General features: G+C 43.4%; 1 protein-coding gene and 1 long non-coding RNA gene across 7 annotated transcripts; one reads left to right on the top strand and one right to left on the bottom strand.

Annotated features, from left to right (window-relative positions):
- The first annotated feature begins 13,262 nt into the window (after positions 1–13,262).
- Positions 13,263–35,159, top strand: LOC311607047. Of its 4 annotated transcripts, none has more exons than XR_014782518.1 (3): positions 13,263–13,278; positions 31,863–32,021; positions 34,722–35,159. It is a non-coding gene; the product is annotated as an uncharacterized lncRNA (long non-coding RNA). The 4 variants fall into 4 exon arrangements; XR_014782519.1 differs by lacking the exon at positions 13,263–13,278 and adding an exon at positions 23,631–23,967; XR_014782520.1 differs by lacking the exon at positions 13,263–13,278 and adding an exon at positions 29,193–29,337.
- Positions 35,160–42,115: 6,956 nt separating this feature from the next.
- PELI1 (pellino E3 ubiquitin protein ligase 1) lies at positions 42,116–93,561 on the bottom strand. Of its 3 annotated transcripts, none has more exons than XM_084798082.1 (7): positions 93,422–93,561; positions 55,691–55,830; positions 52,359–52,488; positions 48,307–48,408; positions 45,246–45,443; positions 44,968–45,156; positions 42,116–44,444 (listed from the first exon to the last, which is right to left on the bottom strand). In XM_084798082.1, the coding sequence occupies exons 2-7, from the start codon at positions 55,759–55,761 to the stop codon at positions 43,878–43,880; spliced, it is 1,257 nt and encodes a 418-aa protein (XP_084654208.1). In that variant the 5' UTR covers positions 55,762–55,830; positions 93,422–93,561; the 3' UTR covers positions 42,116–43,877. The 3 variants fall into 3 exon arrangements, with proteins under 3 accessions (XP_084654208.1, XP_084654210.1, XP_084654209.1); XM_084798084.1 differs by lacking the exon at positions 93,422–93,561 and adding an exon at positions 89,440–89,459; XM_084798083.1 differs by lacking the exon at positions 93,422–93,561 and adding an exon at positions 70,422–70,566.
- Between the last annotated feature and the right edge of the window lie 7,799 nt (positions 93,562–101,360).

Below are 101,360 nucleotides of genomic sequence, written 5' to 3'. Positions count from 1 at the left end.
ACTCGGATTATCGGAGTTGCACCTCAAGTAGCCACAGGAAACATGAATCTTACCCCTAGTGCCACCTCCTAATCTAGACAGAAGGAGCTATATTTGATTTTGTTTTTAAATAGATCTATTTCCTTTCTCACCACTTCAATTAAAGACTCTAAGAACAACAAAATTTCATTGTGTCTACACATCTGGTGACCCTGGGTCAGTTTGTGAGTGGATGCAATTAATAAAATGAAATCCATGGCCTTCTTTTCCTGTTACATTAACTGAAGATGCACCCAACCTGGAGGTAGTTTCTGAGCTGAGAACCATATTGTTATCCAATACTTTAGATGCGTGTCTCCTGCCGCACAGGTGCTTTCTGAGGTGCTTTTCTGTCACCTTAGGGCGTTACTGAGAGAACTGTCACCCAGCAGTCTGTGTAGCCTTGGCTGTCCTGGACTCACTTTGTAGACCAGGCTGGCCTCAAACTCACAATGGTCTGCCTGCCTTTGCCTCTCAAGTGCTGGAATTAAAGGCGTGCGCCGCCACCACCACCCGGCTGGTCTGGTCTTTTTTTAAGTGTCTCAGCTGACATCCTAGAAAGACAGAATTGGCAAGTGACATGATGGTCTCCCAGTAGTCGGAGGGTTGTGTGATTTCTTCGAGTTTTTGCTTTGTAAAGCTGAGTCTAAGAGCTGCAGGGCATTGCTCTGCCCCGGGACATGCTCCACTAGCTCTCTCAGTTCAGCAAGGCGGGAGCTTTACTCTGCAGGGAAAGCACTTGGAACACAAAAACAAACAACATAGCTTTCCTGACACTTGCGCTAATATCATTAACTATTTTTCTTACCGATAGGAAAAAGGATACTTTTTGCAATGTAGTTAGATGCTCTATAGTGTGACAAGGACCTGCCTTCTGACTAGAGGGTTCGTGTATAATGCTCACTTATACTTCAATATCTAATTTATTTTGCAAATAATTTTTAAATATAATCAACAATAAAGACTGTTCTGTGGGTGGTAGGGTAGTGTTTAATACATTTTGTATTTTGTATAGTGATTTCAGACCTCTTGTTTAAAATCAGCAGCTATATAGCCTAATTCTTAGCACCATTTTGTCTTTGCCCATTTTTTTTGTGCACGCATTTTGTGATTTGTGTTTTAAAAAAAAACTTCATTGCCAACATTGCAGCTCAGACTTAAAAGTTGTTATTCAAATAAATATTTAATTTTTAAAAATTGCTCTTGTATAATCAGATGCCCTTTTAAGTATTATTTTAGAAGCATTTGGGAGGATTTTGCCTAAAATACAATTTATTGGGGAAACTAGATTTTAGTTTTATAAACTTTTAAGTCTTTCATGGGACCTATATTTTCTTTGGGAGCCCCACCCACCCACCAGGCTCCTGTGACTATTTTTCTCTGATTTAACCAAGTATGCCCTAACAGTAGAGATGCAGATAGGGACAGCTTTTTTTTTTTTTTTTAAATCTCTCCTGACATGAGAGCACATAGGAGCTCAATTCATCTCTTTTGGCCTTTGAGAGTTATAAAAAACCCCTTCCTTACAGCATCATTATTAAGAATTTGGAATTAAAGATGGGATCGTAACATCCCCAAAAGCTGTGCAAGTGAAATGACACAGCAGTGTTGAGGTATTCCCTTGGCCTAAGGCTACCTCACTGCTTCCCAGAAGGCTGCTCTCAGGGCAGTAGTAAGAGCCTCCAGAAAACAGGTGAGAAAAGCAGGCAAGGCCTTCAAGGCCTGAGGATCAGGAAAGTGGGCAGAGGTGCCCTTTCTTGATGTGTTTGGGATCTAGAATGTGCCACTCACTCAATGTGGTCATCTCCTTTGGATGTCCCATCAGAACTGGCTTATCTTGATGGGACCTTGGGCTGCCTCTCTTGGAAGCAAGGAAGTGGCTTAGGGCATTAGTGGACCACTCGGTGTAGCGATGGGGAGTGTACAGCTTGTCTGGGAAGATGTCACCATGAGTGGTGGGAAGACCTTCCTCTACTCTGGGCCACACCATCTGCTGGAAGCCTATAGGAGGCCGTGGAAGGAGGAAGTGCCCGCTTTTTGCCCGCCTGCTCTCCTTACACTAGCAAGTCCGTTCCTTCACTGGCATTAGGACCTACTTCTTTGGGATTCTGGCACATACTAAAGACCAGCTAAAACTTCCAGACTCATGCACTGAATAACTACTGAATTCTTAGAACTTCCACTCATAGGCAGCCATTGTTAAATTAGCTGGACCACAGTCTATAAGTCATTCTAATAAGTCCACATATATATGAATATAAATATACACATATATATATATTCATTCTATAAGTATTAGAGATTTATTCTTTACATTCTTGTTACTCTAGAGAATGCTGACCAATACAGGGGGTGTGGGTGACCGTAGTGTGTTTCTATCTTGGGTGCTGGTGGCTCTTATCAAACACTACATAGCTCTCAGGCGAAATAAAGAAACCAAGTTAACATGAAAGCTTAAGGCAGAACAGGATCGTTAGGTGACAGCCAGGGAGGCTTACTGTCGAGGACATGAAGTCCTCACACTCACAGATAAACACTGAAGAAACCAGGAAGGTCAATCATGCAGAGAAGTCCCCTCAAAGGAGGAAATAAATACTTGTTTTCCACCCAGGAAGCTGTGAGTGAATGTGGCTAGTGACTTGGTGCCCTTTGCTTTCTGCAGAGCCAGACCTCACCCAGATCCCCCAGAATGCTCATCCAAGACTCTCCTTCCCTAGACTTTCCTCTCTGTATCTCAGTTAATAGAACCCATCCTTAGGGGAGATGTCTTACAGTCTGCTGACCTCTAACGCTACGTCAGTCAGAGACCACACAAGACCCCAGGCCCTTGAGCTATATGTGGTCACGTATACTTTGCAAAGGAATTTCTATGTAGTCACATGTTAAGCTTTGTTGTGCACCTGGAATTGGAACAATTGTTGAAAATTTTTATTTTTTCCAAATTGTACTGTGTTAAGATGTGCTCACAAGCCGGGCGTGGTGGCGCACGCCTTTAATCCCAGCACTCGGGAGGCAGAGGCAGGCGGATGCTGTGAGTTCGAGGCCAGCCTGGTCTACAAAGTGAGTCCAGGACAGCCAAGGCTACACAGAGAAACCCTGTCTTGAAAAACCAAAAAAAAAAAAAAAATAATAATAATAATAATAAAAAGGAAAAAAAAATATATGCTCACAATAAACCATCTGGTTTCAGACTCTCTACAAGTTTGACCCAGTACCGACTAAGTTGGCCTGAACTGAGAACTGAGTTTTCCTTCTTCCTTATTTGTGGTTCTTTTCTGGGCCAGCTGTGTTGCTTGAGGGATCCACACTTGCCAATAATGCCTCAGGTGGACCTTGGATGAGCCTTCAAGATGTCAGTGGTGACAGGGCTGAAGACACAATCCAATGCTGTCCCTCTCAGCAGCCCAAGGGCTCCCCTTAATCTTTTAGGGACTTCAACTTTGGTATAACCAGGTCCTTGGCTTCTACAGAGGGATAATAATTCTGGATTAGCCAGTATGAAGCAGAGTCAGGCTTATTAACACCCACCCCCAGCAGCATTAATCATGACAGTTTCCCACAGACCTGCACACAGGCCAATTCGAGGGAAGCAATTCCTCAATCAATATCCCCTCTTCTTAGGTAACAAGTCTACAATTTAAAAAAAAAAAGTCCAGAATAGAAGGCTAGAGAGATGGCTTAGTGGTTAAGGGCACTGGCTGCTCTTCCAGAGGACTTGAGTTCAATTATCAGCAACCACATGGTGGCTCACAACTGTCTATCATGGAATCTGAATCCCTCTTCTGATGTGCATGAAGACAGAGCACTCATCTACATAAAATAAATAAATAAATCTTAAAAAACAAAAAAGTCGGGTGGTGGTGGCCCATCCCTGTAATCCCAGCACTCAGGGAGGCAGAGGCAGGTGGATCGCTGTAAGTTTGAGGCCAGCCTGGTCTACAAAGCAAGATCCAGGGCAAAGCTAGACAGAGAAACCCTGTCTCAAAATAAATAAATAAATAAATAAGTAGATAAATAAATAAATAAATAAATAAATAAAAATATTATAATAAAATAAAGTCCAGTATAATATTTTACAAATTTTTAAATCTTCTATAATGCTGGGTGTGGTGGTGCACACCTTTAATCCCAGCACTTGGGAGGCAGAGGCAGGCGGATCTTTGTGAGTTCGAGGCCGGGTCAGTGCAGGTGACAAAAATTTATTGTAATCAAGCGACTATTAATAGATAAGGCTTGGGAACTGAACTGCGACCCTGAAGGGATGTTGTACAGCATATTTAAAGGATGAAGCCATAAAGTGAGGGGGAGCGGGGTGGGCCATAGCACTGTCCAATCATATTTTGACATAAGGGGTTGAACAAGGGAGTTTCCACCAATCAGGATAGGAGGAGGTCCCTGGGCCTGGGAACATGAACTTAGTTGACTCTGCCAGCAAGATGGAGACAGTTGTCCTTGAGATGGCTGCACTCAGACAACTGTCTCCTCACAACAGAGGCTGTTCAGCTATTGGGGAGTCCCCAGCTCCCCTAGGGCCTGGGACTTAGAGCTTACTTTCTCCCTATGATTAAATGGACTCTAAAAAGGAAGTGACAGTACTTAGAATAAATTCCTTTTACTTGTTTCCAACAAAGCAGCAAGAAAAAAAAAAATCTTAAACTCCATTATTTTTCTGCTTGCCCAAACAAGTGCCTCGATCTTCCTATTTCTATTAATGCCCCTAGTTTTTTAAAAACTTTTTTGCTTTATAGCCATCTAATTAAATTTTATCATAATTAGACTATCACACTGTTGCTTCTTTTCTATTTCTACTCAAGTGTTTTCTGTTTTCAGAATTTTGAGAGTTTCAAATTACCTCTTCCCCAAATGACTTTATATGAACATATTTTCCCCAATAGTGGAGGAGAACAAGTGTGTTCTAAAACTGCAACTAAAGTAGGTGTTAGAGCTGAGGGTGATCTTGCTGCACCTTCTGTTTGTTTGGTTTGTTTTGTTTTCGAGACAGGGTTTCTCTGTGTTAGCCTTGGCTGCCCTGGACTCGCTTTATAGACCAGGCTAGCCTTGAACTCACAGCGATCCACCTGCCTCTGCCTCCCGAGTGCTGGGACTGAAGGCGTGCACCAACACTACCAGCTCACTGGTTTTTTTTTCTTTTCTTTTTAAAAAAGATTTACTTATTTTTATGTGCACTGATGTTCTGCCTGCATGTATGTCTATGCAAGGGTGCCAAATCCTTTGGAACTGGAGTTACAGACAATGGTGAGCTGCCGTGTAGGTGCTGGGAAGTGAACTCTGGTCTTCTGGAAGAGCAGCCAGTACTTTTAACCACTGAGCCATTGCTCCAGCCCCCTCATAGTTTCTTCTTACTTGCTTGTTTGTTTTTATGTAGGCCAAGCTGGCCTGGAACTAATTGAATAGACAGACTGGACCACTTGCCTTAGCCTTCTGGGTGGGTTGGGCCACTGTGCCCAGGGAGCTGTATTTTGATTTGTATTGCTTCTGTATGTAGGCAGAATTACGCTTCTCAGTGGGATGCTAGCCATACTGGGCCAAGTGACTGAAAGTGTTTTGAGAAAGGAGATGGAAGCCAGGCACCAGTGGGCTTTTCAACTACTTTCTGGTGAGCACATTGCGCACTAATCAGAGTTAGTTCTGTGGGTTGGTCCAGGAGTGCCAGCCTCTCAAGGGATGGCAGGGAGAAGGCGGTCTGGGTGGCTTCTAAACCATCCTTGTGGATTCACTTGTGACTGGAGTATTTGTGTCCTCCATCCTAACTCAAAGTTTTAAAACTTTTTATTATAAAATATCTCCGATATCAAAGACAACATAAGCATCTATCACATATGCTTCAAAATGATTGTCTGTCTTCTCTTTTATTTCTTCCATACCCAGTTTTTTCTAAAGCTTTCAAAGGAAAATCTCATGTGCCATGCCACTTTGCTTATTAATATTTTAGTATGTTTTTCTAACAGATAAGAAAGACTTCTTATGGATAAATACATTAAAAATTTTAAGCCCTTGAGGACTCAAAAATTTGAATATAAGAAAACTATCTGACCAATAAATAGACAAATGAATTGAACAGATTATTCTCAAAAAAATTTTTTTGAACAAATGGTATTGCAAAAGAAATACAAATAACAAATACATTCTTGGAAAATGTTCAACAATCTTAGGCAAATTCAAATGACATTGAGAATGCATCTCACATAATAGGTCACCAAGGAGAGACTTGATACCGTATGAGCATATTCAGGGGGAGGAGGTCCCCCTCAGACACAGACCTAGGGGAGGGGAGGGGAGTAGGGGGAAGTGGGAGGAAGGGAGGAATGGGAGGATACATGGGATGGGCTAACAACTGAGATGTAATATGTATAAATTAATAAAAATGTATTAAAAAAAAAAAAGAGAATGCATCTCACTCCAGGCAAAATGGCTATCATTAAGAATATAAGTAGAGGGCTGGAGAGATGGCTCAGAGGTCCTGAGTTCAATTCCCAGCAACCACATGGTGGCTCATAACCATTTATAATGAGATCTGATGCCCTCTTCTGGCTGCAGGTGTACATGCAGGCAGAGCACTGTATACATAATAATAAATAAATAAATCTTTTTTTTAAAAAAAGGAAGAAAGAAAGAAAACAAGCAGAAACTGGGCATGATGGCACATACCTTTAAATCCAGCAGTTGAGAGGCAAAGAGGCAAGTGGATCTTTGTGAGTTCAAGGGCAGCCTAAACTACCTACATCGAATTCTAGGCCAGCCCAGGTGACGTAATGAGACCCTGTCTATAAAAAGAAAGAAAAGAAAGAAAGAAAACAAGTAGAAGAGGGAGGTGAGATGGCTCAGTGGGTGGAAGCTCTTGCTATGCTGTGGTGTAACCCTGATAACCTGAGTGCAACGCCTGCAGCCTGGTTAAAGATGGAAGCAGAGAGCTGACTCTGCAAGTTGTCTTCTGACCTCAGCACATACCGTAGCACATGTGCCTACACACACACACACACACACACACACACACACACACACACACACTCGTTGTCATCAACAACAACAATAAATTAAGAATATTAAAAAGTACAAGTGAGGAATTGGGGCAGTGACTCCGTGGATAAAAAGCACTTGCTGTGCAAATGCGAGGGCTGGATTTAGATCCCAGGGGCCCACACAATGCTCAGCGGCCTTGGTGGTCCACCTGCAACTCCAGCGCTCAGAGGACAGAGACCAGAATCACCAGAGCAAGCTAACTAGCTAGCTTGGGTTCAATTGACAGAGCCTGCCTCAAAGAGTAGGGTAGAGAGTGACAGAGGCAGGCTCTTGGTGTCAACCTCATGCACACAGATGTGCATGTGTATACACACCGGCACACCACACACAGGAAAAGTGAAACCAAATGCTGGTGATGATGCAGAGATTAAAAACAAAGAAACAAACAAACAAAAAACCTTTATCTACTCTTGGTGAGAATGTAAAGGAATGCAGTCACTATGGAAATCAATCTGTAACCTCATTTAAAAATCTAAAAATGGAAATACCATATGATCTAGCTTTACTATTCCTGGGTATCTACCTGACAGAATCTAAGTCAGCATACTACAGATACTAACATCTCCTGCCCTGCCCACAATAGCCACGATACAGATCCCCACACCCCAGAGATGCTTGTGAGCAGGTAAATGGATAAAGAAAATGGGGCACACATACACAATGGAGTTCTGTTCACACAAAGATTAAATTATGTCATTTGCAAAAAAATGGATGGAACTGGAGATTATTATAGTAACCCAAATTAACCAGACTCTGACAATTATTACATTTTCTTTTGTTATGGAACTTAGACTACATGTATATATGTGTATGTGTATTTGTGTGTTTGTGTAATGTGCAGCAATACTGTATCCATCCAGACTACTGGGTGTTTTTTACATGTCAGCATATGGAATATTTACATACTTTGATGTGTGTGCATATGGAGAACATGAAAGCAGAAGCAGAAGGACAACTCTGTGGCAGGAGGGAGAGGACCAGAAAGATGGAGAGGACCAGCAGGAGGGAGAGGACCAGCAGGAGGGAGAGGACCAGCAGGAGGGAGAGGACCAGGAGGAGGGAGAGGACCAGGAGGAGGGAGAGGACCAGGAGGAAGGAGAGGACCACGAGGAGAGAGAGGACCAGTAGGAGGGAGAGGACCAGGAGGAGGGAGAGGACCAGGAGGAGGGAGAGGATCAGGAGGAGGGAGAGGACCAGGAGGAGGGAGAGGACCAGGAGGAGAGAGAGGAAGCAGCAGGAGGGAGAGGACCAGCAGGAGGGAGAGGACCAGGAGGAGGGAGAGGACCAGGAGGAGGGAGAGGACCAGGAGGAGGGAGAGGACCAGGAAGAGGGAGAGGACCAGCAGGAGGGAGAGGACCAGGAGGAGGGAGAGGACCAGCAGGAGGGAGAGGACCAGGAGGAGGGAGAGGACCAGCAGGAGGGAGAGGACCAGGAGGAAGGAGAGGACAAGGAGGAGGGAGAGGACCAGGAGGAGGGAGAGGACCAGGAGGAGGGAGAGGACCAGCAGGAGGGAGAGGACCAGCAGGAGGGAGAGGACCAGGAGGAGGGAGAGGACCAGGAGGAGGGAGAGGACCAGGAGGAGGGAGAGGACCAGCAGGAGGGAGAGGACCAGGAGGAAGGAGAGGACCAGCAGGAGGGAGAGGACCAGGAGGAGGGAGAGGACCAGCAGGAGGGAGAGGACCAGCAGGAGGGAGAGGACCAGCAGGAGGGAGAGGACCAGGAGGAGGGAGAGGACCAGGAGGAGGGAGAGGACCAGCAGGAGGGAGAGGACCAGGAGGAAGGAGAGGACCAGCAGGAGGGGGAGGACCAGCAGGAGGGAGAGGACCAGCAGGAGGGAGAGGACCAGGAGGAGGGAGAGGACCAGCAGGAGGGAGAGGACCAGCAGGAGGGAGAGGACCAGGAGGAGGGAGAGGACCAGGAGGAAGGAGAGGACCAGGAGGAGAGAGAGGACCAGGAGGAGGGAGAGGACCAGCAGGAGGGAGAGGACCAGGAGGAGGGAGAGGACCAGGAGGAGGGAGAGGACCAGGAGGAGGGAGAGGACCAGGAGGAGGGAGAGGACCAGCAGGAGGGAGAGGACCAGCAGGAGGGAGAGGACCAGGAGGAGGGAGAGGACCAGGAGGAGGGAGAGGACCAGGAGGAGGGAGAGGACCAGGAGGAAGGAGAGGACCAGGAGGAGGGAGAGGACCAGGAAGAGGGAGAGGACCAGCAGGAGGGAGAGGACCAGGAAGAGGGAGAGGACCAGGAGGAAGGAGAGGACCAGCAGGAGGGAGAGGACCAGCAGGAGGGAGAGGACCAGGAGGAAGGAGAGGACCAGGAGGAGAGAGAGGACAAGGAGGAGGGAGAGGACCAGCAGGAGGGAGAGGACCAGGAGGAGGGAGAGGACCAGGAGGAGGGAGAGGACCAGGAGGAGGGAAAGGACCAGCAGGAGGGAGAGGACCAGGAGGAGGGAGAGGACCAGGAGGAGGGAGAGGACCAGGAGGAGGGAGAGGACCAGCAGGAGGGAGAGGACCAGGAGGAGGGAGAGGACCAGGAGGAGGGAGAGGACCAGGAGGAGGGAAAGGACCAGGAGGAGGGAGAGAACCAGCAGGAGGGAGAGGACCAGGAGGAGGGAAAGGACCAGGAGGAGGGAGAGGACCAGCAGGAGGGAGAGGACCAGGAGGAGGGAGAGGACCAGGAGGAGGGAGAGGACCAGGAGGAGGGAAAGGACCAGCAGGAGGGAGAGGACCAGGAGGAGGGAGAGAACCAGCAGGAGGGAGAGGACCAGGAGGAGGGAGAGGACCAGCAGGAGGGAGAGGACCAGGAGGAGGGAGAGGACCAGGAGGAGGGAGAGGACCAGGAGGAGGGAAAGGACCAGGAGGAGGGAGAGAACCAGCAGGAGGGAGAGGACCAGGAGGAGGGAGAGGACCAGGAGGAGGGAGAGGACCAGCAGGAGGGAGAGGACCAGGAGGAGGGAGAGGACCAGCAGGAGGGAGAGGACCAGGAGGAGGGAGAGGACCAGCAGGAGGGAGAGGACCAGGAGGAAGGAGAGGACCAGGAGGAGGGAGAGGACCAGCAGGAGGGAGAGGACCAGGAGGAAGGAGAGGACAAGGAGGAGGGAGAGGACCAGCAGGAGGGAGAGGACCAGCAGGAGGGAGAGGACCAGGAGGAGGGAGAGGACCAGGAGGAGGGAGAGGACCAGGAGGAGGGAGAGGACCAGCAGGAGGGAGAGGACCAGGAGGGAGAGGACCAGGAGGAGGGAGAGGACCAGGAGGAGAGGACCAGGAGGAGGGAGAGGACAAGGAGGAGGGAGAGGACCAGGAGGAGGAGAGGACCAGCAGGAGAAGGGGGCAGGGAAGGGGAACAGGGGGTAAATATAAGCAAAGGGTAGCTACAGACATACATGGAAATGTCATAAACCTATGTTTGTTAAACTTTCATTTACAACATGAAAATACTCTAGCCACCACATATCAAAAGACACTTTGTGCCAGGCGGTGGTGGAGCACTCCTTTAACCCCAGCACTTGGGAGGCAGAGGCAGGCTAGAGTTCAAGGCCAGGCTGGTCTACAGAGTGAGTTCTAGGACAGCTAAGGCTACACAGAGAGACCCTGTCTCAAAAAAAAAAAAAAAAAAAAAAAAAAAAAAAAAAGAAGAAGAAGAAGAAGAAGAAAGAAAGAAAGAAAGGAAAAGAAAAAACAAATAAACAAGCCGGGCCCATGCCTTTAATCCACAATGGGAGGCAGAGGCAGGTGGATCGCTGTGAGTTCCAGGCCAGTCTGGTCTACAAAGCAAGTTCAGGACACCCAAGGCTACACAGAGAAACCCTATGTCAAAAAGCAAAAACAAGACAAAACAAAGAAACAGAAGGACAGACAGACACTTTGGGTTGATGATGCGGTCAGTGACAATGCGCCTGCTAGGGGTGCACTACTTTCTGAAAGCAATGCCTAGAATTACCCCAGCAGTTGCTAAGGCAGCAGTTCTCAGCCTTCCTAATGCATTGACCCTTTAGTACAGTTCCTTGTGTTGTGGTGACCCCCCCAACCAAAAAATTGTTTTGTTGCTACCTCAAAACTGTAATTTTGTTATAGTTATGAATTGTAACGTAAACATATGACATGCAGGCTATTGTTAGGGGACCCCTGTGAAAACTCATTTGACCCCCAAAAGGGCTCTCACCTCAGTTTGAGAATTGCTGGTCTACACCACGGTTTTAAACTCCTATCGGCTCCAATTATCTTTGCTGAGTTTTAAACTTTATATACATGGAATTTGTTTACAAAATCTAAATATGTAAGTAACATATTGCTGGGCTTCTGGCTCAATTTACCCAATATGTGCTTTTAACGAACTGCCCACAGGGCTGGAGTGATGGCTCAGTGGTTAAGAGCACTGGCTGCTCTTCCAGAGACCCAGTTGAGTTCCTAGCACCCACATGGTCGCTCATGCTGTTTGTAACTCAGGTTCCAGGAGATAAGATACCCTCCTCTGGTCTCCTCGGGGAGCCAGGCATGTGTGTGGCACACTAACATACATTCAGACAAGACAGCCACACTCAAATAAAAGGTTATTCAGCGCTGGGACCATAAATTTAGTGGTTATGCACTTGCCTAGTGTGTGTGAGGCCCTATATTCAATGTCCATCACTGAATAGGAAGGAGATTCATCCATACGTTCGTGGGCAGCAGTAGTTATTCATATAGACTATCGGATGTGTACAGAGCATTTACATACTATGATATATAGGGTATTGCGGTACTTTGAATATACGTTTGAATACTTGACCCATAGGGAGTGGCACGATTAGGAGATATGGCCTCGCTGGAAAAAGTGTGTTACTGTGGAGGCGGGCTCTGAGGTTTCTTATATGCTCAAAGTACACCCGGAGTGGCACACAGTCTCCCTCCGCTGCCTGTGGATAAAGATGGAGACCTCTCAGCTCCTTCTCCAGCACCGTCATGTCTGCCTGCGTGCCGCCATGCTTCCCGCCATGGTGAGAATAGACTGAAGCTCTGAGGTTGTAAGCCAGCCCCAACGACATCTTTTCTGTTGTAAGAGTTGCCATGGTCACGGAGTCTCTCCACGGTAATAGAACCCAAACTAAGACAGGTATGTATTGTTAGAAGAAAATATTTTAAAGGTTTTAATTGATGGATATTTGATCATTTTCTACGGTGATGATACCTAGGAATTGCACTGGGGGCTGTTTGGTTCTACTGGATTTCTTCAGTTTTCTCAAGAGTCCCACAAGCGGTGCCTGAGGAGTTACAACTGTACCACATCACCACCTTTGGTATTGTCAGCAACGCAAGGTGTGTTCGCTGCTGAGGAGACTCTGGGAAGGAGAGTATCCTGTTGCATATGTATTAGGGGGCCGCTTGAGATCAGCACCCACGGACGGACGAGAAGGGCAGAGGCAATACTAGCCAGGTGGAAGCCGGGTGGGCTGTGCTGCCTTTTCAGCTGAGAAAATGGAAAGCTCATATATTTGGAATATTTACAGGGCCTCTGTCTTGTCGTCCTGGCATGCTGTTTATGTCTCTCTCTCTCTCTCTCTTTTTTTTTTTAGTTTTTCGAGACAGGGTTTCTCTGTGTAGCCTTGGCTGTCCTGGACTCATTTTGTAGACCAGGCTGGTCTCGAACTCACAGCCATCTGCCTGCCTCTGCCTCCCGAGTGCTGGAATTAAAGGCGTGCGCCACCACCGCCCGGCTCCTGTTTATGTCTCTTAACCCTAGAAGCAAATAAAAGAGGCCAACTGATGTCAACTGGTCCAGTCACTTGCCGTTTATTTGGTGGCTCTGTTGTGATATATGACCTCTGATGGTAGCAAGCAATTTTGACAGCCTCTGTGTTTTCACTGTAGCACAGCTACCTTGGTGGTTAACCTGGCCAGTCTGCTTTCACTGGAGTCACCTAGGAGATACGCCTCTAGGCAGGACTGTTGAAAGTGTTTATGGAGAATTTTAGTTGAGGAGGGAAATCCCACACTGAATGTCAGCAGTACCATCCACAGAGTAGAATCCCAGGTGGAATGAAAGGAGGAAAGGAAGCCGGATGAGCACCAACATTTATCTCTCTTTGCTTCCTGTGACACTGTGATCGGTGCCTCACTTCCTGTGACACCCTGTAATTGGTTGCCTCACTTCCTGTGACACAGTGTGATCAGCTGCCTCACTTCCTGTGAACCACCATGCCTTCCATGCCATCTCGGATTGTAGCCTTACAAACTTCGAGCCAAAGTAAGCCAATCCTTCTGTAATATACTTTTATGAGACATCTTTTTGCATAGCAGTGAGAGAATTAACTAATACAGCCGCCCTCCCCCAGAATTCCTCTTTATCTTTCTTCTTCCACGTTTCAACCTGCTGAGTTTTTGGTACCACTTTGGACTCTTTTTGTTTGTTTGTTTGTTTTGTTTTGTTTTTCGAGACAGGGTCTCTCTGTGTAGCCTTGGCTGTCCTGGACTCACTTTGTAGACCAGGCTGGCCTCGAACTCACAGCGATCCACCAGCCTCTGCCTCCCAAGTGCTGGGATTAAAGGCGTGCGCCACCACGCCCGGCCCACTTTGGACTCTTTATGCCAGTCTCTCCTCCTGAAGTAGATGACAGGGCCAATGAGGAGTGAGAATCAAAGTACGGGTGAGTGGCTCTTCGCTCCAGGCTACATGTTCCAGCCCCAGCAAGTTAAACTCATTGGAAACCTAGAAGTGATGTATCAGGGTTCTGCTTGTAACTTAGGTTCTCCAGGTGCCTGAGTTGATTGTACAGTGCTATACTGTTCAGACATTTTGGTTTTTGCCAAAACTGAAATGACAATGGTTCTCAAAGCTGTTGGTGCATTAGAGTCGGGTGTACGATTTTCTATCGCCTGCAGACATTCTGACTCAGAAAACCCAGGCAAGGTCCAAACCTTGCCTTTTTAACCAGTCATTTAAGTGTATATAATTCTGGATCAAGTAGAACAGCAAGTTCCTTCCTGTCAGGGAAACCCACTTCGTAGAAGCCATTTCAGTTGGTGACAGGAAGAATTTTAGTGGTGTTGAAAAACCATTTCTAGAGATTGTATAAATTGTAATTTTAATTTAATTTTTGTTTTGTTTGTTTTTGGTTTTTTGAGATAGGGTCTCTCTGTGTAGCCTTGATTGTCCTGGACTCCATTTGTAGACCAGGCTGGCCTTGAACTCACAGTGATCCTCCTGCCTCTGCCTCCTGAGTGCTGGGATTAAAGGCATGCACCACCACTTCCAGGGTAGTTTTCATTTTAAAGCCAGAGAGTCTTGAGTCTGTAACTGAGGATGGCCTTGAACTCTGATCCCCTGCTTCCATCTCCTAAGGGCTGGGATTACAGGTACAGCCACTACACCTGGTGTCATTGCAGTGGGGATGAGGCCTGGAGCTTGCGCATGCTGGATAAGCACTTTACCAACTGTGTCCCCAAGCTGCTAGGATGGTTAAATAAGGTCTGCTTTAAAGCAGTGGTGGCTGTGAGTCGCTATGAGACACTAAGCTTATATTTAAAACATTCCAAAATGCATTTGACTTTTCTGAAATCTAGGTTATACTATTGAGAATGTTTTTAATAGAACAAGATAAAGCTATAGAAGGCTGTTTGCTATCTTTACAGCGTTTAGTATTGTTGTTGGGGATGGTGATTGTTGGTGTGTGTGTGCCATGGTCCACGTGAGGAGGTCAGAAGACAACTCCTGGGAGTTGATGCTTTTCCTGCTTTGGGACTCTGAGACTGAAACTCAGGTCATCAGGTACGTGGCAAGCGCTTTTATCAGCTGAGCCATTGCATTGGGCTTCATTCCTGGCAATAGCAATTTCACTATCTACAGCATTGCTTTTCCAATTCAGTGTTCCTAAAAATTACACGGAGCCCTTGATAAAATGTAGATTTTTGGTTTTGCCAGTCTGGGGAAAAAGTCCCAGATTCTCCAGGGAACTCCCAGTGAAGTTAGGACAACTGTTCTGGGGACATCGGCTTAGCTGCCTCCTGCGGCCTCTAGTTTCTTCTCTCTACCCCATCCTTACCTTGGAAGGAACTATGTGGCATTTCAGCCTAGAACTGAAGAGCCAAAACTTGGGCGGTTAACTGATCTCCTTACATATTCTGCCTTCAAGTCAGAAAGAAGACTTAGAGAAAAGAAATATTAAATAGTAGTCAAATATAGACTTTAAAAACAACTAAAAACATGATCCACATTTCTTTTCTTCCCCCACATTTTCCATAGTGACCTAGACTTTCCATGACCTTCCATCTCAACAACATTGTCACATTCTGAGCTCTTGCTAATTTGCAAGACTTAAAAATATGTTATCACTTTCTTCTTCTTCTTCTTCTTCTTCTTCTTCTTCTTCTTCTTCTTCTTCTTCTTCTCCTTCTCCTTCTCCTTCTCCTTCTTCTCTCTTTTTTTTTTTTTTGGTTTTTTTGAGACAGGGTTTCTCTGTGTAGCCCTGGCTGTCCTGGACTTGCTTTGTAGACCAGGCTGGTCTCTGAACTCACAGTGATCTGCCTGCCTCTGCCTCCTGAAGGATGTGCTATTGTTTGACATTAAGATAAAGATAAGTAAAATTCCCTTAGAAAGCCACTTAGTAATCTGGACCAAGAGATCCTCTGCTTGCTGGTAGCAGAATTGTTTTAATGTTTAGCCTATATTGTCATTCTTGATAATGGATTATAAATAACTTAGTTGTTTTATAAAATAAATATTTGTTGGGAGTCACTATGGGCTCTCACTCGAACAGATAATAAGTTACTGCAGGGAAAAGGTCCTTGCTACAAAGATGTCTATTAATGAACAGCTAGGAAACTACATCTTTAACAGCAGGGTAAGTTTTGACATAATAAAAACATAGCTTAGGCCATTAAAAATGCTGGGTAAATTATGACGTTGTGTGTAAAACAAATGCAGTAGAAAGTCACAGAGGCAGAAAGTGAAATAGAAGATGGAATCCTAAATATTCAGTATGGTTACATAACACTTTGACAAATAAAATGTTGATGGCTGGACATGATGGTGCATGTCTGCAGGCCTTACATTAGGAGGGCGGAGGGCAGAGGCAGGGGAATTTAGAGTTCAAGGTTAGTCTGAAAAACACAACTAGACTGTGTCTCAAAAACAAAGAACTGCAAAACACACACACACGTACACACGCATATACACAATGTAGGAACAGAAATACAACACAACACACATGCATATACACAATGTAGGAAACAGAAATACAATACAACACACACACTCATATACACAATGTAGGAACAGAAATACAACTACAACACCAACACACACACACACACACACACACACACACACACACACACACACACACACTGTACTGGAGGGCCAGATCCTCTGATGGTTCATCTTGCTTCCCTGCTGTTGATGCATCTCCCAAAAGCTGTCCCTTACACCGCACCCAGCCCTTCCTGTCTTTGCTGCCCATATGACTTGCTTTACTTCCTGTCTTTGCACCTGCAAGTGAAGGGTGGTGGGCAGAAATCTAAAGCTTTTTTTAGAGAAGAAGCTAACACAGTTTTCTACGGAAGCCGCCAAATGTTACACATAATAAAAGGATCAGCCATGTTGTTGCCCCAAACTCAGAAAGATTAAAACCAGGCAGCAGGACATTTTTTAAAAAGTATTTTTCTTTTGTTTTTGAGGTTTTAATAATTTAGTTACATCATTTCCCCTTCCTATTCCTCCCTCCAAACCCTCCCATACAAACCCACCATTACATGTAATTTATATGCGAAAGTAAAAATTTAAATCTTAAAAACAACCAACCAACCAACCAACCACCACCACCACCAAAAAGAAACCCTCCTGTGTACCCCACTTTGCTCTCTTTCAAACTCATGGCCTCTTTTCCATTACTTGTTATTGAATGCGCACACACACACACACACACACACACACACACACACACACTCACTTGCTTTTTGTTGTTTTTGTTTGAAGTTTTGTTGTTTAGACAGCGTCTTCCTATGTAGCCCTGGCTGTCCTGGAACTCAATACATAGACCAGGCTATCCTTGAACTCACAGAGATCCGCCTGCCTCTACCTCCCGAGTGCTGGGATTAAAAGTGTACACCATACCTGGCTTCATATATATATATATATATATATATATATATATATATATATATATATATATATATATATATATATATATATATATATATATATATCCCTAACTATAGCCTGTTCAGTCTATAATGCTACTTGTATGTATGTTTTTGGATCTGATCATTTGTTTGGAAGATTATTTCTCCTCCTCTTAGGCTTTTTTTAAAGCTATATTTGCTCCTTTTTTTTTTTTAATTGTAAATTTTTTCAGAAGTTTGGTATTTAGCTGTAAACACCAGTTCACTCATATTTGAGTCCACCCGTCACTGATATCACTGTGGGTAAAGTTGCGAGGGTGGAGGCTGCCGTGGGAAATAGCCTGGACAAGGCTGTGGTGAGAGGCACCTGTTCCTTACATTTGTTGTGTGGTCGTGGTGGGGGCAGTGTGGGGGGGGGGAGGGGGGAGGCAGATGGCAGGGGGAGGACTGGGACCCAGGATGGGGTGGAGAGTGGAGAAGGAGAGTAGGGGGTTCTGGAGGCGATGATAGTGGACATCATGTCAGTGCCCCATTCTGACCTCTGTATGAAGGAGACCTTCCTCTACCCTCCAAACTGTTGTGTTTTGTTTTGTTTTGTTTTTTTCTTGTTGTTAATGCCTTGCTGCCTGGTTTCTGAGTTTGGGGCAACAAATACTTTTTTCAAATGCCCGCATAGCATCTTGCAGCGTCTGTAGGGAACTGTGGAGGAGTTTCTACTCTGGAAATGGCTAGGTCTGCGCGGTATCCAACTGTAGTTGGAGGAACAGGGGAGAAGCCAATCCATTGTGTGTACACTGCAGCTGTCAGATCAAAAGGAAAACCCCCGTCAAAACCCTCTTAGGCCTGTGGAGAATAAGGACGCACGACACTAGCTAATGGGTAGCCAATGGGAAGAGACAAGAGGAAAGAGAGGAGGAAGATGAACAAGCTGGCAGAGTGAGTGATTTAGGGAAAGATGAGGAGACCTTTGGAAGAGATGAGACCTCAGTGGTCTGTCACAAACATGTGTAGTTGTGGTGTTCACGGTCCCGTAGGAAGTCAGGACCTGGCTTAGAGATGCTGTCCCCACGCTGTCAACCTTTACTCTCTTTTAGTCTTCTCACCCGCTGAAACCTTGCTGGGGCTGTGGAGAATAAGGACACACAAAACTAGAAAGGCTAAGGACATAGAAAGCCAGTCAGTGTTTGCCAAGGATTACTCTGAGCTGGTGTGTGTGAGCTACACTGCTGCTGACACGTGGAGAACAGGTGCCCTTGGTTCAGTGCTCTGGAGAGGCCAGCTTCCCGTGGGTACCATTCATAGGTGACTTTTCTTAACTCTACTCAGTGCCTCCTAGTTCGTGTTCCTGCTTCCACTCCTGGCCCACAGAACGGAAGGCAGTGAGGTTGCTCACTCATTAATTTTGAACAGAGGAAGTGGGTGTTCAGTGACCTTGTTGAAAAGCCCAATGCTAATGTGGTACAGCAGGTGGCAGCCTTTCCCTGAGAGAGGGGAAGAGCTAATGCAAGATTGGCTTTGGTTTATAATAGTTCAGTTTTGTGGTTTTTTTACTCCCCCTCTGATACAAGCAAGACTTGAAGTGATGGATTTATTACAGAAGGGAGGGGACTGGGAGCCCAGAGCCTGGTGGGTATCTTCCAGACACGGCTCTAGAGCTGCTGCCTCTAATCAGTCGGCTGCCCAAGGAAAGTCTGGCCAAGTCCTGTTGGGGGATGGTCTGATGTCTTTTGATGCTAATTAAGAAAAAGCCATCCCACCTGGGCAGGGCAGATGAGAGAGAGAGAGAGAGAGAGAGAGAGAGAGAGAGAGAGAGAGAGACAGACAGACAGACAGACAGACAGACAGACAGACAGACTGACTGCACAAGGCAGGCGTGGATGGAGATTTGGCCCAGGTGAAGAACATTAGCAAATATGTGAGATTATGGATGGGAGGTCCCTTGACAGAAGTTAGCAGGAGCAGATGGCATGGGATTGGGGCAGGTGTGTGATGCCTACCCCACTATGGAAGTAGATTAGAGGATTAATGTCTGCCCTGCCCCAGGTTAACTAAGGCTATCTTAAAATGTAACAAGTGTCTGTGTCTTAATTGATTGGTAGCCGGGCATACAGGGCATACTGAAGTGCTGATAATACTGATATTTAAAAACAACAAAGTCCAGACGTGGACCAAGCATGGTGGGCACAGGTCTCAGCATGAGGTGCAGAATGGGGCTCTGAGCAGGAGTCCATAGGACAACACAGAAATGCCCCCAGAGACACCCATGGGACATGAATTACTGGCTGGGTACCGGAAAGACCTTTGATAGCAGAATTACCCCCTTCTTCATTGCAGATCTGCAAACGGCCATGTAAGCTAATCTGCCACGCTGGAAAGTACATTGGGTTATTTGGGTTCTTAGTGGAAAGTCAGACTCGGTGGAGTATCCTGACACTGGAAACCTGTCTGCTCTGTTTCCTTACTGGCAGAACTGTTCTCACCGTTTGGGACAGTTACTATTGTCAGCGTAACAGGGTCTACAGCTTATCCCCCTAGGAGGCAAACTTCTGAGCATCTCCATGAGGGCCTTTGTAGTGTGGGTTAACTAAAGCGAGAAGACCGGCCAACTCGTTATGCAGTGGCACCATTCCGTGGGTTTGGATCCAAGACTGAATTTAAAAAGGAGAAAGCCAGCTGAGCACCAGCGACCTCTGCCCCCTCACCAACTATGGATAAGGAAGTGACTAGCCACTTCGAGACTTCTCTGCTCTGATGGACAGCATCTTCCAACTGAGAGCCAAAATAAGCCCTCCCTCCCTTAAGTCACGGACTTTGTTGAACAGTAAGAAAAGCAATGAGTTTTCTACTCACCAAAGGAAGGCTGCGGTGCTGGAGAGATGGCACAGCAGCTCAGAGTGCGTAAGGGTTTGGTTCTCAGCATCCATGCCAATTGGCTCACAACGGCCCGTGACTCCAGGGTTCCTCTGCCCTCTCCTGGCTTCCACAGCAAGAACACTCACGTGAACATATTCCAACACAGACAGACACACAAACACATAGCTGAAAGAAAATAATGCTATGTAGAAAAAGACGCAGTTTGAAACGCAGTGAATGAGGAGACACATATAGATCCTATATCCTTTATGATGGATCTACTGTGCCTAAAGGAAATGTGGTAACCAGACTAGCAAAAGAACAAAGCTGGGGACTGAGGCAGATGAGTAAAATTTAGTATGCATTAAAGAAAATTAAAACCAAAACTTTAGTTCCTCAGTTACACTGGCCACATTTCAAAAGCTCAGTAGCCACCTGTACCTACCAAACGGCACAGATGACCATTTCTCTAGGGTTGAAGATCGACCGGGAAGTGTTGCTGAGTCAAAGGACAGAGAGGTGTTTAGCGCAGCCCCTCCAGGCTGTACCGATTATTGGAGTAAAAGTTCCTGAGCATGGCAGGAGGTTCAAATGGCCTCTCGCCACCCTCACAACAGCCCACGTCAAAGTAACGCCACAGACACTGGGGAAGCCTTCTCCTGCAGGGCAGGCGCTCAGTTCTGCTGCTGGGGCTCACCGGTGTTTGCGTGGAACCATCAAAGAGGTTACTAGTGTTTTCTCTTCCTTCGGTAGATGAAGACACTGTGGCAGAGGTTTTGGGTGATATACCCAAGGTGACTTAGTTTACAAGGAACAGCTACGTTCTTCTGGGATATAAGAGAGAGAAGGCAACTTGCTGCATGTGAGAGAAACTTAACCCCTTCCCTAAGGCAGGCCCAATTCTTAGCTTTCCTGACGCATACCATGTTTCCGGCTGCAGGCTTTCTACCAGGACTGTAGAGCAACGTTTCCTCAAGGCAGGTTGTGAGCCACTTCCTGCTCTAGAGCAGACTGCTGTCTGCTTTACACAGAGGAAGTTGGTTTCTCAGAAGCCCACCTTTGGAGAAACAAGTCTGTTGGGGGTGAAAATTCAAAAAGTAAAATATTCTTAAGAAAATGAGGGCCGCATATATGTGACAAATGCTTTTTCTCTAGGGACTTAATTTATGATAAACTGCTTTTCTGTTAGTCTTTGTCTTGCAATTTTTATAAAAATTAAAAAAAATTCAAAGTCAGGCATCATATCATAAAAAGTGCGACTTGCTGTTTATCACTGGCTAATGCTTCCATACTAATCTCAGAAATTGCTTTAAACTGAGTGCTGAACACTTTAGCCAACTGCAAGGGGCTATAGAATTTAATTATAAGGTTTAAAAAAGATATTAATCGGGGCTGGGTCGATGGTGGCTAAAGTGCTCACTCTACAAGTGTGAGGACCCAAGTTCTGATCCCCCAGCACCCCTAACCCCAATCCCAGAGTGGTGGTGCAAACCTGTGGCTGTGGGAGCAGCCAGTGTAGCCAAAGCAATGATCCCCAGGTCCAGTGAGCCCCAAGCTCAAAAATGGAGGTGAAGAAACAATTGAGGAAGACATCTTGATGAACACACACACACACACACACACACACACACACACACACACACCACAGAGAGACAGAGACTGAGATAGACAGACCGAGAGAATGTCAGGACAAAACACACACACACACACACACACACACACACACACACACACACACACACACACACTCCCCACAGAGAGACAAAGGGAGTGTCTAGGAACTCTGGGTTTCCCCGCAGATGCCTGTGCCCTGTGTTCTGTCATACACTTCAAAAAAATAAATAAATAAAAATAAAGCAAGACCGTTTGTGAATTACACTATTACTTTTATCATCAATTTACACGATGTAGTCTCTAAATGCAAATAAACCTGACATGGAGATAAAGAGGGGGCTGTCTTTGGAGCTATGATACAGGCCTATTCTTTCCAGCTAAGACTCCTTAAACAGAAATGCTGCTTCTGAGAATGCGCGGCACTGGAACCACACGGAGACCGCTAAGTAACTGCCTCTTCCTTTCCTCCAACGAACGACTACGGTTCTGTGGTAGTTTTTGATTATAGTCTTCATATGCTTTAAGGATGTTACGCATTTCAAAGTTTGTATGTTTTTATTTGTATGTTTGAGACTGAGTCTCACTGGGTAGCTTGGGCTGTCATTCCCCTGCCTCACCCCTAGAGTTCTGGGATTATAGGCACGCACCTAGGTTTCTTTTAAGTTTACATACATCTAGAATTAGTTTTCTGTTAATTGAATTTGGGGTACTTATAAAGCATTTCTTGATATTATTCTATTTAAATCCTGGGGTGAGTTCACCACTGCCAAACACATTCTCAAATATCTAAGTACCTTGGGTTTTATAGAACCACTTACTTTACTGAAAGTGATTTTAAACAGGATTTGAGGTACAAAAGGCCTCTCAGGCACCAACGATAATAGAACTTCAAAGAATCACGGCTCCACCCCTCCATCTCCTACCCCACCTCCTGGACTTCCATTTAAAACCACCGCTTCCTGTTTGGAGTCCTTGAAGGGAGGCCGCCCCGTCTCGCAGCTGCGGAAAAACAAGGGGCACGTGACTTCCGAGAGCGTCTGCTGAGAAAGACTGACCTGCAACCCGGCAGCTCTCACCGCGGGGCTGTGAGGACTGACGCCAAGCCGGCCTTCTGAAGAGAAACTAGACGGTCGGCTTTGTTCACGCCCTCCTTTGCTGCAGGAGGACAGGCGGGGCAGCCTCAAAAGGAAGTTCCGTGCTTCTTGTTTGGCTGAGAGCAACTTGAAACAAATTATATATATATATATACATACACACACACACACATATATATATATATTTTTTTTAAACAAATGTTAAACATATGTTTTTTAAAACAAAAACAAGAAACCAAGACAACCTTGAGACCCTATATACTCCCAGGCGTTCTCTGTTGCCTGATGACACCAAACAACGCACTGCCAACTGATGGCCTCTGCAGACGCCGTAGACTTACACCTGCATGTCTTCTGTGTTTTTTTTTCCCCATAGTAATATTATTTTAGATAACTTGTCTCCTTGCATAGAAATAACTGAGTTGGGCTTGGTGACGTGAAACTGCACAATGTCTCTTCGCCTCCCCGCCCTGGTCCCACTGTTTGATAAATACGGTCGCATGTGCCCTTTGGTTTACAAGTGTCCATTTGTTCTTGTATCCCACTCTCCGGCGTCCTGTGGACGTGTGTTTTGCAAGTCCCTGTAACTTAGAAGGACTAGGCTTGGATGTGTCGTGGTTTCACTGTTAGAGCTATTTACATTGAGTGCCTCAAAAAAAAAAAAAGCCGCCATATCTGTTAGTAATCAGGCAGCGATACATCTACCTGTTAAAGGCCCCGATGACGGTGAGAAAAACAGGCAACACCAAAACCACACCGGAAACACGTCACCGCCCACCGGCGGGGCTCAGGCCCCTAAGCCACGGGTGCACTCTCTGCGCATGCGTATGTGCGTGGGCTAGGTAGCTTATAAAGGAAACGCCTCCCATTTCTCTCTCTTCTCTCTCTCCCTCTCTCCCACACTTCCTCTCCCCCCCATCCTCTCTTCCCTCCTGTGTCTCCAGAGGCTGTCTCTGCATTCCCGAATAAACCTCTTTAAGTGGGTGTGACTTCCATTCCTCCGTACAGCTCCTCTCTTTACATCCTAACACTATCCCATCCATAAGATGGAGAAAGACGGGGCTAGATCTCTGTTTCTCCAACTGAGTGCAAAGACTTGACCTGCTTCCCCTCTGAGGATCATGGCACGTGACCTTCCCTGCTGGGCCTTTTCCTGTCTTATTTTGTCTTGTTCCCCTCCGTCATCGTCAGCCTTACTAACAACAGCACATCAAGGGCTGACGCCATAGCCGGTATTCTATTGTGTTTAAATATGCGTAAGTACAAGCGTTTCCCTGAATTTGTATGTGTGTGTTTATGTCTGTGCACATGCATACTGTGTATAGTGGAGGCCTGAGGACATTGCTTTGGGGACAGGGTTTCTTACTTGGGATCTGGGGTTTGCCTATTGGGCTAAGCTAGCGGTTACTGAGTCTCCAAGGTTACCGGCCGCTACCTCCCCAGTGTTGACATTTTAAGTGTGTGTCACTTTGCCCAGCTTTTAACATAGGTTCTGGGGAACGAACTCAGGTCCACAGTGCTCACGCTTGCCTACTAAGTGCTTTACTACTGAACTATTGCCCCAGTACGCGCCCTGAGGGTTTTTCGAGACAGAGTTTCATCTGTGTAGCCTTGGCTGCCCTGGACTTGCTTTGTAGACCAGGCTGGCCTCGAACTCACATCGATCCGCCTGCCTCTGCTTCCCGAGTGCTGGGATTAAAGACGTGCACCACCATGCTCAGTCTCACATAATGTTGCTTTATGAACATAGATATTAAATTTCTATACTGTTCAGCCGGGCGTGGTGACGCACACCTTTAATCCCAGCACTTGGGAGGCAGAGGCAAGTGGATCACTGTGAGTTCAAGGCCATCCTGGTCTACAAAGTGAATCTAGGACAGCCAAGGTTACACAGAGAAACCTTGTCTTGAAAAACAAACAAACAAAAATCTATACTGTTCAATGGCTCCCACTGTATTTCTTTTTTAAAGATTTATTTATGTATATGAACATTCTGTTTGTATGTACACCTGCAGGCCAGAAGAGGGCATCAGATCCCAGTATAGATGGCTGTGAGCCACCATGTGGTTGCTGGGAATTGAACTCAGGACCTCTGGAAAAGCAGCCAGTGCTCTTAACCTCTGAGCCATCTCTCCAGCCCCCCACTGTATTTCTTACATGTTTGTTTATTTAATGTCTTAATCTAATGCCAGGCTGGCTTAGTCCATGCTGTATGCTGTCCTCAAACTTAATGCGAATCCCCTGCCTCAGCCTTCTGAATGCTGAGACTCTAGATGTGAACTGCCACAGCTGGTCCTGTCTCCCCCCTTCATCTCCGTCTCTGTCTCTCTGTACAGTGCCGTTTTCAGGTCCCCTCTGTGTCCTTTTATGTCTGTCGAGCTCGTGTCTTCTACCTGTTGTAAACGTCCACGAGGTATACGTACAATTATCCTGTCTCTGACTGATGAACATAGACTGCCTCTAACTGCCCGGCGCAGTCACATTTCTGCCTGCCTCCTCATGGCCCTGTGCAGAGGGGGCTGTCTGAGTCACGGGCAGCCAGAAAGCTCTCTAGAATAGCTGCGCGGATGGATGTACCTTCCAACCCAACGGTTCTTGTTTTTCACAGGTCCAGCTTCCCAATTTTCACAAATAAGAGGACACTGGGTGATGTCTCGGGTGCTTCTAGTGGCTGTTTTCAGTTACTTCTGACTCGGAACTTCCTGACCTTTAAGCACTTGTGTTTCTGCTGCTGAGACCTCTGACAGACCTCTGACAGCATTTCTGTCCCGTGCCTTGTCAGTGTTCCTTCCCAGCTGCCCTCTGGCTGCGTTTGTGGTGGGCTCCAGCCGCAGACAGTTGTTACATTGTTGCTGCCAGACCTGTCAAGCTTCGAAGTCCCAGATTCATTTGACAGGTTCCTTTACTAGCTTTATCATTTTATGGTTTTACAATAAATAAAGGACGAGATCATTATTACTGGCCCCTAACGTTAACCACATTGCTAGCCACCTTCTAGGATCTTAGTCTTTTAAAAGTTTACTTCCATCTCTGGTCCTGCCTCTCTGGTAGTCAAATGAAGGGCTTCTCTGCTGGACGCTATGTAGAGGCTCAGGAGGCTGCCTGGTCAAGGGCAGCAGCAAGCGCACAGGGTCTGGCTCTGCCTTGCTGACAGACTTAATTTCCGTAGGCAGACACATAGGGAAATGGCCAAGAATAGATAATTAACTTCCATGGAGAGATGATTAACTTCCAACATGGCTGCCTTCTTCACTCTCCCAAATGGAGACAAAAAAAAAGTGTCAGCTTAAAACTAAAGCCTGGTGGGCTTTTCCCCCACCCCATCCCCCACCCCCCACAACCTGTGGATTAAAAGTCAAAGAAGGCTGTGTTTATGCCAAATGTGGGGACCTACCAGCCTCCCTGTCTTTGTTCAAATTAGCCAACCGTAAGCTGGGGGATGAAGACCCCTCAAAGATCCTTAAGACCCCTGCAACCCTCCAGGAGAGGCCAAGCTTCTGGAGTCGTCCATCTGCACTGCAGAGGGTCTTTCTCTGTATGCCTCGCTCTGTGGACATTTTCTCACCCCTAATCAAGCCTTTCCCCACCGGCTGGTTCTGTCTCCCTCACCTCCGCCTGCTGTACTTGGGATGTTCATCACTTTTCATTCTTCCAACTGGCAGGGAAACCCTCGAGAGCCCGAGACGGTAGGGCTGCCACCACCTTGGTCCGAGCCTCTGCCATCTCATACCTGACCTCCTGCAGCAACCTCCTATCTGGCCGCCTTCTGGCTTGTGTTCTAGATGTTTTTCTTATCCATTCTTAGCCTTGTCACAGTAATAGGGTTTATGACAATATGGACACCTAGTAAATGCCAGAAAAAGTTACTGTTCTTATTATAAAGAACAGCCCTTAGTTCTCATAGAGTTACGCGTGGAACCTGTGGCATGCATTGCACTGGTCAAAGGCTGCTTAGAAAGCCTTGCTTCAGGGCTGGAGAGATGGCTCAGTGGTTAAGAGCACTGACTGCTCTCCCAGAGGACCCAGGTTCGATTCCCAGCACCCACCTGGCAGCTCACAACTGTCTGTAACTTCAAGATCTGACACCCTCACACAGACATACGTGCAGACTCGCTTTTTTGACCAGGCTGGCCTCGAACTCACAGCGATCCGCCTGCCTCTGCCTCCCGAGTGCTGGGATTAAAGGCATGCGCCACCACACCCAGCTTAATGAATTTTTTAAAGTAACCTGATTAGACCAGCAAATCTGGCCATTTTTCATATTGCATAATAATACTTCCTGTACTTTAAAAAGATTTCTTAGACTTAATAATATTCATCACAAATTCACCCATTAATCATTTATCCCACGATGCCGTTATCCCAATGCGGACCAACAACTACTGCACTGGGTGCACCCTATGTTCAGAAAAACTCCGATCTGGTCCTTATCAGCAAGCAGGACCCCTCTTCGTTGTTAGGGCTCTCTTACTGGGATCTCTCCCATGAGACTCTATGGGCCTAATAAGCCTCACTGACCTCTGAATCAGTGAGACCTACGGGCAGGGGTGTTCGCCTCGGAGAGAGGACTTTAGGGGGAAAAGGATAAAGTTCTGCTGATGGAAATAGTAGACACCATGACATCAGAGGATATCCACCCCCATTTAGTCTGATTTAAAAAAAAACCAGTCACTGTTTCGTTAACTTTTTATAACAGTGTGAAGGTTTGAATGAGCTTGTCCTCCTAGGTTCAAATATTTGCAATTTGCATGCTTGGTCTCCCGGGTTGTCAAGGAAGGGTTAGGAGATGTGTCAGTGAGGATGGGATTGGAGGTCTTCAAAGCCCACAGCAGGCCCTGTCCCTTCCCTTCCCTCCCTCCCTCCCTCCCTCCTTCCCTCCTTCTCTCTCTTCTTCCTCCTCCTCCTCCTTTCTTCCTGAAGATCTTAGCTACTTCTCTAGTGCCATGTGTGACACCATGTCACCATGTTCCTCACCACTTGCCCTGGTCATGGTGTCTCTCGTGTCAATAAAACAGTGACTGAGACAGACAGGATTTTACATATTTATTTTTATTATGTATACAGTGTTTTGCCTGCATGTATACCTGCAGGCCAGAAGAGGGCACCAGATCTAATTATAGATGGTTGTGAGCCACCATATGGTTGCTGGGAATTGAACTCAGGACCTCTGGAAGAGCAGCCAGTGCTCTTAACCACTGAGCCATCTCTCCAGCCCCTGACAGGATTTTAAAGTCTCTCCTTGACACACGCCTGCAATCTCAGTACTTAAAAAGCAGAAGCAGGAAGATTTGAGTTTCAGGCCAGCCTGGGATACACAGCAGGACCGTGTTCTAGATTGCCTCCTGTTGCGTCATAAAACACTGAGCCAAAGTAACTTGGGGAGGAAAAGGTTTATGTGGCGTGCAGGTTACAGTCCATGGTTGAGAGAAGCCAGGCAGGAACTGACGCGGAAGCCGCAGAGGGACACTACTAACTGGCTCCCTTCTCCCGGGTTGCCCAGTTATCTCTTTTATACAGGCCACGCCCACCTGTAGCCATTGCACCATCCACTGTGGGTTGGGCCCTCCCACATCAATTAGCCAATCAAGAAAATGCCCTGAAGGCCACGCCCACGGGCCAGTTTCTCTTAAGCAGTTTCTCAGTCTAGGTTTAGCCATCGCAGATCGTGTTTCAAAATGCACAAACAGACTGATGAAGCCCTTGCCGCAGTTTTGTGGTCACTTGGGACTTTCCCAGCATACTCATTAGTCATTCAAAACGTTAAATAACACATCAAGGAGAGCTGGGTTTCCAGATTTGAAAAATTAAGAAATCACCTAGAAATTGCCAGTGATTGTTATGTGGTACTTAGAAATCACTGATGGCGCCTGTGTTTACTTCTCATCAGCCTTGCCTCCTGAGCCTTGCTCAGAAATCAAGGTATAGGTTTCAGCAATCAGGGAACCTTCAAACAGTGGGTGGGCCATACCAAAGCACACACAGAGGCACAGGTTTTACTCCTGCAAAGAAAGCGATGACCAACGTCTTCTTGATCTGACCTGGTTATTTTTAAAAGCTGCCTTATGGACAACTAGTTGCCTCCAGCCAAGCTCCTTGCTTGAAGAGCACATTGTCCCACAATGCCTTTACACAGACTCGTGTGCCAGAACACAGAAATAAAACAACTGACCATTAGTCTTATGGGGTTAAAAACACCGACATCAGGGCTGTAACTAGGAGGTGGAGTTTTGAGGTACACGAGGTTCTGGGTCCAATTCCCAGCACAATAAAGAAATCTTTATCTGCTGTTTTCCTTCTCCCCTGCTTGAAATTAGTTCCAGTTCAAAGCTTTTACTGATGTGCACCATGTGCTAGCCTAGGAAAGGCCAAGCTAAGGCTCTAAGAAGGTCGCCTTAAAAAAAAAAAAAAAAAAAAAAAAAAAGGAAGGTCGCCTTCCAAATGGGGAAGCGAGAGCCAACAAACATAAACAAATAAAGCAACCCAGCTGCAGTAACTAAGGGCTGCAGAGGAGATAACGTGGGGCAACGTGACGGACGGTACGGATGGTGAGGTGTGGCTGACCTCGGAGTTGAGATCTGAAGGCTGACAAGGATTTGGCATGGTGACAATCTGTGAGGAAGCGGTCGGTCAGTACCTGTCCCACTGAGTGCAGAGGGCTTGTGGGAGAAGTGAGCGTCCCATTTGAGGGCAGAAAGCTGGGCAGCTGCTGGAGCAGAGTAAGAGGGGAAGCCTGGAGGGCGATGGCGAGATGAGGAAGCGAAGGAAGACACCGGATGTGAAGCAGGGAGACTTGAGGGTGACAGGTTCTGAGCAGCGCCTACAGCGAGAACTGTGGCTCCCTTGTAGGTTGTAGGAGGTCAAGCCGGGAAGTGGGAGGTCAGGGAGGCAACTGGGGCAGAAGTCCAGGTGACAGGTAGTGTGGCCTAGGGTTGTAGCAGCAAGGTTAATGTTGGCCCACGCAGAGGCTTTGTGAGAATCGGAAAGGGGCCCTTTAGCTTAGCAGCACTGAAGACAGGAACACAGCATGACTTGTTGGTACCAGAGTGGCTGGGTTGAGAGAGGTGCAGGGTGGCGGCTGCATTCTGATGAGGCTCCCTGGGAGCCCACTGAGGTTTGCGCTCGCAGCAGCGGGTGTGGCTCTCTCTACCTGATAACTAAGCAGCAGTTACCAAGTGATGCTGGCTTCCCGTCTGCTGGCGCCGGAAATGTGCTGACGCATGTGACATATTAGGCCCATGTGTTTGCCGTCCCAGTAAACTCTTGTCACCATGGCTCCTCTATTCACTGGGTCAGTGCCATGCACTGAGTGTGGAGAGAGAAAAGCAGCCAAGTGGTAAGTCATCACTTAAGAGGGATTTCAAAATAGGACTTTTTTTTAAAAAATAATTTAGGAGAAGATGATAGCTTGAAATCAAGTGATTCTTATCAACCAAAACCAGGCCATTGAAACAAAACAAAACAAAACAGTATATTTTATGCCCCAGCAATGCAGAACATGCAGAATTTTCCCTGTGTAGTTCACAGGTAGAGCCAGGCCAGACACTTGCTACGATGCCTGCACCAATCCCCCCATGGCTGGAAAAGGGGGTGAAAGGTTGAACAACAGGCAGGAAGTTAGGAGATTACCCTCAGATGAGGGGAGGAAGAGCCCTTGATCACAGGAGGGGTGACCTACCCACTCACCGCCCCTCCCCCCCCACCAAAAAAAAAAAAAAGGCAACTACAGAGACATGAAACTCTGTGAGTTGGCAATCAAGGCCTTGTATGTTTTTCCAGTTCCTGGGGTCTGTGCTCGCTCTGGGGAGGCCCAGAGCGTGGATAACGAGACAGGACACATGGGAGGAGAGTAGGGGCGGCTCACACTCTCCTGCTGAAGGCTGCGATAAGGCTGCAGCAGGAAACAGCTGAGTTCATGTGTGTCAAAAGCAAAGAGAACCGCTTTCTCAGCAAGGCCAGTGAGAAGCAGCAGGCTTTTCACTGAGCCGGGATGACATTTTGGATGACTTCCTAAAGGGATAAATTCACCAACTTCTTAAGAAACTAAGATCTTTAATTGGCAAGATCAAGCATTGCAAAGGCACCAGGAGTTGGGCTTTCTAGAAGAAGTCTACAGCAGTAAAGTCAGTTATCTGTCTGTCTGACTGTCTGTCTATCTATCTCTATCATCTATCTTTTATTTTTTAGGAGGTATATTTCAGTCCTGCTCCATTAGGAAGGCCCGCATTATTACTGAAGTGAATTCAGCTTGAAGTCCCTTTGCCTCTAGCAGGCAAAAAAAAAAAAAAAAAAAAAGTGAGCGGGGAGGGATGGAGTGTGTCAACCCCTGTGCCTTCCGAAAGGCAACCGAGGGATAGCATGGAGAAGGGCACATTTGTCACCGTGCACCTTCTGTGTCTTTTTGTCCTCATGCATGCATGAAGTATCTGAAAAGCTGAAGTGGGAAGGCTAAGTTTCTGCAATAAAAATAGGCTCAGGCATAGAAGTTGGCATCTGCTGTTTGACAAGGAGCATTAGATCCTTTCCATCCCCCTGGCATCTTTGTCACTTTTCTGCAGTGTACCGTGTGGCTATTCCTTTCCCCTGTGTTGACGACGGTGCTGTAAGCTGTTTCTCCTTCGCTGCACTGACACACTCCATGCATCTTCTCTAAGGGGAAACCGTGCTGCTGTCCCTTGCTCGCTGCAGTGGGAGGAGGTGTGCGTGAGACGGATAAGGGGTGACTGCTCCCACCCTGGTCGTGTGCACCCCTCTGACATTACAGAGTGACGAGGGGGTAGAAGAAGGAACTTGGGCCTGGGGAGTCAAACTCAATAGTGTTTGTGTCTGCTAACTACTCAGTACAGGCAGGGCCTGGGTCTCAAGTTTCTTTCTTTGCGCACTGGAGAAATAGAAATGTCACTGAGCTATCCCAGCACAATGCTGGAGCTGTTCTGACCACCCCAGCCCCCCGGCCCAAAACAACAAAGACGGATTTCTGTGAAATCGTACATCTGGCCAGCTCGGCGTCCATTTTCCTCCTTGATTTTCCCCAAGACACAGCCCCCTCCTGCACCACTCAGAGCCCTTACTCCTGTGGTCACGCTTCCCTGCGGGTAGTTCAGGCCTTCGGCTCAACTGTGCTTCTTACAGTAATTCATGTTTTCTTTTGTAGGTAACAGCAAACCTTCAAGTCTAATGGCTTTAAATATTAAGGCGGTTTATGAACTTACGTGACTGACCCTTTTGTGGCAATTGCCATGGGTATCTCATGGACTCCCCCTGAAAAGCGAGGTTCAAAACTTAACTGGGAACAGTCTGGCCCAGTGCACAGGTATGTGCTCCCAAAGGGTCTTCCCTTCTGCCTGACAGGTACATCACAGTGTAAGTGCTTACTGGCCCCTTCCTATGCTGTTAGCACACAGAGGACATTGTTACTAATTTTCCTCACTTCAGTGCCTTTCACTGGCTCAATGTCCGTTTTCCCCATTACTTTATTCACTTTTCATCCTGATCACAGTCTTCCCTTTCTCCCAGTCTCACCCTCACACTCCCCCCCCCCTTCTCCTCATAGAAGGGGAGTGCCGCTCCCCCCCCCCCCCATGTGTAGCGACCCACCCTGGCACATCAAGTCACAGCCGGACTAAGTGCATCCTCTCCTGAGGCCAGACAAGGCAGCCCAGGTAGGGGAAAGGGATTCAGAGGCAGGTAACAGAGTCAGAGAGAGCTCCTTCTCTGATCCTTAGGAGACCCACATGATGACCAAGCCGCACATCTGCTACATGTGTGTAGGGGGTCTAGGCCCAGCGCAATAAGTGACTCCAGTGTTGGGGTTCTGTGTCGGCTGCATCTACTTTCCTTCTCAAGGGATAAATACGTTTAGCTAATCAGGCAATTAAGGATATTCAGTGCAGCAAGCACTTTCAGCCAAAATTGGCCTCTGACCTTTACATGAGCACCATGACACTTGCACACCTTCATACATTCACTCAGAGAGAGAGAGAGAGAGAGAGAGAGAGAGAGAGAGAGAGAGAGAATCAAAGAAAGGAGATCGTCTGTAGATAGCTTCACTTTGTTCTTTGCTTTTTTGAGACAAGAGTTTCTCTGTGTAGCCTTGGCTGTCCTGGAATCGATTTGTAGCCCAGGCTGGCCTCAAACTCACAGGCTGTCTCTGCCTCCCTGAGTGCTGGGATTACAGAGGTGCGCCGCCACGCCCGGCTCACCTTAACATGTTTAAGCCGCTAATTTTCAGGGAGCACTGTTGTGATACTCATGAAGTGAAAAGAGTGAAAACTTTTGAACTCTTGCTTTCTGGATTAAGCTGACAGACTTCCTTGCTTGAGGTTTGGCAGAGTCAAGCAGAGAGAATGATCTGTCCTGAGTGGCCATGCAGACACTTCCTGCTTCCTACTTCCTGCTTGCTTTATCCTATCCTCTGGTCTCAGGGTTGCTAGGAAATTAAAAAAATAGTTCAACACATGAAAGTGAAAGGTCCAGTTCTTATCTGTTCAAGTATTTAATGAATATTTACCTGCAGGCTGGCTATAAGCCTTTCTCTCTCTCTCTCTCTCTCCCTCTCTCTCTCTCTCTCTCTCTCTCTCTCTCTCTCTCTGTGAGTTCGTGTATGAGGGTGTGCATGTGAAGGTCAGAGGTCCATTTTGGCTGTTGACACTAATTCCATTTTGAGACAGGCCTCTGTTGCTGCATATGCTGGGTTAGCTGGCCTGTAGACATATGGCGATTTTCCTGCCTCTGCCTCCCATCTCATCGCGGGATTACTGGACCACAGCTTCATCGTACTTACTGTACCTAGATTATCAGGGCTCTATGGACTCATGCTCAGCCCCTCAGCCCTGTGTGCTAAGCCTGTTAGCCACTGATCCATCTCCTAGACTGTATTTGGGTTTCTTGCACAGACCTCTCAAGTGACAGGAAAGCTTTCTTCTCCTGCTAAAGGCGTAAGCAGAGCAATAAAAACCAGTAAGTTTCGGTTCTGGTCATCCAGGACCAGACCACATTCCTCAGACTTCAAAAGGGATTTTTCCCTGAGCTGTCACAACGGTCTAATATTGATGGGCGTGTAGCACACCAATGCCACTCTCTTATGTATCCGAGTCTCCGGAACATGCCTGTGAGAAGGCAGGCCATAGACTGCTTTTGCCCATAAAAGGAAGTAATTGGCCAAGAAACAGAATCAAATTATAATGCCAAACAGACCGAGTGAACGACTTCAACCTACTTGGAAGAGACCTCAACATTGAGCATCCATAAGATCATCTTCTAGGTATCCAGGGTGAGCTCTTTGCTCAGACACAACACTTGAAAACAAAAGGAGAATGCTGCTGTTTCAGACACACCCTGTCAGCTGGAAATGAGCCATCCAGGGGAGCACGTGACCAGGCCTCTATCAACTGACTTGCTTTCTACAGCCAGGAAGCTGCCACCGCCACATCGTAAGAACCCTTTAATTACACTTGTCTTTAGTCTCTATCAGAAGTCCACAGAAAGAGAAACTTTTATTTTATTGTGAGACAAGATCTCGCTCTATAGCTCGGGCTGGTTTAGAACCCATGGCAACCCTCTGTGGTATGCTCCTGAGTGCTGGGATTATAGGTGGGAGCCACCACACTCAGCTAGGAAGAGGAAAAAAAAAATAGAGAAATAAAGTGGACTTCTGGCTTACTGTTATCACCCAGAGGCAGGAACTTGTTTAGGTACAAACCCTTCCTTGTAGATATTAACTAATTAATTAATTGATTAACTAATGAAGGTGTCTGGGGATCCATGTTAACTAGAGGCCCCATGCTGTTCATGGCGAGGTAGGACAATGGCCAAGGCTGGCTTAGTATCACATTCTCGAGAGTGCAAATGCACATTCTGCATTCTGTATCTTATTTCACTCATGACTCTTCCATTTCATAGCGTGCTTGCTTTGTACACAGGCTCACACACACCACAACGAAGTCATGCACAGCAGAGGAAGGTGAGGAACAAGCCTGCTTAAGTGAATTAGAAAACTTTTTTTTTCCCTCAGATCAAAAGACTACTGAAGGATTGGACCTATGGATAAAGTGCCTGCCGCAGAAACAAGAGGACTCCACAGAGCGGCAGAGCAGGCCGGGCAGCATGTTTGCAATCTCAGCATTCAGGAACCAGGGACAGAATTCTCAGAGCAAGCTAGCTATGTTAGCCAAATTGGGCAGCTCTAGGCACAGAGAAGACACTCTGTGCCAATCTCTGACTTGCTTACACACACGCGCGCGCGCACACACACACACACACACACACACGCACCTGTATATGTGTACACCCATATACATGTGAACACACACATACATATACATGCATATCTCACACATAAAGATGCTCAAACTGGTCCAACATGGTAACATGAATAAATCCCAATAAAAGCTACTGAGGATGGGTACTTGACTTAGTTACTGGGATCAGTGCTCTGTCCTCATCAAACTCTTTTGTCCTCTTTCAGCGTGTTTGGCCACGAACTGTTTCATTTACCTTTCCCATTAGCCATTAAATAACTAAAAGGTTCTGTAGACTAAGGATACTATCACATTTCTTTTTCTTTTTTAGATTATTTATTTACTATGTATACAGTGCTCTGCTTGCATGTACACCTGCAGGCCAGCCAGCAGATCTCATTATAGATGGTTGCTGGGAATTGAACTCAGGACCACTGGAAGAGCAGCCAGTGCTCCTAACATCTGAGCCATCTCTCCAGCCCCCCAGAACACATTTAACATACTCTGACTTCGTTGTATCAAAAGGATGGAGCTCCTCAAATAAAAAGCTGGGGACCATCTGGCAGACAATCTAATTCTATACAAGATCAGCTACAAGACGCAGGGAACTAAGGCGAGATACAGTGAGCATCACACCATGGCTCCCAGAGGGGTGGGTTATTTTCTTACCTATAGAGCCACAGGTAGTGCAATCTGTGTCCAAAGACTCAAGGCCAAACTGAATTAAGGCTTGGGTTTCCGTCTTGTCTGAAGAATCCCTTGAGGGTGTGGAACCCCACCCAGATGTTTCCAATGTTCCCTTTGCATTTAGAGGGGTATTAAAATGCTGTAAGTACTGCCATATTTGAGGTCAGGAGCAGTAGGAAAACCACGAAAGCTTCTTCAAATAAACTCTTGATTGTGAAGTCCGGAGGAACCCTGAAGCAGTCAGCTCTTTTGAGGCCACTCTACAAAAGGCCACATCCTCAGTGTCCCTGACTTGCATCAGACAAGTCCAGAGTCACAGCTTTACATCCTGCAAACAGACACCGACTTCGCACAGTATAATTGACTTAGTGATTCCTGACAATTTAGCTCTTTGAATAAAATCAAGAAAAAAATACGCATCAACATTTGCATTCACAAAGAATGACTAATCCAAAAATGACAATAAACTTGTCAGATTTTGAACATATATATAAAACTAGTCATTTTGAGAAGTGACACCCTAAAATTGGGAGCAGTTCTCCGGCACACACACTCAGTGGGTCCTAACTGCATCCCATAGCAACAGCCAGCACAGAGAACTGCTCCCAGGACCTCCGCGCCCCCCACCCCCACCCTGCCCCATCTAGCTTTGCAGTTCCCTGCCCTGGGTATCTGACAGCCTTTCTCTCATCCCTGTATACCCATCTGATTCAATTCCTGCATCACTTTAAGATTTGCTCACTGCGAACTAGAAGTCTAAGATGAAACATGACCATTGCTCCATGGCTACCCAAGGGTGGGTTATTTTTCCCAGGTACTGAGTTTCAAGCCCCCGACAGAGAGCTACAGGTATGACTGCACAGGCCCCCAAAAGGCTTGTCTTGATATTTTCTTACTCTCTTCATTTAGTTTCTAGTTTACTTAGAGCAAATGGCCGCCCTTTAGTTGGTACCTGCACTGTATGAGCACCTGGCATTCACAAGACTATTCAACTATCTTGAGAGTAGGTATTTAGTTGCTTGACTATACAGTGATTGTTAGTGTTACCACCCCCAGGTCAAGTATCAAAATGTTACCAGGAATTAAGTTACTAGCCAAGCACTCTGACTTTCTGAGTGGATAACACATGCTGAGTGACTTATACTAGCTTACCGAGAGCCCCAAAGTGAAACGGGTGGGCTTGGTTTTTCTTCTTCATTTGGTTGGTTGAGGGCAGTTCTCCCTATAATCCCGAGCCTTTGAGCACATGTGATCTTCCTATCTTAGCCTACCCAGTATCTGGGAATACAGGTTTGTCACCATTATCAGGTAGAACTCTTGATTTTTCTTTCGTCTTTTACTCCCAAAATCCAAATAGTCTTTGTTGTTTGAGACAAGATCTATTCTGTAGTCCTGGCTGTCCTGGAACTCATTATGTAGCTCAGGCTGGCCTCAAACTCAGAGATCTGCCTGCTTTTGCCTCCAAGACCTGGGATCAAGTGTGTGCCACTGCCACACAGGCCCCCAAGCCAGCTAGGTTTAATGAAATCTGAAGCAGAGCGTTCCACACACGTGGGAACCTCTGGTCACATGACAAGGTACTTCCACCACTGTGGACACTCAGAATTTAGAAATGAAAGTTCCTAAATGCAATGTATTACCTGTGTGCCAACAATTAAGTCATGAGATTATTACTAAGTCTTGGTGACTCAAATGTTAATCAGGTGTATTGGGATAAACTGGGCACGGCGGCTCATACGTGGAATTCCAGCACTCAGAAGGCGGAGGCAGGAGAACTGCCAAAAGTTCAAAGCCAGCCTAGGGTATAGCCTGGTTACACAGTGAGTTTTAGGCCAGTGTAGGGCTACAGAGTGAGAGCCTGTTTCAGCAAACAGATTACGAGAACAGATACAGTAGACCAAGGGGCTAACGCCATGTACCTATTACTGGGTGGCTGACTTATCTGGACAGACTTGGTTTCCTCATCTGCAACTTGACTGCAAGCAGGATCCTTTTTAGTTTACATCCAGTTTTAAAAGTCACAACAGCACCGTGGTGGCGCACGCCTTTAATCCCAGCACTCGGGAGGCAGAGGCAGGCGGATTGCTGTGAGTTCGAGGCCAGCCTGGTCTACAAAGCGAGTCCAGGACAGCCAAGGCTACACAGAGAAACCCTGTCTCAAAAAACCAAAATAAATAAATAAAAATAAAAAGTCACAACAGCGATATAATAAAAGTTCAGGACCATCTAAAATGACATTAATTTTTCCTTGGCCGCCTTCTATGCTTTTTCTCATCTGGGTACCAAACACTGAAGTTACACTTAGCTTTCTAGTTTGCTGTCCTGTTGCTGTTGTAAAACTGAGGTAGGGATATGTAGTTTAGCTTCCTGGCTACAGCCCATCAAAGAAGGAAGCCAGGAGCTCAGGATGGGAACCCGGAGACAGGAACTGAAGCTGAGAGCCCCGAGGAACACTGCTCACAGGCTTGCTCACCAGCCTAGGAATGGCTCTGCCCACAGTGGGCTGGGTCCTCCTACACCAGCTGGCAATGGAGAAACCGCTTCACAGACACGGCCACAGCCACTCTTCAGCAGAGGTCCCCTCTTCCAAGGTGACTCTAGGTCTGTGTCAAGCTGACAGCTGAAGCTATCTATGTGTGACACTCGGTGTTACTTTTCTCTGGGCGAGTGCTTTTCCGGTTCTCTTGCAGCACTCCTCACGGATTTTCTCATTATCTTGCTGAAGTTCAGGTTAGTGCCACGCTACACGCTGTGTAAATCCTCTGTTCAGCCAAGGTAAACACGTTTCCTGATAGAATCAACAGTTTCCATAGCCTTCATTCTTTTTGTTATTTTTTTTATTAGAGTTTGTCATGATAGCTTAATTGGTTTTCTCTGCTTATTGAGAAATAGTTTTTGAACATTTACCCTGTGTCTTAAATATGCTATGACCGTAATTACTTAATTCATCAACTTGTACTGACAAGAATCCTTCAATGTGTTCTCACTAAAATGGGGAAACATTCACAAATCAAGTCCCTATCCTGACCCCCATGCCCCTCCCATGGTTTCTGTTTATCCTTGACTGTCCTGAACTCACTTTGTAGACCAGGCTGGCCTCAAACTCACAGCAATCTGCCTGCCTCTGCCTCCCGAGTGCTGGGATTAAAGGCATGTGTCACTACTGCCTGGCCACCGAAGCTGTGAGTCCTTCGGTTATAAACCACGTGACCCTTGGGCAAATTACATTGCTGTGATGGGTTTCCAAATAACAGTCCCTCCCTCACAGGGGGGACTTGGGTTCTCAACATTGTGTTTGTAACTGTGACTGGCATACAGCAAACACTCAGTGGGTTTCCTCAGACTCACAAAGATGGGTTTATAATCTGACAAGAAGACCCATCACAGTGCCCAGACCAGTAATTCCCGTTGGGCAGTCTAGGACAGTTCCTGGGAAAGTTTTCCATTTTACTTACTAACCTTCCATGGACAGTTACCAGAGAGAAACATACGTCCTTCAAGGAAGCAGATTCTAAAGTCTAGATTCATAAAACAAGCTTGAGAGCTCTCCTTTCCAAATGTGTCACTGTTGTTTTAAGGTTTAAGGGAAAAAAATGTGTTATGTCAAAAAGATAGGAAGCCAGTAATTGTTAATATTTAAAAAAACTGCACTTTATTTTTTAATTTAAAAGTAATTTTTAAAAGTACGTTTTACTTATTGTATGTCCTGGTGTGTTTGGGGTGCATGTGCTATGTGACATACATACGTGTGGAGGCCAAAGAACTATTTACAGCAGTTGGTTCTCTTTTTCTACCATATGGGTCAACTCATCTATGTCTGTACTCGCTCATCACTGTTGCTGGCCTCTGAGGACCTTTCTTTTAAAAAAGTATATTAGTAGGTAAGATAAATTCATCAGAATAGGAAAGTCATTGAAAAGAACTGCATTTCCTCAGAGGGTAGCTAAAGCAGAGACACACCAAGAGCTGAGCCAACTCTATTTCAATAAAAGGAAGTTCACCATCCATCAAGGGAAATACTTTTTAATTTTTTTCTAAGAGAGCACAGAGTGTACAGACAACACCAATTATAATGGTTGAGAACTTTGGTGGCAAAAAAAAAAAAAAGGTGGCTATAATCTCAACACTCAGGAGGGAGAGGTAGGAGATCTTGGGTTCAAGGCTAGCCTGGACTACATGAGATCCTGATAATACTGTACGGAGTATAGGTCCACAGAGAGCGTTGCCTAGCACTGTCGAGACTGCACAGTCAATTCCCAGCACCATGAACAAAGTGCAAACACCTACCTTTGACAAAAACCCCATCTAGTCTTGATGTCCTTGAGTATAGTCCAAATTTACGATCAGTGTGTCTTCCTGAATGGTTTCTGCATCATAACTAATTTGATAAATGACAGTTCCATCCCCCCAGGTGGAGGCTAATGGAACATGTGCTCGCATGCACGTACCCACGCCTCCCCCAGTGAGCAGCTCCTCAGTCTGCAGCAGCTGTTCTTGATGCCTTTCCATGACCTGCACCTCATCTGTCAGCTGTGCCCCCAAAACACACCCAAGACGCGAGCAGTTTTCAAACCATCTTCACTCCCCACCACCATGACCCAAGTCCCTGCCTCATCTCTCCAGGATTACGCCAACCTTCCTGCCCTCCCCCTTCTGTCCTCCCATGCCACACGGAGGCCATTCAGGATCTAGTTCAACCCCGCCCCCCAGCTCATACCATGCAGCTACACTTGCCCTCCTTCATGTTTAGAGTACCAGAGGCATGCTTTCATTTCAGGGCCATTGACGGCTGATTTTCCTCTTTTTTCTGCATAGTACCAGCAGCCTTCACCTCCTTCAAACTCCACCTCCAAGTACGGATTCCTCTGGTCCCAACCCGACACAGGACCCTCTCCACCTCCCCTTCCTGCTTCTTTGTCCGGCTAGTATGGCCTGCTATCCACTGTTGGAGCTTTTACTTTTTCTTGCTCACATCTCCTCCTACTGGATTTATAATCAAGGTAGGGATCCTTTCTGCTTGCTATGTCATTCAATAAGTAGAATACAGCCTGTGCACACCAGGCATTCAGATATAGCTCTATAGGAATGAGCGATGGGCATGGAAGGTGCTAGAACGCACCCAGGTGCACTCCTGGAAGGCAGTGTGAGGTCCAGGAAGAGGGTAGATATATGGAGCTCTGCTGACCTGATCCGCTACAGGAGAAAAAGCAATGGAAAGTTGTCTCTTGAGTTGACTGCACAAACGCACTGAGCTGAAGTGCCACAGTTTTAAAAGTTGTTTATAACTTTAAAGAGAAACTGGACAAACACCTATTGGTGTTTTCAGCCTGTGTCAGAAAGTCACTATCACTCATGGGTCCCATGACAACCTGAGGAAGAATACTCAAATGACAGAGTAATTATTTATTTGCAATCACTTATTTTTATCCTGTTCTGTAAGATTTTTCCTAAGAGCAAAGCGAGCAATTACAACTTCAAAAAAGCTGGTAAGATACAGCTCTTAGAGGAGATTGCTTGCTAGGTGTGTGTAGGCCTTAACTTCTGATTTCCAGGACCACTTGGTGGGGTAGGATGGGGTAGCCTGGCAAAGATACTTGTGCCTGCCTGCCTGCCCTTTAGGATCTATAACAGGCGACATGAATAGAAACAGAATGCTGGTCAAGTTAAGGACCTAAATACAAAGATCGCTTTGACACAAGCAGCCTTAAGGGTTACCTCCTTGACAGTCCATTTAGGAAAAGTACATACAAACTTTTTTCCTTTGGCCAAAATATGGACATTTCTTTCCTTCTTTACATACTTATTTTATGTGCATATATTTGCTGTGTGTGTGTGTGTGTGTGTGTGTGTGTGTGTGTGTGTGTGTGTGCGCGCGCGCGCGCGCGCGCATGCATGCAGATGCAGGCACTCACAGAGGCCAGAAGAGGGCACCGAATTCCCTGGAGGCAGCCAAAAGTGGTGTAAACCACAGGATGTGGGTCTTCTGCAGGAGCAGCAAGTGCTCTTAACCACTGAGGCATCTGCCCACTCCCTAAAGCTCTTTAATTCAGATGGGAAAGCACAGCACTGCCAAAGAAACAGAACTACTAGTCAAAGTGCTTGAACAAAAACTACCCAACTGATGATTTATACTCCTGTGTTTTAAAAATGAATGTCATAGAAAGTGAGCCATGTTTTCTTTTCTTAGCTGAAAGGAGAGAAAGCCCAGGGCTTTGGGGAAGAACACGGAGCCTGTATTGTCATGAGTGCAATGCAGGTAGCTCAGTCACAGGCCTAACCTCATAAAGGTTCCTGCTGCCTCGGCTGCACCAACTCCTGCAGAGACCCGGACATGTGCAGTGCTCCCTTAAATGACAACTCTATGTGTTACACATGATTACGCCAGAAAATGGGGTGGTCTGTTTAGTCTGGGGCAGACTTATCACTCTGGCTTCCCATTCTCAACTGTGCAAAAAGGAACCCACAGAGACAAAGTCACATATCTATTTTGAAAAGTATTTACTTAGTTTGAATAAATTAATTGCAAATAAAAATTAAGCTACAATATATAGCCTCAACAGAAATGACAAGAACACACACAACACAAGACGAGATTTCCTTGCATTAGTCACAAAATATGTGACGAGAAAACTTCAGAATCCATTAAATTCTTTGAAAAGAGGGTAATAACCAGCAGGTACTGATATATCACAGCTAACTTATAATACAAATTTCTTGACATGCATTTCCTGAGTGAACCCAAACGATCATTTTAAAAACAAGAAATTCTGACAATCAAATCAAATCAAATAGTTCATGGCTTCTAAGTGACTTTTTCTGTTTTAATTTTTAAAATCAAAACATTGATGTGGTAAGATAAATTAAAGCTATACTATCACATACATAAATTTGACAATAGTCAATTAAGTATTATACAATTTTTCAAACTAAAGGAAAAGAAGTCCAAAGACTGAAAGATGACTCTATCTAATCTAAAGAACACCGACTTCTACGAGTGTTGAAAGGGTCTGGTGTAGTGCACGTGTCTGTACTTCTGTGCATCTGACACAAGGCTGGGGTGAGAAGACACTGCCTTGCTGTCACACACTGGAAAGAGACCCTGCGGAATGCCCTGCTCTGCGGTCACTGGCCTCGGGAGTCAGGCCCACAGTTAAGGCTGGTCTGCCAGGTACAAAGGGAGGTACTATTGTCACTCACGCCTCACAGCTCTAGACTCTCTAATGCCTGGAATAACCCAAATACAGAATAAGTAACAAAACACTTTTTATTTTTCTAAAAGCAAATCAAGTAATTTTCTTTTCTTGTTAATTTCTTGTTAATTTATTCACTTTCTCATAGGATTTTTTTCTTTTTCTTTTTCTTTTTTTTTTAGAAACAGTGAACAGATGAACCACAGTTTATATCCAAAAAAATAAACTTGCCAAATGTTGCCGGCACTAAAAACAGATCAGTTATCATGGGAGAAAAATAGATCATCTAGATTAAATTGCATATTCAAAGGAGCATATAAAACGTTTCTGAGCATTAACTTTTGTTATAGTACTACACTTGAGAGAAACATTAAGGAAAACATTTTCTGATTAACTTCAATGTGGTTAAAAACAAACACATCTTAGACAATGGTAATAATTAATATGAATCTGGTTTTATGAAATATTCTAGTTCATCAAATTCCTTACTTATGTGGGGCTGAGGGAGGGAAGCTCTCCTGTCTTTCTCCTTAACTTCGCAATCCTTGAGCTACGTGCCCGCTAACTACCACTCACACCAAGGTGTGCGACACCGTCGTTACCATGCTAGCCTATCACGACATTCTAAGGTATTTTCTATGATAAAGATAAATAGAAAAAAATGAATATACATGTTGCTGTATTTTACAATGTTTGCAACAAATTGTAAACTAACATAGTTTGAACCAACAGGCCCTCAGTTATACAGAACAACTTCTCAACACTGAGGATGGGTGGTGATTCAAAAACACTAAAACGAAGGCATCAAATTAGACTATGTCTTTTTCTCCTCAAAATATATTTTCAAAACTCAGAATTCAGAAGTCTGGAGCTTTCAAAAATTCCTTTGTTTGAGTTTCCCAGATTTTTCTCAGAAATTGCTATTATAAATATTTTAAAAAATTCTTCATCTTAATGCAAATGAGCAGAGCAGAGAAACTTACATGGACAATGGGTCAGAAAACCCAACTCACTTAGCTTATAAACTTATAATGTAGTCCTAGAGTATAGCTGTTAGTCTAGAGGTCCTTGGAAAATAAGTCTGATATAGCCTTGTTCACCAGCCAACTGATGTGCACAAAAGGGACAGGCTGCGTGAAAAGTGTGAGTACCATGAGGAAGTGGGATCTGGGACCAATACGCCGTTGTCTTTTCTGAACACACGTGCCCACAAGGGCTAAAGGCATGGGTGGGAGGGCCGGCGTCCACATAAAATCCAGCTTCACATCCAAGCCACAGAGGGACATAGGGACCAACAGACCTACACATAGGACATTCACGATCTTTTCCGTCGCGTTCTTCTTTGTTTCCCCAGTTATGGTAGCCATGAACATGGCCGCAGTTTAGATAGACCCATGGCTGCTTCTCATCTACAACATCTTTCCTCTTCATACTGGGAAAGGCTAGTGTGTTGAACCCTACAGGGCACTGAGGTCTTGCTGCATTGATTTCCTGTCTTAGAGCTTCTAAGTGCTTCACAGTAGGAGTGTGGGAAAGACCCTCTGCAGTACGCCACAGCAAGGTTGCCCCACAAAGGTCAATTAAGGAGCCGTCTTGTAGCTGATTGGTTTCAATTTCCACCTGAAGGAAAAAAGAATCAAAAGCACAGTTACCACTGTGTTGCACCAGATCTTCAGCAAGTCCCAAGGAGACAGGAGACCTCCTAGGTTACCTGCTAAACCTAACGAAGTTTCCATCTGTGTGCAATCTGGAAGAACAACTTTTAGTAGCAGTTACAAAAAAATGCTAAATTTGAAAATCAACAGTAACACACTGAATAGTAACTTTTCTCTTTCTAGCCAAAAGACAACTTATGATTTAATCATTTGGCTAATCAACAAACCTAGTTATTTTTAATTATAAGTACAGTCAAAGACATACACAAAGAACAGATGCCTAAACTTTCCTACCTGGAACAAAACACCTCTAGAATTAGTATTTGGAAGTCAGTGCTTGACAGTTTTAGTTTTCATGTGTCAGCAACATGTCTAAGACCTTTGCTGAAACACACACACACACACACACACACACACACACACAATTCAGTCCAACTCATCTTTTGTCTGTTTATTGTAGTAAAAAGAGGCTACACGTGAGGACTTACCATCTTCCCTCTCTGCTGGGCTGACCTGGTTTCGCGGAGACTGAACACATTCCCGCAGACTGAGATTTCTCTCCACACTCCAGGCTTGGAGTCCTCCGTGAACCCGTTACGTGGGTGCATCACAAGAACTCCATTAGTGGTCAAGCCGTCCATCTGCCCGTCAGATGTCTTCCACTTGGCCGCCTTTTCCTATAAAGGAAGAGTGCACTTGTATTTATGTGTAATTTGGAAATAAAAACTGTATAAAAGAGTGCGTTAGGGAAGAAAAAGCTTTTTACCCCAAGAAAGATGTTTTTTGATGAGTCAAATCCTGCTGCATAAATCCGAGCCGTAAAGGGGGGGTTGCGCTCACATATGATCCTACAGGCAAACCTTGATATAGTGCTTTGCACTGACTGCGTGTCAGAGTTACCCTGACTTCCAGGAACTGTGTCCGTGACTACAAAATCAATAGGACTTTCAGTTGACCGACCAATCTAAAGGAAAACAAAAGACAAAAAACTTCATTCAAAGAACACAGTGGATTCCATTAAGAAAGGGATAATGTAAAAACATTTAAGCCTCTGAAATTTCTTACGCTCAAACTCGCAACTTAACTATGGGGACATCTACACCTTTGAAAATTAATCTGTCACACTTTCTGATGTAGCAGTCACTTGGAGCATAGAGTTATGTGGGAACAAGTGATGAAATTTCCACAACCCTTGGGGAATAAGGAATACAATGTGGCTGAGATTCTGAGATGGCTGCAGGCTTCAGCCCTTTTAAGACGGAGTTGTGTCAGATTCCCGCCATATAGCGCCCCACCGTAACAACACAGTGAAAATGTGTCAGTCTTTTATGACGACGCTAGAACATCACACTGTGGGCAGCACTGATAGACAGCTACACTGCTGCTGTGCTCAGGAGCTGTGCGTGGACTCTGTAACAGCGCTCACCCCTTTCCCTTACATTCCCAGCTGTCAGTCCTTGCTTTTAGCAACAAGCTTCTCCTCTGACCACTTACACTGATAAGGACTGAGACATCAAATAACCAAACTTCAAAGAACGGTGCCTCAAAGGGACTTTGTGGCAGCACAGGAAGGAATTCTCTGTGTAGGCTGTAGGGTCTGTCCTAACCCAGCTATTTTTTTCATTTCTGAGTAGAAATGTTTCTAGCTGGAGTCCTGGGTGAGGCGGGGGTCAGGGTAAACCATTTAAAGTACTGGCTTGTAAACAGGGCACTTGCATCTTGAATGGAACAGATGACAAAAGTGACATGTGTCACTGGTTTCGTGGAAACATTCAGAAGACTTCGATCTGAACTGTATTATAACACAGAGCTATACAACGTAAGGATGGCACACAGAGAGCACCCACGCTCTACACGCACGACGCGTTCACGTGAGGGGCAGGCCTAGCTCTAGAGGACAGCCGAGGAGCCCCTCTGCTCTGCTCTCCACGTAGCTGGAATTATAACTGTGCCACAGTGCATGTTTTTATTTTCCACAGGAGATAAAAGTTGATTCAAGATTTGCTTAAAAAAAAAAAAGTCAATTCAAACTAATTTCCTGTTATTGATATGCACCATGTTCTAGCTATAAGGAGATTCATCAATCTACCACACGCCATACTGTTTCTCTGATGTCTTCCCCGCCCCCTCCCCTGCCCCAGAAGGTCTTTGTACCGGTTGGTGTCAAAAGTCCTACTAAACCTGGTTATAAGGTACAAATTAGGAAAAGGCTGTCAAGTCTTTTAGGTGCCTATCGTCCCCATCAGATTGTCCCCACTGGAAGTCTACACTTCATATTTAGACACAGGGAGTACCTACATATTTAACTGGACTGCAATCTGAATTTCTACCTGACAGACTCAACAGGAATGTTCTTACTCAGCTCAGAACGTAGATAATTCATTTCTCAAAGATGACCTAGTTTACTAGACTGTTTTCTTAGGGTCTGTAGTGCAGACAAAGTCCATTTTCCACAGGGATGACACATGTAGAAATTTTCTGATACTGGAAAATTAACTTAGGAAAACAAGGAGCCAACTACAAAGGATGAGATAAATAAATACAAGGTACTTTTTGAAGTTAAATTTCAAATCTGTGACCAAACAGCTATATATTATCTTGATTTTTTAAAAAAGCTAACCACATACATTTTAATCGCTTGTTGATAAAAATGTAATAAAAAAACACTATTCTGTTAATTCTGTTATTTTATCATGATCCAACCTTTCATCACTAAGGATGTTGTTTAGTTTAGTAAAAACAAGGAGAAACAAGCACCCATTTTCTAACACTAACTGTAAAGATACTATTCTTAAAAAAATTCTATGTCTCATTTACAGGGTTAGAAGAGAGATCAACCTCAAAAATACTTTGCTAGTGATCAAAATTAAATACATCTCTAGGCTTTTCATTTAATATTATGAAGAAAAACTAATTGGGACAATAATTTTAATTGACAGTGAATTCTAGTTAGGTTTCTTTAGAAAATCTAATCTTAAGGGAGAAAATATCAAGAATTTTATGTCTTTGGTCATCACTGCTCTATAACTTATCAGTATATAAAAATTGGCACAGGGGATGGGAGCCACCAGGAGAAACTTTTATTATTCCAGTAGCTCTGACCAGATGTGTGCTGAAAACCAAATCCCTACAGTTGATGTAAATAGTTAGAAATTGCCTGTACTTTTGGTGACTTAGAGAGGAAAGGAGGAGGTGGCAGGGGGAAAAAAAAAAAGAAAAAAGAAAAAGAGAAAGAAAGAAAAAATCCTAACCATGTGCAGAGCATCTCTGAGTTTCTTGTTTGCAATAACAACAACTAATATTCGCTGAGAGTTCACCAGACAGCTGGCTCGGAGCTGCTTATTCTCAGCTCCCAAGGGAGAGGCTGCTCTCTGCACTCCACAGAGGAGGACGTGGTGGCACAGAGTAGCTAAGAAATGCTTACCAGGAATTTAGATCCCAGAGTCCCTCCCTCTCTCTTTTTTATTTTTATCTCATGCACATGTGTGAGTGTCAGTACGCATGCATGTGCAAGTGTGTGTGCCTAGTGCCCTTGGAGGTTAGATCCCCTGGAACTGGAGCTACAGGAAGTTGTGAGGCACCTAATGTGGGAGCTGAGAAGCAAACCGGGTCTTCTGTAAGAGCAGCAAGTGTTCTTAACCCCTGCGCCACCTCTAGCTTGACAGCCCATCTTTATACCACACTACAAAGACTTTTAGATCTGAGGTTTCAATACGTATTTTAAACAGATATATCATGAAAGCATAATTAATCTGATCACAGCAAAGTCACTGACAACAGATTTTTAACTTTTTCATTTTTAAGGAGAAACAATCATGCTATAGTACCTGGAACATATCAGTGTTGCTGTCGTGAGTATATTCAACCACCACCGTCTGGGCTCGAGATAAAGTGTAGGAGATGCTGTGCTGGTCCTTGTTGCTTATTGCCTATAAATGAAAAGGTTGACAGCAAAAATTAGCCGTCAATCAAATCAGAAAATCTCTTCACTAAAGAAGGTAAACTATGTGCATGCACTCGGGAAGCTGAGGCAGGTGGATCTCTGTGAGTTCAAGGACAGACAGGGTTACAGAGAAACCTTGTCTCAAAAAACAAAACAAAAAACTAAAAAGGTAAGCTATTTGTCACACACATGTATTTCACCCCTGGAATTTAGGGCAGAGGTGGGAAATTCTATAACTTCAATTGTGACTGTGCCTTCATCACAAAGTTATAGAATACTTTTTAATAGTCACCAAATAAAAATACAAATTCTTAAAAGTCTGTTTCTCTTAAAAGCACTTTAAATTATAAGGGAACTAATATAAAGTACCATGTGGAAATCGAAACGGAACAGCCAATATATATATCTCTGATAAGGAAAAAATTCAAAATTTCACAAGGAAAAAAAATCCCATATTTTAATAGTGATATAAAAATTATATATAAAGTTAAGATTACATATCAGTTTATTTTCTTATCCTACAGATGACAAATTTTCCCATATACTGGACCAGATACAGAAAATTATACAGAATAATTAAACATTACAGGAGAAAATAGATGCAATTCTGATGGCCACAATTTTGAGTTATCCTAAACTGAAGTCCACTGTTAAAAAGAACAAGTTTTATTTTCAGGTGTTTCTATGTTAATGAGTTGAAGATAATATCAAAAGGGGGAGGACTTCGTTACTGCAAGATGATTATACAGAGCAAAAAGGGGGAAATGTTTGATTTGCTTTTTAGCTAATCTTTAATAGGTAACAAATGTCTCAACATGCCGGGTGGTGGTGGTGGCGACGGCGGAGGCAGTGGTGGCGCATACCTTTAATCCCAGCACTCAGGAGGCAGAGGCAGGTGGATCACTGTGAGTTTGAGGCTAGCCTGGTCTACAAAGGGAGTCCAAGGAAGCCAAGGCTACACGGAGAAACCCTGTCTCAAAAAACCAGCTAAACAAACAAACAAAAACACCAAAAAACCACCACCACCACCACCAAAACCAAAACAAATGTCTAAACATAATAAACACCTAAGCGCCAATTACCTGGTTTTAGCAAAGCTTAAAAGTGCTGGCTTACCATCTCACTTGGTTGTAGACAGTTTTGAGACAGGATCTCTGTACACAGCCCTGGATGGCCCTGGTTTGTAGACCAGACTAGCCTCTAATTTACAGAGAACCTTCTGCTCTGCCTCCTGAGGCCTAGGACTGAAAGCCTGAGCCACCACCCTGGGCTTCTCTGTTTCTGTTTGTTTTGAGAGTCTGGCTGTATAGCCCAGGCTGTCCTTAAACTTGTGATCTTCTGTTTCAGTTTCTGTAAATACTGGGATTACAGGTGTGTATCACTGTACTTGGCTCTCATTTTCATCTATCTGGTTTTTTTTTTTTTTCCTATCTGGTTTTTAAATTGGGCCTTGTGCACCTCTGGATGACCTATACCTTACTATGCAATACAGAATGGCTTTCGATCCCCGTCCTTCTTAAGTTTTTCATGTGCTGGATTGTACAGGTGTAGGCACTCAAACAGAGACGTTTATTTATTTGTGTGTACATGTTCACACGCACATGCATAGGTAGGAATTGGAGTACAACCTGTGGGAATTACTTCTTTCCTTCTATCTTGTGGGCTCCAGGGATCCAACTCAGGTAGTCAGGGTTAGTGGGACGTCCATTGACTCATTGAGCAATCTTGGTAGCCCTCTTTTTGTTGTTGTTTTGAGGCTGCCCACATGTCCCTTCCTATCGAGGTATCCATCCTCAAGAACATGTATAATTTACAAGCATGGTGCTAATGTTTTACTACATATTTATGTACTTATAACTATTTATAATTGTTTCACATTTTAAAATCTATAGAAACTGTATTAATAAAAATAAAAATTAGTAATTTCTGGAATATTTTTTAGGGGAGCAAGGGAAAGGGACAGGTCTCAAGGTGTTGCCCATGTTGGTCTATGACTCTCCATTCTTCTTAGCCTCCGGAGCACTAAGACTTCAGGTGTATGCCACATGCTAAGGCTAAGAGTTAGCTTTGTTGTTGTGATCAAACACACAGGACATCACCCATGCTAGGAAATAGTCCTACCACTGAGCTTTATCTTTAGCTATGAAAGCTAATTCTTAATTTCTAAAACATTTGTGGGTGTTGAGGCTATAATTTTTTAACTATTACACTTTTTCTTAGATTAATAATAAGAACTACACCAGGGCAAGTCTGAGTTTTACTAGAAGTCCTGGCTTTAATCCATCCTAGAGACTACCAGGCTATAAACAAATTTTCTTCAGGATATACATATATATACATATACATACATACATACATACATACATACATACATACATATATTGTTTTGAGACAGGGTTTCTCTGTGTAGCCCTGGCTGTCCTGGAACTCACTCTGTAGACCAGGCTGTCTTTGAACTCAGAGATTCTCCTGCCTCTGCCTCCCGAGTATAAAGGCACGTGCCACCTTTAAAGGCCAAAATTTTAAAAAATTGACACTAATCAATTTTCAATCCCTGAAGGTTTTTTGTTGTTGTTGTTTTGTTTTGGCTTGGTAAAACCAAAAAAGGGCTAACAGTGAAAGCATGAAGGACAAGACAATATAAAAAGTTGAGAAAGCAGGGCTGGGGAGGGAGGTGTCTCAGGGCTGGGGTCGCAGGGACAGGAGGCGCCTGGAGCTCACTGGCCGGCCAGCCCATCTTGATTAGGGACCTCCAGGGTCAGTGAAACCCTGACTCAAGAAATACGATGAAGAAGATGTTGATGTCTGTCTGGCCTTCACAGGCACAGACACAAACATACATAACATGCACATACGTACATACATTCATACGCACATACAAAATAAGAGAGTATTTTAGAGGAAGATTATAAATATCGCCCTTGACAGCTGCCCTCAAACAGAGGTGTTACATAGCTAATAGGTATCTGAAAATATTTAAATGCTTTTTTGGGTGTCACAATGATGTTAGTAATTAATGATTTTTAGTGCATGGAGAACCAAGGATTTAAGTGTCTTGTAACATGAAGAAGTGGTATACTCCAAATACTGAGAGCACTTCCATGGGCAAATACTACAGAGAGCACCTCAGACTGAGCTGCCACCACCCACTAACCAGCCTTTCCTACACACTCACTGGCTCTCCTAGTAATCAAGGGAAGGCCAAATGGAAGTGTGGTATCCAAGCTGGATACAGAACAAGGCTGAAATCTAGTTAACTTCAAGGACTAGGCACCTAAAACTAGTAACATACACCAACTTTACCGCATCTCATTTATTTAACCTGACAAGGGCAGAGCACAGAAGCTGTAACGTCACGTATGACCTGGGGCTACATAGCTACAGATACCTCTAGAAGCCAAGGAACTCTGTAATAAGAATATCGGATACCACATTACTGAATTCAGTTTGTGCTAAAAGAAAGAAAGGAATTCCAGGCAATACGAAGATTCAAAACTTCCTCTGCTTTCATCAGTCTCAGAAAGGCTCGAGTACTGTCAAGGTCCAGCCTCTAACACTTGGTGAGGAGACAGAAAGGGGCCAGCAGGACTGAGAGGGCCTGGGGGTGAGCAGTCCACTGCAGGCACAGCAGGGACCGGGCGTGCCCTGCTCAGTCAGTGCAGCGCCTGTTGAGGTCTGCTCTGTACAAGGCACTGGGGCAAACCCAGCAAAGAACACAGTGAGCCTCAGAGGGCCCACAGAGCCTCAGGGATCCGGACAGCTTTAGCTCTTCCCTGCCTCGGGTCTGTTGTTAAAGGGGAGCGGGCAAGTCCACATGGCACTCTCCAACACCATGTTTCCAAGGTCTCTCCCTCAGTCCAAACAAAAGAAAAAACCGAAACCGAGATGTGAAGCTCTAGGGACACAGGGCACACATCTCAGCCGACTGTATCTCACCTTGGCAGCCTGAGGAGTACATGCAATATGCACAGTGCTGGGCTTCACCCCATTTGCCTTAGGTCTTTTAAACAAAGCAAATCTACTTTTCCTCCTTCCTCTATCGCCATTTGGGAGAGACCCATTATACCTGAAAGAGAAGAAAATAGGTTTAGCAGATCTCTTAAAAGGATTACACAATTATAAAACAAAGGTTATAGTCTGCCTTACATGTATGTTCAATTCTCAGTGACCTCATGGTCCTCCTAGCAACGGCTGATCTCCAGACCAGCTGCTTGGGTATGAATCAAAACGAGATTCTTTCTGGCTGTGTTTCAAGCCACAGAGAAGTATTATACACAGCTTCAAGTTATCTATCTAAGCGAGAACTCAGCAATAGGATATTGCATTCCTTGGGACTATACATCTCCTGCCCCCCAGACCAGGTTTCTCTGCGTTAGCCTTGGCTGTTTTGGACAGGCACCACCCCTGGCTGTGGCTATACTTTTTAAGATAAATTTTCTGCAGAATTAATCAATAAAGAATCTACTTCCAAAGCTGAACTTGTGAAGTAAGCAGTGTCTGGACTTGTTAAATGCTAGCTACCCGAATAGAGCACTGACGTCTTGCAGCTCCTGTCCAACTGAGCTCTTTCCCACTTACTGGTTAAACGTCCTTCTGCTCCTTCACTCTTCCAAACCCTTCTCTAGAGCACATGAGCCTCAATGGCAAGCAAGTGAGAAATGTAACTAAAGCAACCAGGAGAGTGAAAAGCAAAGTGAACATGTCTGGGTGTGTACCCCAACCAAGCAGTACTGAATTCTACCTCATCCATCGTTAATCCCACACTCAAAAACATGGACAAGCAAAAAGTCCTGGTAGGTTAAGTAGGCGTAGAGCAATGAGTTCTCTAAGGTCACAGAAATGACACAGGCAAACCAAAATATTAATCCAAGTAAGTTTGCTGTGTGTGTGACATAATCCAGAGTCACCTGGGAAGAGGGGGCCTCAATTGAAGAACTGCCTGCACCAGACACCAGGCACTTCTTGTTTATGACTGACAGAGGAGGGTCCAGCCCACGGTAGCTGGCCCCACCCTGGGCAGGTGCTGCTAGGATGTAAGAAAGCAAGCCGAGCAAGCAGTAAACAGGACTCCTCCACGGTCTCGGCTTCAGTTCCTGGCCTGGCTTCTGAGGATAATGGACTATAAAGTGTAAGCTGAAACAAACCCTTCCTGGCACAGGTGTGTTTTGGCTGGTGTCTTATCACAGCAGCAGAACACTAGCTAGAACACCAGGCCTTTTGGGGCTGTATGTGTCCATTCCTTACTGCTTCACTGAGGTACAAGCAGTAATTCAACAGTGATCTTCCTTGTTCACCATTTCTCCACCCTGACAAAATCTTTGCTCTCTCTCAGGTACAGCTAGTCAATCTGAACAGAAACAAGCAGAAAATAGGAAAAGGTTCAAGGATGATGGGGATGATTATAAAATGGCCTGGAACAGTAATTAACAAGGAGAAAGAATCGTATTTCAAAGCTGAGGAGCTCATCCAATGACTGTCATATATAAACATCACATAAACTTGACGCTGTTTACCACGTGCCAGGCTATGTTTAGTCCCCCAAACCACAGATGGAAGGACAGGGGGAATGAATTCTGTACTGGATAAAGCCTTGTTATAAGATTCTATAAAGCAGAGCCCCATGGCTTTCTAGGCTGTACGCGGTCATCAGCCCTACTGGGGGTTCTTTACTGCCCCTCACACTGTCCTTGGAAGCCGTGGACTCTTCTGACTCTACACCATGTCTCTCAAACTCCTCGACAACCTTGTCTAGTTTTGCTTCTAGAAATCACATTTGCACTTTAAGCTATTAAATACAGAGGTAATAACTACAGCTAAAGCTTAGCTGAGAAATTTCTAAATTAAGGGACTTTTTTTTTTAATAGTTCACAAGTTTTCTGCTAAAAGAATTCATCCCATAGTAGTTTTTCTTTTTGGTCATTAAAAGTTATTTTAACATGATAAAATATATTTATCCCAAAGTTCTAATATTGTGGCTACTATATAAAGTTTATGCTGGGGTTATCACAATATAAGTTTGGGTTGAGTTTAGCCAGCATGGCTAACTGGTTCACAGCAGCAATACTAGCACTGCTGGAAGAAGCAGTGGAACCCGCATCTACGGCCTCCAGTGAAAAAGTCCCAAGCAGGCACTGGTGTGATGGCCCAGCAGTGAGAGTACTGGTGTGATGGCCCAGCAGTGAGAGCACTGGTGTGATGGCCCAGCAGTGAGAGCACTGGCTAGCCCCCCAGAGAGGCCAGGTCCTTTCCATCACCCACACACACACAACTATAGACGGCAACTCACAACCTTCTATAGTTCTACCCCCAGGGCATCCAAAGCTGCCTTCGGCCTGTGTGGTCACCAGGCATGCATGTATGGGCATCAAACATACATGCAGGCAAAACACCCATACAAATTAAAATAAAATAAAAAAAAAGTCACAAATAAACAAGAAGCTATACCAGTCTGAGTCTCAAAAGCATTAAAGTCTAGAGCGCCAGACATTCGGGGGGGGGGGGGGGCGGGAGAATAACTGGGGCAGAGCATTCCATAATTCTTAGTTTCCAGACTTCTTAGCCAACAGACTGTATCTACATTTTACAGTTACTCTAGGTTTAGATAAAAGCACTGAAATAATGGAATCGCCCATCCTTCACTCTACAGATGGCTTTTGTTGGAGTGTCAATGAACGAGGTAACTGTTGAAGCAAGCAGACACCTGTGTGCTGGGCTTGACAGTCAGTTTATTGCTCCCTTAGGTCTACACAAGTCTGTTTACCAGTAAGTAGAAACACAGCTGGTCTTTAGGCACAAATTAACACTACTGCAGAAGGCAAAAGAACAAATACACACTAAGGGACACAAAATGACCTGAAGTAGGAAAGGGAAAGGCTTTTGGCAAAGTTGGCAAAGTAGCTAAAGAAACATTTTCAGAAGGATAGGACAGAGAATGCAGTCTTTTAAGGGTGAGGACAAAGTAAAGCTTACTCAGTGCCTTCCTGATGTGGGTGCTGGGAACTAAACTGAGGTCCGCTGGGAGTTAAGAGCAGCAAGCCCGTCACCATTAGCTCTGAGCCATCTCTCCAGCCCTTACTCAGTATTTCGATACTTAGAAGAATGGTCTAAATATGGGCATCAGAAACTTCTTAAACTGCTAACACTATTAACTTTAAATTATTTTGGAAGTAGTAAGATACAAATTCTTAAAACACAACAGCAAAAACTCTACCCAAGAGAGAATTACCACACCATACTCAGTTTTATGTTTCATCCCACAGCATTCTTACCCTAAGACAATGAGTTCACCATATTTTACTGGGGCTTTGGAAGGATGATTTTCTTGATCAGGAGAAAACATGGGCTTGGCTGTCTTTCTCAAATCTTTGTTCACTGGTCAGGAGCCTTGAGACACCCTTTGCATTATTCCCTAGGGGAAAAAAAGTTTTGCTATTAACATGAACAATGATTTCAGTTTAAACAAAACAGTATTTTCCAAGTCTTCCTGAGCACATTATGCAAATCATATGAACTACACAGTATGTGATGTTCCCCTGATAATGGCTCTGCATTTGAGACCAAAAGATCAAACGCACATCTGGCTGTCTGCCACTTTACAGAACATACTTGTACATTTCCTTATTATTTCTACAAAGTACAATTAGAGGCCTTGGATATAATCATGTAAGAAGATATGATAAGTTTTTATAAATCAGGTAAGAAGGCTCGCTGGTAAAGTTGCTTACCAGCAAGCCTGAATGACCTGAGTTTGATCTGGGTCCCCATGTGGCCAAGGAAAGAACCAATGCCTGCAAACTGTTCTTTGACCTCCACACGCACACCACGGCACATGCAGGCAGATGATAAATAAACATGAAAACAATATAAAAGTAGACATGAAAAGATGAGAGAGGCAGAACAGTAGGGACTTGGGGATCCAAGGAACAACACGAATTCTCTGTGCTCTCTTTGCCTAATGTATGCCAGATGTGGAACCGAGGACGCCAGCAACCTGGAAATATCAACTGGTACAGACAGAAACAAACAAAAGTTTGCTCTCTGTTTAAAGGAGCAATCAAGTGGCAGCTTAGGAGATAGAAAGCTTCGGCCATAAGTGCTCTACTGTAGCCAAATACTATAGAAACTGCCCCATCCTCATTAGCCAGAGCGGAGTGCCGGGCCTCAGCAGTCACCAGAACCACAAAAAGAGGCTGAAAGCACAGCAGGACAGTGTCGATGCAGGGCTCTTACTTCAATGGACAAGCATAGTCTTTCAATCCCAGTGACACAGAAACTATGCAGATGGCTCTCATCTCCCCATGCATATGCAGTGGGAAGGTTCTTCCCCCTGACTTGCCGTCAGAGACTTTATCTGCTGTCTAAGAGAGACATCCATTGCCCTGACAAGCAGTGTCAGGAAATGGCAGTGCAAACAGAAGGCTTAGATAATACAGTCTCAAAACAGAACTTGAAAATGTCCAGGTTTCAACATATTATCCTAACATATCAAGAACTAAAAAGATTTAAGACAGCAGAAACAGTAACCAACAGGCGACAAAACTGAGAAGACAAATCTAAGACTACTCAACAAAGAGTTAGATGCAGCCATGATAAAATGTTCCAATAAGCAATTACAAACACATGTGGGGATAAAGTACAAAGTCTCAGCAAACAAAAGAAGACACAAAGTGGAAATCTCCAAATTAAGGGACACAGTAAACCACAATAGAAAGCCTACAAGGTAGGCTGGACACCAGAGTGGGGCAGAGCCTTCTGGGTCAGTGGGGCTACAGCATTTGCACAGCTGCATCCTCAAGAAGAAAAAATGCAGAGCTGAAACAACACTCAAAGAAATAATGTCTGAAGACATAGCAACTGTGGTGAGAGACATGCAACTGTAGATTCACAAAACTAAATAATCCCGTCTCAAGATAACCTAAAGATAACAAACAGCACCAAGATAAAGGTTCTGAAGACTGAAGGCAAAGAAACACCCTTAAACCAAGCAAACAAAATAAACAGTATTCCATCTGCAGTGAAGAAGCTGGTAGAATGATAGCATATGTTTCACCAGAAACCATAAGACCCATAAAACAGTGGCTCTATATGGTTTAAAAACTTACAGCCAGGCGTGGTGGCGCATGCCTTTAATCCCAGCACTTGGGAGGCAGAGGCAGGCGGAGCCTCGTGAGTTCAAGGCCAGCCTGGGATTAAAGGCATGTGCCACCATGCCTGGCTTATTTCTCAAATTCTTGATGCATGCATGCATCATGTAGGCATACACGTATACATACATACTCCTAATATAAGTACAACCTGTTCGTCCTATTTAATGTTGCTTGTATGCATAGTAAGAAGTGTCTTTATCCAATAAAATCAAGAGAAAGCAATTAAAACATTTTCAGGCATAGAAAAATTTAAAAAGGAAATTGCCAGTAGCATGACATAAAGAAACTAGTTAGAAGGGATTCTCTCAACAGAAAGAACAGCTAACAGGGTAGCAAAAATATAGGTACATATAAAAAACATTTTTTTCAAATTAATTACCAAAGTATGGCAAGTCTGAGAATGTTGTATTTGACTGACATTAGTGTACCACAGAGCGAGCAAGTGTTAGCCTGTGTTCTATGTGAGCTCTTTAAACAGAGCAATCTGTTCTAGCTCTAAAAATGAAGGACTAAAGTAGAATGAAGGGAATTTTGGCGCTGGGAAAATATAAGCAGCCACCTGGCCCTGGGCTGAGAATTTACAAGTAAAGCGTATACTGCTGTATTATTCAGCACAAGTCTACAGCAATGGTTCTTAACCTTCCTGATGCTATGACCCTTTAATACAATTCTTCATGTTGTGGTGACCACAAAATTATTTTGCTATGGTTGTGAGCTTTTTGTTTGTTTTTTGTTTTTCGAAACAGGGTTTCTCTATGTTATCTTGGCTGTCCTAGATTCGCTTTGACCGGCAGGGTGAGAACCACTGGTCTACAGGCCTACAGCAGAAGATCAAATCTTATTCAGGAATAAGAGCAGGTCTAACATATGTTCCCCACTACATATAATATAAATATATTGGAAAATTTTATCACTGACACTAAAGCTGCAGTCACAGGAAGAAGCTCAAACTCAACTTCTACTCCTCTAATATTTTAAAGCCTAAAACAATCAGTCCCATCAGTTACTTACATACTTACATGATCCAGGATTAAGCTTTCTTAAACATAAAGAACTGATGAGGAATTAACACTATAAACAACTGCCATTTCTCTTGCAGTGAAATCCTAGAACATGGTGATGGCTATAACAGAAGTTACCAGAATCTTTACATGAAGGCCACTGGCCATTATCTATATAATGGGTCATCTTTCTTTTTTTTTTTTTCTAATTTTTTATTAATTTATTCTTGTTACATCTCAATGGTTATCCCATCCCTTGTATCCTCCCATTCTTTCCTCCCTCCCATTTTCCCCTTACTCCCCTCCCCTAAGACTGTGACTGAGGAGGCCCTCCTCCCCCTGTATATGCTCATAGGGTATCAAGTCTCTTCTTGGTAGTCTGCTATCCTTCCTCTGAGTGCCCTTTTTTTGTTTTTTGTTTTTCGAGACAGGGTTTCTCTGTGTAGCCTTGGCTGTCCTGGACTTGCTTTGTAGACCACGCTGGCCTCGAACTCACAGTGATCCACCTGCCTCTGCCTCCTAAGAGCTGGGATTAAAGGTGTGTGCCACCATGCCCGTCTAGGATCAGTATTTTTAATACAAGGCTAGGAGCTAGACAGCGCTTTTGAATCCATTTCCTTCAAATATTCTCTTATGTATTCTTAAATCTGAGTGGGTATCTAATTCTTCAAAATGAATCCTGAATCATTCGTTTTGAGTATTTGCAATGGATGCTACACAGAACGTCCTAAAGCCTCAGCTCTACTTGCTGTCCTTGTGTTAGCTGGGCTGACACCATGTGTGCATCCTAGCCTAATGCACTAGCACAAAGGACTTGGAACACCATTAATTCCACCAAGACAAGGAAAAAATGTTAAGAGGAAAAATCTTGCTGAGACAGTGGGGCTGTTTGCTGCAGCAGCTGCTGCAGTGAAGCTCTGCTTAACGGTTGGAAATTACACATGCTGCTTCTAATGGAACAACTAACCTTCCTGAGAAAATGAGCCCCCTTTCCCCCTCAAAAAACCATACTCTAAAATGGTAACATTTTTGGGTGGGATTGGGAGAAAAAAAGAAAGCCATAAAATATATTAAATTTTAGTTTGAATGCTAAAAGTCCGTGGCCATTTGTTCTATAAAATGCAGTAAAGGACATCTGTTTTCATATTAAGTCTTCCCAAAGACATACTTTTAAAGGGAAACTCAAACAACTGTTATTTGTCCTTAAATATTACAGGTTTGTTTTACTATTCACATTGCTAACAACCCTTTGCTTATTATCTACTAAACAGCTACGAATTCCTGCTCAAAAAGCAAGAGAAGTAAAACAAATACTAAGCCAGGAACAAACAAAACAAGTGTGGGTGTTTACACAATTCATTTTGTTTTGTTTTGCAAGACAAAGTTTCTCTGTGGAGCCTTGGCTATCTTGGACTCATTTTGTAGACCAAGCTGGCCTCGAATTCACAGAGATTAGCCTGCCTCTGCCTCCCAAGTGCTTGGATTACAGGCATGAGCCACCACAATCTTTTGATCACTTAAATTTTAGCAGGCATGAAAGTGGTGTGGAGACAGAAAATGGTTTAAAAGGTGAAAACAATTCCTTCTTTTTTTTTTTTTTAAAGATTTATTTATTTTTATGTGCATTGGTGTTCTGCCTGCATGTTTGTGTGGGAATGCCAGGTCCTCTGGAACTGTTCCAGAGAGTTGGGAGCTACCATGTGGGTGCTGGGAACTGAACTAGGTCCTCTGGAAGAGCAGCCAGTACTCTTAACCACGGAGCCATCTCTCCAGCCCCACTGTAATTCTTTATAATGGGAAACTATGGGTTGAATATATTGTCTCTGGTGGGACAGATTTCTATTCTACACTAGAGTTCACCTGCATGTTTTCAACAGGATGAGTCAAAACAAAGTGCTAAGGTGTGTGTGGCGGAGCCTTCCTGTGAGAGCAGCGCAGAACAGCCAGAAGGCATGGTTTCCATCTCCCCCGTTCTTTATAATCAGAGGATTAAGAGCAGCTTTACACAGAAGGAGAACAATGGTGTCAGAGGTGAGGCTGGAAGTGAGGACTTCTGTGTTTGCAGCTTAATGTAGCAGCAAAGTCCACAGTCCCCTTCCCAAAATAAATAAAGGGCACCACTGTGTACACTTCCAATCCCTTCTAGATTAGACAAGTGACATGTCAAGAGTCTTATCACTCATAAGGATAACTTATTTCATCATGACAGGAAAGCAATTAACATTTTCCCCAAAGATATAATTTGTTTCTCTCAGCTAGGGTTTTTCAGCCTGGGTACCACCAAAAATTACATCTTTGGAACTTCATGAGCATCCCTGGCCTCTACATTCTCTAGAAGTCAGTAACACACACAATTGCTATAATCAAAAAAATCAGTGGCGCTGGGCATGGTGGCACAGGCCAAGTAATCCTAGGTCTGGAGAGTTATGGGCAGAAGATGAGTGCCAACCAGCCAGATGCCTCAGATAATATCACCAACCAAGCAGCCAACCACACATGCCATTACTCCATTTAACCCACGTGAGACCCACCTCTCTGCTCTTGAACTGAGAATAAGAGAATTCGTTCTCCAACAAAGGAAATCCCCCTGTTTTGATCTATTTTTTTAAAACATGGAAAGGAACTCAAAACCATTTGCTTCTCAGCACAGAGCTAACGCTGTCCCTACACTTCCTGTGTTAAGCCTGCGCTGTAAAGGGACTGGATCTGAAGGTGGCAGCAGCGCCAGCGCTCTACTAGAACCATGGCGGAAGCTACCGACAACGGCCATGCATTTAAAATGTTAACAGCGTCTCCTCAAAAGTTCAAAGCAGAGAAGCTGGAGCTGGGGTGAGCTCCATTCAAGGCCCGTGCTGCAGGCAGGTGTGCTGCAGGCAGGTTAGGAGGCCTTCTGGATAGAGACTCACATTTGTAAACATTAGAAGCAAGCTTGGTTAAAAGTGAGAAGATCCTTTTACATACAAAGGAATGTCAGTTTCAATGAACTCATGGGTTAGGGTCTGTCTGGCACTTGTAGAGAATCCTAATTAACAAAATGCTTTCATATAACATTATTTAATCTGACTCTAAAATTAGGTATCTGAATTGAAAATGAAAATCTTACTATTTCCAGTTTCTAGAGTGGGTCAGGAAGGGGGGGGGCGTCCATTTATGGCCAAAAGCTCTGGCAGAGCAAGGACTAAAACCCACATTAGCTCAGGACACATCAGCCCGTCTTCTATCACAGCTACCCGAGTGCAGCCATTCCCATTTTATAAACAGAGGACGCGAGCCTCCCGGAGAGACAGCAGCCTTAGGTTTCTAATATACTGTTGACACAGAGATGAGGGTGAATGGGCTGGCTCTCACGTACGAACCAAGATAGCCTATTATGACGTCATCTAGGAAATTAGAAAGCATACTGTATAAAACAATTACAACTCAGTGTAAACTAGTAATGGAAACACAGCTATGACTTTTGAGATCATCTGAACTTTTGTCACTTCCTCAATGTTCAGTGTATTTGTCAACTCTATTTCCTGGTAGTGACCACCAATAAATGACATGAACTTTGTAGACTTATGTAAACAAAGGAGGGAAGAAAGGAATCCAAGGGGAAAAGCCTGGTACCACACAAAAGCAAATCCTTGGTACCATCAGAAAGAAGAAAATATATTAGAAAAATGAGTCTGAAGAGGCCAGGAAGAGAGAGTTCCATGTGCTCCGTGAATGTGAATGGAGAAGAGACTGCAAGGCTGTTGTCCTGACTGGGGAAGCGGAGTTTGCTTACATGTTCATCATTCTGACCCAAATCATTTTATTCACTGTGTTACTGGAAAATGTAATTTTAAAATAACCAGGAACTCAAATATGTTTGTTGTCCTGTCCATTTTCAGTTTGTATTAAACAATTTTAGATTACTTAAATTACTGAAGTGATTATATGCTTCTCAAAAAGATGGAAATTCCATTACTATTAAAGGAACAATTAAAAAAAAAAAAACAAACAGAAAGTGGCAAGTTTCATGGGACTTAGCAGCTATTCAGAATATAAGCACAGGAAAAATGCAGGGCATGCTAGGTCTAAGTCAACACATAACACCATTAGCTCTTCACTCAGACCCTTCAAAATGCCCAAGGCTGGGCTGCCTCTGTGTCAAGTACTGTTGTAAACATTTTACATGCACAATTTAACCTCACAACAATCTTAAGAGACCGTAGCTATTACAATGCTAAGAGTTAAATGTTTTCCTTGAATTATCACCAATTATCTCATAATCATAGTGTTTCTTTCAGAAATACTTTTGTTAAATAAAGTTATTACTACCTAAGACTAGCCCTAAAACCTTGGAATCCTGAGTAAGAGCTCTACCCAGTTCTCTATGAATTTCAAAATTTACCAGCCAGTTCTGTAGCACGAGGTTTCCATACCCTATAAAAGCAGTGACATCACATATCATGTTACAGGACTTGTCATGAGGACCAAAAGAAAACAACTCTGCAGTAAGATTTCAAAGCGGTGGTGGAGCACGCCTTTAATCCCAGTGCTTTGAGTTTGAGGCCAGCGTGGTTTACAAAGCAATTCCAGGATAGTCAGGCTACACAGGGAAACCCTGTCTCAAAAAACCAAAACAAACAAACAAACAAACAAACAAAAAACCCAAAAAAACCCCAAAACCCTACGCCCCTCCCAACCCCCCAAAAGAAGATTTCAAAGCTGGCCATGATGTGCTAGGTTCACTCACCAAATTACTTTCCTCCTTTTATAAGGTAACCTTATCCTTGGCAGGATTCAAATGTGTGCCTCAATAAAATTACCAATAACTAAAAGGCATAGAGTTTGGGGAATCATAAAATTATTCCAACTGGAATATTATTCAGCTGTTAAGAAAAAAATGAAATTTACATATAAATGGACGGAGCTAGAAAAAAAATCATCCTAAGGTAACTCAGATCCCAAAAGACAAGTGTTGCACGTTTTCTCTTGTATGTGGATGTTAACTTGTAAGCTTTAGATATGTGCTACAATCCGAATAACCAGAGATTTGGTACCTGCTAAGGGACTGAACGGAAGGAGAGGATCTTCCATGGAAGGGGAAATAGAATATAGTTTTATGGAGAGATAAAGGGGAAAATAGGAGTATTAAATAGGGAGGAGGATGGAGCAAGGAAAAGGGGACAACTAACACTAAAACCCTTTGTACAGTCAGACTGTAGAAGCTTTCTCAAGTGTGTGTGTGTGTGTGTGTGTGTGTGTGTGTGTGTGTAAGTAATCTAAATGGAGTCACCAAGTAACGGCGGAGACAATGCTCTAACTACACACCTTATGCCACCAGGTAAAACCACCAGTGCCAGGAATGGGTTACTACATCCTGTTGAATCATTAGCCAAAAGGTCCCATGAACTCCCCTAAAACACCACAGGCTACCACTACCAACTCTACTGGTTGCTTCCCACAATCTGATGATAAGGCCCTAAGGCTAAAGACAACACTTACTTCTGTCAGTGAACACAGCAGTTGAGTTGGGTCCAATCAGAAGTTTCACCGTTGCTAATGACTATCATTCTTGGTGCTAGAGGGTACCCTGTATGCAACCAGAAAAGTAATCTCTATTATCCAGCTACAAATCCTGTGACCTACAGCAGACACTGCCTGCAAGATATACTGGTGCAATTGTGTCACGGGAGTAGCCAGCCACTTTTTGATTGCATTCAAAACCCACCTCTGAGGTGGAGCACATGCCTGACACTGCTGAAGTAGCCAAGAAACTGAGACTAAGTAGGTCATTAACTTAGTGGAAAACCTACTACTGTTATTCTGTTAAAGGAACAAAGCAACGAATTGACCCCTAATGACATATTGCTGTACCCACAGAAGAATGCCTTGCTCATCCTCAGCAGAGGAGCTCTTCTTGAAGTAGATGGGAAATAACACAGACCCCCATAGCTAGGCAGTGTGCAGAGAATGAGAGACATCGGAGCTCTTAGACTAATCAGGATGTCTTCATTAACCCCTCCTCTCAAGGCTCAGGGATCGATGCAAAGGAGGAGACAGAAAGACTGGAAAGGCCAGAGCCATGGATGATTCCAAGGAAACATCTTCCAGACACAATAGGACTGATGAAAAAATGAACTCACACTGTGGTAGCACATACACCATCTGTACAGGTTCAAGCCATACAGGGCCCCAGCAGGAAAAGGGGAAACTGGACACGAGAACCCAACCCTAACCAAGAAGCTATCTGCAACTGATACCTACTGAAATTGGGAAAATCAATTTTCTCCAACGGAGTGTCACTGGGTATAGCAATCATTATGCAGGAGGAGTTTGTCAATAAATCTGTGAGGTTCCCCCCCCCCATTGTTTACTCCCCCTACTTTTTTGGTCTTAGTGGGTTTTTGCTCGCTTTGATTTTCATTTTTGTGGTATGTATGTATGTATGTATGTATGTATGTATGTATGTATGTATGTGAAGGGAATGCACACACATACAACTGGATGGGTAAGGAGGTAGAAAGGGATGGGAGGAGCTAGGGGAGAGGAAAAATATGATCAAAATGTTTTCTGTAAGAAATAAAAATTTCAACAGTTATTTCCAATGATAATGTAATGTAAAAAAAATCAAGTACTTATTAAATGCCTATTAAGTATTTAATTAAAAATATAAAGTAGGGATTAATACATACTTTGTTGATTTATGGTGGCAATGTCCCATCATTTAAGATCTAACCATTCAGGGCTGGGCAGGGTGGCACATGCCTTTAATCCCAGCACTGGGGAGGCAGAGGTAGGCAGATCTCTGTGAATTCAAAGCCAGGCTGGTCTACAAAGCAAGTCCAGGACAGCCAGGGTTACACAGAAAAACCCTGTCTCGAAAAAAGCAACCAACCAAAAAAACCAAAAACAAAACAAAAACCAAAAGCCCAAAAACAAAAACAAAAAAGAAAACCTAACCATTCTCAGATTTAACTGTGTTTCGTGGTACCTAAGCTAATGTTTATCATTAATGCTTTGTAGACAACTTTGATACCGTATACAAAGTTCAAGTTTTCTAATACTCTTAATACTGAATAATGGTTAAATATAATGCTTATAAGTATTATATAGTATAGCCATAATACGTATAGCTAAGACATAATTTTTTTAAAAACCTCAAAATCTATTACAATCAATTAGTTTTAACATCAAATGACACACACACACACACACACGTTTAATTTTTTTTTCAATAGAGGAAAATCAGTTGAATTTAAACATGTTTTTACTACTCTCATAGAAGTTAACTTTGAAGGCATTTTCTTTTTTAAAAAAATTTATTCATTTATTTATAACTGTTTCTATTTATTTATTTATTTATTTATTTATTTATTTATTTATTATGTATACAGTGTTTTGCCTGCATGTCAGAAGAGGGCATCAGATCTCATTGTAGATGGTTGTGAGCCACTATATGGTTGCTGGGAATTGAACTCAGGACCTTCAGAAGAGCAGCCAGTGCTCTTAACCTCTGAGCCATATCTCCAGCCTGGTATTTTCTTTTCAACATGTCTTAATAAGCTTCATTTTAAGAACAACGAGAAGAAAATTTTAGTTGAATTTCTTTCTTTTTTTGTTGTTGTTATGTTTTTTTGAGACAGGGTTTCTTTGTGTTGCCCTGGCTGGCCTCAAACGCACAGGAAACCACCTGCCTCTGCCTCTCTGAGTGCTGGGATTACAGGCATGTGCCATTACGTCCAGCTTTTAGTTAAATTTCTAACTACTAAAAAAATAAATTTTTTTCAGAGACAGTACCTTTCAATAAAGAGAAGCCATTACTTTAAAAAACTGACAATGACTGCTACTCCCAGTGAATAACTACAGTTTAACTCTCTAGTTTCTTTTCCTTCTTGGTCCTTGCAAAGCACTCGGGAGTAACAGGTGACCTTTCTCTGGTTGAGGGATACTGTGTTCTCCAGAAACTTTGTAACAGTGACACTGTGTGTGGGAAGTTAAGAGCATTTAAAAAACAAAACCCTTTATCAGGAAAATAAATGCATATCGCAATATATCTGGGTTATTTCCTTCTTTCTTCTATCTGATTATTGTTTCATTATCAAATTACAAATATTCCAAATAACTAAATTATGGCCAATTTTCCATTTTATGTCATATGTATCTTATAATGTACAATAAACTTCTTCACAGACTAGAAAACTAGGAAAAAAGATCATATATACCAATATCTACATCAGATCTAGTTTCTTTTAAATTTCCTACAAAAACATTTTTTTCAAGTACATTTTTTTTCTTTTGGTGAAAATACAACACTACTGGGAAATGATGACTTACTTTTTAGTGGAAATATTCCCCGTACTTAATAGTCCTATCTAATATTATTCAGTCCTCCCCATCATGAGAACAATTAAAGCATTCTGGTAGGAACACTACTTAAAACCCTTGTATGGCAGAGCTAGCAATGCACGACAGCAACACTATTCTAGCTACTAAATCATTTTCTTCAGAGAACTACAGAAGTCTCCATCTTGAAAGGAAAATTGCGATTAATAATATTATGTTCTAAAACATGTAAAAAAAAAAAGCCAAGTACTATAGGTTAGCCTACATACATCAGAAATGAGAACAGCTTTCCATTTTCTGTTGGTGTATAATCAACAGGCCATAATACCTGTAGTTCTATATCTCACGCTTTCTTCATTGTGGATAGGAGTTTAATAGTTAAATCCCAAGAACACAGAAACGTTGGATTTGAGATTTATCCAACCTTTCTCCTAAGACAGAAGGAAATGAAATCACATACAACACAATTCTAAAGCTGGGTATGAAGAAATGCCTCGTAAAAGCAGCCTGATGTGCTTCCTGCCATTTCCTTTTGCAAGTTTACCTTTACCCGAAGCCTCACACTGACCCTTAAAATCAAGCCACAGAGCACCCACCTTTTTATTTTGTCGCTATCACCACACGCTAAACCACCTTCTCACCAGAGGATAAAATCGCGATAGTGTAAGGCATCTGCTGGCTGCACTGTGCTGTCTGCTCAGTGCGCCTTCACTGAGCCTCAGCATGTGTGTGGGTGGGCCTGCATTACGCAGAGTAGGGAAACACTACAGGAGTCCAGCTTCTATTGGCTGAAGTGAGAACTCGCTTCGCCTGTGCCTCCTCCCTAAGACAGTATGTGACCCAAAAGGGAAGAAACGGAAGTAAGAGGAAGCAGGGAACAATTTTTAACACAGGCTTAGCAGCAAATTATAGAATAAAGCACTTCAAAAGAAAAACATCCTACTTCTTAAAAAGCCATTCAGATTAACTGTGTACTTGCTCTGTAAATGCTGAAAATATAACTAAGGTGTCAAATTAGCTCATGATAGTAATATACCTTGTTTTAAACGGTCTTTAGTATAGTAGATATCAGTTTATTATGTTGTTATACTCCATTTAAGAAAACAAAATCAATAAAATTCACATGCATAAAATATCCATTTAGTATTATGAAATAAATTTGATTTTGCCCCTGATCTGGTCACAGACTACTATATTACCCTGGATTTATAATCAGGTGAACATTTAATCCTATTCTCAATTGATAATACTTGTTACTTTATAGCTTTGTATTTTAAAATAAATTGAGGCTAGGGTCTAGATGTGTTGGTGGAATGGTTACCTTGCACATAAAAGGTTCAACTCTCAGGACAGCAAGAACAGACAAAATAAACAAATAAATTAGATTTGTTTATGATCATGGAGAAATTGCAGCAGTGCCTAGAAGCAAACTGGGACATAGCTTTATAAAATCCCCACTGAAGGCATCCAATGCAAGATGTAAATTACTCCTACATCCCCTTTTAAGAAAAGCCCTATACTTACCAGGAATGGGAGTACACTGAGCACGTCTACTTCTCTGCATAGCCAAACATACTTAATTACATTTGCTTTCTTTTTTAATTTGGTGAAATTAAATCCCAGGAGTAAATGCTGATTATTTTGCTCCCTGCGCTGCACATGCAAGCCGTCTGCATACTCCACCCACTGAAGTCCCACCAGAACCTACATATTTGATATTTATTCTCTTACTTAACTTCGCTAGTTGGGACTGGAGAGATGGTTCAGCAGTTAAAGAGTGCTAGATGCTCTTCCAGAGGACCTGGGTTTGATTTTGAACACTTACAACTGTAAACTCTAATTCCAGTGGATCTGATGCCCTCTTCAGGCCTCTGAAGGCACCAGGGACACGTGTGGTGCGAACATGCAGACACCCTACACACATGAAGGAGTAACAGTACTGTTCTCTCGTGGCACACTTCAGGATCCAGCCCTAGTAAACATTCTACCTGCCTCAAACCTGACGCTGGTGCTCATGGTTAACAGCCACTATGGAAATGGCTCTCTAATTTGACAGTTTAGCACTTAATTAAACCATGCTATGCTCAATAGCACCATTATTAGTGACACTTGATTCCAAAGTCAGTAAGTGCCCTTACTGATCTTAATTAGAATCAAAATCTTGCCTAGAAATAGTTTATCTTTTTTGAAGTCATAAAAAATAATTTTAGTGGTTCTAAATTTATCTGAGAAACTTTCTCTCACAATGAGCCCACAGGACAACAGCTCTGATTCACAGCACGTCTATCATATTATGGACAATACTGTCATAATCATAATGCCTTGGTATAAAATGAACAGTTCTTAGAGCAGACCAGTTTATATCTATTACTGCCAGTAACCCCTAACTGTGTCAACACGTCCCGAGACTGCCTTCAGTGAATCTTTGTACCATTGCTTCTGGCCCTCTGCTGGCAGCAGGACCCCTTAAACAATGAAATAAATCCGCTCAGACATTTAATCCCAGCGTTTGGGAGGCAGAGGCAGGCAGATCGCTGTGAGTTCGAGGCCAGCCTGGTCTACAAAGCGAGTCCAGGACAGTCAAGGCTACACAGAGAGACCCTGTCTCAAAAAGCCAAAACACAAAAAACAAAAACATACATCCTGTTATGTCCAGTATATACACACCCAGGCTCTAACACTCACTGAATACATCCTAGGACCTTTCTATCTGAGGACTCTATCTGTCATGTTATTCTAGGCCCAGGATTGCTCAAAAAACCGGGCATGGCAGGTTCAATACTCATACCATTCAGAATGTAGCTGTTGCTGTCTATGCCTAACGTCATAACAAAACCTAAGGGCCTGCCTGCCAGTCTTTGGACCAACACACGAACTCTCCTAATGTTCAGAAATGTATTTCTTGCTCATTCCTAGATCAATCAGCTCATCAAACAGCCCATGTAGTATGTCATCGTTCCTACTTTAATGAACAGAAATAGAGAACTAAAAGTAAAGTTCCTTACACGTTTCAGGCTAGGTTTGTATCAAGTGATCCCAGGTGATGCATTTTTCTTAAAGAGCTCTGAGAAGATACTAAAAACAAAAACTTCCCTGTGTTCTAAACAATTGTGACAAGCTGTTTTTAGAATAGGCCACAGACATATCATATCCATCACAGAGAATGGCTAGAACTAAACTTGTAGCTTTTCTTCCCTAGCCTCAGCTCTGACTATTTAACGAAACACTTTTGTGTCTGGTATGTGCTTTTATTTATACTGATGTTTGATTAATAATGTCATGGAAGCCAGCCAAACACAAACCCAAAACATGCCCAAGCTTTAAGTAGCTTTCTTGGCTGGTGGGTGAATCCCAACAACCTTTCTTCTGTTCTTAAGTATCTGGCTTGGACTACAGGCGCTTCCACTGGCTGGCCTCACGCTTCAATATGACTATGCAATTACTTTAGTTGAGCTCAAGGACCAACGATAAACGTGTCCCCTAAGACCTTTAAAATCCTGATTCTTCACAAGTTAACCAAAACAAGGTACACTTACCGCACAAGTTCTAGGCTGCTTTCAGGTGTTTCTTTCCTTACTTGTCTCCTTTTTTCTTACGTGCTGTAGCCTAGGCTTCTGCTTCAACTTTGGACACAGCTGTCCTCTGACAACTTGCTTCTCTAATGATCTATGCATACTTGCAAGGTTACAGTCAAGGACTCATTCCTTATAGTCTCTGTACCTCTAGCCACACCCTAAGCAGGTGTGTAAATTATTTCTTCCTTTAGTTCCACCTTCCTGGGGATGCTTTGGTCATGTTCAACTAGCCACAATACAATTCATGTAGATGGTATCTGCTGTAGTACAGTAAGCTGTTGTTGTTTGTTTGTTTTTTATAGGCTATAGGGATATGCCCAATTTTTTGTTTTGTTTTGTTTTTTACTTGCCAAATCAATTTAACTCCAATTACTGAGAAATTATTCATTAGGTCCAAGTTTTGTTAACAATGCATAATTCTTCCTGGTTAAGAGCACTAAGAAAAGTCACTAGTGAAACTATATTCTGCTGCTGAAAAGAACTTTAATGAATATACTGTTCAATTTGTTCCTTTCAAGTCTGCTCTTTTATGGGTGAGATCAAGCTGTCTGGTGAAGGTCAGAAGAGTAAGCACTGCGTTTAACCTGGGGAGCCAGTGACTCCATGTCAGAACATCCCAAACAGTAACTGTAGGCATTAAGATGATCATGTAATTCAAATGCTAACTTCTGTGCCCCCAATTCTGGTGGCAATTCTTGTTCTGAAAATCTCCTGTTTCAATGTTGTATAAACACTGCTCTCCCAATGTCCCTTGATATGCCAATAAAGCAGCTTACAGGCAATCGCTGAGCAGGGGAGAGAATAAGGCAGGACTTCCTGTCAGCCAGAAGAGGAAGACTTAGAGGAGGAAACAGGAGATACAGCCAGGGGATCGAGCCACAGGCAGGCGCCCAGGAGAGACCAAGAGAGAGAGCTCAGCAAGGAAAGCTACAAAATGCAAACAGCTCTGGGATGTAAGTGTGAGCTCATTAAGCAGTAAGTCTCAGAGGCTGACAACATTGTAGGCCTAGGTTGGACTGTACGGAGGCCAGAAGCTTCCAGCACTAGGCCTAGGATAGCAGGAAGAGGTAGTAAACTTCCCAGACAATTGAGCTAGGAGATTAAAATTGCTTTTACACTATGGTGCTTTAAAGCTTATTAATAAGTGCAAAAGGTCTCCATGTCACTATTTGGGAGCAACAGCAGATATTAGGGTAAAATATTATATATATATATATTTTTTTCACTAAGTGCCATTTTAACTACCCATCCCCAATACTTCCCAGAGTCATTGACTGTGCCATGTATTTTTGCTCGTAATGGTTCTTTTCCTTCTTGTAAAGGGGTTACTATACTTAAAAATGTCATTAACCTAGGAGACCTAGACTTGCTTCAGGTAATGTCTCAAAGATGAAATTTAACTTTCCTTAAACTATACTGTTAGAACTATCTACTTCTTGTTTTCTTTCTTTCCTTTCTTGAGACAGCATTTCTCTGTGTAGCCTTGGCTGTCCTGGACTCACTTTGTAGAGCAGGCTGGCCTCATACTCACAGCGATCTGCCTGCCTCTGCCTCCCGAGTGCTGGGATTAAAGGCGTGCGCCACCATGTCCAGCCTTACTCCTTGTTTTCAAACCAGTTCTCCACCTTATTTTATAATTCAGGCATGAATTACATGAATTTCATTTATACAGTTTATAGTCATTATTTTATAGTCTAGATAGCCAAAAAACAAACAAACAAACAAAAAACAAAACAAAACAAAACTCTAAATTAAATTCCCTCTTAGTAATTTTCGTTCAGGCCAAGATTCAATAAATAAATACCAACCATCTCTTTTCAGTCTCAAATCAGAATATATTTATATCAAAATGAGATACAAGGAGGAAGGCAGGGTGAGATTTAAAGCCCAGAAAAGCCATGCTACCTTATCTTAAGATTTAAGTTAGCTCAGCAAATATCTGCAGAGAGACTACTATGGTTCCGGTTCTTTTGACACAGTAATGTGAAATGTTCTTACCTTGTATGAGCTACTGAAACTAGATAAAACAGTTCTCCTCCTAGAGTTTTTCCTGTGACTTCCTGTTTTAGCTATATAATAATGGCCTTAAAAGTGAACAGTCTTTAATTCTAAGCAATCAGATTTGAAGACATACATTTAAAAGTGCAGCGGTTTTAGTTGCCCACCAACATTTGTTTCTCTTTCTTCTAGCACCTCAGGTAGTTCTTTTCTCTGACTGGCTCTCAATTTCTTCCCTAAAAATCTTATAGTTTAACTTGAGTTAAGAACCCGAGTTAGAGATTTAGTTGGACTACTGTGACATCTGTAGTGAGTTTTTAAATGCATACTTTGATCTGTTTATATTTTTTAATTCATTATGCCTTCTTGGCATTTTACTACAGAATATATAATGATTAAACTTTACATTTTAAAGTATTTTTAAAATGCACTTCACAATCCTCATAAGAACATTTTAATATTTTCACATACTACAATTCACCAAAACACTGAGTTTAAATAAGTTTGCGTGATTATTTTCATAACAGAATACAAAATCCTAATGACCACATTGCCCTCCCTCTCTAAAAGAAACACAGATATGTAATTGTATAAAACTGATGAATCTGCAGCTATAAGTTTGTAGTCTTTTTAAACTTTTCAACACAGATTAGCAGGTCTCTCGCTATTGTGTGCTTACTGAGCCAAGTATCTACAAAGACGAATAGGAAAGCATCCTATTCATTACAGTGAAATCAATTAAGATGTTCCCACATTTAGTGAACACTTGCCAAAGCCTTCCCTTCTTTGGTTTCAATAAGAAGCAGTCATATTTTTTAAAAAGTTAGTTTGTTTTGGGGAAAAAAAAAAGCCAGGGTTCTCAAATTCAGTGTCACTTCACAGCTCTTGCTTCACTTGTGTGGGTGGAGGAAAGAAACCAAGACATCCAGAACAAAATGTGAAGTCAAGAGAAGTTTTTAGACAGCAACAAATTGTAAAAATCATTAACTTACAGTCAGAACAATCTTCTGCAAAGAGACATAAAGGGAAGAACTTTTATATACCCTGGCAATGCAAAACTACTAGGTGCACGATGCCATAAATGTGGAGATCTTATTTGTTTAAATTAATTTGGCTCTTTTTCAACTCAATAAGCTACAACTGAAATATATTTAAACCGTTTGTCTAACTGTTCTTGAAAATTATAAAAACTGTTGTATTTGGAGACTTGAAATGTTAACACTTTATGAAATATATTTTCTTTTATGGCAGTAAGAGTACTCTTCATTAATACTTATAGCACCTAAGTACCTGTGAACTATCTCAGAAAGCCCATTTCAAAAAATCCATGCAAAATTTGAAAAGACACAAGACCTATACCAACATTAAACAGATACACAGCTGATCCTGGAAGACAGAGGACAGACAGTGGTTGCCAATATTGTTGATATACACACACAATAGCAGGAATTTCATGAGTGTGGAATTATCTGAGTTTCTTCAACTTATTATACATGTATAATCATTTTTACCTGAGAAAGTTTTACATGACCCCCAGGCATACCAGCATATAAAATGGGTATACAAATCAAATATTTACTAAAAATGAACCATAACATAATTTTGAAGCAAGAAAACCTGGATGCAGTAAGTTTGTTGTGCTTATGTCTGCACAGAGCATTGTTTGCTAAGCATCTCACTGAGGCTGTAAAGCAGCTACAATATCCCCAGAGTTGACTAACATTTTTTATAATCACCAATACTGAGTATATCTCCTTGAATATGCACAAAGTACAAAATGGTAGAAGCCTATTTAGGCCCTTTCAGAAACTGTTAGAAAATTCTCAGCTATAACTTCAGTGAATAGGTTGTCTAAGGCATTTCTTTTTACTGAATCTCCTTCTGTCCCATGGACTCTTGGGAGTAGTTATTACCACAGGTTTTGGGCCCATTTAAGAGCACCAGGAATGGGATCAATCCACGGAACAGGCTTTTTATTGTTTGGTTTTTGTTTTATTTTCAAGAAAGAGTCTCACTATGGGAAGTGGTTGGTTACTTCTAGCAGCTGTGCCACTAGTTCACCAGTGGGTCTACCTTGCCAGGTCAGTTACTCGGTTACTTATTTGCCAGGTCAGCTGTGGCTCACAGAAGACTTTCCTCCCTTAGTAACAGGCACAGAAACCTTCTAGCACCATAAAAGCAAGCTGGTGGGATAAAGCTTTCAGGTTGTTTGCTGTATGTCCTGACTCATGTCTTCAGCTTGACAGGGTCTTCTCACCAACTTCTGCAGAGTAACAGAGCAACAGCAATGGCCTGTTATGCCTGAGGACAGTGTATGGGGCCCACTGGGTTTTTTAATTGACAGTGTATAATGTCTACAGAGGCATTTTCTTTTGGGAGTAGACAACAATCAATAAAGAAACCCACAGACAGTTAATATGCAGAAGATAAGCAACTGTGGAGTGCTTGGCTCTATAGAGGACATCTATAATGCAAGGTTCACGGAAAACAAAGCATAAAGATTGTAAGAGCCAAAGCTGTATAGAAACAGTATTTGCCAGACATGACAGGACAATTGTAAACATGAACTTATAATGCCTATGACTCATGCTTAAGACCCACACAAGATCAATCCAGCCAAAATCCCAAACAGACTGTGAGAGGCTCAGGAACCCTTGGCCCTGTCTCAGGGCTACTGGAATGGATGGCTGCCAGGGAAGGGAGAGCCAGGTTCCTTCAGGAATTCAGGCACACTCTGCGAATGGTCACATACCCATGCCTATACATACATGCAGCATTAAATGAACTCAGTGAGGATTTTAAAAAACAGCGAGCATATGAAGTTGGTAAAGAAAAGCAGTCGGGGTGGAGTAGGGAATATATTTGATTCAAACACATTATACTAAAAAAATGAGTGAATACAAAGTGTTGGTAACTTTATTTAAGCCTTGGGTGGAGCAGAATGATGCCACTCCAATTGATACAAATCAATACATGCTCACCCCACTTAGTTCTGTCATAAGCTGAGTTTTCTATTACAATGCTCTTAACTATTACAAAAACTATTTCAATTTTCCCCCGAGTGTAAACATATTAGGTCATAGAATTCAGTTCCAAGAAAAGATGAAAATATTTTCCTCACAGATGATTTGGGGGTTTCTACGTCTGCCCTCCTCTCAAGGCCTCGGGCTTTGTGTTTTCTGTCTCATATTATCCATAAAAAGAATTTTTTTCCTATAGAAGACAAAAAAAATTTCACAATGATAAAAAGTAAAAAGTAAAAGGAGGAGAAGATGTGGAGGAAACTATCTAGCTACACTGTAAACAGTAAACAGGTATGCTTTTACTTATGGTTTAAGTAAGAGCTAGTGACCAACATTTATAAAATTAAGTAAATTTGATGATACACAAATCCTAATACAAAGGCACCAAAGTATTAACATCAAAGTTCCAACTTAAAAAGCAGCTGGTGAAAACTGGGATTTACAGGGACATGAGAATGGATGCGTTGGTCCTGCCCCTCACCTGGGTAGCACAGTAAAACTGGGCCTGGTGGAGAGGGTTGGGTGAGCAAGACAGAGCTCGCTCTGCCACTCATCTGCCGTGACGTGAGATGGCTGAGATGGCCGAGATGGTATGGGTGCCTCCGCCCCCACCACCTGCAGCAGTCAGGTGTTGACTCAACAGTCAGGAGAGCTGGCCACCAAAATCATGAGAATGGGAGAGCTAGGCCTGACTGAGTCTCACTGGCCAGAATGGGCTCTGCACCTCACCTGGGCAAAAAGTGGAGCTGGCCCTGGTAGCAAAGGCACTGGTGAGCAAGCCCCAGGGTTGTGAGAGCAGGAGAGCTGGCCCAGCCCTTGCCAGCACTTGGGAGAGTGGGCCTCTTGCCTTGAGTGGGCAGCACAGTGGAGCTGTCTCTGGAGGCCTGGGTGTGGGTGAGCCAGCCCACGGACATGAGAGCAGGAGAGCTGACCTCACCTTCTGCAGATGGAGGTGTTAGGTGGCCTAGCCGAGCAGTGCTGAAGAACGTGTCCTGGTGAGGGAGCGCCGGCAGGCTGACCAGCTCAGCGGCCACTCAGGCCCAGATCTAGGACTCTCAGCTGGCCAACCCCCTAATCCGTATTATCTGTGAATAGTTGAGACACCTGAATGGGCCAGTCCCGCTGATCCAAAGCTGCAGGCTCTCCATGGCACAGGGCAACAACAGGAAATTTGAGTGAAGTCCCAGTAAGGTTCCAGTATTGACTGTACAGCCAGAGACCTCCAACCAGACCAATGACTCACTGCAATGAACATTTGCAAGTGACAAAGTGTGGGCAAGAGGTATATCGTGAGACACAACGTAACATACTACAGCTTCCACGAAGAACTTTCTATGCTTAAAAAAAAAAGTTTATTTTTGCTTGTTTGTGTGTGAGGGACAGGGGGAGGTTGCACGGGCAGAGGGCAGATACAAAGGGACAGGGAGATAAGTGGGACTGGGGTGCATGAGGTAAAACACAATCAAAAATGTAAAAAACTGAGGTTCATAAAACTCCTTCAAAAATTAAACTGTCTTAGAAAAAAAAGAGAAAAAACCAAACAAAAACAACAAATAAACAAACAAACAAAAACAACCAGGCAAATCATTACAAAATTTCAAGAGAAAAAAGTTACTCATGAAATAAAAATCCCTGATTTTATGCACAGTGATTATGATGCCCAAGATGTACTGAAAATAGCAAAAGGCTCAACAAAATAAATCACAACTGAAGTCACTAATAATAATACTGTGAAACTACAGCAGTTACATGTTCTAGGGTTTTGGTGATTTAAGCTTAGAAGGAGGAAAAGCAAGCAATGCACATAGAATAGGAAGGAATTATGGTGTACACTGTTTCCCAGATCACAGCACAGTACACATGCATCTTAGAGCTTCTACATCTGGAAGCACCAGCTGTGCATCCTTGAAAGAATAACAACACAGTGAGGCCACTGATATGGAGGCAGCATGCGAACTGATGAGGTAAGTTATTACTTGAGGTTAAATAAAATAGTGATAGTAGTCAAGAACCCAGAGTGCCTATGCCTGACTGCTGACACTAGCATTTAGTTTCTGTAAGATTTGGACTAGCTTCCTTACTTGTAAACTTGTAATAATAAAAACAACTGGCATATTTGCAGCCTGTATCCTAAATGCCAAGCATCAGAATCTTACATGTTAATTCTTTCATTCTTAATAATGTTCTTAGCCGATGAATAATTTTAAAAGGTAGTGCTTTTTGTTATTTTGTAGAGGAAGAAATCAAGGCCCAAGTCAGCTCACTTAATTGCTTTGAGGGTACAAAACTTTAAAAAAAAAAAAAAAAAAAGGCATCACTTGGGAGAGTTGGAGGGATGGCTCAGTGGCTAAGAGCACTAGCTGCTCTTCCAGAGGACCCAGGTCTATTTTAGCAGCCCTATGGCAGCGCAACTGTGTGGACTCCAGCTCCTCAAGACTTGATTCCCTCTTCTTATTTCTGTGGGTAATGCATGCACATGGTGCACAGACATGTATCAGGAAAAACACTTATACATAAAATTTTTAAGTGACAGGACTAGACTGTAAGAAATTTGGCTGAGAACCTATATATGCCACCATTAAATCCTGGAACATTACTTAATTTCAAAGTATTGTTATAAGATATTAAATACCTAGAACATAGTAGGAGCACAGCAGACCTTAATGAGTAGTGTTCTTTGAACAGTTTCTAGTTACTAGAATCTTTATACTAGCAGTCGCTTAAAAGTCTTCACAATACAGACAGAATTACCTTCCATAGAGAGAGTATAGCGAGGACAGGAGGGAAAAGGAGAGGGCCTAAAACGAAGGTGGCTGCAGTTGGCAAGAAAATGAAATGACGTTTGTTAACAGTTAGCACTGTGGAGGTGATGAGGTGACTTCCATAGCTTTTTCAGAGGATTTCTGGGATTTCAGTATTAGCATCATTATGTACCTTATAATCAAGTTTAGGAAGCAGCTTTTGGGGAACCAGAGCAGTGGGTAAGAGAGCTTGTTGGTCTTGCAGAGGACCTGGGCTCAGTCCCCAGCACCTACATGGAGGCTCACAATCATCTAAGGCTTCAGTTCCAGAGGACCCAGCACCCTCTCAGGCTTCACAGGCAGTGGGCAAATATGTGGTGTGCACACATGCGAGGCAAGGTAAGTAGATAAATCTTGCAGACATCTGAGGTAGTTGATAACTACATTCCCTTTGCCCCCTGCCAGCCGGCAATGCTTCCTATCTACTAAGGGCGCTGTGGCTAAGCGTTCAACAGTCAAACGATCATCTAATGCCGTTTTCCCAACTGCATGTTAAGCACCTATGTGCTTTTAATTCTATAATGTTAGAACGTAGGAGGCGGAGACAAGAAGCTTGCAAGTTTAAGGCCTGGGTGAAAAAGTAAGACATCCCATCAAAAAACAAAGAAAACAACAACAACAACAACAACCTAAAATATGTGTTTGTTTTTAATTTTGTTTTTCAAGACAGGGTTTCTCTGTGTAGCCTTGGCTGTCCTGCATTCTCTTTGTAGACCAGGCTGGCCTCGAGCTTACAGAGATCTGCCTGCCTCTGCCTCCCGAGTGCTGGGGTTACAGGCCTGCGCCACCACGCCTGTAATATGTTGTATTAGGCACCAGGAAAACAAGAAAACTAAGACCTGATCCCCAACATTACAAAACTATGTAAGACAATTTAAGGTCAACACAATCTGGTAAAATAGTGCTTGGGCCTCATGGGAGCAAAGAACACTCATCCAAGTTTAGGGTACAGGGGTTTAGTCTCGCCTGGTTTAATAACAGTAATAATAATAGTAACAGTAGTAGTAGTAATAGTAAATAATGATGATGATGATGATGATAATAATAATAATACCACCCACTCACTGAATTTTCTGAGTTCTTCCCCAAATCTAAAGACCACGGGAACAAAACACAATAAATTTAGATCTCTATACATACAGCTCATGCTCTTTGAAGTAAATCCAGTGCGTTAAAAGAGAACTCCCGGTCTGGGGATGTAGTCCAGCTGGTGAGTGCTGGCCTGGCATGCACTAAGTCCTGTGGGGCTGCCTGTAGTTGTAGCACTTGGGAAGAGGAAGAATGAAGATCAAAAGTTCAAGATCATCCTGGGCTACAGAAGTTCAGGAGGGCCACCTGGGCTACAGAAGTTCAGGAGGCCAGCCTGGGCTACAGAAGTTCAGGAGGCCAGCCTGAGCTACATAGGAAAAAGAGAAGGGGAGGAGAAGGAAGAAAGGGAGAGAGATTTTACATCAGCACCATCACAAAGACAGAAACCAAACAATAAAGAGGCCTGAGACCCTAAAATTGAAGATTTTCTGTATAATATCTCAAATGCTCCGGCTAACAGAAAGGCCTCACGCAAGGGCATTTTCCCCAAGCAAAGGCCCTATGCAGAGGACCAAAACTGCTCTGCAAAGAATAAGGATTCCTTTAGCCCCATGGTAGTTTTCAGTGGGAAATGTTCCCCAACGGGCTCCTATATTTGAACACTTGGTCCCCAGCTGATGGCAGTTTGAGGTGGTAGGGCAATCTCCAGCAGGTAGAGCTGTGCTGGAGGGAGTGTATCATTGGGGAGCAGGCTTTGAGGTTTATAGCTTCACCCTCCTTCCTCTTCTCTCTACTTCCTGTGTGCTGATAAAATGTGACCAGCCAGCTTCCTGCTCTGGCTGATGCGACATGCTGTCCCCACTGTGATGCACTCTATTCCTCTGGAACAGTAACCCCTTTCTTTTGTAAGTTGTTTTTGTCAGTGTTTTATCGTGGCAACAGAAAAGAAACTAATACAAGTGTGGTAATGAGAGGACAGCCAAGTTAGAAAGTCAGGTTGGAGTAGACTACACAGACTTCATAAGCCATTTGGGCAGACATACCGGGAAATGCGAACACAGTGCAGAGGACTGACAGAACTGGGTTTATTTGGTCAAAATCTCAACCTGACAAACTCAAGGGGTTCCATCCGCTGGCCTCACCTGGCCCACCACAGAGTCTTCAGCTCAGTAAATGGCACCATTTACCACTACTAACCTAGTAATGGCTCACGTCAGAAAACTCAAAGTCCGTACTACTTCCTTCTCCATAACCCTTTAGGCCCAGCTCTGCCGCCGTGCCACTGCCTGACGTCTGACACAGCCTCAGCAGACACCACCAGTCCTCTTCTCGTTCTGGACTCTAAGCCTAAACAATATACTGCTCTAGCTCTGTAACTACCTGCTGCCTTCTTGTTCCCGATGCTTACAGATGAAATTCCTCAGAAAGCTCTCGCTTATTATCCAATAGGACATGGGTCCTTTCTGCTGCTTTCACAGCACCTTGTTCTGTACTGATTTATTTGTGCATTTAATATCTCCCTCCCTATTCTGTGGATTTCATTCAGAAAAGCCTCTATTTTTTCTTTTACCATATACCCAATGCCTGCACAACATTTTCTTGATACACAGGAAAATAACTCTGATAGCAATATGGAAGGTGCATGAGAAACACGTGGCCACTAGACCAGGGACATCAGACAGAAGTAATCACAGCAGGATGCTGTTAAGAATAATAAATCTCGTTTCTAATTTCTCAGCATCCATTTTATGTTTGCTTTGTGCTGTGGGCGGAACAGAATATTTTTATCCCTCTCTATGCTGGTAAAAAGTTTAGATCCCAGGCAGGAGAGATGGCTTAGAGGTTGAGAGCACTGGCTGCTCTTCCAGAGGTCCTGAGTTCAATTCCCAGCAACCACATGGCGGTTCACAACCATCTATAGTGAGATTTGGTGCCCTCTTGTAGCATGCAGTTGTACATGCAGACACAACATTGTATACATAATAAATAAATAAAACTTAAAAAAAAAAGTTGAGATCCCTGAAAGGTTAAGGAAACCACATCAACTGCCCAAGGCAACAAAGCTGCTAATCCCATGAAGGAGGGATCTGAGTTCAGTTGTCTTCTAATCAAAGTTTCTTTCAATTGTTTCACCTTATCTTTACCATGAATATTACCCAGACTGGGAAAAATAACAATACGAAAGGAGCTATTAGACTGATAAATGAGGAGTGAGTCCAGAAATGAGGGGCTTCCAAAGAACAGTTTAGTGGTGACCACCCCCCCAGATCAAAATAGCTTTGGAATCACTAGTTGTTTTATAAGTGAAATGGGTACACGGCTCACAGTAGCAGCACCCCTATAACCTCAACACATGGAAGGCTAAGGCAGGAGGGAGTTCAAAACCAGCTGGACTACACAGAGTTCAAGGCTAGCTTGAGATAGTACATAAGAAGGAGCTATTTCAGAAATCCTAGGTAAAGAAATAACTTCTGCTCTATCCAGACACAGTGAACGAGAGTGTGTATTTTAATACTGACCCCTGGCTTCATAGTATACTACTGAGAAGTGATGGTGTGGTTCCATTAAGTAGATAAAGAAGACAACCACAACAAAAGCCAGTCCACAGAGCTACAGCACAGGCATTTAATCTCTGGTTTCAAGCATCATTCATGTACCTGAGATCTATGTTAGAGAACCTTTAGAACTGGAAATGAATTTAAATCAAGTTATTGCTGAGTATTTTAATTTGTTTCTATCCCTTTTCAAACCTGAAGTATCCATGTACATTTCCTTCAAACTTCCAATACCCTTCCTTTTATGACACACGAAAATGCTAGCCCTGAGTATAAAGAATTCCTAAGTCCACATAGTGCCATGTGAAGAGACACTAACACAGACTGTCTCTATGGAAGCACATCAGTAGAGAAGACAGGCTTCCTACAGGCAAGCGCTGTGAAGTCATGGAATCCTGGAGCTGGAAGAGACTTTAAGGCTGAGATGACAAATAAGGCTTCATCTAAAATGCCAACTATATATGAAATGCACCGAGAAAGGAGTCTGTTTGAGTGCCGCATGCACATCTATGATGGCAGCGCACCACAGCACTCAGGAAGCCAAGGCAGGATGATCACAAAGGCAACCCAGGTGACACAAAGACGGCCCAGACTCAGAGGCCACAAGGCCACTAATGGGTGGGTTGTGATCAACAATAAGTTGTAACTGTCACGAGGTGTTCCAAAGAAAGCAGAAGTACCCAGAGCACGTGACTTTGTAAAGATAAGGAGACTAAGGCTAAGGCGGGTGAAATGAAATGCCCACAGCCACAAAATAAATGAGCGAACGGAAGCAAAGCCCTAGGTCTGCAGCTTTGGGGACTGGGACTTTTACCCTGCAATGTAACGCTTCTCCTCTCTGATATATTTATACAATAAAATGCTCTTTTTATGTAACAGATAATAAAAACCAAACCAATTACAACTTAACAGGGAGGGAATACACCTCTTTGAAGGTTTTATTAGGCTATTATGGGGTTTGCAATCCTATAATAAAGACATATTCATGTAAGTACATTCAAAGATTTAAACGAAGCCCACAACCTTTAGGTTCTACCATCATGATCAATAAATCTCTGATTTAAAACTATTTCCTGACAATTTCACTTCATGGTGAATTTTTTCCATATGACAATTCTTCAGAGTGTAGCCATTATGACTCAGGGCACCTCAATGCTATGAGGCAGTTTTCAATACAAGGGGTAGGAGGAGATGAGGGGGCCGCTGAATCATTAGCAGCCCACGCAGTTATGAAACCCAGCAAATCTTTTTTGGAAATCATTTTCAAGGCAGTTTTAGGAGGAAAATTCTTGTGAAAACCTTATTAAAACAGTGGTCTGTCAGAGGTAATCTATATACAAGAAAGATCAACCTTTTATTTATTTAAAGACATATAACTAGGAAACTTGAGCAGAAATTTTCTTTTTGAGTATCAGTGATACATGTATCTTTATTTGGGTATCACTGAAGTCAGTATGTGCTCTATGTTCAACAGCTAAAGAGCCTCCTCAACATCTGCCGTAGCTCTCGGGTAAGCTGCAAGAACCAGCTCAGAGACTGAACCACCCTACGTCATGTGAGATCCCAGCAAAGCAGTCAGAACATGTAAAGAGTGTTCTGAAGCACTGACATGGTTACATATAGACACGGTTGTGGTTCCTAATTAAAAACAGCTACTACCTTACAAAGGCACACAGCGTAACACATTTTCTCAGGAATACTAAACTAACTTAGGTTTGTAATTTGGAAGTTCTCGTCTTTTTATGCTAAATGTACAGAAAGGCAATGAGAACAACCTGAGGAAAATCCATCACATCAACCGTAGCCTGAAACGAAGAACACCAGCTGCCAGGACTCAGTGTCTGGGACAAACCCACAGGAGCTGACGGACTAAGGACAGCGCCTGCTAGCAACCAGGAGTACAGCGTTAAGGTTTCGAGAACCAACGACGTACCTCCTAATGTTTCCGCTTACTGTTAAAAAAAATAAAACAACTTAATTGAGCCTTCAAAAAATTAACCCCACCGATAACTACAATAAGCAACTAGGGAAAAGTCAAGGCCAATCACTTCGTGTTTCATTCTTGTGGAAGGAAGGTATAAACTTGCCATCACATAACCCATCTTCTCTTGCCTTCTGCTTGAATATGGGGAAAAGGCTCGACAGAAATCCAGACATTTCCCCACTGAGGTCATATGCAATTATACTATTACAGTGCTGATTAAGCCTCCAATCGTTTCACATTTTTGGGAAAGATAACAAACACGAAGAGTTGGAAATACCCTTTAAAATTCCGTTCAGCTATTAATTCTGTATCAAATATTGCTCTAACAGCATATAGTTCCTCACGAATGTGGTAATGCCTGTTTCTGCTTCCCACATTGATCTAAAATTATTTATCCCCCAGGTCAAACAGTCATATTTTTGAGTCTAACTGACAGAATGCACCACACCACCACCAAATACACATTAAAAAAAAAAAGACAAAGATAAGTTAAAAAACAAACATGTAAGCAGAGACATAGAGGGAATGGCTACATGTGTTATCCTTTACTTCTTAGAGTCTTCATTTTATCAAAACCCCAGTGGTAGGCTGGGTGAAGATTCTGTGTGACAGCAACAGGCAGAATGAAAGCTGCAAAGGAGCACAGAAAAGGCGAGCTGAGGAGCTGCGGAGGCGGCTGAGGGCTTAAGAGCATTTGCTGCTCCTGCAGAGGCCTGTGTTCCATCCCCAGCACTTCCAGGGTGGCTCACAACTGTGTACAACTCCAGAGGTCTGGACATCCATCTTCTGGTTTTTGTGAGCAACAGGCACACACATGGTTCACACACATACACACAGGCAAAACATACACATAAAATAAATCTTAAAAAAGAAAAGAAAGCCAGTGGCCAAGTAATGGAAAGATGAAAGTAAAAGAGGTAGAAATGTGGAATCAGGAGTTCCTTGCAACACACAAGCTGAGACTAACAACCTAGAATCTGTTGCTATAAAAGTTTGCAAAGCTTAAGTAATAGACTGAATTTTAGGAAATGTGTCGCTATTGTGCTTATGTATATGCACGGTGCTCTGTGGAAGAGTGCACGTGTGGAGGGACTCTCTGAAGCCAACTGCCTTCTTTCACCTTTCTCTGGGCTTCAAAGGCCAAATTCAGGTTTCCAGGCTTGTACAGCAAGCATTCTTACCAGCTGAGCCATCCAGTCATCTCTATTCTGAATTTTAAATGCTCTTAATTACTGCTAATCATTATTTCCAAAATTAAGTACAGGTTTTACTATGGTTTCAGTGTTAGAATGATACATCTTTACATAGCAATTGTTTTCCTTGAAACTGTATTTTTTTTTTAAACTTAGCTTATAAATATATACCTTAGTTGTCTAGTAATAATAACCACTTCCCTGTCTTTGCTGCCCTCTTTTGCTCTCTAGCCACTCTACTTCTTCTGTACATTATTTATTCCACAAAAATGAGAATTAAGATTTACAATCCTGTCACCAATTCAGTAGACCACACAGTATTTCTTTCTCTCTTAAAAAAGTTACTTCTAGCCGGGTTTGGTGGCTCACACCTTTAATCCCAGCACTCGGGAGGCAAAGGCAGGCGGATCACTGTGAGTTTGAAGCCAACCTGGTCTACAGGACAGCCAAGGCTACACAGAGAGACTCTGTCTTGAAAAAACAAAACAACAAAAAAAAGTTTTTTCTAAACATGTTTGGTTATCATAAACTTTTTTTAAAAAAGCCATTTTAATAGTGAATCAAAGACAGCTTTTAAGACTTTCAGAACAGCAAAGAAACAAAAGCCACCCAAAATTAAACATAGCTGTTTTATATATCATGCTAACAAAACAGTGTTTAAAATACATTAAGTATTCTAGTTTAGTGCCTTTATTCTGACAGTATGTTTACATAAAGACTAAACCTAGGTATTCTCCCTCTCTCTCTCTCCTCTCTCTCTCTCTCTCTCTCTCTCTCTCTCTCACACACACACACTCCTACATTTCTAACAATTTACAGTAACTATTTTAAGACAGAATTTTGCTTAGTACAGCTGGGCATGGTGGTGCACGTCTTTAATTCCAGCATGGCAGAGGCAGAGAGATCTCTGTGAGTTCCAGGCCAGTCTGGTCTATACTGTGAGTTCCAGAACAGCCATGGCAATATCAATAGAACCTTTCCAACCAACAAACAACAACAAAAATTTTCCCGCCCCCATTCTTGACAGCTAGTATTTTATTCAGACAACAGTCTCTTTACACATGGTCCAAGAATATTCAAATAAGAACTCAAATAAAATTGGATGTTAAAAATTGGTCTTTAAACACCATAGCCAACAATGTCACATTTGTCTGTGATCTCTCTGGTGTAAGACCACATCCACACTTCAGTGACCACCAAACCATTCACCATGTTTTCCTTAACTGTAAACTGTTTGAAGCTACCAGTTTCAGCACTTTGAATTATTTTTTTCACTCTCTGAATAGCTACAGGGAATTCAGCAGGGTTAGAAGAACTAGTTCAACCTTGGCATAGTGCCAAAATATTGCCAATTGCCGGCCAGTCACGTCAGCACTCACCAGCACCAGTGCCTTCTCCTTGAAGTTATGAAGGAATCTGGCCATGGTCTAAGGCTCATAAGGTATTCTTAATACAGATTTGCATTTATAGTCTTAATAGTTACCACATAATTTATCATATAATTAAAGTTCACAAATTCTGATCACTGCCATTAAATTCTAAAAATATGAATGAAAAGTTGTATTTCCCCCCTTATTAGACATAACTATGAAATGTCTGATCTTTATTAAAGCATCTAAATAAATAAGCTTTATTTCTCTGGTTGGAAACAATAACTGTATAAAGTACAAACAAAACATTAATTTTCCAAAATTAATAATGTCTACATATACACTGTCCTATGGATAGAATGTTTAAACATTTGGATAAGATGAATTTTTTTCACCCATGATTAGGGAGCTCATACGGCCCGTGGTGACCCCACTACCATCACCTGCTGAGGTGACAGAGTACTGAACATAGCTCCTCTAAGTCCATGTCTCTCTGCCCACAGATTGGGGCAGCTGTCAGACCTCAGCAGAGAAGTTTCTTCATGCAGTGTATGGTGGCTAATGCAGAGAAACTCATAACTTGTCAAAGAGCAAAGACTAAGTATTAGCGGCGTGCTCAGCCAAATAAAGCATCTCTGTCATATGTTTCCTCCAGGCTCAGGGACCACTTGGAAGAGGGGCAGGAGGACTCTAAGAGCCCGCAGTCGGGAGCACTGGAGTGAGACTAGCCTCTGGACTTGACAGGCAGATGCATCCATGAACTCACAGCAGCCTGATCTGGGCAAGATCAAGCCAATCAACACTCTGATGTGGAGGGAGAAGAGACTCATGCGATCCTAGATCTGAGGCGTTGAGTTGATGGCTTCTAGGAGAGAAGTGTGGCTGAACTCGGGTGGTCAACAAGGCTCCAGTGAACAGCCCCACACCCAGGAAGATATGGGCAGCCCCAGGAAGAGGTGAGTCAGACTGGATGGGTTACTATTATTTTTTAAGACACCAAGTTGGAGATGGGGTGAGGTAGATGTGGGAGGAGTGAGAGTTAATAAAGACGAAAATACGCTGTATGAAAATTGTCAAGGAATTAATAAAAACAGTAAAAGATCTAATTTCTTATAGTTCAATAGTAAAGATTTAACGTTATTAACTGCTGATCTGAGAAATTAAGCATGGATACACAATTTGTAAGTCAGACACATCATGTGTGGAGGACAGAGGCATCTTCTCAATTGCCCCCCCCCCCATTAGTTCTGAATACAATCTCATCAAGATCCTGGAGCTCACCATTTCAGCAAAGCCAGCTAGCCAGTGAGCTACAGCGATCCTCCGTGCCCGCCACCAAGCTCTGCTCTAGTTACATGGGTGCTAGCGAGCCACACTCAGGCCTATGCTTACATCTGACTGAGCCACCTCCCAACCCCACACTCATCTCCTAACATGGCACTTGTTAGTCTTCCAGCTGCCCAACTGTATGCCACATCAACAAGAAAGTTATAACTGGTCACCACTGAAAGTACTATGTTTAGCCCTAAATACACGATATATATGAAACATGTGCAACAACAGTTTTTGAATACTTAAACATTAAGAAAGGCACATGGTTATGTAGACCTATCTGTCTTAATATTTAGAACATAAATATCCAAACAAGTTTATTGCTTTCTACACAGTCACACTCATTCCTCATTCCAAATACTGTAACTGTCCAGAAAATTATTCAAACTCCTAGGATTATGGGTGGATCTAATTTTTAGAAATAGTAACTGCCTTCTCAGAGTAGATATGAATTTTAGAAATAGCTTCATGTTATTTCCTATCAAAATCCATATCTGAAAAATAATGAAGTAATCTATATCTAATAGGTTTCTTTTCTTAAAAACAAGGAACAAAGAATAAACATAAAATAATGAACTAGTTTCATGTGTGGCTGCTAGACTGGCTTTTAAGGCAATTAAAAAAACTTCTAAAACTATTTTGAGCAATCTTAATGTTGAATGATATGTGGTTTTCATAATGATTAAAGACTTATCACACACACACACACACACACACAGAGTTTTCTTGAGACAGAGTTTTCTGTGTAGCCTTGGCTGTCCTCGAACTCACAGAGATCCACCTGCCTCTGCCTCCTGGAGATGACAGGTGTGCATCACATGCTCAGCTAGTAATATGGTTTTATCCAGTTCTGGTGGGCAACCAAGAGAAACTGACTATACCCTGTATTTTTTTTGGGAGGGGGTCTTTTAGGACCTCCATGACCATCAAATAACTCATAAGGTGGTATCCTCCACCTGGCACTGAAATTTTTATTTAATAATGTAAGCCTTCTGGGAGGAGCAGTATCTACCTGTGCAGGGTACCTCCCTAAAGCAAGTCCTCCCTGAAGACCCTTCATCTTCCTTTCTCTCCACAGTCCCTCTACTACTTCTCTGACACATTTCCATGTGTACAACAATTTTAAGCATTACACAGAAATAGAAAGAATATATGAAGTTTCTTGTATCTACCTTTATGCCATGTATCCCCAAACATTTTCAATCTAGGTCAATTACATACCATCAATGTTTTCTCTTTTCAAATAATTTAAAACCAAAAATTCCAAACATCCTATCTGAGTGTGTACACATGTGTATACAGGAGTGTGCACATATGCCAGGAGGTGAGAGGTTGACATTCATTGGGTGCATTCCTCAAAGGGTCTTCACCTCATCTTTGTCCTTTGTTTTTGTTTTGTTTTTAGATAGGCTCTTTGATCCAGCTGGACTGGCTGGCTAGAGGCCCTGGGAATCATCCTGTTCACACCTACCCAGCACTGGGGTTACAGGCAGGGACGCCATGCCAGGCCTTTCTATGAATGTGAGGCTTAAACTCAGGCTCTCATGCTTTTGCAAGAAGCATCCTGCTGCCTATGACATCCCACAGACTCTGGAAATTATGTCTTATTAACTGTCTACAAAGTAAAGATTGATATTATCATAGCTTAAAAGAAAAACTGACACTTCCTCTTCATTAAATATCCAGAGTCTTACCTGTCACCACTTCCCACAAATATCCTTTTACTGTTAACTTGCTCAAAGCACCGTTCAACTCAAGTCTGTGCCATGGTGGATCTCCCTCTTAGGGCGACTTTAAATCTTACAGTTTCTTCTTCCTCTCTGACTTTTTGCCTGTATGTTTGAAAGAAACCTGGTCATTTTCTCTTGAAATGTGAAATATTTAAAATTTTTAAATTTTGGTGGTGCTGGAGTTTGAATACATGGCCTCATAGATGCTAGCACCTGCTAAGCAACACCCTCAATGTGCTCATTCATTTCATGGTTTGGGTCTTGTGATTAGAATGTAAAATGGCAGTAAGCACTTGATGTAATGTCAAGAAAAAGTACCCAATATTTACTGAATAAATTATTTGGCATTCATATCAAAACTATACTTTGTGTGTTGAAATTCTGCTGGAATTTAGTATAATAAATTATAGAGTGTTTAAATATTTCTTTGCTTATTCTAGGCAAGGGAGAGTAAACTGTAGCGTCCCCCCCCCCAAAAAAAAGAAAGCAGAAAATTATGGGAAACTAGGGATACTACATATTTTTACAGTTAGTTGCATCCCAAGAGGCTCATTTTAAAATAAAAGCAACAACAAATGCTTTGAAAAGGAAGTAAACTCCATGTGTGCTGAATTAATTTTAGCTATACAAATGGCAGACGTCAGGATGTTCTTCTCATTTATAAGCATTACTAACAGTCTTTTTCTGTGAACGGTTTTTTGATAGTACAGGATACAAGAGTAAAGAGGCCCAGCAACCCACACAGGGAAGACAACCACCCCGCACTGTCCTCCAACACCTACCAGTGAGGAAAGGCTTCTGTAGGTGGCTAACAACCATGCCCCTGCCTCATACAGAGAAATAAGCAAAGTGCAAGACGCTGTTTGTTTGAAGTGGAGTTGATTGTGGCAAAATCACCACCATTACCAAAAATAGCCTGTGTAACATTCTGGGGAGAAAAATGTTCTGAGAATCATGTGCAATTCATTTCTCTTAAACCATCCAATGAAGCTCTTTCTCTCTAAACCTACTTCTGAAATTAGCTACCTATTTCATCAGGAGATTCCAATCTTCCAGGTATGGAACCCTCCTGGGGAGGCTAAGGAAGGAGGGTTTTCAGTTCAAGGTTAGGGTGGGAAATACTACATGGCAAAATTTGATCTTAAAACAAAACAAAACTTTTGAGTGAAACAAAAGCTGTAAATTCCCCCAAGAAATCTCATGCTTCCCTTTACCATAAATGCATCTCACCAGGACAAAGATTATCTAATATAGTATGGGAGCCAGTATTTCCAACCATTGATCTACTTAAAATAACATAGACAGGGCTAATAGATAACTTGAAATCATACCCAGATCTTCGAGTAACCTGTATTTCCTGTTTTAAGGTCCCACATATTAGTGTAGGCTGAGGGAAACTGTCTCTAGCAGAGGTCAGACTTTAACAAAGGAAAAACAAATGTATTTACCACAAAGTGTAGTAAGAGACTCTAGAACAACCTGAGTTATCTGAAAGAGTATCTTTTATTTACTTTTCTCCAATATATGTAGAGGGGCCCTGAGAAAGGTAGCTACGAAAGTGCTATGTGTACTTCACTGCCTGGAACTTCAACTAGAATTTTGTTCCTTATTTATAAATGTTTCCAGGAACATTTAATATTGCACTTCCTGAAATCTTTGTCAGTTTCCTTATCTATTAATTTTTGTTCTTTCAATGGTGTTTTCAATCTGCTTTACATTTCCCAATTAAAATTCCTAACTGAAATAAAACTTTTTTCCCCCAAAATGACTCCCCAAACCACCTCAAGTGCCATCATATATTAGCTGTTAGAATATTTTAACACTGTGTGTGTGTGTGTGTGTGTGTGTGTGTGTGTGTGAGAGAGAGAGAGAGAGAGAGAGAGAGAGAGAGACAGACAGACAGACAGACAGAGAGAGAGAGAGACAGAGACCTGTAAGTCTGACTGAAGTGATATGCCTATTTTACTGTTCCATGGGAAAATATATTTGCATGCTGGACAGTTTCCAACTCTAAGTCTTGGCTTAAAACCTCTAGCACCTACAGAAGCTTGAATCTGAAAAACTGTCCACAAACTGTCTATAGCTCTTTACACTTATCTACAATGGAACACACTCTAAATCAAGACACTGAAATACAAGTGACATTTTACAAGTGAAAAGGAAGCTGAAACTAAGGTAATGGAAACATTCTGACCCCCCCCCCCCAGTAGCACCATTTCCTGCTCCTCTTAAAGGGTCCCAAAGACCTCAGGAAAGCTGCAAAGCCAGATTTTACTAACTTTTGCGATCTGACTAGACAAAGGCACTGTTAGTTGTTTCCTGGTAAGCCTGGTTGGTTAAGTACTTTGGAAAAAATTCAACATAAGGTTAAAAATACCTAGTCTCACTTTCATTTTTTGACACACTATCTGGGGGGCATTAGAAGATTAAGCGTGTAAGAGAAAATACTGCAACTGCAGTTCTGAATCTCATACAACTTAGGAAATGAACGTGTAAAAATAACAACTGATTTAAACTTTTCACACCTTCCATTTGACACCAAAAAATTTAAATGCACCGAGATTAATTGCCCTCAAAGTATTTACTACAATATTAACTGTGGAAAAAAAACCCCAAGAATTTGTATTTAAATTGTCTAATTTTATTGTATTTGGACAATGAGGAGACTATTTAAAGCATATGTATCTGAGTACTCCGAGAAAAAAATTCTGTTACCTGCGAAAACATATCATAAACCGAAACAGAAGAAATTGAGGAAATGCACCCTTTCCATAATGGAAAAACTTTAAATTCACACTACTAGGCAAACTAAGTCCTGTATGATACAAAAGATCACCAGCTACAAAGACAAAGTAACCTTCTACCAAGAGGAAGTAAAGAGCCTCTGAATCAAAACAGAAAACCTACGATACACAGAAGCATCGAATCTTAGCCTAACCAGTCTAACCAAGCGTCCTATAGATGCAGCGCTCAAGAGGATTTGTTGAGGGGAAGAGTGCTGGGGCTCAAACCACAACGAATATTGTCTGTAGTGAATATACATGTTAAATGTAGGCTTAGTAGAAATTATTCCCTTCCCCCATCCTTGCTGCCTGACTTTGCAGGAGACTTGGCGCATATAAACATAATATACGTCGAGACTTACAGAGTCTACACTGCTCGGAACATATTGTCGGAAAGTCCTTTGAGGTTTTAAGATTCAAACACTATTTAAAAAGAATTATTGTTTCAACTACCTAACAATTACCCAGACTTCACTTGACCTGTAAGTAAAATGAGCATCTTTAACTTTTCCACAGGGCATTTGGAGAATGAGTTATTACTCGTAAACGCTTTCGGAGCCTCAGATAGCAGGCGCGGTACATCAAGCGTATCCATCAATTTGAGGGTTTTCTGGACCTCAGTTTACCCACTTACGGAAACGGGCTTGGCAAGGGCCGGGAGGTGAAATTAATTAGTGTTTTTAAAATGCTCTGAGATCCAAAGATGAAAGGAAATCTGAGAGGCACGCAGAGATGATGACAATAATCATAACAATAAAAAGAATGACTAACTTGGAGGTCTGCGTTATGTAAGGAAGCTGAGAAGTTACCAGATTCGCACAAACAAAAGAGAAGCCCACCGCCCCTTTGTTCCCCCTTCCACTTCGCCGGCCTGCAGCCGGGCCGCGGGACCGAGGACCGGACAGCCGGGCCGGGGCTCGCAGCCGCCGCGCGCCGGCTCCAGCCGTGGGGAGGGGGGGGAGGGCGTTCCGGGGCAGCTCCTCACAAAGGCGCTTCCTCCCACCGCGCGGGATGCGGCGCAGCAAACTCCGCTCCCCGCCGCCTCGCCGCGGGCGGGCGGGAGCGCGCACAGCCGCGCCGCCGCCTCCGCCGCCACCGGCACGGCCCGGGAGGAAGTTCCGAGCCGCCGGCCCTCGCGCCCCGCGTCCCCGCGCCGCACTCACCGGACGACTGCTGGTGGCCGGAACGCCAGCTCCGCCCCGCCGCGAAGGCCGGAGCGCGGACACCCGGGGCGCGGGGGCGGCGTGAGCACCGGTTGAACGCAGGCTCCGGCGGAGCCCCGCCGCCTTCCCGCCAGCCGCCAAGCCCGGCGAGGCCGAGCGGAACGCGGAGCCGGGAGCCGAGCGCGGAGCGCGAGCCCGCTTTGTGGTGAGCTCCCCCGGACTGCAGGCAGATCCGGTGGCGCCACACGGCCGCTGCTGTCGCTGCTGCTGCTCCCGCTGCTGCTGCTGCTGCTGCTGCTGCTGCTCGAGAGGCGGCGGTGGCGGCGGCGCCCCCAACGGTCCCTCCGCCTCTAACCGCCTTTGGGTCACTGACACACACTGGGAGGGAGGGGACGGGACTAGCGGGAGGGCGGGACGTAAGGGGGACGGGGCAGGGCCACATCGGGAGGCGGTGCCGAGGGGGCTCTTGGGAACTGTAGTTCTCTGAGAGAGGAAAAAAAAAGCGTCTGTTGTGGAGGAGCCTACCGCTCGCTCTGCGTTGCGCATGCGTAGGGGGATGGGGGGGCGGAGACTGTTGCCATGGTCACCGATTCACTAAGCCTGAAGGTTCTGGATTGTCGTTGACTAAACAAGGCTGGTCTTGTGTCTTTGGTGCCACCGGGTTCTGTTCTATGGCCAGTCTCTCCTGCTTCACCCCACCCCCAACAACTTGCAAGTGCCCAGTGAAATCTCACTTCCTCCTGGCTACTTCCATTTCTTCTGCAAATCATAAACAGACCCTTCCTTTGCCTCCTTCAAGTGAATTACCCAAGGTACTAAAAATCTAGTTGTTCTTAGTATTTTAACACTTAGCTTGAAAAACTGTTAGGAGCGTGGCCATTGGCGGAATCCCATCATTTCTTTGCTGAGTTAGTTACGTTTAACTAAAGTACAAGCAAAAGTAAGGTTCAGTATTGATAACATTGTTGGATCATTTTACTGCAATTTGTTCATCTGAAAATATGATTTTTCAGGCATCCGAATTCCATAAATATAACTTCAAAAGATAGATGTATTAGCCATTTTTAATTTGGTAATGAGAAACCTGAACCACATATGGATATGTTGCTGGGCTTCTGAGCCAAGTCTACACCCAATCCAGGTACCCAGGGATGCCTATGTGGTGGTGCTAAGAAGTGTGGGGAAAACCAGGTCACAAGACTGGCTCTCCAACAGGCTTAGAGGTAACCTGCCTCAGTTTCTCTCAATAGGCTACTTAGGACCCTACACTCTGGAAGAAAGAGACTAATGCCAAAGAATCAGACATATATTTCAGGAAGGGAAGCTAAGGATTCTCAAATAATCTCAGGGTCCGAAGTCTGGATGCCCACAGACCACATAATTACTTGCTCATTCAAGAAACAAGTGCCCAGGGACAGGAGGGTGGACAGCAGTTAAGAGTACTCACTACACTTCCAAAGGAGCTGGGTTCAATTCCTAGTACCCACGTGGAGACTTACGACCCTCTGCAACTTCAGTTCCAGGAAACCCAACACCATCTTCTAGCCTCATTGGCACCTAGACATAGATGCAGGCAAAATTCTATTTAAAATATTTAGTGTAGATATTTAAATAAAATACTAAAGAACAAGTAAATATATTTACTAAGTGCCAGGGACTTTGCTGGGCCTGAAAAAATAGAGCTATAAAAAAATGTAAAAGAAGCATACTTTGTATTCAAAGTCCTTTCTCTGCCAAGGAAGAGACAGATAAATGGACTCAGTGTGATCTATGCTGTCATAGGAAAATTCGGACGACCTCAGACTTGGGCAGGGTCAGGAAGTGCTTCAAAGATCATTTGAATGTGAGGGTGACTCACAGTTTTCATGTTTGTGTATTTTAGGAGAAAGAGAGAAGCGAAGGAGAACATTAAATGCAAACACTTTTGCTAGCAGCAGGAGAATGGCGCTGGGGAGAGCGGCAAAAGGAAACTTCAAATACGTAAATGAGAAAGCTAAGCCCGGGAAGGTCTTGGGTAATTAATAAAGAACGTCATTTTTTTTTTCTTCCTGGAAACAGTAGATTACAAACAGAGGAAATTTTGATAAGACACATGCTTTAGAAAGATCAGTCTGTGAGATGTAGTATGTATAAAGTCATATTAGAGTTACTAGTATTGTGAAGACACACCATGACTACGGCAACTCTTATACGGGAAAACATTTCATTGGGGCTGGCTGAGAGATTCAGAGGTTTAGTCCCTTGTTGTCATGGTGAGAAGCAGAGTGGTGGTAGACATAGTACTGGAGAAGGAGCCAAGAGTTCCTCATCGGGATCAACAGGCAGCAAGAAGAGGGAGAGACGCTCAGTCGGGCTTGGGCTCTTGATAGACCTCCACCCGAAATAGTATACTTCCTCCAACAAAGCCACACCCACTCCAACAAAGCCACACCCACTCCAATAAGGCCACACCCACTCCAATAAGGCTAAACTCCTAATAGTGCTTGCTGCTCTCTCTGAGCCTATGTGAGCCATTTTCATTAACACCAACACAGAAGTCTGTTACAGTATTATTGAGGGGTAGATAGAGACTGAACTGAGGCATGGGCAGTGCAGAAAACAAATTTGGGTGTAATTAGGCCTAACTTAGAGATTAGAATTCTCTGGTGTTTGGTTGTGTTTATGGGTTAAGGGTGCTTTTAGTTGAAAGCAGCAGAAACCAAACTTCAACTGACTTAAGCAATAAAGAAACTTTGACCCACTTAGCTAAAAATAACCCAGGTAAGGGATGGCTACAGGACTGATTGGTTCAACAACCTAGTGAGGTCATTAAAAACTTCCTTCTTTCACAGTTTTGCTGCTTTTTCTTTGCTTAGTATTAGTTTTCTGGTCAAGTCACAGTTGCCAGCAACTGCTGTTTTACCTTTTGTGTCTAGGAAGATATAAGAAGAAAGTCTTTCTTGGAAGCTCTTTTTAGAAAGGATTGGAAACCCCTAGGATCTCAAGCAGTAGATCCCCTTACCCATGCATAAATTAAAAATGGTGGCCAGGAAAGTGCACGAGGTTATCTCTCTTCAGATACAGACACATGCCCACTCCTAGAGCAAAAGTAGTGAGTTCCCCAAAGCCATGACATGGGTTATTTTGATAAAATTGTGGTGATTGCCCAAACTAAGCAGAATAGAGGCGGAGAAGGACATCACAACATCTACTAAAGGAAGACGCAAGAATGGCTCCTGATTCCCAGCCTCCAGCCTTACACGTTGGCCGAGCCATTCCTTCAGTGAGAGGACAAGGAAAGTCCGTCACTTTTGAGGGTGGTCTGGTGTTGTGGCGCTTTGGTGCAGTGAGTCTGAGACGACTCTGGAACCTCTGGATGGAGGGGTGCAGTGGGGCGCAGCGACTATGCCTCTTGGGCTCTGGGAAGAGATCAGGCATCATAATCGATTGCTGCTGAAATGATGGTGGTGGATGAGACCACCCTGCTGCGGTGTGTGGAGCATAAAAGGGGGACCAGAAACAGAACCTGGGAGGACATTGAAGACGGAGGCAGCCAGATCCAGAAGATTCCTGGGAAGTAGCAGGAGAACTGGGGTATATGGAGAAGGCAGGCAGGAAAATAGACCCTATCGCCAGGTGTGACATCAGTCTAAAAAGAGCCACAAGGACTGACGTGATAGGATTAGCAGTCAACAGTAAAGCGACTATGATAAGCAGCTTCCATATAGTGAAAGAGAAATTGAAGATAGGAGGAAAAAAAAATAGAACCTAAAGACTAAAATTACAACTTCTAAAATAAAACTTTTACTGGATAGGATTAGAACTCAGGGACAATTAGCCCTGAGCAAATTAAGGCAATCGAAAGAAAATTAAAAATAGTATGCCTGAAGACAGAGCAATAGAATCTCTCCAAAATAAGGCACGTTACACACATACACCAAAGAAAAAGTCCCTTGGATAGAATGTGGTCTGTGAAATAATACCAAATATTCTAATATTTGTGTAATTGCAGCTTCTGGTAAGAAAGCAGCCATCAGGAGTGTAAAAGGAACTTTTATTCACCTGTTTCAGTTGTTGCCTTCTGCTAACCTAGGCCTAGCCTCCATTCAATCTAATCTACACCCAGAAGGTTTTCAGCCTCTGAGACTTACTGCTTAATAAGCTCACCCTTACTTGTTCTTTCTGAGCTCTGGGCTGGCTGGTTCAACTCAGCTGTTCTGGCTCAAACTCCTCTCCCAGCTGACTTACTCAATCTGGCTTCTCTCTCAGCCGCTGAATTACTCTGCTTGGCCTCACGCTAACTCCAGCAGTTTTCTCTAATTTTCTCGTTCTATGCCTCACTCTGCCTTCACCTGTGTCTAGCTTGTTCTCGCATTAAACCTCTCTATAAAACTCTCCCAGTAAACTGCCTTCTCTCCCTCCGCCCCCACCTCTCTCTCTCTCTCTCTCTCTCTCTCTCTCTCTCTCTCTCTCTCTCTTTCTCTCTCTCTCTCTCTTATTCTCTCTCTCTCTCTCTTATTCTCTGTGTTGATCCCTTAAGTAGCTTCCCTTTCCTCCCTGTTCTCATGAGAGTTGGGCATACCCTATTCTGTCAAATCTTTCTCTGATTTGTCACTTTCTTTTTCTGCCTCTCAATTGGACATCACTTTCAAACATGGGCGCTTCCTTCTTCAAACTAACTTTACCTTCATTGTTTGGGATTAACGACATGTGCCACCATGCCTGGACCTAAGCTTTTCTTTACCAGAACCTTACTGTATACCAAGCTGGCCTTGAACTCAGTTCTGCTTGCCTCTTTCTCCTGGATTAAAGGCGTGTTTGTATTTAGCTGGATCACACAGACCTAGAAGGTCTTTGGATGTGATCTCTCGCCAGAACAGCTATGTTCTGAATTCAAATTCCTCTACACAGCAGTGTGACACAAAGGTTATTTGAAGAACCATGTCTGACAATACTTTACTGTTTAGGGAAAATTATAAACCCACATATTTGAAAAGCTTAATGAACCCTAACCAGGGTAAATGCACACACATATAAAAAGCCACCACAGGACGTGTGAGATGGTTCAGTGGAGTAAATGTGCTTGATCCCAAGCCTAACAGCCTGAGTGCCAAAAATATAAATATATACCATCCCCCTTCATTAAAAAATAGTTTAAAGATAATTTAAAGCAAAAACAGCAACACTGTATGAGACTGTAACTTGTGCAGAAGAAGTAAAATGTTTTGCAACAAATAACTCTATTTGGATTGAAGGAGGAAACAGAATCGGATGGTTTAGATTGGAGTTAGTTAGCAGAGCATACCCTGAAGTGTAGGATAGCTGTCAGAAATAAACCGAACACGGATACACAAAAGCGAAGATAAAATGAAAGGCTAATCCTAAAGCAAGCAAACACTGGATGGAAAAGCAGAAACACAGAAGTTATGTCCTTAATAACCATGGAGCTGACACATCTGCTCTGGACTCTGATTTAAGATTTAGAGGAAAACAAGTGTCTATCCTGTTTAAAGATGGTCCAGGTTCTGCATGGCTCAGTCTGTGCAGAGCAGCCAGGAGCCAACAGCAGCTTCATGAAATAGACTATGTTTCTCAGATTCAGGCAGCCCCACAGAGTGCACAGAATCTGTCCAGCATGCCAGCAACAGAGACAAATACACTTAGTGATAAGTTCATCTTTTAGATAAATGTCGCTGTTTATTCCTGTAAGTTTTCCCTTTCCCTTCTTTCTCTCTTCCTTACTATTACTCTGTGTGTGGCCACTAAAGAGCAACTTTGTAAAACTGATTCTCTTCTTCCATTTTCACATGGTTTCTGGGACTCACACTCAAGTCACCAGACCTTCAGAGCTAGCTCCTTTCCTTGCTGAGCTGTCCCTCTGGCTCCTTTTTAATTTCTTGTTTTGTTCAGACACAGTGTCTCTGTGTCTGGCTTGTCTTGAACTTACTGGCCTCAGACTTGATATCCATATGCCACCATGCCCAACTCCAGTTTTTTCTTGGAAGGATAAAATACATGCAAATGCTTAGCATAATCCCTAGGCTATAGATATAGTGAGTAGTAAGCATTTTATAATATGTTGGTCTGAGCCACAATAATAAAGTAGCTATGTAGTGGAAGTTTTGGTTATTTTATGTAAACATGTTTTGTTTGATCACAAGAAATTGCCTTTAACAGCCTCCTAAGAGGGTTTGTGGTCTTTGTCTACTGGGAACTGCTTTGGGGGATGGGACATGGTCTTTGCCAGCTAGAAAACATCCTTGTGCAGATTCTGAGAGGGTATAAATAGGAGTCCAGAGGAAAAGAGAGAGAGAGAGAGAGAGAGAGAGAGAGAGAGAGAGAGAGAGAGAGAGATATCGAGATCGTTTAAAGGTGTTCCTAAAGAGAAATGCTCCGGAGAAACCTTTGAGAAGGCTGTTGCTGTTTGTTGTTTAGCTGGACTGCTGGAATCCTGGTGAAGAAGAGTAGAATCCTCCCGGGAACTGAGTCTAGCAAGGCCTACATGTTCTGCCCCTACTAACCTTCTTTCTCTCCTACATGGGGTCAGTGGGTTGGAAGAGAGGTAGAGGCATTAAAGAACCCCAAATAAAGTAGGTTAGAAAATAGAAGCCCAGGGGCTGGAGAGATGGTTCAGATGTTAAGAACACCTGCTGTTCTTCCAAAGGTCCAGAGTTCAATTCCCAGCAACTACATGGTGGCTCACAACCATCTGTGAGATCTGGCATCCTCTTCTGGTGTGCAGGCATACATGCAAGCAGAGCACTGTATGCAGAATAAATAAATAAATAAATATTTTAAAAATAGAGGCCTGCACAGAACAATACAACTTATATAATTGCTGTAAACACAGGTGTAGAAATCAAGGCAATGTCCATGTCACCTATGTTGTGTATATCAGGATCTATGAAGCCCTGTTTGAAACTGTGTCTTTACCTTCACAGTATAGTTCAACACAACTCTTCAAAATTGCTAAGCCTTGAGCTGGGTGTGGTGGTGCACACCTTTAGTCCCAGCACTGGAGTCAGAGACAGGTGGATCTTTGCAGAACGTGTTCCAGGACAGTCAGGGCTACACAGAGGAACCCTATCTCAAAAATAAATAAATAAATAAATAAATAAATAAATAAATAGGCAAGCCTTTGCATTCAGGACAGTTCTGTCATGGAAAATGAATGCACTTACAAATCTTATCCATTCAGCCTCCAGTTATAGCTACGTATCTATGTCCCCTTAGCAGCAGCTCAGCTTTTTGCTGTGCCATCTGACTACGTAAGAATCAACTAAAATTCTGTCTCTTTTCTGTCCTCAAAGAAACACACAATGTTAGGATCTGAGTAGATCTTTAATGAGGACATGGTGTCACTGAGCTTTCCATTAAGGACAACAAATGCCCCTGATAGGCCTCTGAAAAGAGAAAAAGAGTCATTTGGGCTCACGGTTTTGGTGGGTTCAGTGTCTGCTCCGTTGTCCTGATTGCTTCTCTGCCTGTGTGAGGCTGCACATTATGGTGCACAGTGAAGCTGCTCACTTGAAGCCTGGAAGGTGCTGTTGGCCCCGCCTCCTACAGCCGCACTGCCATCGCCACAGCCCCCACTCTGGGAAGCAAGCTTTTACCACATGGGCCTTGAGGAGACACTTAAGATTCAACCTATTCTAAAACAACATTCACTGAATAGAATTTTCTGGTAAACAATCCAGGGTTAACTGGGCATACCAGTCTCTTCTTGCAACTTGAGGAATAATTGCAAACTAACTTTTCTTCTTTCGTGGCAATGTTTTATCACCTTCAAATGAACGTATCTTTGTATCTTCTCGGGTTTACAGTTTAAAAGAATTCCAAGTGGACTTCTTCCTTTTGGGACCAGGAAGATGGAGACCACATTATGTTGAGCTGCTTGACCTTCTGAGTGACAGTTTTGTAAGCCTGTGTTCATTTTGATGTTCAAATTACAAGTAGTTTT

Source organism: Acomys minous (assembly GCF_964271855.1).
Source record: "Acomys minous genome assembly, chromosome: 10".
Taxonomy (NCBI): Eukaryota; Metazoa; Chordata; class Mammalia; order Rodentia; family Muridae; genus Acomys; species Acomys minous.
Note: the sequence above shows the minus strand (reverse complement) of the source record. Positions and strands in the feature narration are given on the sequence as shown.

Excerpts from the sequence above, each read along its gene's own strand:
- PELI1 (XM_084798082.1), bottom strand. The coding sequence starts at position 55,761 with ATGTTTTCTCCTGATCAAGAAAATCATCCTTCCAAAGCCCCAGTAAAA. Across the intron at positions 48,409-52,358 it reads GTACTCCTCAGGCTGCCAAG|GCAATAAGCAACAAGGACCA; the intron begins GTGAGATACAGT and ends TTTCATTTATAG. Across the intron at positions 45,444-48,306 it reads GCAACACTGATATGTTCCAG|ATTGGTCGGTCAACTGAAAG; the intron begins GTACTATAGCAT and ends GTTTTCCTTTAG.